Here is a 144,179-nt window from a genome sequence, read left to right as displayed (position 1 = left end):
GCCCACAGGACTGCCGCATACTGGATGTTTTTCCCTTTTCACACCATTCTTTGACCCTAGAAATGGTTGTGCGTGAAAATCCCAGTAACTGAGCAGATTGTGAAATACTCAGACCGGCCCGTCTGGCACCAACAACCATGCCACGCTCAAAATTGCTTAAATCACCTTTCTTTCCCATTCTGACATTCAGTTTGGAGTTCAGGAGATTGTCTTGACCAGGACCACACCCCTAAAGGCATTGAAGCAACTGCCATGTGATTGGTTGATTAGATAATTGCATTAATGAGAAATTGAACAGGTGTTCCTAATAATCCTTTAGGTGAGTGTATAATCTCTCTTAAGGCCCGGGTATACTTCGTCCGTCCGTGTTCGTGCACCGTCCGCATTACATAATTTTCGTCATTCAAGGGCTCGTGGCCGGCCCACGTCAGAGACGGTCCGCCAGCAACAGTGCATGCGCCAGCAGTACAGAAGAGCCCACTAGGTGGCAATATGCACAGTATTGAGCACAGTGTTCGGCCGTCGAAGAAGAGTGTGCAAAGACCGGTTTAAAAACAACACGCTTGAAAAAAAAAAAGAGAATTTTTCATTCTTCAGTGTTTCTTCCAAACTATGTTGCGATGGTGGATGCACTACAGCTATTCTCGGATCATGCCGAGCGACTGTTCCGTTGATGACAGGACTCAGTGCTGCCCTCCGATGTCTGGTAGAGCATAGGAAAAAAAATGTACCGCGCATGTGTCGAACACGATCATCCGCGCGCATCCGTGGCGTGGTATACTTTGAAAGACGCGCGGACAGGGCTGCGAGCGTGACGCGTCCAGGCGCGGAAAGTGAAGTATACCCCAGGCTTTATGGCGAAACAAAGGCCAAAAAAAATCTACCAGTTTAAACGCGTGGTGCTGATCCAAGTTTCTCTTTGTAGCTAATCTTAATGATCATGGCAAGCAAGCACTCAAACGCATGTAAGCTTTCTTTTGAGGATTTAATATAATTCAACGAATGGTTAGTGTTGTTGAACCGCGCCTTTCTGTACCAACCCACACTGAAAAAACAAAAAAAAAACGCATATTGTCCAATTTACTTAATCATATTATTTGGGATCTACTCAACAAAATTGTGTTTCACTTCTAAACGTGATTTCTTTGCTTTCGATTAATGTGTAATCTTCTAGATTCAATTATTTGGGTGAATGTGAACCAATTAAGCACTCGAAAATTACTTTTACTGAAACTGTAGTTCCTAGCATGCTTTGGTTGGGACTTGACGAGTATAGTAAAACTGTTGAAATTAAGTGTTATGTTATGCGTTTTGGGGCAAAATGAGAAAAGGGGGAGACTTTATATTGTTTAATAGTGTTTAATGTTTAATTATGTTGGAATTATTAGAACCATTTAAATTATACTGGGTTACCATAGTGGAGAAGACAGAGCAATTGATTACGTCAAATAAAGAGCATTTCATACTGAGCACTTGGCATGTTCATGATTTACTATTGCTGGCAAACAGAATGAAAGCTAGTTAGTACAATCTTATAAATCAGTCAAGTGTGACAACAAAAATAAAAAACTTTTGTGATTTGATTAAAGAGTCTCAAGCCCACCTGTGCACGACACTGTTGCTAGGGAGCCACATTAAAATCATTTTGAGACTACTCAGTTCGGTTACTTGAAAATGACTTCATTCCATAGTGTTGAAATGATGTGAAGTTATGTTTGCTTAACTTAATTGATTCATGTGGAACTGATGTACATGATTAAATCATGTAAATCCAACACCTTTTTTCAGTGAAGGTTTGTTGACACATTCAAGGTTCATTTTCCAATGTGGTGCAGAGAAAGCAAGATTAATAATGTAGGTGACCAATCACGAGTCACTAAAGTAGAGTTGTTCCGATTCCGATGCTAGTATCGGAAATATCACCGATACCACAACAAATTCTGGCATCGGCATCGGCGAGTACTTGAACCCATGTACCGATCTGATACCATTTTCTTAAACAAGACCTAGTTACTATGACCGCTAGCTTTGCCTAACCCCTGCGCCGTTCTTCTTCGCTGCTCAGCACAACTTCCTGTGTTTGCAATGCATTCTGTGTTGCCACCATAGACTGTAAAAAAATACGGATGTAGTGTCCGCGACGTCACCCATAGGATTCTGATGAGCAGTTTTGAAGCGCAAAGTATGGACGAGATGGCCGTGGCCATCTTGGCAGCGCATCACTCCCGGATAACAGAAAATGGGCAAAAAGGCGGGACGTGGGCGGAGCTTAAGTGACGCGATGACTAACAGACAGCAGATAAATGGCTATCCACCTGTCACTCGAAGTGGCCACGCCCTTTATTATGCAGGACTTTAATGCTTTATATAATGTAAACGAATGAGTTATAAAAAAAATTCACCCCCCTCACAGTTGTCATGAAGGGCAAAATGAGCCGTATAGATCAAAACCACAATTTGTACCAGACTGTAAACATGTTTTAATCTGCTGTAAAGTTGGGCATTTTAACATGGGGCTCAATGAGATTCTGCTCCCTTCTGGAGCCTGTCCCTAGCGGCCAGTCGATGAATTGCAGTTTAAGGTACTTCCGTATTGGCTTCAAGAGAAACTGCGGGAGGTTGCCGCTTGGTTGCCACAAGCAACCCCTGTTTAGAGCAGCGAAGAAAAAATGAAAACGCATAGCAGGTTGCAGTAGGCCATGTCCGCTGTTCAGCAGTATTTCTTCTCTGTGTGGATGGCGGGCGCCCGCGCACACACACGCGCATGACATTCGCTCGCTGTCTTCGTCCTGCCCCAGTTTCTCTACGTGCGTTTTTACAGTCAATTGTCACTATATGAGGACACGAATGCATAAACTGTCACTTCATGAGAATTTATTTTGTCACATAATGCACACAGACACTCAAAGGTGTTCACGGCTACCCGTCAAAATAAAAGTTCGGTTTAACGTGAAGAAATGGACAGAATATAATAGGCTACTGTTGTACAGTAGATTTAGCTACTCTCTATGTAATATGTCTCTACAAATAATAATGCCTAGAAGGCTGTAAAGAGATTATTTTCTGATTAATATATAATTTTTTTTATATTCCAACATGCAGTTTTTTATACAGTTATATTGTAAAACTAAAATACCTTTTTCAGTTTGCGGTGTTCGATTTGCGGCTGCATTTGAAGTTCTTTTTCGCTTAAGAAAAATAAATAATATTGCTGTCAAATGCATGTCAGATAATACAAATACAGTAGTTCACTGTATGTATTTGTTCATGTTGTTTTATTAAGGGATAAGTCTGAAGCACATATAATAATTCTAGCAATTCATACAGGGCTAGTAGTATATACAGCTGTATATACAGATGCACACCCAGGTATCGGATCAGTACTCGGTCGATACCCAGAGCCCAGGTATCGGAATCGGGAAGGGAAAACGGGCATCGGAACATCTCTACACTAAAGCCATTTCAACAAATACAGCACAGTTAGGAACCCACGTAGAGAAATTTATTCTTATCAATATACTACTTCTACTTTACATGATACAAAAAAAAATATTTCTGGACAGACACTTGATTCTGCACTCTAGGGAACTAATCAAATAAGCAACTTAGACATTGATCATGTAAACTCCATGATACCAAAGGGCTTTTCCTCGTTTCCAATAAATCACACAACATGCTCTCCATGCAACCATCGATCCAGACTCCTTTGAAATGCATAGTGAAGCAGATTAACTTCAAAGGAAAGTCAACGCATACTTTTCACACATGTATACAGCCATAGAAACATTTGCAAAAGTAGATCAAGTTTTATTATTTTTTTAAAGAAAAAAGGCCTTGCATTTTAGACACACCCCTTCAATACCACAAAAAAAGTACAACTCAACTTACAACTCAAACAACATTTACACAGTCTTGCATATTATATCAAGGTGAATTTAAATGCAACAAGTTGCAGCCACACGTCAAAGTAACAAAAAACATCTGAATACAAGAATACTAATCGTTTACCAATATAAACATCTAGGCCCAGTATCAAACTAAAGCCCACTTTTAAACGACAAACTTGTTTTTGGTTATGGAGTTGCTCTTGGTTGCAGTGTCTGCATGGGCTTGATATCCAATGACAAGTTTCTGCGGAAGTCCAAGATTTTCTTTATACGTTTGACTGAAAGGGAAGCAATATGAGAGAAGTGAATAACTTGTAGAGCACACAAGTCTTCTTTGGAACCAAATAAAGGTTTTTAATTGGCCACCATGAAAAACATTTAACACCCATGGAACCTTTCCAGTGCACAAAAGTTTCTTTACAATAAAAAAAAGGTTCTTTAGATTAAAATGTTCTTCACACTAATACAAGTTTTTTTCTTTTAATAAGAACCATTCACTGAAAGGTTCTTTGGGAGGAAAAAAATGGTTCTAATGGCATTGCTGCAAAAACTACAACTTTTGGTTCATGTATTTTTAAGAGTGTAAAGGGCTCTGGAATGTCACCAAAAAACCCAGAGTGCTACTGAATAACACCAAGTCACACCTCTTTTTGTCTCAGTCCACTGGCCCACATCAGGTTCATGTACTAATGCTTTGGTGGAGAACAGCCAACAGATCTGCACTCTTCTACCTACAGTGGCAAATGTTTACTCCCGATTTCTGTGGTGTGCACGCAAAGAGTGCTTTGCAGGGAAAGTATTAGGGCTGGGGTTAAAAATGTTGATTTCTTAATTTTAATCGACTTATTTTGATGAAACTATATTGATTCTTAAATATCAAAAATCAATCTTTTAATCTAAGCTGTAGAGCTGTGTGATTGATTGAAACACCCATGCCATTTTATTCCCAAATGCCAATGATTCACTAAACTATTGTCTATTAAACCTACAAAACCGTCTTTTCAACGTCACAGTATGGTTATTCAAGTTAATCACAGAAGCATTGGAATAAAAGTTTACAGATATAAACACGGATGTCTACGGAAGCTATCAAAATAGAGTAAATCTTTTTAAAAGTAACTTAATGCTTCAAATAAAGATTTAATCAATTCTATTGTTACACCAGTAGGTTGTGAAAAGTGACAAGTTGTACAATGGACTCATTCAAAAACGCAAATTCAGTGAAGTCTTCATCTGAGTCATTGAATCATTAATCGAAAATTAAAAAACAAACAAATTCTAATTAAACATTTTTAAATGGGCTACAGCAATAAACATTTTGTTAGAACATCTAGTAAATGACATTTTGTTTAATTGTCTATTCAGATTCATAGGAGAATTGTGATATCCATTTGAAACAAGAAAATCGTGATTCTCAATAAATCCAGAACCGTACTATGCTGTTTTCAGTTGATGAAAGAAACTTTGTAGTGCGCCTCCCTTTCAATAATCACAATAAGCTTTGTGCTTTGTTACTTCCAATATGAAACAGAATTTCGTAATACAAATGACAGAATTCGGAAGCTGAGACTGAGCGGCAACGCACGTAAACGGATCATCTCCTTTACTACTAGTTACAGCACAAAAATGTTGAAATATTCAGTACAACTTAAAGGGGTGATGAATTGAGAAATCAACTTTCCTTTGAGCCTTTGGTATATAAAAGTTTGTGATAAGAATATCCTGCAAGTTTCAGAGCTGAAAACGTCCTTGTTAGTCAAAGAAAAGCTTTTATAGACACCAGGCCCAGAAAACGAGAGATCTCGGAATATGTCGACCACTGACGTAGGAGGAGGCAGAAGCACCGCCTCAAGCCCGCCCACCACCTAAACGATGCGGAATCGATTGTAAACAAGATAGAGGTCACAGGCTGGAGAAGGTGTTATTGGTTCATTCGTGATCAGACTCAAACTTGTAACGCCAGCTTGCAAAGCCCAAAGTCCCGGGGCTATGTGCTTTTCAGACGGGCTCACGCGCACTGATGATTGAGCGAAATGATACAGAAATAACATTCCAATCAATAGCGGGTGGATGAGAGATGAATTATTGTGTTTGCTTGATAAAGACATTTTGCGAGCCCTGGCTGTGGGCTGTGTGATTCATTCCTGTTGCCGTTTGCCATACGCTGTCACTGACAGGGGAGCAGAAGCTCATCAAAAATGTTATCTTATCCAATCCTAGCAGTGGGCGTTTACTTCCAAGTCTTCAGTGCGGCACGCCAATCAAAACCGATCGTTTTTTCAGAGAGCCTCAAAATCAAGGCAGAAAGAAGCCAATTACTTATTCATTATGATGTTTTTGAATGTAAAAACCACACAAACGTCACAAGTTGACCTCAGACAACAGTATAATAAAAAAAAAAGCCAGTTCATGACACCTTTAACGCAAACACATATCATGTCTCATGTATACGAAGTTAATATTCAACAATATTATTGATGGGACTGCATTTACGCCATTGTATGAGAGCTGGACGATGACATCACCGTCAGCATCTGCTGCTGTATAGATAAATTAAATAAATTAATAACTAATGATTTTTACAAAGGAAATCAACTCTGAACTTTACTTAAGCTGGACAATGACACCATTCTCTGCCAAAACAAACGTTGTTGCATTAATCTCCCGTTATCACTGTAAAGCTGTTGAAACGATCCGTATTGTAAAAAGCGATATATAAATAAAAGTTGACTTGACATGTAATCGTTCCATCAGGGTTTCAACTGCAAAAAGATGTCAAAACAGCTTGTGAACAATGTCACGTAATCCATTCAATGTCCATAAACTCGTTAGTCAGCAAGAAAAGTTAACTATAGAAAGCAGCATTTTGCCAAATATTTGCACCCGATTGTATTTTTACTTAAACTGTTCTTCAATATTTACTGTATATTTTAACACATACATTAATACATTATGTTTGAATACATGTTATGACAGACACCATTTAAATGTTTATATATTTTTTAAATGTGTAGAAACAATTATGCCATTAAAAAGTTTAGATTACATCATTACATCTACACATGCCATTACATCTTCCTTTAAATGCAAGTAGCTTATATAAATCAGTTTATTTTAACCTTTAATATTATACTATATGTACTAACTGGGGTTTCATGTATAGTTTACAGCATTAGTTGACTTTCCTTGAGAAAATTTGCCCTGTACTGTATCTAATACATACCCAAATTAATCAATCAACAAATAATTGAAAATAGAATTTAATTGCAAGCTTGAGAATGAAAATCAACTCATGAAATGTGTCAATGCCCAGCCCTAGCAAGTATGTGCCTTAAACAATAATAAACCCTAATCCTCTCTGACTGACAAACCCTTTCAGGACAAAACGTTTATATTTAGTAAAAAATGCTTAAAAAAAACAACAAATGCTGCGTTTACTTTAGATCCAGACCATTGAGGATCTTACAGCTGTACAGTATATCCTAGCAGCAGAGGACTGCAGGCTGTTCCCCATCCATCTGATATGATGGATAATTAGCTTCATTAGGTTGCTAGGCACAAATTCCTTTCCAATGATCATTAAATGTTTACAACACCATGAGTGGTCAAATGCTTGCATCTGGCTCTGCCTGACATCATTCAAAAGATGTTCAAATCTATGATATCCAAAAAAACACCACTCCAATACTCACACATATACAGTATGCCAGATGCAAGCAGTCATGCATACGGACGCTTGTTTCTGCCATAGAATACAAAATAATAATAAAAGTAATTGCAACTCTTAATCCCACAATTGCGAGTTTATATCTCAATCAGAAAAATCTGAATTGAGAGCAATAAACTCCAAACTGAAAGAAGAAAATGCATTCAGAATTACATGTATAGCTCAATTCTGACTTTTTTCCCCCTCAATTGCTTAATATTGACAATTCTTGGGGGGAAACGTCTGAATTGTGAGATGCAAACTTGCAATTGTGAGGAAAAAAAGTTATAGTTTATAGTACCATATAACCTACCGTTATAGTTTTTTTTTTTTATTCCATGGCAGAAACAAGCTCCCATACATTCATTCATATCTGTTGGCCATGAAAAGAAGGATTATGCTTATACACAACTAAAAGCATGCTCACCCAATGTATGTAACGGTCTCACAGTTCTCAGCATTGGAGGTCCAGATGGCAATTTTGTCCCCTTTGGCACGGATATTGATTACACTTCCACAGATATCCCGACTGAAGGAGCCAAAGCCCTCTCCAATAAGACACAACATCTGCCACAAGAACAAACGTATATTCAGCATTCATTTTGCTGTAGTTTAAGCTTTAACAAAACCAACTTCCTGAACATGGTAATAAATATTTTGGAGTGTATTCATACACAAAGATAAGTTCTGATACTTTATAATTAGAAAGTTAACCTTTTCCAACAGACAATTAAATCCAAAGGTTAAATAAAGCAAGCAAATATATTGTCACTGACCGTTTCCAGCCAGAACCGGTCAAGTTCAGTGTGTCTATGATGCTTGGCTAGAGTAATCAACCAGCGGCCACCACATTTATTACTTCTGTCTTCCCACATGGGCTCGATGCCATCCTGTAAAGCAACAAATAAAGTGCTTTACAAAGAGTCACTATAAAAGTGTAACATTAATTATTCATAGTTTAATTACAGTATTTGAGAGTAAATCGAATCACATTAACATAACTAAATGTAGACAGCTGTTTTTAACTGGAAACAATACGCATGTTATGCACAATGCTAAAAAACTAAAGAAAAGAAGTTACACCCCGTTCACCTTGAACATGGAGTAGTCACAGCCAGAGGACAGTTTGCTTGGCAGCTGTATGTTGTTGTATAATCTGAAACAGTTAAAAGTCAATCAAAAAACATTTTGCAGATTACAAACATTTAGTACATTATATTTATTTAATATTTAGTGCAGAACTTAAATGTCAAGTGTAGAGGCTGAGGCCTTCCGGTGAAGTGCCGCCTAGGCTCTTAGGATTACAATCACAGCAATCATATCTACTAGGGCTGAACAAATTGGGAAAAATACACAATTATGATTTCTCTGATTATTTGAAATGTGACTTTTTCAAGAGCTCCAGATTTTCATTAATACGAGTTTCCCTAGCCTGTATATGGTCCCCAAGTGGCTAGAAATTGCGATAGGTGTAAACCGAGTTCTGGCTGTCTTTCTCTGCCTTTGAGAAAATGAGAGCTCAGATGAGCCGATCTGGAATATCCCCTGTATGTCGTCATACGGGGAACGGTTACCTCCCCTCCCTCTGCTTTGCCCGCCCAGAGAATTTGGAGAAAATGGATTCCGTTCATCAGTCGCAATAAACAGTGAGTAACAGTGTTCATTAATGCCTGATCTGTGATCAGTGATTTCTGATGTGTTGCTAATCATTCAAGTTCACACAGACTTTTTCTAAATCGTTTAATACTGTCAGTCTCGCCGCTGGCCGTCTTGATGCCCGAAGCGTAATGCATCAGTGAATCAAGCCAGTGACTAAAACGATCAACTTCACATCGTTTCTCTTAGTAGCATGAAACAAATCTGTTGTTTCAATTTTGATTAGATGCTAGATTAGCAATCAAAGCAGTGTTAATTTCGTTGACGAATAATTTGTCAGAATTTTTGTCAACGACCTTTTTTCACTGACGAAAACGAGACGATAATTAAATAAAAACTAGTGTTGGATGACTAAAACTATGACGAAAACTTACTGTCATTTTCGTCAACAAATAAAAACGAGACGAAAATGTTAGGGAGGGTCGATTAGGGAAGAGATCCAGTCAGAACTGATGTCCTGTGTAACAGATGCGCACATTTGATCTGAACTGATCTAACCGCTGGAAAACACACGGCCTACAGGCTCACGCATCCCCAATCCAGCGCTCCAGAGCGGCTCACAACAATCAATGAATATCGCACATTTATGCCACGCAATTGTTTATGAACTAATGCTGATGAATAATGACAATGTTTACTTTATGATGATTATATAGTAATATGTTTTAGACGGTTGTAACAATGCATATTTTATCTCCTGAACTTGAATGAGCAGCTGCAACTGCAACAGAGGCGCAGCAGACATTTCAAAATAAGAGTCCTGGTGTATTTCGAGCTTGTTTATAATTTAAAAGTCACGCATTATATATTCGTTTTTGGTTACACAATAAACTGTATTTCTATTTTCTAGTTAACTAAAACCATTTTAAAAAATCATTACTTGAAATTAAATAAATGTTAACTGAAATTAAAAATAAATAAATAAACAAACTTATTTGAAGCTTTAGCTTTACCTCATATGGCCTACTAACTAAAAGAAATACAAAGTTATAAAAACTATATAAATGTTTTTTAAAAAACAAACAAAAGTGAATTGAGCTCTCTTTCGTGTATTTTTAATGTCAAAAACAAAATTATGTCAAAATTAAATGGAGCTTAAATGCTTAATGTATTACAATTTAACTAAACTCATTAGATTTTAGGAGACTAAATCTACAGTAGATTTAGTCGACTAAAATCTTATGATATTATTCGACTAAAACTAGACTAAAACTAAAAACAATTCAGGTGACTAAAATATGACTAAAACTAAATGGCATTTTAGTCAAAAGACTATGACTAAAACTAAATCAAAATTTGCTGTCAAAATTAACACTGAATCAAAGAACTCTCTCTTTATAATGCTCGGATCTGTCAATCACACGTCGCAAGAGTTTCTGCACACCTGTATCTGTGGTATCCGTTATAATGAATGACGCTGTTATACTGCACAAAGCTCTTATATTCCTGTCGATGTCGTGTTAGTTGTAGTGAAAGCATTTTGTGAGAGAAATAACGTTGCAATGACGAGATCATGCGATCAACAGACTGTCTGTCTACTCAATGCTCTTCACTGCAGCCTTTCATGTGATAGGAAAAGATCTAAAAATAATGCTATAATCAACACTTTGACGATTCGTTCATCTCGACGGCTGTGATGGTAAAAAAACGTAGTTAAGTATTCGAGAGGGGTTCCACATGTTAAAAAGTTTGTAGAATAAGGAGGAAGACGACAGGGTTGGCGTGCCTGGGACTCATTTATTCAGAGCTCTCAGATACAAACAAAAACTCGTGCTCACAGCGCACTCAACAACTCAGTACAATAAAACTTTCTCAGCTATCTTAACGTCAGAGAGCGTTATGCGCGCTGCTTATGCGCCCCGGGCACCTCACGTTTTAACCGCCTGCTGCGCCTCGCGTTTTTGAAGGAGCACAGCGCACTGCTATTTTCTAAATTGAAAAACATCGACCAATAAAAGGCAATGCGGTGCGCCCTGGGTTTTCAGACCTGAAAAACGCGTTCTGTCTGATCGGGGCCTAAGTAGTGTAAAACTCTAAATAATGCAAGTTTGTCATGATTTTCATAGATGCATTAAAAACAGGGGTACAGGTTGAGTTGTAAGAATTATACATGAGGAAAAATAAAGTGCCAGGATGTTAAATAAACTGTTAACTATATTCATTAATGAGCCAATAATGAACTTAGCGTGTGGTGTCTGGCTGCAGATCTGAATAAGAGAAAATACTTCGTGGCAAACTTTTAGTCATAATGGTGTCGATTTGTATTGTTGCTGAGTGCAAGTATTCAAAGAGTTACTATCAGTGAAGGTTCCAGCATGTTGTAGGCAGCGGCTAAAAGCTGCAGAGATTACACTGCGACGGAAAGGCTGAAAAACCTCAATGTTTATAGTCAACAACTTCAAACTGGATAACCATGAACACAGCGATTCTGCATCAATGCAGTAATAGATCATAATCCATTATAGCCTACTGACATTTCTCAGACATCATTCGAAACATACTTGCTTTTCATGCTAGAGTAAAATGGCGGAGGGAGGCGAAACAAAAGCCAGTAATAAAAATGTAAAAAAAAATGCACCCACTATGTGTTTTGAGTGTTATTGTAACCTAAGTGCACTACTTGACAGTTTCATGTGGTTTGATTATTTACTAGTGTTTGTTAATTCTAAATGGTCCTTTTGTCTGCGGTGTTCAGACTCAAGTTTGCTACGTTCAGGAAGTGTTTTCTTCTTGGAGTAGATTAAATAAAAAGGGAGTTCATATATCGGACTGCTTGCATTCATTGAAAAATGTAGCCATGTGCAGTAATTAGGGCTGCACGATTTTGAGAAAAAACCTAATTGCGGTTTTTCTGACAAATATTGCGATTGCGGTGCGATTTTCGATTTTTGCGTTCGATACTTTTAAGTGCATAAAACCTAAAATTATGAATAAAATATGTTGTTACTTTTACGACACAGAGGGTTAAATAAACTACATACATAGTGATTGAGGTAATGAGATTGTTTGATGCTTCATGATTATTAAATACCTGAACCTAAATACCAAAGAATAAGACGACATAATGGAAATTAACTTAACCACTTGGTCATTTATTTTGTTTTTAAATTTAACAATCTTAAACACTGAAAAATAGAAAATGAATTCTTATTAGATTTAGATTTACAATTAGAAAAACAAAATAATTCTGTAGTCCACTGCCATTTACTGAACATGAAACTGTTATATTGCAGACATTTTAAAATAAATGACAATAACAATTAAAAACAACACCTTATCCAGCCTTCTGCAAGATAAGAGTGTAAAATCAGAAACTGTGTCAGAGTGCTACATTAAAGGGTTTTTACTATAAAACACCAACATATTTACCATTTCTGGCTTGAGACAGGCACGCTCACATGTGACAATGTTGTCACTGGCACTGAAAATATGCTCTATATGTATATATGTATAGATTGGTAGTGTTTCCTCTGGATCTGGCCACGGCACGTCGACATATTTTACATTTAGCACTCTTTTGCTCCACGTCGTTCTTCGCGAATCCAAAATAAGTCCAAACAGCTGAAGTACCACCCTTCTTGTTAACCAATTGCTCCGCTTCCTCTCCCATCACCGAAGAAGTGCCTTCGGCCATTTCTGCGCAGTTACAAGCTTTTTCTATTGGCACAATTCGAGGTACACGACACGTTGTGTGTTAGCTGCTTTGCTGCTGACAGAAAGCCGCCCGCCACGCCCGGTGCATTGCATCATACAACCTTGTTTCCATTGCCATTTCTAATTGGCCAGCAAGCCAGGAACGCGAGATTCGACCATTTTGATTGGCTAATAGGTTTGTCACTCAAATGTCAGAGGCGGGGGAAAAAACCTCAGACTCCTGAGGTTAGGTTATTGCGGGAATTAAAACCTCAATATCGATGCGATAAAGGTCAATCGTGCAGCCCTAGCAGTAATATTGAAAATTGAGGATACAACACAGTGACACATTGTGATATCAAATTGAAGACATAATCGTAATCTAATTGAACTGACCTATCGGTAAGCCCCACCCCCCTTAGTTACTGTTGCTAACTGTCTTACAATGACAGCTGTCAGTGTGAAAACCTTATCCAAAGATGTTTTTGGACATGTAGCGGACCCCCTCCGATTGATGGTCAAACTTTACTGATGGTTTATGAAGTTTATTACATTGTTTTTCACAAAAATCACTAAAAGAACGTTCGTGGCTCGACTTGTCGAGACTGTTTTCCAAGATGGCTCCTGTCTATATACGCGTAATGTACCGTCTCTATAAAGTATCTTCTTATTAAACGGTTTGTACACTTACAAAGTTCTCAATGCTTCGGTTCGCATGTAGGGACCCTCATTATGCCACCGTGTTAGTGTGAGGCTATTTTGAGCCTTGTTAGTGGTATTAACTAATGATTTAATTTTACTTATTCTGTGCCCCATATACTAGCGTTATAAGCTAATCTGTTTTTAGAGATAAAACTCTTTACATTCGATTTTCATGAAAACGCATCCCAGAGAACGATCTACTCGGTAACCATGTGTTAATTACCCCAGGTTCATTTTTCACCGGAGTTGTCCTTTAACTGCCCATTTAGTTGTCTTTTTCGTATTGACCTCATCTTTGTCGTCTTCTATCTTATCTAGCTCTGCCGGTGTTAATTCTTTGTGCCGCTTTTTGTCATTCAACGTCTTCTCCAAGTCTTCTATTTTGTCTTGTGTCTGGGCCGATCTCTACTTTATATAAAGCGGACGGAGTGCTAGAACTAACGAGCCATAACTTACAGGGTTAGTTCAACCAAAAATAAAAATTCTGTCATTAATTCCTCACCCTCATGTCGTTCGACACCCGTAAGACCTCCGTTCATCTTCGGAACAAGAAATGAAGATATTTTAGTTGAAATCTGATGTCTCTGAAAGGCCTCCAGTCTCACTACAGTGGTTCTACAATAATGTTATGAATCTGCCACTGTCACAGCCCTATGTGTCATTACATACGCCAACTCAAATAATTTTAGGTTGATTGTAGCCTGAACAACACAGAAAAACATTGTCTTGTTGACTTACATTCCTGACTGTTTACATTCAATTGCTGTTCTAAGCAACTGGGGCCTGTACCATGATGGTAGTTTAACAAACTCAGGGTTACAGGATTAGTTTAGAGTTGACAAAACCAAACCAATCTATTCAGACTCTGTTGGTCCCATGATGCTGATCATCCGCTTTCTCTGTCAACTCAGGCTTTGATCCTGAGTTTAGGAGTTTAGCTGTGACATCAGTAGTGAACAGCCAATCACACGCTGTGGATCAATGAAACTGATTCACTTCTCGCGAGAGAAGCAGTGAGATTGATTTCTCTCTTCTACAGAATATTTCATGATTGAAGAATATTAAGAATATAAACAAATTTACACAGCAAGAAGAAAAGAGCTGTCTATAAAAGAGTACAACTTAAAGAAAATATTCACTACGTCAATGCAAGTAAATGTTATGAAGTTGGTTTAGTTGATATATAGAGAATTGAGTAATGTAATTTTTATAGCTTTGTGTATTGATTTTAAAGCTTATTTGTATGACCTTTGTATAGGCTAATTATATTAATTTCAACTAAGTGCCTATTAATGATTGATTAACTAAAATGATACATGTGTAATTGATTACGGGTATAATAATTAGGGCTGTAATCTCCCAGTCGATTAGTCGATTCGTTCTGGCTCGACCAAAATTCTGATTGGTCGATTTTTTTGCCGCGTTCATTTAATCAGTTTTGCCGCGCCGCGTTCATTTCATAAGGTGGAAAGCACTAATTGCTACTAATGGGGGTGTTTTCAGAGCACCCCTGTTTCACAGGTAACAGTCTGCCTTCAGAACACCCCCATTGTTTTCACTTCTTTTGGATTAGCCCAACCCACTGGCAAAGAGAAGTCTCTCGCTGGTCCTTTGTGTTTCATTCCCCGCTGGCTCAAACGCATGCCCATAGCGGTAAACCTGAGGAACGCCCATCAACACACACATGAGGGGAAGCTTCACAACACCGCACTAAGTGGATCTGTACTGTCAGTTTTGCCGCGTTCATTTCATCAGTTTTGCCGCGCCGCGTTCATTTCATCAGGTGGAAAGCACTAATTTCTAATGGGGGTGTTTTCAGAGCACCCCTGTTTCACAGGTAACAGTCTGTCTTCAGAACACCCCCATTGTTTCCACTTCTTTTGGATTAGCCCAACCCACTGGAGAAGAGAGACAGATTGAAGAAGGCTAGTTTTCTTGTATATTATTTATTTAATTGTGAGCGTTTTTTCTGCTCTTGATCTGGCTTGTTTAATAAATATTCATTTTTTATTAAAGTGGACGTGCCTTTTGTGTTTAAGAGTAAAAGCTTTAAGTTAATAGTCTATTCGTGTCTCAGCCGTGAAGCTGAGCTCAGCTGATCCGGTGCACAGAACGGCTGAAATGATACTGTCTGTCAGTTATTATAATACATATGACAAAAACAATTGTCTAAATTATGTTGCATATTCCTCAAAAGTTCTTGTGATGATATCTAGTTGACAACATATAGTACTATATTTTCGGAAATCATAGGCTATGATATTGTGCACGTGATGCAGTGCTGTCAGAGCCGACAGACTCACGTGTCAGACTCATTTCAGTGCAAAATAATCAGGTCAAAAACTATTTAATATACTGCAAATAGCCTACTAGTTTATGTTTATTTATAATTCATTTATGCAGACAACAAGGCTACCAAGTACTTCGCACAGTGTGCAGCTAATTCATTTAACGTTTTTAGTCGATTTTTAGTCGAAAATTTCAGGACTTCAGTCGACCAAGATTTTCTTTGGTTGATTACAGCCCTAATAATAATTACATAAATGATATCTAAATCATTCAAAATTACTATTATTATAAATAAGCATTGTTAAAAGCCAGACACTTTAGTCTTTAATAGCCATTTGCTATGTAGTGACCTTTAATTTGGAGTAGAAACCGGGGGAGTGACTTTATTGCATCAGAGGTGTGTCACTTTGCTCACAGTTGATTGGTCCAATTTCAGTTTGAGATCTCTTATCCAGAACATAACCTGCCCTGGAGCAGGTTAGCCGTGGAGCGTAAGCTACTATGGAGATGAACACTGCTAAAAGCCAAACCACTTTAATGGTACCTAAAACCCAGGATTAGCACAAACTAAGCTTAAACATATCTGGCTAGCCAGCTAAACCGGCTTCATGGTATAGGCCCCTGGACAATTGTTTTTTTTTCTTTTTCTAATTGCTTACAATACAGCAACACATGACCGTGAACTTACGCCCAGAAGTCCTCAACTGTGTCGAACTTGGTGATAAGCCTCAGATTGTCTTGCCACATTTTGCTCTTATCGTTCTTGTAGAACCAAAGACCCCATCTACACACAAACAAAGAACAAGAGCATATGAATTATGGGATCGCTCAAGTCTCAACTGATTTTCAAACATGAACAGCCTGAACACACCTGTTTTGTAAAGGGTGCTTCATACAAGGCTCCTTCAAAATGTTTGATCCAAATTTCTTTTTCTCCACCTTCCTCCTCGTCACTTTGTCCATCTGGAAAAAATAAGATTGTTGGGGCCAAACCACATATAATTAACCCCTTCATACATGAATTATTGAATCACAAAGTAATATTTTTTTAATGTTTGTTTTTACTTTTAAACAAGTTAAAAATCATGCCAATTTTTTATCCAATACATTTTATTTTGAGAGAGCTACATATCTGCAGGGGACACCATGCATCAACAGTATATAAAAAGTGATTCAATAGAACTCATTGTTTGGTCTGAATATTTTTTTTTTTATTTTTTTTTTTACAAAGGGCAAATGTATTAACAACAAACATCAAATAAAAATAATAGAGAGGACATTTGAAAAACATATTGTAGGTCTCGAAACGTCGTAACGTTGAATGTGACTGACTTAATGGGGACTCGTTTTACTTATAAAAATTGCCAACTTTTATTTAAAACAATTAAAACCTGTATCATGCTTAGTGTCATTTGCTTTACCTTCTTCCACCAATTAAAACTACTAATACAACAATTATGAAATATATAAAACAGGTATACATGCCTACACTTTTATATGACCTAATAATTAAATATAGACTCTCTAAGCATTGAAATAAATTATAAAATATGAAGACTGTTTAATATTGCTGTTTAAGAAAAATAATTAAGTGTAAATTACATCATAATTTTAACTAAAACAAACAAAATAAGGTTGAATCTAAATATAGGCCCAATTATACCCTTTAGTGCACATGAGGTCCACTGGAGTGGACAGATATATTTATTTTATGTCACAGAACATTTTTTTTTTTACAAGAAAAATATTTTTACAATCTGGATAAAAGTATTTGTAACATCTTATTTAGCTGAAAAATATTTTAGTTCCTGTCTGGTTATCTGAGAATAAAAGGATTTAACACTTATTCCTGAGGTAACGTTACTTGGTGCATCTCCTCTTTCCTCCGCCATTTTGAATGTATGATGCAATATCTCAAAACGACAAAGAGATACGAAGACAAAAATCAATTGGAAGTGTAGACAACGCTTTGGGGGTTCGCCACTTCGTGTTTGGGACATGGTACTAAAACTTAAATGGTTCAAAATGGCTACCAGATATTTGGACGCCATGCATGAAAGGGTTAAAACGCCAGTCGTGCTTGACGCCGTTAAACTTGTGGCGTGAAATCAACAGTCTTGATGTGTTATTTCAGGCAAACCAACACAAATGTTATTAGATTAACAAATGTGTACACGGTTAAACGAGAACTTGCATTACATTTCGGAGACTTTATTCTTACCAGCTGTACAGCGCACGACGCCATGTCAATCCTGTATCGCGTGAGAATGATTGAGTTTCCCGCCCAGTGCGCGAATTTATGAGCTCGGAAATTTTGAAGTAATTATTTTGAAAGGACAACAATTTTGACATTGCAAATTATTGCAAACTCGACTACCAAACTTTCAAAACAACATAAAAAAATAACATTTTATGATTTTATAACACCACAGAAGCCTACATAAATTCTCTTATTAGGTTAAAAAGAAGAAAATAACTTATTTTAAACGTTTCTTGTTACGTGTTGCTTTTCTAACAACTAATGGCAGGTGAAGTTGTTGAAAATTGTCTCATATATTATTTCGAGGTGAAATGAGTTTGTGACATCCAGTGCAATGCGTTCATCTCACCACCAGAGGTCTCTGTCGCCCGCCTATTGAAATGGACTCTAAAATGCAACACACTTCAATATTCCCACAATTTAATATTTATTCAAAAGCAGATAATCACTTTTTTGTAAACGTTGCCGTTATGAGCACCAATATCTGTTTTAACCTTTTCAGCACATAATTGGTAATTTTGCCATTTTAAAAATCGCAATTTCAAGTAAGGCCTGATGTATAGGTCTATAGGCACAAAAAAAGGTTTCAGTATAATTTTAATATGCTATATTTGTAAAATGTAATAAGATAATATATTTAACATTTTTTAGATAATATGAAAAAAAAGTAAAATGTATTGTACAAACACATAAAATCACATTTAATTTCCAACAGCCTATACTTGTTCATGAAGATTTTTTTCAGTAGCACGTCAGGGTTTTTTGTTTAGTTTTTTTTTTTACTAATGAGAGTTAAACATTTAGCCAATAATATAATATAATATAATATAATATAATATAATATAATATAATTAATATAATATCATATCATATAATTAATATAATATAATAAAATACAATATAATTAATATAATATAATATGATTAATATAATAATATAATATAATATAATATAATATAATATAATATAATATAATATAATGTAATATATAATATAATATAATATAATATAATATAATATAATATAATATAATTAATATAATAAACAGGATGTCAGTTTTTCCTGTCTGCAGGTTACATTGTTATGTCAGATGTGTAAAGAGTACCTGAAAACCATACTTGAGTAAAAGTACAGATTCCTTACAGCGAAAATGACTCCATTACAAGTTACAACAAGTCACCAATTCCAATACAACTTGAGTAAAAGTCTTAGAGTATCTGATCTTAATAGTACTTAAATATTTTACTCGTACTGAATATAGGCTCAAAGATACACTAGTCCTCGACCGACACCTGAGAGACATGCCAGTGAAAATAAGAAACAATTGATTTGTAAGATGAGAAATCATGTTTATTTTCTAAAATCAAAATAAAACTGAACACCTCAATATTGCAATCAAGGTCGACACAACAGCCTCTTAAATGTCTACAAACTCTCAAGTCTTAAGCTCAAGTGCTCAAAAAGGCCGTAAGTAAAACAATATTCTTCAAAAAGATCTTGTTAATATAGCGGATAAATAAAATAATATGAAGTAAATTGAAATAGTCAAAGCCTTCTTGCACTGGATGTGCTGGTTTCAGCCTCATTCTGCGATTCGTCAATTACCTGCAAATGCACTCGCATTCATGTAAAGTAGCCTTTTTGACATGTTTGGGTGAGTAAAGGCAAAACACACAAGATATAGAGCCTACAATGCCCTTAGATGGCGATATCACTTCTTTACAGCAGAAACAAACTCCTGCAGAAAAAGTTAGGTGCCATGCAAAATGTAATGTGTAAATGCTCAACACAAATGTATTGGAGTAAAAAGTATTTATTTGGCAACAAAAATGAAGTCAAGTAGAGAGTAAAAGTTGCTAATATATTTGAGTACAACTACAAAGTATCCAAAAAGACTAGCCTAATTACATTTACTCAAATACTTTTTTTTATTTATTTTTTTATTGACAAAAAACAGCAAAATACAAAACTCTCGTAGGGGAAAGAGAATATACACATACATGTAATTACAAATGTTGTCAAAATACAAAAGTTAATAACTAAACAGAAAACAACCACAATACAAAAACAAAACAAAAGGGGCTAATTAAAAACACAAATCAATGGCAAAAGGCTAAATATAATAACGTTAACATTTGGAGCGGCACACACAAAGGGAGATTATTCAAAACAATAGTTTCCTAGATATTTCACTACACATTTTTATGGCAATTTTAGTTGATTTCATCTTTTTCAGTGAGGTAAAATATAATTTAAAATCATTTATAAACCAAACAAAAGAAGGCTTAGAACATCTCCACTTACTACAATGAATATGATATTTACCCATAAGAATAATCATATTGACTATATCTGATTCTGACGAATCTAAATTATCCATGTAAAAGAGGATGTGTGTCAAGGTGAGAGTAGGGATATTATCAATCTTAAGTGATATCCAATTGTGTAGTTCGGACCACTCAAATACTTTACACCACTGTCAGGTGGTAATTATGAGCGAGTCATTTATGAGTGAATCACTGACTCATTCATTCAACTGATTCATTCAGCAATTGATTCGTTCACTCATTCCACAGCTGCGTGTGCAATGTTTTGGCTTTGTGTAGTGCAGCAGGGGTGCCCAATCCTATCTACATGCAGAGTTCATATCCAACACACCTGTCTATAATTATCAAGAGCTGCTGAAGATCTTAATTAGCTGTTCAGTTGCGTTTGATCAGGGTTGGAGAGCTGAACTTTGCGGGAAGGTAGATCTCCAGGAACATGATTGGACACCTCTGGTCTGGTGTAGTATGGTAGGGGGTAAAAGGCTAGCGCAATCCACACACCTCTGGAAATCTTGTAATAAAAATTATTTTGTATAAATTATACAAGACAAATTTGCTATAGGCCTATTGAAACTATGAAGGGAACAAAAAAATCAATAGGCAATATTTACTTGTAAATGTGAGGTTTTGGAAGTGAAAGTGAGTTTGATCAACAGGCTGAAAAGACTGACCTAGACCCATTGATTTCATGTTGGACTCAGCTGGTGGTTTCTGGTTAGTGCAGGTCTGTTGAACAGGCTATTCATACTATGACCAACTGGTGAAGCTGTTTTTTATTGAAGCTGCACTGTAAAACCCAGTAAGTTAACAGAACTCAAATAAATAATGTTAAAGGTAACACTTTACAATAAGTATGATTTTCTACAGGCTTTATGCCAATCAGCCTATATACTCCATTTCTTTAACTTATATATATATTAGGGCTGTCAAAAGATTAATCGCGATTAATCGCATCCAAAATAAAAGTTTGTGTTTACATAATATATGTGTGTGTACTCTGTTAATTATTATTTATATATAAATACACACATTCATGTATATATTTAAGAAATATTTGCATGTATATACTGTATATACTTTTATATAATCTATAATATATATAAAATGTTTTATAAATAAAAATAATATTTTTTTCTTAAATATATACATGCTTGTGTGTGTATTTATATATAAATATAATTAACAGAGTACACACCAGTGATGCGCGGGTTGATCCAAAATGAGCGGGTGCCTGCGGTCACCCGCGGTTACCCGCGGTAACGAGTCATCCAAAATAATTTTTTATGATATTCGGGTCGCGGTCAGTCGGGTCATCCTTATTTTCCTTTTGAATGTTGAGCGTTATTAACTTTTTAATAAATACTGACGCGGGACAAAATGCCCGCTTTCCCAACACGTTGAACTGAGCAATGCCATTGTACCATTTTAATAGGCTACTTTTAAACGCATATAGCTCAGAAAAGTCAGTTTTATGTATTTTCTGAGAGGGGGCGGGATTTTTGTTGTCAGGGGAGAGACGCACACATCGATTAGACTGGATAAACACATGCAGCATCTTAATTGTTAAGAAAATGAAACAAAATAAATGAATAAATCAATCCATTAGGAGCGCAAACTGTTCTTTTTCTGAATGCTGTATGATATAGTCTATGTAATAAACATGTAATTTAGTTGAAGCTTCTATTCAAAAGCAACTACATCACTCAGCTGGCATAAGAAAGTGAAAACTAGCTCTTAAGGGCTTTCTCGCAGTTGACCTGCTGATGACCTTCAAGCCGGGTCGAAACATAAACATCGCGTTCATCAATAGTATGCATCTAGACAGCTGAAATGGAAAATGATGGGCCGCCTCAAGAACTGCCTGCTCTCGCCGCTGCACCTCTGAGCGCACCACGTCAGGGCCTGAAACATTTTCTCAATGGCCCAATGAGCTACGATGATCATTTATTACTTTAAAAAAATGCGGGTCAGGAAGCAGGTCGGGTACAATATCTTCTTCTTTTTTTTTTGCGGTCCGAGTTGCGGGCGGGTTAGTTGAAAACGTCGGTCGGGTGCGGGTTGTTTATACATTGACCCGCGCATCACTGGTACACACACATATATTATGTAAACACAATTTTATTTTGGATGCGATTAATCGCGATTAATCTTTTGACAGCCCTAATATATATATATATATTATTGTGTGCGTGTGTATATGTGTATATATTATATAAATATATGCATTTTCTCTTTTTTCATATCAAAATACACTTCGGTTCAAAAGTTGTATTATGGTATTTTATTTAATGTTTTCAAAAGAAATCTCTTAACTGTTTTCTATTTTTGAATATATTTTAAAATGCTATTTATTCCTATGTTGGCAAAGCTGAATTTTCCAGTCTTCAGTACCACCTGTTTTGTTTTTGGGGGCTCTTTAATGTGGCGTCACAGATCGCTGTAGCACCTCATTCTAAGCGAGACCGATCGTCTCTTCCACTTTACTAGATACCGCATGAAATAAACATGAATGAACATCAGACAGTATGTTGAAAGATCTATGAAATCAGTGTTTCAACCGTGCAGACGTCAATAAACGTCTATAAATAGCTTTTAAATAATGTCATGTCACATTTAGGCCTACCTCCAAAAATTAATTAGCCAGCTAGAAAAATAAAATTTAGAGAAGAACATTTTTCTCAGTATATTCACTATATTAGTTATTTTTACTTTATGCGTTTCTTCAGAATTGAATGTATATTTGAATAAATCCTTTTTTTATGACAGCCACCACTTCAAAATTGTATCTCTCTCTCTCTCTCTCTCTCTCCCTCTCTCTCTCTCTCTCTCTCTCTCTCTCTCTCTCTCTCTCTCTCTCTCTCTCTCTCTCTCTCTCTCTCTCTCTCTCTCTATCTCTCTCTCTCTCTCTCTCCTTTTTTTCCACCAGCTGATGATGAGACATTGTTTCGGGGGGTTAATGTTGGGCATCTTGACCGTGAGTGACATGATAGTGCCTTCCCAGATGTGGCTGTGATACTGGAAGGGGAGATTGTGGTTTTGGACCTCCAAGATGTTCTAAATGCCTTTGCCACACTGTTTGGACTCCTTTATGCTTTGAACAATGACTGTCCCAAAGAGCTATGAGGTTATCCAACTATTTTTTTTATAAAGGTTGGTGGAGAGCTGCACAGCTAAGTTTGGTGGACTGAAGAAAATGCAGGTACTGGTACATATGTGCTGTTTATGTCCATTGATAAATGTATTGAAGCTTGAGAGATTGTACATTGATGATTAAAATGAACTTAAATTAAGTTTAGATTAAAATGTGAAGAAGCCAATTCAGAGGTGTTTAACATTTAACATTTGAAAGGTTCTGAAGTAAGGACATTTCTGTAATGTATGTTGTGGAGTGAGCTTGTTACATTTTAATTTTTCAAATCAAATTGCTTTATTTGAAATGAGGCAAGCATAAGACATACATTAGCTATGTTTCCATCCACATATTTGTGTGTGCATTTTGGGATATTACATACAGTGGCTTCTGTTACTTTTCTTTTTAGTACCAGTTTATCAGAAAGTGATAATTTTCTTCTCTTTGACTGAATGGAAACACTGCTTTATTCACAATTTATGCAAAAGTGCAATTTTACACACAAGTTAAACTCACAACTTTGGATGCATAACAGCTATTGAGGCAGGCATTTCTTTGTGGTTGTTTTAGGTGTTTGTTTTTGCAATACATCTTATTGTGTATTATATGTGTTGCTGTGGTTTTAATTTAAATCTAAATCAAATGTAATTTACAAATGAATATAGTAATGCAAATAATAAAGATTAAAGCAGCTGTGCAACCAACTATAAAATATAAGTTCATCCAACTAAAGTGAAGTTTTCATGCCTATAAAATTTAAGTTCAGAAAACTAAAGTGAAGTTTCACAATCAGTTCAGATAACTTATCCAAATAAGTAAAAAAAAAAAGTATAATAAAAAGATAACAAAAGAGTCAACAAAATATTTTTTACAGTGTGGGTAACCAAACAGTTGATGGGCCCCACTGATTTCATAGTATGAAAAAAAAAAAAAAAACTACGGAAGTCAATAGTGTCACAATTATGTTCATCGTGGACTTTTAGTCTATCTTCATTCTCATCATGTGCTCCTTTGTTCAGTTTGGCTGCTCCTCATTATTAGTTCATTTGTGTCAGCTGTGTTCTATATACTGTATTATCCTTTTTTGATTGCTATATAAATTGGTCCCTCGCATTCATTCTCTGGGGTCCGTTCTTCGTACCTCGCTTAATACATCTGAGATGATTTGATCAGATCTTCTAATTGTGATAACTGATCTCTGTCTAATTTGGTTCTTCAAACGAATTTGTGGATTAGATTAAAATATCTGGATTAAGTTATCTAAGATTATTGCACAGTCCTCACTGTTCACTGAAGAGGGCAAATGTATCGACACTTAACCACGATCAGTAATGCAGCGATTGGCTGGCGGCAAGACAGCAACGTCATTTTTATTTCAATGTTGTAATTAGCAATTCATTTAATTTTTTATTCAATTTGAAGCAGATTTGTTATATGACAGTATTCATTAAAGTTTCTTAAGGGTCAAGATCAAGTTGATCTGCAAGATCTGCATCAAGCCACTCCCATAATATCAGTCATCACTCAAATCAAAGAGTCAAAGAGTTTTTTTTTTTGTTTTTTTTTATTTTTATTTTTATTTGTCACATACACAGTTATATACAAGTATACAGCTGGCAGTGAAATGTATTTGGTGTTGTGCGAGTCACACCGAGTCGCCATTCTGCGGCGCCATCTTAAGTTGGACAGAAAATACAGCATAACATGAGGATAGGTAGGTAGGGGTGAGGAGATGAAAAAAAAACAACCCCCAGACTATGCTCCTACGGGAGCACAGTTTGAGAACAGTAAAAAAACATCTCAGCAACATAAGCACACATTACGACATGAAACACGACTTGCAACAGGGGAGAGGAATTGTGGGGGTTGAGGTGTCCCAGCACAGCCAGGCGTCCCGGTCCTGCAGCCATCTTAGGCGCTGGTCACAGACCCGCTTGTCAGACTGGGGGTACAAAGCGGCGAAGGTGAGAGATGGGTGTGTGCATAAGTGTGTGTGTGTCTGTGAAGTTCATGTGCATGTTTGTGTAGGCCTGAAGAGTCACGCCTGGCACCATAATCTCGGTGCTCCCGTTGTTATGGAGACAACCTTGATCAGATCCCAGTCCGAGTCAGCAGGTGGTTGGGGGATGAATGCAAGAGCGTCTTCCTGCAGTGCTTGTCTGGAGGAGTTGTTGTCTCAGCAGCGGCCTTGGCCAAGGCCGTGCTGGTTGAGGGAGCCGAAAGCAGATAAGATTGGAATTTGTTTGGTCTGGGAGCGAGTAGCCACAATTTATGACTACTCTCTTAGTTCGTTCTGGTCTCTGAAACCATTTTGCAAAGCAGTGAGCTTTTCCGTGATGATATCCATCTTGCGTTGCAACTCCATGATGTTATCCATGTTGCGGTTAGTAGTCCCAGTTTGGGAGATGACCGCTCTGCCCACTGCTTCAATCATGACGGGCAGCCTTGTGGAGCTTTGAACAGCTGTCACCGCTTTCTGAATTTTTCGATATCCCAGGGCAATGCCTGATCCAATCAGCAGAAACCCTGTTACCATGAATCCGAATAGGTAGATGTCTTCAATGTCCTCTACGGAAAGTGCCGCTAGACACACAACATGCCACCTCTCCCACGCGTCCATCGTGTAGCCAGCAGCAAACGTTCCGGCAGGGCAGTCAGGTTCCCCCGAAGATGGTGTCAATTGCGTTGAGAGATCAGTTGATCAAATCCATAATTTTTAGTTCGAGAGCAGTGCGTGGAGAGTCTCCCAAAGTTTAAGACAGTAGACTAGACGAGACGAGAGAAGCAAGCAGGAGAGGAGGGAGTAAGGAGACGAGAGGAGAGAGGAGAGAATGCGACCGCCTTCGCTGAGAGCCAGAGGGGAAAGGGAGAGTAAAATAAACCCAGAGTTTATTTTTAAATGAATGCACGGCTCAGATTAACTGTACAACGTGTGTGTAAGACTCCAATCAAATTAAGTAATTATTCCATCACAAATAAACCTCTCAATCAAGTGGCTGTGTATTATAATATTATTTTAAAATACATTTTTATATTATTATTATTATTATTATTATTTAAAATGATTATTGCCCCTGGTTTAGTAATGAACTCTTGAAATAAAGTAGATTTTAATTATCACCTCAAGATGCGATCTAATCCTGTTTACATGAAATAAGATGCTCCTGAGCAGGTTTAAGCTTACGGACCTGTTGCTATGACAGCAAGTCCAGGGGCCGTTTCAGAAAGGAGGTTAAGTGAAAACTCTGAGTATGTTAACCCTGAAATAAGGGAAACTCTGGGTTTTCTGTTTCAGAATGGGAGGAATGTCAAACCCGAGAAAGCAGTGTAATCAAGCCCGTTTCTAAAAGAGAGGTAATTTATACACAGAGTCAGTTACCAGGGTAACTGACTCTGTGAACCTAACCTGGTCAGGAGCAGGGTTTCTTCTGTAAACCCAGAGTTTATTTCGGTCTCCTCACCCTTTTTAAAGCGCCAGCTGTGTTTAAATACTTAATTCATTCATTCAAACGCCACAAATGCTTTTCTTACTGAGTATTTTGGTCGTATTTCAAGTACAAATATCAAAAAATTATAAATTTAATCTAAATCTAAAGTAAGCAAAGTTTACTTAAAGGGTTAGTTCACCCAAAAATGAAAATTACTTACCCTCACGTCGTTCGACACCCGTAAGACCTCCGTTCATCTTCGGAACACAAATTAAGATATTTTAGTTGAAATCTGATGGCTCTGAAAGGCCTCCATTGGTTCACTCTCAAGACCCTTAAAAGGTACTAAAGACGTCGTTAAAAAGTCCATCTCACTACAGTGGTTCTAAAATAACTTTATGAATCGGCGAGAATAGTTTTTGTGCGCAAAAAAACCCTAAATAACGACTTATATAGTGATGACGATTTCAAAACACGGCCTCATGAAGCTTCGAAGCGTTATGAATCAGTGTGTCGAATCATGATTCGGATCGCGTGTCAAACCGCCAAACTGCTGAAATTTGGCGATCCAAACTGCTGACCTAACCAACACCCTAACACTAACCTAACCCTAACCCTAACCATAACTCTCCTAACCCTCTTAACCCTAACCTACACGCACACGCACGCACCTAACCCTAACCTACACACACACAAACAAACTGTTGTTTAGTTCAAATAATATAATCGTTTGTTTTGAGTTTTATAGGAATAGCCGGCCTGGGGAAGTTTGTCTTAAGTGCCACTCATACACACACACACACACCATGCATACAAAAAAACTGTTGTTTAGTTCAAAGAAATACAATCTGGGGAGAAAATGGGCAGAAATTCTGTTGAATGTTTTTCTTTTTTGAATTAAATTCTCACGTTATTTACATTTGTCGATTCTTTGTAACTATAGCATCTGTGCCAACCAACCCCATTGCATGTGCCAACCAACCCCCATACTGGGGCAGGTTGGCACAAGTGCACAACATGACTTTAATGATGAATAAAAAAAAAATAGGAATAATTTGAGAACATTAAATGTATCTGTTGATTAGCTGAGATCTTAACCTTTCAGTTTTTACTGGTTAGACTATTTTCACATATAGCATGACTGAGAAATATGACGGAGAGTGAAAAGTGTGCCAACCAACCCCGCTCTCCCCTATATTGTTATTATATTGCTCAGTTCAGTTTTTAATTGTAGCGTCTGTTCTCTAACTGAACGAAATTATTTTTATTACAATAAAACAATCAAAATTATATCGATACGACTGTTTATAATTTCATACAGCTATATATATAACGAAAAAACCTTGACAAAGTCTTGACATCATATCCGGGAGATAAGTCAGTAAATTCGAGTAAAATCACAGGCTTGCTTATCCTGTGCGAATGCTGTGGATGTGGGGGAGTCATTTCTAAATCACACAAGGTCCCCAGATAATACTTATCCCGTGCAAATAGGGCTTTAGTTGTTGTTGTTGTTGTTTTTTTACAGTGGGTCATAATATAGCATATCTTTGTCAGTGCGTTTTGTGGTGTTAGGAATTGTTTTTCTGCACATTTTCGCACTAACTCAAAACGTGCATACACCACCTCCTGAGCTGGCGTAGGATTTGAGCGTGCCGTACGCCAACGTCCATATTGATAAATCTCAAAGTCACCATGGTTTTGGGTGTACGCCGGAAATTTGGTGTATGCACTTTTGATAAATGAGGGCCAATGTGTGTTGCCCTGCCTGTCTGTTTATTGATTTTGTGTCCCTTTATTAAATATCATATTGGAACTTAACAGCAGAAGAAATAAATTCATACAGGTTTGCAACAACAATTTTCATTTTTGGGTGAACTACCCTTTTAAAAACAACGACCAATGCATTTACAGCATTTATTAATCTTTGTTAATGTTAGTTTATTATTTATAGTTAATAAACAACTTTTGATTTGAAAAATTAGTTATGTTGAAATTAATATGAACTATGATTAATACATTGTAATAAGAGTCCACTGAGACAAGCGTAGTGAGTGCAGTTTTTATTAACAAAACAAATACAAAAACAAACTAAGTCTTGACTTGGCTTGACTAAACTAAACTTAACCATGAACAGAAACCAAAACCAAACAGGTGAGTTTTATGTTTTATATTTGTTTTACATGACCGGGAAACATGACTATGTCTGTTTACTAAATAAAAGACATCCGAGCATGATCAAAACCTAACGTAACATATCCCCCCCTCTAAGGGCTGTTCCAGACGCACATATTTCACAAAATATAACCTAAAACACAAAGTCCAGGAGGGTGATGTGGAGGCAGTCTTAGGGGACGGATGGAGGGTCGGTCTGTGAAGGAGAACTGGATCTGGATTATGGCCTGGACAGTGGCCAGCCCGTTGGAGCTTGGTACATATAACTATGAAGTGAAGAGGCTCTTGGGTGTCAGCCATGACATAAAGAGGCTCTGACGTGGCTGCCATGGCGTGAAGGGGCTCTGGTGTGGCACCTTGACAGGAAGAGGCTCTGGCATGCCTGCCATGATGTGGCTTGGTGGTCATTGGTATAGGGTCCACGACATTAAGAATCGTTGGCTGAGCAGCCCTGACGTGACTTGAATAAGGCGTGGCGCCATGATGTGTAGAGGCTCTGGCGAGGTGGCCATGATGTGAAGAGGCTCTGGGGAGGTGGCCATGATGTGTAGAGGCTCTGGCGAGGTGGCCATGATGTGAAGAGGCTCTGGGGAGGTGGCCATGATGTGAAGAGGCTCTGGCATGGCAGACATGATGTCTAGAGGCTCTGGCGTGGCGGCCATGATGTGAAGAGGCTCTGGCATGGCAGACATGATGTCTAGAGGCTCTGGCGTGGCGGCCATGATGTGAAGAGGCTCTGGCATGGCAGACATGATGTCTAGAGGCTCTGGCGTGGCGGCCATGATGTGAAGAGGCTCTGGCATGGCAGACATGATGTCTAGAGGCTCTGCCGTGGCGGCCATGATGTGGAGAGGCTGTGGCATGGCAGACATGACGTGTAGAGGCTCTGGCGTGGTGGCTATGATGTGTAGAGGCTCTGGCGTGACAGCCATGACGTGGAGAGGCTCTGGCGTGGCGGCCATGATGTGTAGAGGCTCTGGCGTGACAGCCATGGCGTGAAGAGGCTCTGGCGTGGCGGACATGACGTGTAGAGGCTCTGGCGTGGCGGCCATGACGTGGAGATGCTCTGGCGTGGCGGCCATGACGTGGAGAGGCTCTGGTGTGGCGGCCATGACGTGGAGAGGCTCTGGCGTGGCGGCTATGACGTGGAGAGGCTCTGCTGTGGCGGCCATGACGTGTAGAGGCTCTGGCGTGGCGGCCATGATGTGGAGAGGCTCTGGTGTGGCGGCCATGATGTGTAGAGGCTCTGGCAAGGTGGCCATGACATGAAGAGACTCTGGCGAGGCGGCCATGATGTGAAGAGGCTCTGGCGTGGCGGCCATGACGTGTAGAGGCTCTGGCGAGGTGGCCATGATGTGAAGAGGCTCTGGCGAGGTGGCCATGATGTGAAGAGGCTCTGGCATGGCAGACATGATGTCTAGAGGCTCTGGCGTGGCGGCCATGATGTGAAGAGGCTCTGGCGTGGCGGCCATGATGTGGAGAGGTTCTGGCGTGGCGGCCATGATGTGGAGAGGTTCTGGCATGGCAGACATGACATGTAGAGGCTCTGGCGTGGTGGCCATGATGTGTAGAGCCTCTGGCGTAGCAGCCATAGCGTGAAGAGGCTCTGGCGTGGCGGCCATGAGGTGTAGAAGCTCTGGCGTGGCAGCCATGATGTGTAGAGGCTCTGATGTGGCGGCCATGGCGTGAAGAGGCTCGGGCGTGGCGGCCATGACGTGTAGAGGATCTGGCGTGATGGCTATGGCATGAAGAGTTTCTGGCGTGGCGGCCATGACGTGGAGAGGATCTGGCGTGATGCTGTGGCATGAAGAGTCTCTGGCGTGGTGGCCATGACGTGAAGAGGATCTGGCGTGATGGCTATGGCATGAAGAGGCTCTAGCATGGCGGCCATGATGTGGAGAGGCTCTGGCATGGCGGCCATGATGTGGAGAGGCTCTGGCATGGCAGACATGACGTGTAGAGGCTCTGGCGTGGTGGCCATGTTGTGTAGAGGCTCTGGCGTGGCAGCCATGGTGTGAAGAGGCTCTGGCGTGGCGGCCATGATGTGTAGAGGCTTTGCCGTGGCAGCCATGGCGTGAAGAGGGTCTGGCGTGGCGGCCATGACGTGTAGAAGCTCTGGCGTGGCAGTCATGATGTGTAGAGGCTCTGGCGTGGCAGCCATGACGTGTAGAGGATCTGGCATGATGGCTATGGCATGAAGAGTCTCTGGCGTGGCGGCCATGACGTGGAGAGGCTCTGGCGTGGCGGCCATGATGTGGAGAGGCTCTGGCGTGGCGGCCATGATGTGAAGAGGATCTGGCGTGATGGCTATGGCATGAAGAGTCTCTGGCGTGGCAGCCATGACATGAAGAGGATCTGGCGTGATGGCTATGGCATGAAGAGTCTCTGGCGTGGCGGCCATGACGTGGAGAGGCTCTGGCGTGGCGGCCATAGCGTGAAGAGGCTCTGGCGTGGCGGCCATGATGTGAAGAGGATCGGGCATGGCAGCCATGACGTGTAGACGCTCTGGCGTGGCGGCCATGATGTGGAGAGGCTCTGGCGTGGCGGGCATGATGTGGAGAGGCTCTGGCGTGGCGGCCATGGCGTGAAGAGGCTCTGGTGTGGCGGCCATGACGTGGCTTGGTGGTCATTGGTAATGGGGCCACAACATTAAGAAACGCTGGCTGAGCATCCCTGACGATCTGAATCAGGTGTGGCGCCATGATGTGATGAGGCTCTGGCATGGTAGATACTATGGAATTGCGGGGTTCCCCATCCCCAGTTCCCACAGTAAACAAGGAAGCACTCAACAGAAGTGCGAAGAGGCCAGAGTCCATTGTGAAAAATGCCCTTGAGACTATGTCTGTTTACAAAATAAAAGACATCCAAGCATGAATTTGAACAAAACCCAAAACCTGGTTACATAAATGCTTGGAACTGTTTTTCATTTATATGAAATGGACCTTATTGTAAAGTATTGCCAGATTAATTAATTAATAAAAAATAAATAAAAAGATGTAAATGAGATGAAAATCAAATGTTTTTAAAGTTATATTTGGATATATTTCATGCAACATGCTATAGTTAAAATCTACTAAAAAATAAGTTTTCAATCCCATGGCATTAATTTAACATAAATATTGAATAGTATTTTCTTGCCCTCTCATGGTCTTGAGGGCGGGGTTCTGTTCCCATCATGCATCACGCAAGTCTCCCAGGCTGCATACGAAATCTCATACCATCTTGACTCTCTTGTGTGTAGTATGAATGTAATCCCGACGTATACATTCATCATGCTGTCATTATTTTGTGACCTACCAGCTTCAGTTATGTTGCTTCACAGCAATTCACAAATCCTCTCCTGTGGCCTCATGGGATTGTAATGTGTCCATCATATGCACACTTCAGAATCTCGCCGGAAGTAGTAGGTCATCTGGGTACTTTTGGCTACTGTTTTATGAGTACTGTGAATTCAGACATACAACTGGATTATCTGCAGCCTAAAGATCACCAGATAACCGTTCAATCTACGGGTTGCCAGCTGCATCCCATACACTGTTGGCCCTATGATCATGTGATTATCATCACAAAGAAAATTAACAAAAAAATGTGTTTGTATAAATTTAGACGCTCATTAAACTCAAAAGAAATAGAAAGCCCCAAATACTCAAGTCTAATTTGTATGATTTAAGTTTGAACATTAGGGTTTGCAGTGAACAACAGAAAACAACAATTAACACAATAAATAACAGCAAATTTACAGTGATCGTCAGTCAAGGTAAGACTGATTTCAGATCAAGTCACTAAATACAGATACAGTATTTAGTATTTCAGGACGTAATTTCATGAATAGTGCACTAAGAACGTAAGTATTCAGATGACTAATTAGGAAGAAAAGTCTTAGGAGATCCATCATTAAAGATTATTAAAGACAAATTAATGATTAGTCTTGAAACTTTGCATTCTAGTTGGCATATTAGACCTTTGGTCTTTTTTCTGCTTTAGTTTTGCTACCTTCAGCAAATAACTACATCAGTCCACATGATCTCCTCACTGAAAGTCACTCCGACTTTCTACCAACAAAATACAAAATCTATTTACCTAAGCACATTTACTTTAAAGAAAAAACTACTTGCAGTCAAACATTATAAGTCAGCTTCAACACACCTGTGGTTATTGGGTTGTTAAGTTGTAAATTGTAATAATCATTATCCTGTACCTTTGCCTTGCTGAACTTGAGTAACAATATGATACATAGGAATATGACACATACATGATTCCTAATATGTTTTTGATGTGGTACCACAGAACCACCACTAGTGGCCATGCTTTAGTTCATTTTGTTGTTAATTTAAATAGCAGAAGTAGAATTTGTAGAATGAATTCTGCCTTATCTTAGAACGAAATGCTACCAAACACTGTAGTCTTATACTTAGACTGTATACAGCCTTACCATGCCTTGCTTTGTGAGACACAAAACTTGAGGCCTTGGCTTCTTTTGGACATACACTATTTTCATTGTTGGTGAAGAAATATGCAAACTGGCCAATTATTGTCTAAAATGTAAGCTGCTCAAAAGTAATTACTTGTTTATAGGCCTAATTTATAAAGGCTACGTATCAGGAAGTTAACATGCTATTGGGGGATATAGTCATGGACTTCAGCCACTGATAATAAGAGTCAGCAAGAAGTAACAGATTTTGCCCCTTATCTTTTAAAACTGCCATAGTATCAGATTTGGCAAAAGTTAACCTCAGTATTTCCAAGATTCATCAGCCAGTCATCTTTATTTCCTGAAACATTCCTGTTTTATTTATTTATTATACTATATACTTTTGTATAGACATTATGTTCGAGAACAATAAAATATTTCAAATGGCTAATCTACAGCATTCATTTCATCATGAAATTACTTCCTGTTAGGTCTTCAATATAAAATACTTTGTCTTTGTTATTTTCAAGCACTGTACATTTATTTTGTAATCGTGAATGAGATTGCTTTCTGTATGTAAGATGGACATTAAACACTTGGTCATGCCGTTTTCTCCTACACTGTAATAAGTAGAATCAACCTGGTTGTAAAACGTAATGCATTACAAGTAACACGAGTTACAGAATCAGATTACTTTTCTCAATTAACTAATAAAGTAACGCATTACTTTTAAATTTACAACAAAATATCTGTTACTTCAAAATACGTAACACAAGTTACCAGTGTTGGGGAAAGTTACTTTGAAAAGTAATGCATTACACTATTGCGTTTCTCCTTTAACCTCTTAAACTCTGCTGACCCTGTACAAGGTCCAGAATGACATCATCTAATATACACTCTAAAAAAGGTTCTATATGGCACCAAAAATAGTTCTTGGCTCGTAATCATAGGGGAACCTTTTTTAGTGCTATATAGCACCATTTTTGGTGCTTCAGTGGTTCTTCAGCGGTTCTTCAGAGGTTCTTCAGCGGTTCTTCAGAGGTTCTTCACCGGTTCTTCAGAGGTTCTTCACCGGTTCTTTGACTAAGGTGCTATATAGAACCACTGAAGCACCAAAATTGGTGCTATATAGCACTAAAAAAGGTTCCCTTATGATTACGAGACTTTTTTTTTAGAGTGTACTTTCAATTTTAAATATCTGTGGAGGAGCTCTGACCTCATATGTGGTACCATCTGAAAGCTTAGAATGTCTACTCTGGTACCATTTCCACCTGGATTTGGCCTACCCCAATACCCACATACAGTGGTCTCTAAATACACCATGATACAACATGATACAGATAAAATTATGGAATCTACTGAAAACAGCCAAAACTGTCTGCAGGGTGCTAGAGCACACAGGGCCTGAGTTATACACTTTCAAAAATGAATTTATAACCAACACTTTTTGTTTTGTATTACAGCTCAGACAACATATACTTACATGTTTATCACTTTTAGCAGTGTTTTATGAAACTTCAAAGGGTTTCCTGTAAAATGACACCAACATTTTGTATTTAAAGAACACTGTAAGTGGGTATGGGAAGCTTTTCAATTTGGGTAGGCCAAATCCAGGCGGAAATCCCCCAAAATGGTCCCAGAGCATAAGAGGTTAAAAAGTAACTGATTGCGTTACTTAGTTACTTTTTCAGAAAAGTAATGCGTTACGTTCCTTTTTTGCGCTACTTTTTCTCACCTGGCATGGGCTGTTTTTTTATAACAAAAAAAAATCTATTTGTGGGCAAATGTAAAGACCTTTTCACAAAAATGTAATAATAAGCCTCAGGTTGAAGGAAATGCAAATGATGTATATAGTACAGTAGATGGATTCTGGATAATGGAAGAATGACACAGTAGAAATAGGTTTAACACTTACTTCATCGATAAAAACAAAAAAAATCTAAAATGATTTTTGCTTATGCTTTAACGGAATCATTGAAGGTCAGCAGCAAGAACATTGGTCAATAAAGTGAGATTAAATGCATCTTTTTAAAAAATTTTATTGAACATTTAATTATTGGAGGTTTGCATAGTATTCTGAATTTGCGTTTGACTGAATTTGTATTAAATTTTGAATAAATCTGAATCTTTTTTGTGCATGTTTACACACGATTACATGCACTTATGATTTCATCTCAACATTGGGACAAACGAGTGGTCAGTCAATAAATCAGTAAATAAAGTAACTTGCGTTTGTCTGTTATGTAATAAAGTTATGTAATCAATTACTTTTGTATTATCTTTCCTTGAAATGGCTTTTAAAGTTGCCAAAAATAGAACTTGTTATTTAAAAAACAAACAAGCAAGCCAAGGTGAGAAAACATAATACAAAAGTAATTTATTACATAACGTTATTACATAACTAATAACTATTACATTACTTTATGTAATAATATTACATAAAAATAACATTGGACACGTGAGAGTTTACACCAAAACAAATTCCTTGTGTGTGTAAGCATAGTTGGCTTTCATAGTTCATAGTTCTGAACTTATTTATTTAGTACGTAATTTATTAAGTAAGGTATTACTTTCCGGAAAAAAAGTAAACAAATAACGCCATTAGTTACTTTTTAGGGAGTAAAGCAATATTGTATCTTTCCCCAACACTGTATAACATAAAAAAGTTGAAGTTGCATAAAATATTTTGATGAGTTAAAGTAAGTTACATCTTACTAATCATAGCTTTTTTTTACAGTGTGTGTAATATTTACAGTGTTCCTTATACTGTATATCTAAGAAAAGGTGTATTTTTCAAATTATACAACAATTTACCAGATGCATTTGCCAGTAAAATACTGTATTTTGTCTACTAAATTACTAGAGTGTGTGAATTAATAGGCAAAATACTGTTTAATTTTTGCATGTGCTGTCTTCTGGCTGTAGATACTATATATATATATTATTTTTTTTGAAAGGTAACCTTTTGGCATTACAATTTATTACTGAAAATACTCACCTTAGTTCTTTTGAGTATACACAAGTTTAACATTAAGCGACATCATAACTGTTGTGTTTTTTTCTTTTCTTTCAATATTAATGATTTTACAACTCTCATAAAATCAAAACCTTACACTCCACACTTCTAGAGTGCTTTTGTTACATACCTTGTGCCAGGCTCACAAATACAAAATTCTATTTTTCAAGTGTACAAGTCCTCTTCAGAAATCACACATTTCTTCTAAATGTAACAGAGTCTGTCAAAAATTACACGTGAAGGTTTTGGACACGTGAGAAAGTACAGGAGGAGCTCTGATATGGACTGTGCTCAAGAACTCTGCGGCCACAGCACTCACACCTTCACGCACCGCTCGGAATCGACACATGCAGGTACGTCCATTGCTCCTTTTAGGAAGATGCTGTGAATAACGGTGGAATGTTTGGTTATTCAGTTTTGTATGCTGTCATAGTTGAGGATAGTTTAAGGAGACGCTTTGTGGTTTTGTTCAAGTTTAGAGTAAATACAAACACATTTTATTTGTTTCAGAACTGGCATAATTAATATAAAATTCCTAAACTAAAATGTTTATTTTTATATATATATAAAAGAGCCTTTTAGATCGTAAGACATGTAGTTGGTTTCACAGAGTTTACAAGTTCCATTATATAGGAGCACATAATGTACATTAGTTTGTTTAACCGAACATCATAAAAGCAAGATAAGAGTATTTACGTGCTTTAAGGGATGGTTTGAGATAAGTAATATGACTTTTGAACAGTAAAAAATCAAAGGATTGTAATGTAAACCATGAAGGATCAGGTGAACGTTTTTTAGACATTGTGCCTCATGAATGGTCAACCAAATGCAGGTTCTAAGCGTTTTGTTCCATATATTTTAAATAGTCATTGTATCCTCATCTCCTCTCCCTATTGTCATTTTTTTTAATCATTCTTGTTTTTAATTTCTTTGTATGTATGAAAGGTGGTATGCAAATGAAATCATTCTTATCATCTCCTGATAACAGAAACACTGTAAGTCTTCCACCAATGAATGGAATAAGAAAAATGAACGGCTAAAAATTAACTAGCCCTTTCACTGTGCCCCAGTAGCAGGGAGCTTGGTGTGCTTTTTTTAATTGCCTTTTTCCCTTATCACATATTTTAGTAATCATCATAAATCAGTTGGAGATGGTGGTCTAGTGGGTTAAACCACTGAACTGATAGGCAGAAAGTCGCCACCACCAGTGTGTCCTTGAGCAAGGCACTTTACTCCATGTTGCTCTAGGGGGATTGTCCCTGTAATAAGTCGCTTTGGATAAAAGCGTCTGCCAAATAAATATCAATTAGTTATAAATTGAAAGCTTAAAGGAATAGATTACCCAAAAAATCTGTCATCACAAACTTACCCTCATGTTGTTCCAAGCCTATATGAATTTCTTTGTTTTGCTGAACACAAAAGAAGATATTTTGAGGAATGTTGCTAAACAAACAATTGATGGACCCCATTGACTTCCAGTTCCCCTACTAAGTCAATAGGGTCCATCAACTGTTTAGTTCCCCCTATTCGTCAAAATATCTTCTTTTGTGTTCACCAGAAGAAAGAAATTCATACAAGTTTGGAACAACTTAAGGGTGAGTAAATGATAAATGATGATTTTTGGGTGAAGTATATCCATTCAAACCCTCAAAATTCATCCAATTGGACGTGGAAACAGTACTTTAAAACCTTTTAGCGGGCTCAATTTTTGTAATATCAACTTCAAATTTGGAACGCTAAACATGAGGCTTTGATTTTCTAGCAATTTCAGTGTCCAAATTATTTAATAAAATACATATTTTGTATAAATATTTTTTTTTAGCTCAGTTTAAGTAAATGTAAACTTATATAAAAATAGGCATATAGAAGAAAACAAGAAAAAAACACCATGTTTTTAACATTTAAATTGGACTAGGAACAATTAACTGATGGAAATTCTAAATAATGATTAATAGAGAAAGATAAAATATTAATAAAACACTTACATTGTAATAAAATATGGAGGAAATGATTAGCATATTTTAAGTTCCTGCTGTATTATTTTTTTCCTATTTTACTCTCCATTTTTGTTGTCACTTTTATTGTTGGTTTTTATGTCTTTATGCTTTGTTTTTTTTTTAAAGTGGTTTATGGTCTGACCTATAAGTACTTTGAGCTGCATTTTATGTACAAAAGGTGGTATAAAAATTAAATGTATTATTATTATCTTCTGATAACAGAAGCACTGTGTAAGTGTAAGACTTAAGGCAAGGAATGTTTATTTGTATAACATATTTCATAAATGGTGGTATTAGAGCAAGGGCCATTAACATAAAAAATTGGTTTAAAAGAATGAATAGTTGCCTAAAAAAAGATAGAAGTGTTAAAGTGCAACACCAGGCTTAATTAGAGAATGCACATCTGTTTCTCTACACTATATTGCCAAAAGTATTGGGACACCCCCTCCAAATCATTGATTCAGGTGTTCTAATCATTTCCATGGCCACAGGTGAATAAATCAAGCACTAGGCATGCAGACGCTTCTACAAACATTTGTGAAAGAATGGGTCGCTCTCAGGAGCTCAGTGAACTCAAGCGTGGTAGCGTGATAGGTTGCCACCTGTGCAATAAGTCAATTTGTGAAATTTCCTCACTACTATATATTCCACAGTCAACTGTTAGTCATATTATAACAAAGTGGAAGCAATTGGGAACAACAGCAACTCAGCCCTGAAGTGGTTGGCCACGTAAAATCACAGAGTGGGGTCAGCGCATGCTGAGGTGCACAGTGCGCAGAGTCAATAGCTACAGACCTCCAAACTTCGTGTGGCCTTCAGATTAGCTCAAGAACAGTGTGTAGAGCTTCATGGAATGGGTTTCCATGGCCGAGCAGCTCATCCAAGACTTACATCACCAAGTGCAATGCAAAGATTCGGATGCAGTGGGGTAAATCACGCCGCCACTGGACTCGAATCACGCTTCTCTGTCTGGCAATCCGATGGACGAGTCTGGGTTTGGTGGTTGCCAGGAGAACGGTGCTTGCCTGACTGCATTGTGCAGTGTAAAGTTAGGTGGAGGGGGGATTATAGTGTTGGGTTGTTTTTCAGGGGCCCCTTTCAGGATACCAAGACATTTTGGACAATTTCATGCTCCCAACTTTGTGGGAACAGTTTGAGGACAGCCCTTTCCTGTTCCAACATGACTCCACACCAGTGCACAAAGCAGGTCCATAAAGACATGGATGAGCGAGTTTGGTGTGGAGGAACTTGACTGGCCTGCACAGAGTCCTGACCTCAACCCGATAGAACACCTTTGGGATGAATTAGAGCGGAGACTGCGAGCCAGGCCTTCTCGTCCAACATCAGTGCCTGACCTCACAAATGCGCTTCTAGAAGAATGGTCAGAAATTCCCATAAACACACTCCTAAACCTTGTGGAAAGCCAGAAGAGTTGAAGCTGTTCTAGCAGCAAAGGGTGGGCCAACTCCATATTAAACCCTACGGATTAAGAATGGGATGTCATTAAAGTTCATGTGCATGTAAAGGCAGGCGTCCAAAAACATTTGGCAATATAGTGCTATAAAACAATATATCTGTTATAAACATAATTCTAAAGAATGATAAGACGTGATATATTACATAATCACCTATTTTATTTGTCTCAGGATGTCCTGTAACGTGGTGCTGTCCTTTTTGAAGAGCCTATCGAGGCGAAAGCCACTGGAACCCGATGGCGAAGAGTCCAACTTTAAGCGTTGCTTAACCACACTCGACCTAGTGGCCCTTGGGGTGGGAAGTACACTTGGGGCTGGGGTCTATGTCCTTTCTGGAGAGGTCGCCAGAACAGTGTCTGGCCCCAGCATCATCGTGTCATTCTTCATTGCGGCAGTGGCGTCTGTGTTTGCGGGGTTGTGCTATGCAGAGTTTGGTGCCCGGGTGCCCAAGACAGGCTCTGCCTATCTGTACAGCTACGTCACCGTCGGAGAGGTGTGGGCCTTCATCACCGGCTGGAACTTACTGCTGTCATACATCATAGGCAAGAACAAACATTATATTGCCAACACTAATTGATCCCTCAAAATTCTGGGAATCACTGTTGTAATAAAAAAAAAAAATGTTATTGATGTGTCCTTCCGCTTTGATAAGACACATGTCCTGCACATGTTTCTGATGCCTCGAAACACGCAGCCAATACGCATGCTGTTACATAATGCAGCGTTAATATATTTTGAGTATAATCACAACATGTATAGACATAATATTGCAGAATCAACCAGGGCTGCATTTCCCAGAAGTATCGTAAACATAGTAGACTGTTTGCACTGAAGCTTAAAATGCTTTTGGGAAACGCAGCCCTGATCAAAAGCATTCCACAATCATTTTTATCAGGGATATTAATCTGACCAAATGTATGTATGCATTTCATGACTCAATAAAGAGTTATATGGCCTATAAACTTGCTTATCAAATGCCTGTATAAATGAATTGCTTGATCTGAATGACTTTTTGACAGGCACATCCAGTGTGGCCAGAGCATGGAGTGGCACTTTCGATGACTTGATTGGAAATAAGATTGCCAATTATTTGAGTGAAAAAACACCAATGAATTTACCTGGCCTCGCTTCCTATCCGGACTTCTTTGCTGCTGGCCTTATAATGGTTTTGGCAGGCAAGTAAGATTTACAGTCAATTTATTTTAGTGTCAATAAATGGGCTATGCCATTGCTAAGACACCGTAATACAATTCAAGATGTGAACACTGTACAAAATTATTGTTGGCTTAACTGGTTGCCTTAAAATTTTGAGTTTATTGAAATAAAAAATTAGAGTTAAAGGGTTAGTTCACCCAAGAATTAAAATTAGCCCATGATTTACTCACCCTCAAGTCATCCTAGGTGTATATATGGCATTCTTCTTTCAGACGAATACAATCAGAGTTGTATAAAAAAAATGTCCTGGCTAATCCAAGCTTTATAATGGCAGCCCAAAAAGTGCGTCCATCCATTATAAAAGTAATCCACATGGCTCCAGGGGTTAATAAAGGCCTTCTGAAGGGAATCGATCCATATCCATATTTAACACGTTATGAAGTAAAATATCTGGACACACTTTATATTAGGTGGCCTTAACTACTATGTACTAACATTTTAATTATTAATTTGATACATTGCAATTATTGTGTCCATGTATTTACATTGTACTTACATTTTTAAAAATACCTGCATGTAATTACATCTGTAATTAATTTCTGTAGTTACATTTGTAAATGCACAGTTGACACTTCCCTTACACCTAACCCTACCCTTAAACTTACCCACACCACCACACCTGTCCCTAACTTCACCCGTATCCCACCTCAATATCAGCAAAGGTGTTTTTCAATACAATATGAACACAGTAAGTACATTGTACAAATTTTTTGATGTAAGTACTAGGGCTGTAACGATTTGACCAAAAATAAAAACCTCGATTAATTGAACATTTTACCTCGATTACGATTAATGAACGAATATTTTGCTTTTTTTATTTTTTATTTTACTATTAAAGGTGGATTTTTTTTTTTTTAATGCAAAATTGCATTTCTTTGTGATTTTAAAACACTTGAAGGAAACGGTTCTCTTTCAGCAGTTATTGTCTATGGGGCAGATTTCTGTTTGTTGTACATCAGATACAGATAAATTAACACTGTAGGCCTACGTTAAATTTATTTGAATGCATTAATGAGAGAGTGATTGTGTGTGTGAATTACTCATACCGTCTCTATTCATTATGAAGCTGTGGTTTGTACTTACTTCAAAGGTATTAAAATATATGCCTATAACGGTTGAGTTTCTAAGCTACTTTAGTGACTTTACTTCAGTCACAGGACAGCGTTGACACTGCGTTTCTGCGCTGCTCTCTGTCTGAGTGTTCGTTTGTCACAATATATCAGGCATTAGTTCAACATAATACACATCTGATGGTCTAAACTCGCTTTAATGTTCAAACTGGCAGGGCTTAAAACACATACAAATGACAAAGCTTTGTGAGGATGCAGGTGAAAGAGGTCTGTCTTCAGGGCGCGCGCGCGCGGCGTCTCTGCTCTCTGTCACACAGAAAAACGCTGACCACTGAACGGATACGTATTGTTGTTTTTGAATAGTGCACAATCGCTTTAAATGTTGAAACTGGCAAGCTTTTAAACGCATTTACTTGACAAACTTTATGAGCACGAAAGTGAAAGCGATCTGGCTTCGGGGCTTGCGCGCGCCGTCTGTGTGTGTGTGTGTGTGTGTGTGTTTCGGTGGCAGCGCGTATAGGCTATAAGAACGGCGATTAACTGACCTGTATATAAACTGTGTAAAACATACAGTTACTTTAGTGAATCTGAGCATCTATAAACACAGATAACTGCTCCTGCATCTCTGTGTGCCTGAAAACTGCACTTGACGTGACTGACGGGGCGGAGTCACGTGAAAACCGAAATAACCGACATGGGAAAAATACGTCGGTTAGAGGTTCTGAATGTCGGTTTCGGTTATTTTTCGATTAATCGTACAGCCCTAGTAAGTACATAGTAGTTAAGGCCACCTAATATAAAGTGGGACCAAATATCTAGCTTCCGGTGGGCCGCCTTCCATATTCAATTTACGGAAAAAACGTATCTGATGCGACGATGACGTCGGACGTAGCGTAAGTGTTTTGAACCGCGAAAGGCATTACACTTTCTGCGTATGTTGAATACAGAAGACGGTCTGCCGGAAGCTACAGTCTAAAAATGCTGGGTTTAAAACAACCCAAGTTGGGTTGAAAATGGGCAAACCCGGCAATTGGGTTGTTTTAAGCAAACATTTAACCCAACCGGTGGGTTAAAACAACCCAATTGCTGGGTTTGTCCATTTTCAACCCAACTTGGGTTGTTTTAAACCCAGCATTTTTTAGAGCGTAGATATTTACTTAAATATGGATATTTTTCTTACAAAAACATCGATTCCCTTCAGAAGGCCTTTATTAACCCCTGGAGCCGTGTGGAGCACTTTTATAATGGATGGATGCACTTTTTTGGGCTTCAAATTTTGGGCTGCCATTCACTGCCATTATAAAGCTTGGATTAGCCAGGACATGTTTTAATATAACTCCGATTGTATTCGTCTGAAAGAAGAAAGTCATATACACCTAGGACGGTAAATCATGGGGTCATTTTTGGGTGAACTAACCCTTTAATGAAGGAGATTGGTTTGATAAATAGAAACTCAAAATATTATGTTATCTGAACTACATTAATAATCTAAGTTGATTTGACAAAAGATAAAAAGTTGTGATAACAAATCATGAAAATATATATATTTTTTTACAGTGAATTAACATGAATCAGATTTGTGTTAATTGTTGTAATTTCCCAGGTGTCCTTGCATTTGGGGTGAAGGAGTCTGCCATTGTCAATAAGATCTTCACAGCTGTAAATATAGTAGTTCTGGTTTTTGTCATCATAACTGGATTCATCAAGGGTGACATTGGAAACTGGCAGATAACAGAGGAGGACATTTTGAACTACACAATAACCGCGTATGTTGCTTTATGACATTTACAGAGCATTTGTGGTTATGGTTTACAACTGCATGTTTTAGGGGCCGTTTACACAACACCTTTTTCAACTAAACACTTAAAACTTTTATGCATTTTGGCCGATTAATTTACACGACAGCTGTGTTTTGCAAATGTACAAAAACGGGTTTCAAAGTGCAAGTTTTTAAAAATGACACCATTATTGTCTCTGTGTAAACTACAAAAACTTGATTTTGTGAAAACAGTGACGTCTTGTGCGTGCACATTTTGGGTGAATCCGAAATCGCCCCATAAACCCTCATTCACTATTCCCTACGTTAGTCCACAAATGTAGTTCACTTGAAGGAGTGAGTGGAAGCGAGTGTACATCGGCTGTTGTGGGATTGAATGAGTGCACTCAATAATGTCCACTATGGTTTCAGACACCACTACAAATGGCTGTCCCCTCAAATAATGCCCAATTTGAGGGTATAGGGGGCGATTTCGGATTCAGCCTTCGTGTTAAGTCTATAGGCGTGTAGTGTTTCTTCACAAAGTGACATCACCATCTACTGGCCAGACAGCAGAATACAGCGATTTTAATAGTTTTTGCGGATATGTGTGAACGGGGATTGTTTTGACAATGGTGGCGCCTGTACACAAAAGGATTTTGGTACATCTTTGTGGTGTAAACGTACCCTTAGATCCATGACTCTGCAAAAAAATGTAAATTGAAAAACTGAAAGCCTGTTTGATACATTTGAATCTTTTTCATAATTTGTTTGTTTTTAATTAGCACACTATCTGCTACGTTGAAACGGTTTTTAACATTTTAACATTTCTGTTTAGAAATCTCTCCGTTTCAAATGAAACTTTATCCAGTTTTGGAAGTGGAGGATTCTTTCCCTTTGGTTTTGAGGGAACGTTTGCTGGAGCTGCTACCTGTTTCTATGCCTTTGTGGGATTTGACTGCATTGCAACCACAGGTACTTCAACAATAGATCTGGTTCCGGAAGCAAAATCTCCATTCACTTTCTCCATAGGGACATTGATTTTTAACGAAACCTTTAAAGACAGCCCTATACTGTGAGTACTGAGGTTCACTTAAAAAAAAATTACGGTAAAAGACTGTAAAAATGCTACAGTAAAAAACTGTTAACAGTAAGTTTCCGTACTATATACGGTGAATAACTGTAATAGATCTAACCATACATTTAATGTAAGTTAACAGTAAAAAACTGTTCAATTTTCAGTTTTCAGAAGTAAAAAAGAATGTCAATGTATAATTTACAGTGAAAAAAACTCCCAGAATTCCCTGCGTGACACGTCACATTTGATGTATTTTCGTTGAAATAATGTTTCTTCTTAGTTTTCAAATCAGTTATGTACATTTTTGTTTTATGTTAAATCTAATGTTGATAAATTAATGTTTATTATTAATGTTTGTTACCATGATGGTGTTAGTATTTCTCTGAATGACGCACCTTCTATATATTAGTATTTACTTTCTCAGCTTGTGGAAAAGCTGCCTGTGATGAGCTTTGATTCATCATGTGACTTTCTCATCACCACCTGTTTTTGGTGGTTGTAAGTTTACAAAGGTACAAAACAGATATTAGTACTTCAATAGTTTGGTACATTAACATTCAATCAGTTAATGAAATGCATTTTTTTCACTGTAAATTTAAGTTAAATCTGTAAAACCTAAAACGTTGCTACCGTGTTTTTTTTTTATTACAGTAAGACATCATTTTATAAAGCAAGTTTTTCTCGAGTTTGAGAGCATATAAAGCAAGTTTGTCTCGCTTTATATTCTCTCAAAATACTTAAATATTTGTATATACAGTATGTGCATATTTTGCAATACACTCTAAAAAAAAAAGGCTCGTAATCATAGGGGAACCTTTTTTAGTGCTATATAGCACCAATTTTGGTGCTTCAGTGGTTCTTCAGAGGTGCTATACAGCACCTTAGTCAAAGAACCGGTGAAGAACCTCTGAAGAACCGCTGAAGAACCTCTGAAGAACCGCTGATGAACCACTGAAGCACCAAAATTGGTGCTATATAGCACTAAAAAAGGTTCCCCTATGATTACGAGCCAAGAACCATTTTTGGTGCAATATAGAACCTTTTTTTTTTTTAGAGTGTACAGTTAAAATATATTGTTCTACAGATATAATCAACAACTTTAAATGAATAGTTTTTTTTTCTCTCTGTGGTTTTTCATTTGATTATGTCGCAATGCTTAAAGGGATTGTAGTTTTTTCACTAAAGCCATAAAGTATAGAGTTTTTCTCCTTTTTGCCCAATTTTCAAAGACTTTTTGTTGTTTCAAATCAAAGCTTGTAATGTTGCGATTCCCCTCGTAGCTGGTTAGTTTGGTTCATGGCTTATAATGCTTTAACAAAGACTTTTTTTAAACCCCTATTTAAAAAAAAATAATTGAAAAAATACTTCAGGAACCAATGCCGCTGAAAATGCATATAGCAATATTAAAAATAAAGGAACTGAATATAAAAATTCTGCTGTAGGCTACTCACCCACATGTTCCAAAAGCAAATGCTGCTAATTTATTTTTCTGTGGAACACACACGTAATATTTTTGAATAATCTTTTCACGTTTTTCCACGTAATTCCACAGTGACTGTATTTACTACTATTTAATATTCAAAGTCTTCTGATTTCATACTAAATGAGAAACAGACCAAAATTTAAGCCATTATTTACTGATTAGCTTCCTCTCCAAAGAAGTTTTATTATGGAGAGGAAGGTTTGGCCGTTATAAGAAATGGTTCTTGGCTCGTAATCATAGGGGAACCTTTTTTAGTGGTATATAGCACCAATTTTGGTGCTTCAGTGGTTCTTCAGCGGTGCTTCAGAGGTGCTATATAGCACCTTAGTCAAAGAACCGGTGAAGAACCTCTGAAGAACCGGTGAAGAACCTCTGAAGCACCAAAATTGTTGCTATATTGCACTAAAAAATGTTCCCCTATGATTACGAGCCAAGAACCATTTTTGGTGCGATATAGAACTTTTTTTTTTTTTAGAGTGTAGTTTAACGACAGAAAAACACGGTTGGCGCGCCCGGCGCATGGTCTAAAAGGGCTATTTGCAAGCGGAAAGACAGCACGCTTCTCCAAAGAGGAATCCTTTTATTTTTAATATTTAAAAATGTGTGTGTGCTGCTGTGCGTCCCTGTGTGTGTAATTAGCAGGGTGTACACGCGTTGTTGCATATAGGTGCATATTACTAACGCGCCCTTTAAATAACACAAAATTATTGCGTTTTCAGTTCCTTAAAATAGCAATGTGCGAACAATGTGCCTGAACACGCCTGGTTTTCAGCCCAGATGCCCATGGGCGCACAGATGGTCAAGAGTTAATTTGCAATTTAAACAACGTGGCATTGAACGTGAAAATGACAACTGCGTCGAGCTGAAAGTAGCAAAAAACACTTGCGTCGTGCCTGGCGTCGCATTGCACCGGGTGTATGATAGGGGCCCTCAATTCCAAAAGTGAATCTGGCCTGAAGTGTGTGTCAAAACTAAAAAAAAAAAGGTTCACACTTTAGATTAGGGTTCTATTCTCACTATTAACTACAACTTTTACCTCAATAAACTCCTACTTACTGCTTGTTAATAGTTAGTAAGGTAGTTGTTAAATGTAGATATTGTGTAGGATTAAGGGGTGTTGAATATGGCCATGCAGAATAATAATTAATATGGGCTTAAGTAATAATAAACAGCCAATATCCTAGTAATATGCATGCTAATAAACAAGTGAATAGTGAGAATTGTACCCTAAACTAAAGTGTTACCAGAAAAATGTGAATGTATCGAATGGGGAATGACATTTTAGAGATTCTGCACTGAAAATGTTCCATCAATAATTTATATTTTGGTCTGTTCGTCACGCAAGATTTCAGAAGTCTTGGAATACAGCATATAAATCATATTGACTAATATATATATATATTAGTCAATATGGAGGTTGCCATATACTGTAAATATGGCATGAAACATGACAAGGTCTAATTCAGTCGAAATGATTTGTGTACTTGTATTTTAATTCTCTGTCTCCTGTATCTAGGCGAGGAAGTACGAAACCCTCAGAAGTCTATCCCTATCGGAATTGTGGCTTCTCTTCTCATCTGCTTCTTGGCTTATTTCGGCGTTTCGGCTGCTCTCACCCTCATGATGCCCTATTACCAGCTAAATGTTCAGAGTCCATTACCCGTAGCCTTCACCTATGTGGGCTGGGATCCAGCAAAGTATGCTGTGGCTGTAGGATCTTTGTGTGCTCTCTCAACAAGGTAAATAACACATATGGCCTATTAAGCACTTACTATACCAGACTCATACTATTAGGGCTATAAAACACAGCATTGCATGATTAGTAAGAAGATAAAACAGTAGATGCTCATGAACTGAAAAGGAAAGTGTGTCCATCGGTTCGGTAACATTAGCATCATAAAGTCAAATGTAGTATGGATAATGCAGGACTCTATGACTGTCAAACGCAGTTGTCAAGGATGGATGTTGATGCAGGATACATCAGAACAGAAGCTAATTATTTAACACCTGTGTTGGAAATCCAGGTTGATCATGTTGTCTATAGGGGATACATTTATAACAACTTAGTTTTTTAAATGTATAAATAAATGTAACGGAGGTTGCCACATATTGTCACATACTTATATATGAGTAAAGCGGCTACACAAACAAGAAAAAATATACTTCGTTTTGTACATTGGGAATTGATTGGTTGTGGTTTGCTATTGGTGGATCTCATGTGAGTTACAGGTTGCCCCGCCCTCACGGCATTAAACATGTCATCAGAGGAGAAAAGATGAGCTGCAAGATTGAGGGAAATTTATTTTGATTAAAGATATAGACACATGAATTAAAAAATATATATAATTTATAATAAATACTGCAATATTATATATTAAAAAAAAATAATTATCCATTTTTATTTGATAGACAGCAGACAAACGACTATACACCTGTCACTCAAAGTGGCCACGCCCTTAATTATGGAGAACTTTAAGGCTTTGCATAATGTAAATTGTAAACGAATGAGTTATAAAATAAATTTACCCCCTCACAGTTGTCATGAAGGGCAAAATTAGCCGTATAGACCAAAACCATAATTTGTACCAGACTGTAAACATGTGTTTTTCTGCTGTAAAGTTGGGCATTTTGACATGGAACTCAATGAGATTCTGCTCCCTTCTGGAGCCTGTCCCTAGTGGCCAGTCGATGAATTACAGTTTAAGTCACTTCTGTATTGGCTTCAAGAGAAACTGGGGGAGGTTGAACTAACCAACTCAACCTGGCCCTGCCCCTTTATTGTACGGGAATTTTTTTAATGAGGAATCTTGTGACTTTTCTTTACTATTCAACAGTCTGCTGGGATCCATGTTCCCTATGCCCCGTGTGCTATTTGCTATGGCCAGAGATGGGCTGCTATTCAAACCACTGAGTAACATGAGTTCCAGACAGAGCCCTGTCATCGCCACACTTGTTTCTGGAGTAGTAGCAGGTAATTCTGTTTGAGAACACATCCCAGTAATACACCATGATAATAGTAACTAATCTAAGTGACATACCTTAGCCAAATAGCATAAACATATTTAGGGCCTTGTTGCTAAAAAGGCATGAAGGGCTGTTCCAAAGGTCACTGAAATTGAATACATAGAACAACAAAAAATATTATTTAGTTTATGCTAGTACATGTGAATTTGGTTGTCTTGATGTTTTGCCTCTGAAATTCTAAGAGTGAACTATTTGTGATTTTAGCAATAATGGCCCTGGTGTTTGACCTGAAGGCTCTAGTAGACATGATGTCTATTGGAACGCTCTTTGCCTACACCCTCGTCGCCATCTGCATCTTAATTCTTCGGTAAGATACAGATAAAGATACATTATAATATAAAGAATAATCTATGAATGGTATTATAGATTTTACAATAGTTTTTTTTACCCACACAGATGTTACAAAGCACACAGAAAATACATTCACACTGAAATATGTTAACCCTGTAAAATTCTGACATATGAAATAATATTTTAAAAGTACCATTTGATACATCAGGCTTTTATGGCTCACTCATATATTGTGAATATGGAGCTTTATTCAGAGGCCCAAACTGAACAAAAAATACACAATTTGGTGCAGTTGCTGACATTTATATGGACAAAAGATACAATTCTGATAGCTTGTAATATAAATCACGGAGCATGTTTACATGCACAACAGTATACTGGTAACTCCCAAAAATCAGTGTATTGAAATAACCTGTTGTCCCGGTTTACATGCAATCCAATATCCAGGCATCGCAATTAAGGGCGTTTACATCACTTTATTAATAAATCAGGTTATTTCCCAGGAGTGACTTACAAAACTTAATCATTTGTGTGTCTGACTCATAGACTGTAAAAAAAAAAATGGATGTAGTCGCCCGTAGGTTTCTGAAGAGCATTTTTGAATCCCAAAAGTGTGCGGATCTTGCCATCTTGCCAGCGCAAGCGCGTCACTCCCGGATGACCGAAAATGCTTTTATGATTAAAAAAAATGTTTATAATCAAAGCTACAGTTTCAAAAGCTAGGCTAGCTACATATAATCCTTTTCAATACAATAATGATTGTGAGATAAACAAATAAACGTTCCTCAAAAGCCTGAAGCCTGATCATATTTGATATTCATGATTTTTCTAAACAATTCCATCCATCCATCCATCCATCCATGGATGGATGGATTTTTCTAAACAATTATGTATGGATAAGTAAAAAAGTTGCTTCAGTCCAGTAAGTGTTCATCTTGAAATATTGCTAACAATAGTTATTCTTAACAAAAGATATTCTAAATAAATAAATACGTCACATAATGGAATTGATGCTATCGACAATCCACATTGATTTTACACTCATATTCATGTTATATTGGATGTTATATTATATTATATACAGCAAATAGTCCTCCACAGTACTCAATAATTAGTATTTTCCTCAAAAACATTTTGGCATTGGTAGTACTGATGTGTGCTCAAAAATGTGCAGTGCTCAGTAAACCATTGCGTAATATCCAGAGCGAACACAAATATTCAGACAGCAGAGTGTGATGTAAATTAGCAATAGTAACAGTTGTTGCAATAAAAGTATTCTTGTCCATGCAGGTACCAACCAGAGCCAGCTGAGATGAATGAGAAAGTTCAGAAGTGGAATCTGTTTCGCCCTCCTAAATATGCTTCTGCTGCAAGCTCTAAAGCTGTGACTCTGCTGACCGTACTTACTGGTGAGTTTCAGCTTTTATCATGCTTGAATGTGCAGTGATGTGCATAAGAATAGCAGAGACCACACCACAACTATAGCGAAAACGGCACAGAGAAACGATATCTTTGGAATCACTTTCCGAATATTTTTTCCCAGCTTATGAACGATAAAAACTTCCGAAAAAAAAATCCATCCTGCTTTAAGAGCTCGAGTATTTAAAGCAACAGACAACTTTACTTCAGGCAGCGTGCGCTTAGAATAAACAGAATTATATCATCCACTAGTGTGGACACTAATATAGTTATTTTTTATAGTTATGACAGTCAATCAGAATCCATCCTGCTTTAAAAAACTTGAGTATTTAAAGCGGCAGACGACAAAACATCTCAGGTTACAACTGTAACCCTAGTTCCCAGAGAAGGGGAATGAGACATTATTGGTTCCCCATAGCGTAAATACCAAGACGCAGTGTCCAATACCCACAACGCCATGCTGAGGGAATGCCTGCCTCACTAGGCTGTGAATATGTACAAACATTGTGGGTGTAGCATAAATTGATTCTACCGATTACCCAGCCAGAGCCCAGCGCCAATACTCTTCTTCTATGCCCTAGAGCAAGGGAAGTCCCGGCTGTTACACCTTCCTCCCTCCCTTGCGGGACAGACCTCAGCCTTATACGGCCCCAAGAGCAGAGCACACTATAGAATGCTACAATGATAAGGAGGGACACCATCGGTGATCCACCCCTACTCATTTGTAACACTGATCATCCCTTTAGAAGCACCCCACCAAAGGGGAGCATATATCCCTTCCCCAAGACCAAACAACAGTTGGGGAGGCAGGTAAACAAAACAGAGAGACTGTTGTGAATTGCCCATCATAGTTCGGTTCACCCTGCTCTAACCCAAGGGGTACTTGAGCAGCTTACAAAAGGGAGCATGCAAGGTGCTAATGTAACCAGTTCGAGCTGGATTCAAACCGGGGTCTCCAGGGTGAGAGGCAGGTGCGCTAACAAGGACGCTAAAGACCGCAGCCGCTAGCATGCCTTTTGAGGCCAGGTGAATGAGGTTTATACGTACAGCTCTTAATGGCTTACGTCTGTTACACTCACCCCCCTAATACCTCACTCCCATCTGGGTCACGGCACCAAATGTAACTGGTGCTATTCGACCCGCTCCAAGTGGGATTCAAACCAGAGTCTCTGGCGTGGGAGGCGGCAGGTTAACAATGATGCTCCCGAGTCCAGGAGAGTGAGGTTTACATGCACAACCACGTCCGTCACACTAATAACCTCAGTAAATAACACCTCCCTTCAGTACTGCCACTCATCCAAGGGGGAGCTTACATCCTTACCCTTTACTCAGGAAAGGGAGGCAAACAAGAGCAGCACATAATGCAATTTGCACAATAACTCTCATCGCCCATGCTGTAAACCACAAGGAAGCTGCAGGGGAGCCTAGGCCTTCCTTAAAGACCTCAAAGTAACTGGGGGAGGGCAGCCCATACCCTTACTTGAGCCAAGGCACTCTACCTAAGACCCGCTATAGCTAGCGTTCCATCTTTTTCTTTTAGTACTAGACCATAGTATGAGACAGATAACAAGGTAGGATGCCCCGCAGGTGAACTTTCTCTACTTATTAACTTTGTCAAACCAGAGCTACAGTAGAGCACCCATCCAAAAGGGAGCATACATCCCTACTTTAAAACCCTACAGTAATTGGGGAGGGAGGTAAATTAAGCAGAGGGAATCTACACTGTCCTACCTGCCATCAAACTTCACGGACCCCCAAAGAGGGATATATCTCCAGAAAGCTGTTGACTGAGATATAGAAGGATAAAAAGCTTACACACTTATATGTAGGACTGCAGAGGAGGCGGATTACTAATAACATGCCTCGTTATTGATTATTATTAAGGCCTCAACTCGCTCTGCATCTAATCCCTCAAAATCAGACAGGTCACATTAATCAGTCAGGTCGGAAGCGGCCACAGAGCGGCGTGCTGAACCGACATGAAAACAACTGTCCATGAAACATCACGAGAAGCCCAAAAGGGAAAACTTCCGTCAGGCTGCTCCCTATGCTCTGCCTTCATTCCCAGCAATCAATCCCGTCCTGCTGCCTCTGCGGCCGTGGGACCCGAGCCCCGAGCCACGAGATGCAGACGCGCGACTCTCATCCCTCAAGAGACAGTCAAGAATGGGTGAAGCTTCCCACAGCGAACACATCACAATGAATGCAGTCAGCTCCCTTGCAAGCCGATTGCGCTCCGTGCAAGTGCTTGATTCTTATCTCTCTAAAGATAAGCAAGAACAGAGCTATTTACCATAAAAGCAATGTAATGTTCGAATCCATCCAGCACCCTCGAGAGTCAAACGTGCTCCAACAGACTCTTATCTTCCCCACGTATACAAACAAGCGGCTCCTGAAGACAAAAAAAGTGGATGACGTGTAACTGAGGCACCCTTTTATACTCACAGGAGCTCCACGTATTAAGTCATGGATTACCGTCTGCCAATGATTATATGCGTTGGTTTACACATGCCTCAGACACTGATCGTGCTGATTGCGTGGATGCTAATATGGTTATCGTTATAGTTATTGGTCTTGGTGTGAACAGGTCTTTAATAGTTGTGGTTACTCAATGGGTATTTCAATGTTCCAATATTTCTCCACTTCTTATTTACTCTTAATGTCCTTTCTAGTTGTGTTTGCGGTTATCCTGAGTGTGATCATCACAAAAGGTGTACAAGCTGGTCTGATTGAGGAGTGGTGGATGATTCTGATTATCACTTTGATTTTGCTGGGATTTATCATTGTTATCATTATTATTTGGCGACAGCCGCAGAATGGGTCCAAGGCTGCATTTATGGTAAGTTTTCACTGGGTGAAAAAGGCAACAATATTTTTACTTTTTAAGTAATGCATAAAAAAGATGTAGTAGCAGTGGTTCTCAACTCGTTTTGCTTCGGAATCCAGATTTTACTTTTGACAACTCAATACAGTACCAAAATTGTTGCGTGAAGTGGCCTCCTAATCATTTCTGACTTATAACAAAAAAGAGAACAATATCTAAAAGCTAATATGTGACAAAGTGTACAGCAAACAAGCTAAACAAAACCCAGAACCAAAAACAGAGAAGTCTTTATAAGCTGTTGACCAAAAAAACGAGCGTTTAAGGACACAAAAGTGGATACAGGCAATCGAGACGGAGCGCGACATGTTATACTTTTATATTTCCTGGCACTGATTACGTTCCCCTCTAGTGGGTGTAGTTCACAGTGTAGATAAAACTGACATTTGGATATTTGACTTAACAGGGACAAAATGTTTACTGCACACGTAGGCATACTGAGACATGCTGACTGTCAGGATCCCAAAATTTACCCATTGTTCCCGCTGATGCGTCATGTCTTATTGCCTGTATCCACTTTTGTCCCTTCAACGATCGTTTTTTTTGGGTCGACAGCTTATAAAAACTTATTTCTGTGGGGTTTTTTTTAGCTTGTTTGCTGTACACCCTGTCACATAGCAGCTTTTAGACATTGTTCTGTTTTTGTTATAAGTAAGGAATGACAAGGAGGCAGCCTCACGCAATACAAAGTCAATGAGAGCGTTGGATTGTTGGATTGTGAGAGGTGTGGGTATGGCCTAAATGCGCTCTGTCTCTATTATTGGGAGATATGAGGGTCCAAGCCTCTCCCACTGGAGAAAGCGTAACAGCTAACTTGGATCAGGTGTGCCTTGATAACCAATCACATTACAGTCTTGGCAACATTGCAGCAGTCAATCACTGTTTGCGGATACTATAAGAAGTGCCCTGAACTGAATTATACCTGTAGCGCAATTGTGCGTGACTTCTCTTATAAAACAGCATTTTTATTCTAAAAATAGATCCATCCAAAACTAATGTTTAAGAGCAAACAGGTTGAAGATTAGCCGATGGGCTGTCGATTAATTAAGTGATAAGCTATTTCCTCACAAAAGCGGTTTAGTCATCGTAGTGAAACTTCTCCTCTTTTGACATCCATAAAAAAAAAAAAAAAAAAAAAAACAACAACGCCTCTGGTCTCCTTTCTTTCGTACCGCAACGTTAGCAGCCGTTACGTTTTTTCGGATTGCCTTCAAGTGGCTTTGCAAAACAGGCAGGTGAGTTTTTATTAAAAAAATTATATGATCAATAACTTATGAAAACATGCTTTTTGTTTAAAGTCTGCAGGACAGAAGTTGCCCATCCCTGATCTAGATTGTGAAAATGAAGTGTCTTTGATTGTACTGAATGTGCACTTCAAATCTTACAAGTAAACGGCACTTGCAATGCAGATATAATATGAAATAAATGTTAGTTATTTTAGTCTATAAAGTTTTAAATATGGATATTTTTCTTACACAAACGTTCCACTTCACTTCAGAAGGCCTTTATTAACCCCCCGGAGGCATGTGGAGTAGTTATATGATGTATAGATGCACTTTTAAGGACTTTTAAACGAACTATCAAGTCAATGCCATTATAAAGCTTGGGTTAGCCAGGACTTTTTTAATATAACTCAGATTTTATTAGTCTAAATGCCAAATACACCGACTTGAGGGTGAGTAAATCATGCGCTAATTTAAATTTTTGGGTGAACTAACCCTTTAAGAAAGAGGGCCGGGAACACCAGCTCATTTACATTTAAAGGGACACACACAAAAAAGGAATGTTTTTGCTCACCCTCAAAAAGTTACTATTTTAACATGCTATAAAAAAATGTCTGTGGGGTGTTTTGAGCTAAAACTTCACATACACACTCTGGGGACATCAGAGACTTATGTTACATATTGTAAAAAAACATAATTTTATACAAATTTAAATTATAATAGATTTGCATGTAATTGCAATTAAAGCTGCACTATGTAACTTTTCCGTCCACTAGAGGTCGCCTATTCAAAATAAAGGCGTAGTTTGATGACGCCACGTTTGCGACGCCATTTCCGCTTTTCCGGTCATGAGTATGAGGTAACGCTAGCCTGGTCCTACCAGACTCTCATACATTTCATTTGTACAGAGAGTTCGGGAACGCGCTGCTCACGTGATTCGTAACATGATTGTATGCTGTAAATAAAGTTATATGCTTGGTATGATAAGAATAAATGCTGCCGTAAATAACGTCCCAATTCAAATGTTTACGTGCTTTTCTTCTTTTTATTTTTTGAGCGTGATGAAATATATTGCTCTTGAAAATACTTGCCAGCATTTAAAGTGTAAATACAAGTGTAGAAATGCATCCAAATTACAGCGAAGCCCAACCGTACGGTGCTCTGCATTGGTCAAAAAGGATATAAACAGTGAATTTTGAAGTGATATATTCTTGAAAACTCAGAGATGTGGATTTGGACAGCATTTAAATCACCACACGACCTTGGTGTTTTCTAAAACAGTAGGTCATTCAGCCGGGGATTTTTACGCAGGTGGTGGGAGACGGACGACAATAAAATCACTAACTAGCGCCTGTAAATTATGACAATACCTTCCGACCACACGAGAAACAGCCAACTCCTTCCCCACTAACGGAGCGAGCTGGAAAAGCTAACTTTTACTGAAGGAAAATGAAAATTGAGCGGAAGTACGTAAGAGGGGGCGGAGCCAGGCTAAGGTAACGCAGCTCTGTTTATCATATTAGACACATCTGAGTGTGTTAATGATGTTATGACGTTACTCTGTGCGTTCTCTCGGCGACTGCTATGACACTTGTTCACACTGCAGTGAGAGTAAAGCGTTTCTGCAGAATAAAACCGGAAACCGAGGGGAACGCAGATATGATGTCATCGACAGGCGACGCCCTCACACGTCCCGGTTCCTTGGGTAAAATAGCAATTTTCTCACGATTTACAAATAGTTAGAAACATTTATTGTAAGTATTGTAAGTACTCAACTGAACAAAATATATAACACTAGTCTAGTAGTTTTTGGATATTTTACTGAAAATTTTTTACATAGTGCACCTTTAACAGGCATTTGTTTCCACACGTTACATTCAGTTCGCACTTCAGTATTCAGTTTTAAGTGTATTATTTCTATAATAAGTCTTTTTAAAAGTATGCTAAAGTCTATAAACATTTTATAGAAATGTTTGGGTTGCGATCCACCTGTTGAGAACTACTGTTATTAAGAACAGTTGCCATGGAAATCGTATGTTTTGAATGACTTTAAAGCTGCTTTGGTCCTCAGAAACATTTTCAAATTTTTTCCGTAGGTTCCACTCCTACCAATACTTCCTATTTTCAGTACATTCATCAATGTATACTTAATGGTCCAACTGGGAGGTGAAACATGGATTCGCTACGCAGTGTGGATGGCAGTGGGTAAGACAACATGACTATTTATTAAAAGTCATACATACACTGTCAGTTAAAAGTTTGAACACACTTGGTTTATACATAAGACAATGCATAATATACCGTACAATATGCAGTATATAGTCCATATTTCTCCCTCTCTCTCTCTCTCTCTCTCTTATATATATATATATATATATATATATATATATATATATATATATATATATATATATATATATATATATATATATATATATATATATATATATATATATATATATATATATATATATATATATATATATATATATATATATATATATATATATGCTTCAAACTAAAAGACAAATACGTAGCATGATGTTTGTTTGTTATATGTGAATACACAAATACAGCATGTTTGATTGCCAAATGAATTTATTTTTCATGCTTTATGACAAATGCAACTGTTGCATTTAGTCCAACCACTTTCATTAGAAGCTTTCAGGATGTGTATCCTTGCTGAAGTATAATTGTCTTTCCTAATGAAACATAGGCTTGCTCATCTACTTCTGTTATGGAGTGCACTTCAGTGAACAGAAGAAACGAAATCTGTCTCCCAAACGTCCCAGCCATGTGAAGACAATTTCTGATAAACTGGAGGACGAGCAAAGATATGAATCCATTACACCGAATCTACAAACCAAGCTTTAAAGCCAACACTAATGTTTACTGCTCTGCACCAGAGACAGGGAAATTGTATTTTAGAATTTTTTTGTATTGAAATTTGAATTAGTATGAGGATGAATTTGTATCACATATTATAAAGCAAAATGTTGTACACAGAGGATGACCGAGACTGAATACACTCTCTTTGTGTCTCTGTAAAACCTATATTATATATTAGTACCTTTGAGGGTTCTGCCCAAGTGTGAGTAGTTATTATTAAATTATATATTTATTGTTATTGTTCGTAATTGTAAAACCTATATAGACAGAAAATCTGGTAGTACTATGCATCAACCCATGACATTTCTCTTTCTTTGTCACCGCTGTTACGTTCAATGTTTGGCTTTTGAAGATCAATGCAAAATGTACATTAGCTAACAAATAACATTGCACAACACCACATTATTTATAGTTATTGTTATTGTGCTTTGTGACAAGAGCAATATTTTCTCCTGTAAAAAAAAATTACTATGATTTTTTTCTGTGTTCTTCCAGTTGAACTATTGAGCTTGAAGAGGTTGTGTAAACACAATGAAATACTGAAAAAGACTAAGAGAAATGTCTTCATGCAGCTCTGCTGTGGGTGTGACCTGCCCTTTGTAGCATTAAAAACTTTTTCCAGGCCTCTGTTATGACTAGACGTTTTTCATCTGAGTGCACTACTCACATTCAAAAGCATTTTGAAAAATGTTAAAAATGAAAAATATTCACATATAAACATTGATCAGCGAACATAAACAGAAGCTCAATTAAACCTGATTGATGTGCAAGAACAAACCTCATTGGAAGTACGTAGGCACAGCTCGAACATGCCGAGTAACACGAGAATGAACCTCATTGGTTCTTGCTGAAGCTCAAACGTGCTGCGTAACACGAGAATGAACCTCATTGGTTCTTGCTGAAGCTCAAACGTGCTGCGTAACACGAGAATGAACCTCATTGGTTCTTGCTGAAGCTCAAACCAGCTGCGTAACACGAGAATGAACCTCATTGGTTCTTGCTGAAGCTCAAACGTGCTGCGTAACACGAGAATGAACCTCATTGGTTCTTGCTGAAGCTCAAACGTGCTGCGTAACACGAGAATGAACCTCATTGGTTCTTGCTGAAGCTGCGTAACACGAGAATGAACCTCATTGGTTCTCGCTGAAGCTCAAACGTGCTGCGTAACACGAGAATGAACCTCATTGGTTCTCGCTGAAGCTCAAATGTGCTGCATAACACGAGAATGAACCTCATTGGTTCTCGCTGAAGCTCAAACGTGCTGCGTAACACGAGAATGAACCTCATTGGTTCTCGCTGAAGCTCAAATGTGCTGCGTAACACAAGAATGAACCTCATTGGTTCTCGCTGAAGCTCAAATGTGCTGCGTAACACGAGAATGAACCTCATTGGTTCTTGCTGAAGCTCAAACGTGATGTGTAACACGAGAATGAACCTCATTGGTTCTTGCTGAAGCTCAAACGTGCTGCGTAACACGAGAATGAACCTCATTGGTTCTTGCTGAAGCTGCGTAACACGAGAATGAACCTCATTGGTTCTCGCTGAAGCTCAAACGTGCTGCGTAACACGAGAATGAATCTCATTGGTTCTCGCTGAAGCTCAAACGTGCTGCGTAACACGAGAATGAACCTCATTGGTTCTCGCTGAAGCTCAAACGTGCTGCGTAACACGAGAATGAACCTCATTGGTTCTCGCTGAAGCTCAAACGTGCTGCGTAACACGAGAATGAACCTCATTGGTTCTCGCTGAAGCTCAAACGTGCTGCGTAACACGAGAATGAACCTCATTGGTTCTCGCTGAAGCTCAAACGTGCTGCGTAACACGAGAATGAACCTCATTGGTTCTCGCATATCAAGCAAATATGTTTACCACAACTGATTTGTGCGTTGATGAATATGTGAATAAAAAGCCTAATCTGTTCATTATATAAAACTTACTTCTTAGAAAATTTGGACTAAACCGCTCAATTCATATGGATTAGTTTTACGATCTCTTTATGAACTTTTTGAAGCACCAAAGTGGTAGTTGCGTAGGGACAGAAAGCAGAAAAAATATCTTCTTCATCTGTGTTCCGAAGATGAACAAAAGCCTTATGGGTTTGGAACGACATGAGAGTGAGTAATAAATGACAGAATTAAAATTTGTGGGTGAATTATCCCTTTAATTTTAAAGTTAATTAAATGTTACATTTAATTAAGGTAAAAAAACACACAATAAACCGACTAACAACAGTATTATAGTTACATATAAATATATATTATAAATATTTGACCAAAATTATTGCTAGAGAAATCGCTGGATTTTGGTGGGAACATGTCCATGCATGATGCACCACTCAAACTCATGCTCTCTTTTCCCCCCTGCAGTTTATTTTAAAGAACCGAAACGAGGAAGTATCAGTACTGAAGCACCCCATGTATTGATAACGATGGGAGCCTTATTTCAAGAAGGAAATAGGACGCAGGTGTGACAGCAGTACTACTTGATGAAATTAAATGATATGTAAATAAAGCTTAACTTACTCTCCATCGTGTTTTGGTTACTGGTGCCCATAATAACCGAGCTTTCCTCTTGCCTCTGTGCTGCGTACGCGCTTCTTGCTTCAGAGCGATAGGTGGCGCTATTTACAGCATTCTCGTGAATTGCGACCAACACATTTCAGAAGAAGAAATCCCGGGGTCCTATCAGTATTTACAAATTGAACAAGGAGCGCTCCTTGACGGACATTTTGGTAATTATCAAAACTATTTGTTTTATTTGTCGTGTAAGAGCAATTCCAGAATGTCATGTTATAGTCGGTTTATTCGTTGTAGGTGTAACGTTGTGAAATAACTTAACAGTGTCAAAGTTAACCAAGCCATCGGGCGAAGTTGCCACCGGTAGTTATTTATCAGCTTGCGACACGTTTAATGCTCGTGTTTACATCTGAAAGAGTATAACGTTACGTGACAAATGTTATCATGTTGGGAAGATGCTCTTTTAGTGTCTGTGCAGATGCTTTTGGCAAACTTCATCTTATGCTGCTATGGGTTAGCTATGGGGCTAACTGTTGTCAGAAGGAGGGTGGTTACGGTCATATTTTGATTAGTAATGTAAACCATTGAAACATAAGATATGTCGAGTCAAAATAAACAGTATAATATTATCTGCATTGACTAATAACCGTGGTCTAGTAACGTTAGTTAACATAAGCGTTGTATCGTTTATTAACCCTCATCAGCCATGTGATTGTGAATCGTTTAATATGAATTATAACACTGTACATATGTGCTAAAATCCAACATTTGTATGTAGTATTTGCACAATTCACAAAATATTTTAAACCAAATTATCATCCAAGTTTAATTAGCCTGTATCTTTTATCGACAAGTATATAAGAAGTTCATTAAAAAGTCCTATCAGTTAACCACTGGTTTCACAGACAGAGCTTGGATTAAGCCAGGATTAGGCATTAGTGCCTTTAAACATTACTAATATGCATCCTGAGATAAAACAATGGCACTGACATATTTTAAGATATGTCAGTGCAAGTTGCTTTCAGCTAAAACATGCATTTTAGGCTTGTGAATCCAGAGGTTAGTGGGATGGGTCATCAAGCCTTTTCTGTTTCTTGCACAAGGTCTAAAAGGGTAGTTGACGCATAACATGGTGGGTTTTAATCAACATATATAATATATCAGTGGTGTGCAATCCTGCTCCTGGAGGGCCACTATCCTACAGAGTTTACAGGCAAAGCTTATATGCTCCGAGAACGGACACTATAGTGATACAAAACACACAGGTCTGTTACGTCCCAGTTTTGATATATTATAGTAGTAAAGATAGTTTTGTTCAGTTAGAGAACAGATTAAGGACAATTAAAAACTGAACGTGCCGCGTGAGCCGAACTAGAGTCAGTTTTTATTCATCACGAGAGTGAGGAGCTGAATGACAAGATGATCGCGGAAGATTTTGTTTCCAAGCGAAATGTAAAAGCGTCTAGTTAAAGGGATAGTTCACCCAAAAAAAATAATTATTTACTCATAAAAATGATTTACTCAAGTTGTTCCAAACCTGTATGAGTTTTTTGGTTCTGCTGAACACAAAAGATGATATTTTGAAGAATGTTTGTAACCAAGCAGAAAGAGCAACCATTGACTACCATAGTAGGGGAAAAAATACTATGGTAGTCAATGGTTGCTCTCTCTGCTTTGTTACAAACATTCTTCAAAATATCATCTTTTGTGTTCAGCAGAACAAAGAAACTCATACAGGTTTGGAACAACTTGAGGGTGAGTAAATCATGAAAATCATTTTCATTTTTGGGTGAACTATCCCTTTAAGGGAGTTTGTCATTGTACTGTTTTGTTGCTGTGTTTTTCATTAAGAATAATAGGCTAATGAACCCACAATTCCGCCTCTGAATTGGCGAACCGAAAGTAAACTGCACACGGCTGCATTCGTTCACAGCCGCTCGGTGCACAAGCACTGCGATTCCCTCACCGTCACATCCCTAACTGGTAAAAAGGCTAATACATTTTGATTCTATTATTCTATTTTCCACAATTGTCAAACCAACGCAGCTTAACCCAAAATGCAATCTCAGACATGCACTTCTTCCATATAAGCTTGTGCAGTTGTGCGCTCTAGACCGAGAATACTCGTTGCAAGGAACACTGAGAAGCTAATATATTTATTAAGTATAACGAGGTTGGGTTCCTATTCAACTGTCCATCCTATTAAAAACTGCTAGGCTATAAAATAGTTGTAAAAAAAGAGTATTTTAATTCGGCAGATTTTATAGTGTAAACATATTCAGGCACGAATGAGAACCGTTTCGTGGGGGATGTCGGTTGTGTGTAAAAAAAAAAAGAAGTTTATTCGAATCTCAAATTTGAAAATCGAATACCAACCCATCGAACGAATATCCGAATATTCTGGTCCAGCCCTAATGCCAGCTTGTAGGACCTTGAGCTGGTTCAGGTGTGTTTAATTGCGGTTGGAGCTAAACTCCATGGCTGCGTTCCACTCCACTTTTAGACACGCACTCGCCAACTTCCCTAAGCACTTCCCCTCGGGGGAATCCCCTCCGCCATTTTGAAGTGTGTTCCACTTCGTGAAGTGGGCAAGGGAAGCTTATATGGACAGACCCTCGTCCCCTCGATTTTGACCGAGGGAGAGAGTCTACTCAGAAGTACACTTCAAGCTACAGCAGATTGTGCTTAACTGAAGTGTGTGATATATTAATTATGTTGAGATTTAAAGCTACACTATGTAACTTTTCCGTCCACTAGAGGTCGCCTATTCAAAACAAAGGCGTAGTTTGATGATGCCACGATTGAGCGCAGAATCTTGGGACATGTGGTCTTCACCTCACAGCCAGTGGAAAACAGTCAGGATAGGACTCGGGCAGAAATCATGTTCATGGATGCGATTATTAACATTACTGTAGTATGAAGCAGAGCAGGACCGAGTGTTGTGGAGCTGAGCAAGGCCGCTGGAGCGATTGAAGAGCGGGACTGTTATTATGGCATAGTCGCCGGCGGGACTTTTATTATGACACGATCGCCGGCGCCACTTCCTCTTTTCCAGTCATGAGTATGAGGTAACGCAACTCTGTTTATCGTATTAGATATATCTGAGTGTGTTGAAAAGGAAGTTATGACGTTCGCTTGGCGGCTGCTATGCCACTTGTTCACACTGCAGTGAGAGTAAAGCGTTTCTGCTAAATAAAACCGGAAACCGCGGGTGACACAGATATGACGCAATCGACAGGCGACTCCCTCAAACGCATAGCTCACACGTCCCGGTTCTTTGGTTAAAATAGCAATTTCTCACGATTTACAAATAGTTTGAAACATTTGGGATATTCTAAGTACTCAACTGAACTAAATATATAACACTGGCCTAGTGGTTTTTGGATATTTTACTGCAAAAATCTTACATAGTTCACCTTTAATCGCATAATACTTGTAGCTACCTTATGCTGACCATTTATACTATTGGTTTTTTTTTGTGTAATTTTATTTTTCTCCATCATATAGGATTTTATATATTTTCTCCAACAACTTATATGCATATAGAATGGTGCATAAAACAAGTTCATAAGTAAAAAAGGGATGTAAATAATAAATCAGCTCCATGGTGAATTCCAAGTGCTTAGTGCGTTTCATTTATACCTTGTGCACGAGTTCTGCCAGTAGTGGGCGCTCGTGCAACGTTAGCAATGACTCGCATCCGAGTTCACGAGACGGAGGGAAATGCAAATTTGGAGTGGAACGCAGCCCAGGACAGTGGCTCTCCAGGGGCCGATTTGGACACCCCTGAAATATATTATATATTCATATGGTTCAATGTCATTAGGGCCCGAGCACCGATGGTGCGATGACCCTATTGGAATTCCTCTGTTTATTTTTTGTTTGCATCTATTAAAGTCTTGCCTGACAAACCAGACCCACATCAAGATGTTGGGTCTGGGAACACACCGTTGGCAGGGCTCAATCCGAGGGGCGGGATAAACGGTTGTCTTTCTGCACGCTATAGGATAGCGCTACGACCAACCAGAGCAACGAAGAAGGTGAAGCGAAGCTAGTTGATGAGGCAAAACTCCGAACACATCTTCCTTTCTTAAGAATGACTTCAGTGCTGTCTTTGCTCTTTCCTCAAAGAAAAGCTTAACTCCAAGTCTTCCTGATCGTGGACAAAGCCGATTCAAAAGACCTCTGTTCGCCAGCTTCTTTGTTTACAAGTAGCACTCGGAACTGCTGCAATTCTGCCGTCATAAGCCCGCCCACCGTCTCTATACACGATTACACTATACACTAGTTGCTAGACGACCCTGGCTGCAAATTACATTTGCTGCTGCTTGGGTGCGTCTATATTTCTAGGCTATTAAAGTCTCCCTGTAGTCAATCATTTTATCCCTTAAAACTCATCTTTGATCTCGATTTTCCTGTAAAAAAAAATGTTTTATTCATGCCTTAAAATAGCATGATTGTAATTCTACACCCTTGCTTTTAGTATATACATGGATCCATGAATATGCAAATTATCCCAACCTGCTTCCAAGCATAGTTAAAGGGATAGTTCACCCTGAAATGAAAATAAAGCCATCTTTTTCTCACCATGCTGTTGTTCTATGCCCTATGTCCTTCTATCTTTTTAGGACCTCAAAAGCAGAAATTTTAAAAATAGTCTTGCACACGCTCCTCCATATAATGGCAGTGTATAGTGACCAGGATAAAACATCCTTTTCATTACAAAAATGATACAAAAGTATCACGAATGATACAGTGAGACGCCTGCCATATATGGAAAGTGTTCAGGAGGCATACTATAAGGTTTTGTGAGAAAAAAACCCCCTGTATTATTCAGTCAGACGTGATTTTCACCACAGGGGGACTTTAAAGGAACACTTCACTTTTTTTGAAAATAGGCTCATTTTCCAACTCCCCTAGAGTTAAACAGTTGAGTTTTACCGTTTTCAAATTCATTCAGCCGATCTCCGGATCTGGCGGTAGCACTTTTAAGCATAGCTTAGCATAGATCATTGAATCTGATTAGACCGTTAGCATCTCGCTCAAAAATGACCAAAGAGTTTCGATATTTTTCCTATTTAAAACTTGACTCTTTTGTAGTTACATCATGTACTAAGCCAGATGGAAAATTAAAAGTTGTGAATTTCGGCCTAGAAAAGGCTAGGAACTATACTCTCATTCCTGCGGAATAATCAGGGAACTTTGCTGCCGTACCATGGGCGCAGCAGCGCAATGATATTACGCAGCGCCTGAAAATAGTGCCCAGCACACTCTCTGTGTGAGCAGGCTGTCACATTGTTTATCATATATGTTTAACTTACACTTCAAGTGCAGATTGAAAAAAAAAAATTATGTTTAGGCTGTAAAACGTATCAGCCTAATTGTACCAATAGAAAAGTAATATTGTCCAATACTGAATGACTGTTTTTAAAATAAAGACCATCTAATGGTGTAATAATGTAACTTTCACTGTCCATTTCACGATTACTAACGGACCCTTTCTCAATGCCATATTATTTATATAGAATAATATTTATTTAAAAACAGTATTTAAATTAACAACAATAGCCATTATAAAAAACAACAGGAAGTGAACACAAGCAAACAATTTAGTCAAACGTACAAAAGCAACGCTCTAGTGCAGGATTCAAGTTAAATATAAAGTTATGAAACTTATCTTTGCCTTTAGCCAACAAGTAATAGATTAATAAGAAGATTGCCTGTTTGATACACCCAAAATGAGTCTCATCTCAGTGGTTAAACATATCTACATTAGAGCCAGCAGCAAATTCCTGAAGGGCTGGCCGAGATGTTGTTCTCTGTGGGTACATGAGTGCTGAAGGGCTGTTGATGGTCTGCGAAAGTGTCTAAAAATGGTAAAATAGGTGCTATTTTTATATATGAGTCACATATTTGAGATCAATAACTACATTCTTGCCTAAAAACCTCTTAAAACTACATTTTGTGACACAACAACAGTAGAATTCGAGAACCAGAAAGAACTGTTGTATAAGTAATAATATTACCCATGTCATGTTTGTGTTTTTGAAGTATAATTATTTTTTTATAGCTATTATTCATAGTTTTCATGTGACGTCACAGCATTACAGGAACGCCCACCTGGAGGGCAAAACAAGGCTTTCCTCCACTGCATGGCAGTCATTTTTTTTACCAGGTTTATAGTAAGTTTTAATGTAGTAAGACAGTGATATTAAAAGACCAATTTCAATATACACCTTATTGATGTTGCATACTTCAAGCAAATGAACACAGAATATTAATACAACACAAGGTTTCTCGTTAAGTGTTTTTCCTATCGAAAACCATTATAAAGAAAACACGTTGCGTTCATATTCTTGGCTCATCTACTCGCCTGTATATAGTATGCATCATCAAAAAGGTGTAAACTGAATTTAATCTTTTAATATCACTGCACATTAAGGCACTTTAAGGGTGGGTTGCACTAATAAGGACTATTTAGCCTGGCATCGGTTCATCCCGATCAGTATTTCTGCATAGTTAATCTGTGTTTAAAATGAAGTGGTGCAACACAACTCAATTTAAGATAAAACCCATATCAGCAAATCCTTGATTAGCGTTAAACTTTGCTTAATTTAATCCTTATTGGGGCAACTCACCCTATAGTGTTTTTCACATTAAGCGTTTTTAAAACGTCCCGCTGTATTTAGTAGTGATGCACCGAAATGAAAATTCTGGGCCAAAAATGGCTTCTTTTAAAAACGTGCATTATGTCTTAATAAGCATTATGCATTATCTTTTAATAACGTGCATTTGATTATTCTATTGGTTCCTGATTTTTTTATTTTCAGATCCATTAAATTCAAGCAATATATATATATTGCTTGAATTTAATGGATCTGAAAATAAAAAAATCAGGAACCAATAGAATAATCAAACTTTTATTAAGTTGCATAACAAAACCTAAAATATCTTTAACAATAAATAATAATACCAAATAGGCCTAATATTATTCTTCAAGTTTTAGGTTTCATCAAATAAAATTGTTTTTTAACAGTTGTGCAAAAAAAGATACACAATTATCTGAATAACTGCACACAAAATCACAGAATGGTTCTCATTAAGAACATGAGATGCTGCACTGAATAGTCTCTCACTGTCTGTCACTGTTCTCCGGGAAAAATGGTATTTGGAGGGTAAAATTTGTTTTTTTGGCAGGGTTGCCTTCTAAAATTCGCATTACTGGGTCTAAATATCACATAATTGGGGTCGCTTCAACCCGCGGACATGGAAAAACATCCCGCGGGAAAACCGCGGACTTGGCAACACTGCTTGGGGCAGATAAATACCTGCGTGCAATCCGCGCAAGCAATGGAAAGCGGCCTTCGTTCGTGCGCCAAAAGTCAAGGGGATTGTCGCTTCTGGCAATGGGTAGTTCAGCTAACGTTAGATACGTCTCTATTTGTTCTAATACCGCTGACATGCTTAATCTTTGATAGGCTGACTTGTCGCGTGATAACGGCTCGACCGTGAGTGAAACCTAAGCACTTGCGCACTGATGGGAGAAGCGGGTGACATTCATTTTCGGTTTACGTTTTCGGCAGTTTTTTTTATTTCGGCCCGAAACCGATAATGCCATTTTCGGCGGCCGAAATTTCGGTGCACCCCTAGTATTTAGTGATTGAAATACTGCAGCAGGTGCTGTATCTGGATCACAACAAGTGCCCAAAACTTGCATCTTGTTCACATATTTTTAAAGAATTAACAGGCTTGTGCTGCAGTTCTATGGCTGTTTTGCCCTCCAGGGGCCTCATTTATAAAACTATGCGTAGGATTTGCGTCAGAAGTGGCGTACGGATGAAACATAGGACGTGCGTACGCACAGAAATATTCAGATTTATAAAACCGTGCGCACGCACGTCCTACGCAGATTTCCCTTAATAAATCACAATCAATTCTAAATGTAGCGTAGCTTTTGCAGCTTCATGTCACGCCCATAGTTGCCTATAAATAGTCCGCGAAACGCCCCCAAGTTAATATTCATCGATTGCGAAATCATGGCAAACACAGAGAGGAAATCATGGCAAACACATTTGCCACATTTGAAAACTAAAAAAACGTAACGTCACTCAATGTGAAGTAGAAGTTATCGTTGGCGAGGTGGAAAAGATGAGAAAAATGTTGTTTTGGAGGGCACAGTGTGGGCATTAGGCTACTAATGCCAAAAAGGCACTTGAGTGGCAAAAGGTTGCAGACGCCGTAAATGCTGTAGCCTCACAACCTCGGACCGTGGCCGAAATAAAAAAGAAATGGTCGGACATCAAAGTCGAGGCAAAAAAGCGTCTAGCGCACCATCGCCTGAGTGTGTCCTCGTTTGCCAGCAAGTCTTCTTGCTGTCTGAAGATGCGTTCACTCCGACTCCTTCCATTTGCGACATCTTCTAAGAGCGCAATATCAGCCATTGTGCGTCATTATGCATTGTGATGGGGCATTTTATTTCCATCCATTTAATTGCATCTGACAAGCTACAGATGTCGGTTATAATCTACGTGGAAATGGGAAATAGGCTTTAGTTCAGTGCAAATGGAAAGTCTTGCAGCTTTCTGAATGGTTGAGACACGTTATTTTATCAAAAATAAAACAAACTAAAGGCATATGCATGAATACCATGATTCCGTAGCTGATGAAGACATTTTTACTATGAAAACAACTTTCCCCAGTGGACAATGAATACATCAATCTATCTATTTATCTATATATCTCCCTAATTATCTATCTATCTGTCTTGAATCTATAGCCTATCTGCTCCGCCAGACGGACACATTGACGAGAATATCAGTTTTGCACATTATTTCGTTCTGTTTACCATATTATTTATGAGGATGAATTGCATAACATGCCAATATTATTGCAGAACATATTTCACTTTTCTTTTTGCAAATATGGGTTAATTTGCATCTGTTGTAATTTTCGTTTGATTTTGTTTGTTTTACACTGCAGATCGATCAAACGGGTGTTCGTGTAGGCTGTTAATTGTACAATTAACAGCCTACACGAACACCCGTTTGATCGATTACGTAAGACTTGCTTTGTGAAGTCTTCTTGTTATTTATGAGAGGCAGTATTGCCATTTCTTTTACACAACGGTCTACAGTTTCACACACTTTCACGTGTTTCTTCCATCTGCCGACGGTGTCGCCATTTCTCATTTCACCCGTTTTTGTGCGTACGCCTGGGTCAGAGCTTGCGTGAAGGACCGCACATTTTCCCGTCAAGTTTGCTTTTTATAAATACCAATTATTGCGTAGAGAGCGGCGTACGCCTTCTTTTGTGCGTACGCAACGTTTATAAATGAGGCTCCAGGGCTCCACGTGGCTGAAAACTATGAATAGCAGATAAAAAAAAGCTTGTCATTTCATCTGCTCAATTTGTGAAAACAGTTGTTTATTGCATGCATAATCTAACTTCATTGATTTCCCTTTTCATTTCTGACTGTGAAATCTCAGATGACTGCTTGACTCCCTTTACTGTCTGTAAAGGCTTGACGATGGATGAGTTAGAAGCTGGAGCCAGTGAAAACACAAGAGAAGCCGAGCCTGTAGGCTCGCAGAGCCTGTATGCGGCACTCGGCCTGTCATCAGAAGATGTGGATGCACTCGCTCAGATTCCAGAAAGTGAAATCAGCGTAGAGACCCTCCCTGATCTAATTATACAGCTCAAAGCGAAAAGAGCCAATAAAACGCCGTCTACCACAGAAACTGAACACAGAGGCAAGTCCCAGGACAAGCTGAGTACTCCCGAGCATTGCAGCAGTGACAAAGGCAAAAGCCCCTTGACTTCCAGCTCAGCGCGGCGCTCTGGGAGCCATGAGCATCACGGCAAAGGGGAGGGTCCTAGGAAGTTCGAGAGCAATACAGGGGGAAGAAAGGACTTGAAATACAGGAAGTCATCTAGAGAAATAAAAAGTGGGGATCATGTGGCTGTGGAGTTTGAAGACACCCCAACGGTTTTCCCACACCAATGCTCTCTTTGCAAGTGTATGCTGAATTCCATTAAGGTAAGTAGTAAAAATTGGAAAAAAAAGAGATAATATTAATGTGCTTATAAACATATGAGAGTGCCACGATGAAACAAAGTAAATAATTCCAACAAAAACACCCAGAATAGGTTAGAAAATCACACTATACAGTGCCCTCCATAAGGAAATTAGCCCATTTGTTTCTTACATTTACATTTTACTGCTCTCATCTTTCTTATCGATCCTTTCCCAGAGGCAAGATTCCTCCAAGGCCCTGTTTAACCCTGGTATTAAGATGTTTTTTGGTCGATTTGATCACAAGTGGACGACGCTAAATCAGGGTTGCCTACTCTCACACATTAGGTGTGAGACACACACTCAGTCTGCCCAAGTAAATCTCACGGCAAATTGGCCAACCCTAGCCTGACGTCGTCATACTCAATTCTAGTCAGAATATGAGTCTGATACTGCTCCGAACCAGGAAAGACCTCAGTTGGATAGACCTACAACCAATCAGAACAACGGAGCGACGCATAACGTTAGTTGTCATATGTCAACAGAACTCAACTGCACTGTGTTGCCAAGTCCACGGGTTGTTTTCCATGTCCGCGGATTGACGCGACCCCAGAAATGCGAATTTTAGCAAGCAGCCCTGCCAAAATAACACATATTTTACCAAAAACTTGGCAACCCTGTCTGCACGCACGCTGGAATAAGTAACGTTAGAAGAAAAAGATGAGTGTAAACGATCTTTGCCGGTGTTGTAAAAAAAGATTTTAAGGATACACAGAGTACTTATCAACACGATCATCATTTCTGAGAGAAATAGTAAAGGTGAATGCATATACGAACAAGTTCTCCGTTTAGGATTAGAACAAATTCAACCCAAGCGCCTTTGATGACGTGGATGATTACGTTACTGTTTATCATCTGTCCATCATCGTCTAAAGCCCGCCCTGATAATTTCGAACAGTTTCTGTTTGGGCATAATTACTCCTCTACGGATCAAGTCCAGACCGAACTGCCCGAGCTCAAATGTTGTGGGCGGGGCTAAGTTCGGCTGGCATCCAGGCTAGGCCAACCCTGTTTTTGATTTGAAACAGTCTCAGCTTTCAAATGTTGTTCGTTTAAATATGAAATTGAAACAATAAATATAGTTTTAGCGCACTTAATGTGGCATAACAGATGGCTATAGTGCCTCAGTTAAAGCCAGAGCCGTTGAAAAACACAGTTGCGACATGCTCTCATCTGGCGGTGTGCGCGCGGTCACGTGGTTCATGGAGCTCTCAATAGCTCTAAACAAACCAGCGCTGTCAATACATTTGAATGGCTTTAAGCGGATAGACAACAGCTTCACTATACAGGTATTTTCAGTAATTATTGGTAAACATTACAGCATAGTGTGCATTGATTATTACGTCAACGACATTTACAGTATCATTTTACTATGGAGAGTGTTTACTTTCAAATGTACTTTCAAAACCAGTGTCTAAAATACAAGAAAAATATTGAACAAAGAAGGGACGAGAGATGGATATGAAGATGTGAAATGAACAGACTGAGAACTTTATCTTATTAGATGGAAAATATATGTGGACAATTTACCTTTGGGGACATTTGCAAAAGTAAAATGTTATAAAGTAATACATTTAATTTGATAAATTAATTTTATTTAATAAAAAAAAAAAAAAATCAATATATTAAATCACAATACTCAGCATAACACAAAATGCTTAAAATTGCAATAATATTGTACCGTGGCTTAAGCATCGTAATAATATCGTATGGTGGGGCCTCAATAAAGATTTATTGTTTATGGCTATTTTAAGGCTTCCGATGTGAATGATCCAATCTGAAATTTAAGAGTTTTTTGACCCAGCTTTGAGTTTGCGTCCAACAAGTTCAAATGAGAAGAGAAAATAATCAAATGGGATCAACCTTATGATACTGAAGTATTACGGTATTTAGGGTTTACTGGAATATCCAAAATGCATACTCATACAACTATGTACAATTTTGATCATTCTGTCCACCTCTTGCAAAGTCAACCATAAAAATATATATGCTAGACTAGTATTTGATTTGATTTTTTAAATTTATTTTTGGCAACAATGTGTTTTACAACTGATTTGAAATGATCATAATCTGTCATATCATAATAATTGTATGCATTTAATCAAGTGCTCTTTTGACTTTCAGACATGGAACGATCATCTATCAGGTTTCCGCCACAAATCACACGAGTTCTCTCCACGAAGCTCTCGCTCATTTCTACTCTCGAAAAAAAGATCCTACAGCTCTGACCCTGTCGTATGTAAGGAACATCCCTTTCACACAAATAAATGACACAATTGCTCATGTTGCTTCCACAAAGAAAGAGAATATTTTTTGTGACTTAAGCTAAAACCTATTGGCTTACTTATAAAAGTCAAGCCCTTCAGTGTCTTGCCCCGCAACTTCGTGTTTCAATAGGAAATACATTATCACATGAAAGAAAACTGGCTCATCAAGCCATTTCATGGGGCCTTAAAATTGTAATGAAAGACATGTCATTAATTTTAATACTTACATAGGGTACTGTATAATATTTATAACAGCATATAGTGATGATAAATTGTTCTTCCTCTTTAAGGGGATCAGTTCATGACCTCCACATCAGACCGTCTATACCCTCCTAAGGTAAATTTATTGATGTAATACTGTTTTATGTTCATTTCTATTACTTATGCAGTCAAATCTAAATTTTTTTTGTTACTATATTATCCTCAGCCCAAAACAAGAGTGGTCGTTGCCAAGTTTCCTATGGGCGCTGTGACCGTGGAGGAGCTTTTAGTGCTTGGCAAACCATTCGGCACAATTGTGAAGCACCTAGTGTTCCCAGCAAAGGTAAAAACACCAGAAAGACATTCTAGGTTTATACGCAATGATGAACCGTTTTGTAATTTCATGACAACTTGCCAGCAACATTCTTTTGCTCACTATTGCTTTATTGTATTGTTGTTGAGCTGTAGACGTTTACATGTGTCCTGTAATAGTGACTGTTTCTGTGAACGGACCTTAACTCTTTCTATAATTTCTATTTACTCTTTAACACAATTTTATTACAGTGAATAATTTCTTATCGATAATTGCTATTTACACTGTGCAAATAGTGATAGATGTTATTTACACCTGTCAGGGACGGTTGGGAGAAAAGGAGCGAGGACTCAAGTGCAGGAAAGTTAAGGTGATTTATTAACAATAAAATAAAACAAACACAAATGAACACCCACGAGGGGGGGGGGGGGGGGGGGGACCAAACCAGAAATACCATAAACACCAGGAGCAGGACATGTAGCACGACGGGGAACGGACGACATAAGACAACGATCCAGCACAGGACTGTAGACACGAGGAGACTATAAAGGGTAACAAGTTAGGCAGGTGAAGAGGGAGAACAGGTGGGGCCAATTAATCAATAACCAGATAACAAGATGGGCGGGGTTGACAAGAGACCAGAGACATGGCATCATACCAAAACATGACAAACACACCACATGTGCTACACAGGACAAGACAGACATGTGACAACACCGTGTTAATAGCAACAAGATTCTATTGACACTAAGTGAAAATAACATTTTCTTAGCGATAGATGATATTTACACTAAGTGCAAATAGCTGTAGATGCTATTTACTAAGTGAAAATAGCACACTAAGTGTAGATAGTGATATATTCGGTGTAGGGAGGGCTTTTATTGTTTATAAAAAAATAAAGTATAAATTGCATGTAATTACTATTTACACATTGCAAAGAACTGCTACTTTTACTGTAAATAGTAATTACATGCAATTTATACTTTATTTTTTTGACAGATACATATATGTTGTACAGGATGCAATAATAACAGAGTGTAAATGATCATATTTATTAAAAGTATTAAATGGATGCCACCTTAATAGGACAATAAAAGCCCTCCCTACATCGACCCATAATCCTACCCAATAAATGCTTTTATTATTATTAAACGTTTCGTTAGGCACTTTATTTCCTTCATTTTTGTTGAAAGTAGTTAGTTAATGAATTTTAATTGAAGTAAATTGTTCATTCAATGAGAGCCTCAAGAAAGATAGATATCAGTATCTTACATACATTTGGTTTAACCCAAAATTCCCAAACCGGAATGATTTTCGTTCTGTGGAACATAAAAGGAAATAATATAAGTCATCAGTTTTTTTTGTTCATACAATAGAAGTCAAGTGGAACCAAAATGGTTTGGTTGCCAACATTCTTCAAAATATCTTTTGTGTTTCACAGAAGAGAGAGAGAGTCATACAGGTTTGGAACGACATGATGATAAATGATGACAGAATTTAAAAGCTGTACATTTACTCTACGGCATCCAAGCTCAAAATCAGTGCTTTTACTGTCGAGTGCATTTCTATGTGACAAAAGTACAATATTAAGTTTGTTAACTGAATTTGCAGTAAATTCAATAATATCTATCATTATTTGTCCCTGTCCTAGTCCTGTTTACTCATTTATTTTTACTGTAAGGCCCTAACCCTAGCAAAAAAAAAAAAAACACTGTTTCGCTCACTATTGCTTTATTGTATTGTGATTGAGCATATTAGGGATTTTCTAAAGTTGAATACATCTATGGGTCTCACTTGTAGACATTCTGCGCGAGGACGAGAGTTTAGCACAACATAATGCTCACATCGCCCCTATTTTGGATAAAAATTCCTTTCGAAATATATTTGAAGTAAACATCCATACGTTTTTATCCAAATGAGCACACTTTTGACTAAAAGCCGTAAGGGATGTAAAAATGACAAAACAGAAATGCGTCAGCAGTTGACAGCAGTTAATGTAACATTTCCCATTTCAGGACTAACCACATAGCAAAATAATTGCAACTTGCTCTCTGTATAGTGGCGAAATCCACAGGATGATTGATGTGAAGGTGGGTGAACACAACACGTTGGTGGTTTTGGCCCTTTTTGCGACAAGTCATTTTCAATAAAACCAAAAAAGCAGCTGCACGCGCTGCGTCTTCTACTTTATGACAGATGGCAGCGTTAAGGTGAAATACCACCACCTATTGTACTTTGGGACGTCAACCAGGTGCTGCCACTGGGTTATTTACATTACGGGGTCATATTATCATATGTGTACTATTCAATTAAAATATTACGGTTATCGTGATATATTGTCACACCCTTAATTAACACTATATCGATATTTTGTGCTTTCAATATCACGGTTATTGTCAATAAAGGTATATCGCGACACCCCTACTGTGAACAGACCTTAATCTTCTCTCTTTAACACAATTTTATTGCAGTGATTTTTTTTAAGGGTCATGAAACCCCCTGTTTCAGCACCAGTCATTTCTCGCCAGTTTTAAAAGATTCTACAAAAGTGGGCGTGGTTAGCTGTGGAGTGGAGGGGAGAGGAGAGCGACAGCACAACAATATGGCTTCTGATGCAGACAGATTTATTTCACACTCATTGAGTTTCTCACAAATGCACGCTTTCAATACACATTTCAGTAAGAGACATCATTTATGCAACATTTTTATTACAAATTCTATAGTTTATTATTATTTATTTATTTTATAAACCATATACCCACGGTAATGAGCATGGTTCAGGGTTCCCGCGGGGTCTTAAATAGTCTAAAATAATTTTTTTTTAATTTAAGGCCTTAAAATGTCTTAAAAATGGCCAGATTTTCATCCGAGGTCTTAAATTTCATTCAGTTAGGTCAAAAAAAAAAGAAGGTTTTATCCTTGTTCAAACGCTGCCCGCAGAAAGTTATTAACGTTACACAGTAGCAAAAAAGTGTTGAATCGTAGACTACAAAGCGAAGCTCTATAGTCTTTGCTATGCTGCCCTCAGAGCGTTCGTTCGGTGTGTTGTAGTTCTTTCTGGGGGATATTGGTGTTGGTACACGTATGCGGTGATAAAACTACAAATCCCGTGATAAAGGCAATTACCTGCCCGCAAAATATGTCTACGTTTAATAACGTTGTATTTTGTGGGACAGAATGAGGCAGACATGCATTGTTTTCTATTATTCTATACAGTGATGAAGTCTGCACTCAATCAGCACTGCATACCTTATTATTATGAAAATAGTGAAGGCTTGAAGAACTCAAGTACACCGTATCTTGATGCAGTCGTGTTTGTTGTCTTCGTTTCATCAGTCAAAGCGTTTCTATCTTCTGTTTATCCTACATCGCTAGCTTCACATTGGGGCTAACGATTACTTTTCTGAGACAAATGTGGAGTTTCTGCTCAAGGGTGCCCTCTGGCTTCCAGTATGAATGAAACGTTTGGGTAACAAATAAGAAAAATAATACTTCTCTCTAAATAAATTGATATGACAATCCATGTTTTTCTCCAATGTACAGTTTTTTCCCCACAGTGGATGCATAAGAGGCTCATAGAAATTAGACTTTAAGAAATTGATATCACAGATAAAAAGCACAGAATTTCATTTATATTTTCTTTTTTACAATAAATTTTTAGTCATAGGTAGGCTGTCTGCATATTAACAGGTAACCCAGCAGTTTTTTTGTAAAATAAGTTTTCTGTAAAATATAAATGCTGTTATTATTATTACATTTTAACCAGAATAATCGCAATTAGATATCTTCCCCGAATCGTGCATCCCTAGTTTGGAGTAGCCTGTTCAATCTCTATTAGGCTATTAATATACTGTTTTGTCTATATCTATTCTATTTGATGGCGAGTTTGTTTTAGCCTATTTTCATTTTGGGCCTAAGGTTTTGGGCATTTGGCACGTTGTTGGCTGTGGAGGGTTACTAATGTCATTGCTTTATCTGTAAATTAAATTAAGTCTTTTTCAATGACTGAATTCATTGAAATACATTTTTTTATTTTTTATTTCTTTGATTTAAATAATTTTGGTAATGCGTCGTATAGGTCTTAAATTTCAATCTTTATGGTCTTAATGTCTTAAAAAGGTCAATTTAAATTAGACTTACTGAAACCTGCAAGAACTCTGATGGTTTTACCTGTGTCTACCGTGATCTAACAGTTAAACTCTGGATTCTGTGGAACCATGGGAAATGGCTTTAAAGCCTGGATCCCATGAATTAAGGACAAAGCTTTTTGTCTTTAAATATATTTTATGAACTTTTTAATAGTTAAGGCATTTTATTTGAAGTAAATTGTTCATTCAGTGAAAGCCTCAAGAAAGATCGATATAAGTATCTTACATAAATTGGGTTTAAACTCTTTACAAATGTTATTGTTTTGATGGGGATAGTTTAACCCAAAATGTCATCGTTTACTCTCCCTAATGTCATTCCATTCCTGAATGACTTTCTTTCTGTGGAACATAAAAGAAAATAATTTTGAGTTGTCAGGTTTTTTTGTCCATACAATAGAAGTCAAGTGGAACCAAAATGGTTTGGTTACCAAAATATCTTTTGTGTTTCACAGAAGAGAGAGAGAGTCATACAGGTTTGGAACGACATGATGATAAATGATGACAGAATTTAAAAGCTGTACATTTACTCTACGGCATCCGAGCTCAAAATCAGTGCTTTACTGTCAAGTGCATTTCTATGTGACAAAAGTGCAATATTAAGTTTGTTAACTGAATTTGCAGTAAATTCAATAATATCTATCATTATTTATACCTGTCCTAGTCCTGTTTACTCATTTATTTTTAATTTAAGGCCCTAACCCTAGCAAAAAAAAAAAAAAAAAAAAACGTTCTGCTCACTATTGCTTTATTGTATTGTGATTGAGCTGTAGACGTTTACTAGCCTGACAAACCAGACCCACATCAAGATGTTGGGTCTGGGAACACACGGTTGACAGGGCTCAATCCGAGGGGCGGGATAAACGGTTGTCTTTCAAATTCCCTCTGCACGCAATAGGATAGCTCTACAACTAGGGCTGCCACTAACAACTATTTTTATATCGATTCATCTATCGACTAATTAATCGATTAATTTATCGACTAATTTATCACAATAATTTTCAACAATTTGACTTAAAAACATTTAATTTAACTTGCAACTTTGGCCTTCAGTAGTGTACTATAAAAAAGTATAAATGATAGCAAGCCCTTGACAAAATGTAAAACTAAAAGAGTAAAAATGTAAAAAGGTACAAATTTGTAAACCAACATAACAAAAAAAAAAGAGAATATCAGCAAATACTTTTTAAATAGAATGGTGTTGTCACGATACCAACATTATGGCTTTGATACGATACCAGACTAAAATACCTCAGTACCGATACTGAATCGATACCATGGCAAAAAAACTGTAAAAGTAATTGAATAATATGACAGAACTTATTAATCATTGTTTGTACTATTCATTCACTATGCTTACTTTTGCACGGACCAAATTCATTGTAACACCCGATTTCTCATTCAACTCTGTATACGTTCACTAAAGACATATCCGACTGTGTTTACCCGAATACTCGCCAGGACGTGCATTTTTACATATTTTTGACCATTAAAACCCAATAATCTGCGAAACTGGCGTTGTGATCTGTCTGAGTCTAAGGCGTGTGCGTGGCTGCGCGTGCTTCAGGTCAGAGTCCGGCAGCATGAGCACATCCCGGCCGCCCGCACTATATACATATATATTTGACTGTTCTGCTTCCATTATTTAGTGAACGGTGGTAGAAGAGCTCACACACATGTCCTCACTCCTGCTGTCACACATCAACGCAAATTAAGAAGTACTGCGCTTATTAGAGTGCTGTCATTTTTAAAGTACCGGTACTAATACAATTTCATATCGTACCCAACTTTACCCAGTCGACTAAAAATATTGATGTCGACTAATTAACAACGTCGACTCAGTCGATTGTTTCGACCAGTCGCGACAGGCCTAGCTACAACCAACCAGAGCAACGAAGAAGGTGAAGCGGAGCTAGATGATAGATTAAACTTTCGCCGTACTCTGAACACATCTTCCTTTCTTAAGAATGACTTCAGTGCCGTTTTTTTCTCAAAGAAAAGCTTAACTCCAAGTCTTCCAGAGTCGCAGCCAAAGCCGATTCGAAAGGCCGCTGTTCGCCAGCTTCTATGTTTTCAAGTAGCACGCGGAACCGCTGCAACTCTGTCGTCATTATGTTAAGCCCGCCCACCGACTCTATACACGATGTGATTGGCCTGACCAGAGTTTGTTTTTTCCAGCTTGCAAGCCAATGGAGAGTTGCTAGACGCCCTGGCTGCAATATTATATTTGCTGTCGTTAGGGAACATCTAGATTTCTAGGCTTGATGTATACATGTGTCCTGTAAAGCCGCGTTTCCACCGAAATTACCCGGAACTATTTGTACCAGGAACTTTTTTCCCAGGAACTTTTTCTCCCCCAGACCTGTTACTTTCTGCGTTTCCACCGCGGTCTAAAGTACCAGGAAGATTAGGCAAATTAGCCCGGTGACGTGGGAATGTGCGCGACTGCTCCTCCCAGTCACCGACAGACATGAATCACTTTTGCGCGATACTGTCTGCAACAATAACAAGTGGAGGAGATGCAAGCAGCGCTGCTTTTGCTGATTATGTACATTACCAACACTGCTTATTTAAACGCGCACTTTCACCTGGTTTGACCATTTTAATGCAAAATGGGATGATGGGCAATCCAAAATCTGAATGTGCTCAATTCCAAAACAAAAGATTTTCTATAAAAGGATAATGAGGTTAAAGTCATTCATGACAGATGTGTGAAAAGTTAATTGAATGAAAACAATAGACTGAATTAAGCGGTTGAAAGATTAGGTACTAGACTGCAAGTATTTATTTTTTATCACAATAACATCTCTTAGCATTCACTAAAAAAAAAAAATCACATGACTAGTATTACAATATGCTTCATTAAATGCATAATTTTAGAGACTTCTTCCTCAAATTTGAAATGAAGCAGGACCACACATATGGCTTCACTTAAGTTGTGGTTATAAGTTATTATACTACATTCACATAGTTATACATTTAAAAATATAATATTTGGGTTTTCTAGATATGTTTATGTGCATATTCAGAAAGACTTGCGAGCAGCAGCCCTTTTATTTGCTTCCAACACTATATGAATACAATTAGAAAGTGGTTATATAGTTAGAATGTGGAAATTAAAAAGACACAGTGACATTTTACACATTTGACTTTATTTTAGACAGATTAGTTCTTACAAAATTAAAATAAAAGTGTGCAAAGACAAATAAATTACTAGAACAATAAAATGAAATTATAAAATGTGAAAACAACAATATAAAAAAAGTGTATTTTTCAGTAACCTGTCCAAGAGCTGTGCCAACACGTACAATATATAAAGTACAAATGTGGTAGTGCAAATGCTTTATTCAAGCGGCTGGTCATTGTGGCTACTTCTTGAACGACTGGACAAACGGTCCAAGAACAGACAGAAACCGGTCTGAAAGTCCCTCTGCTCTCTTCCATTCTGACTGGTGGAATGCCAGCTCTTGCCTCCTCATCTCTCTCTCCTCGGCCTGGCTCTCCAGTAACAGCTGAATATATTGGTCACGCTGTTCTTGTCCATGCTGCAGGACGGCCCGGTTAGCATCCTCCATGTCCCTCAGTGCATCAAGAAAAGTCACAGACCCTTTCCTTTTCCCTAAGTAGAAAAATTGCACAGAAACACATGGAAATTAATACACAAGGCAACCATGAAACAATAGAAACCATCAATTAATTATTTAGTGTTTTCACTACAAATAATGAACAATTGCTTGCCCAGCTTGAACAATGCCCAGTGTGCAATTTCTATCATTGGCAATGTAAGTTTACAATTAAAAACAACAAAACTACTCAAAACCATTAAGGATTACACATCAGTTTTAAAATATATGCACATTTTGTCAGCTTTATACCTCTGGCGTGTGTGTGTTTCGGCAGGAGACACAGGACGAGGGCTAACGTACTGTTGACCGCGGGGGAAAACACGCTGGTCTCCGTTGCCTGCAATTCATCAGGGCCACTCATTACGTCTGGAAAAGCACGTTGAAAAAAGTTACTGCAACGTTACACTGCAACGAGTTTAATAGATGATACCAAGATGAGATATTTACCTTCAACCCACTCGGATTCCGGGATGGTTTCCAACAACGCACTAGCCGAGTCTTTCGTTACCGCTGCACCAGAAAAGGACGTCGTCTGTGTCCCAACAACGCGTCCAGGCGGTCATACCACTTGTTGATACGCCGGTCGGAACCGCTCCGGTTGTTATCCTTTAATTTCTTGTAATCTTGCCTTAATTTCTTTAACTTCTCTCTGCACTGTTTTCCAGTGTGACTGGAACCGAGTCGATATCTTCAGGTAACGTTATACCTTTTCATTGCGGGTCGCCGTTTCCAGTTCCCGCTGGATGTCCTCCTCCGCATATATGCTCAATAAAGCCTGAACCTCGTCGTAGGTCCATCGGTCGAATTTTTTGTTGAACTCCATTGTTGCAAAGAAAATATTTACTGAACGCAGAACCCACCTCGCAAAAGACTTGTAAAAATGGCGGTGGGAAAAAAATGCTGCGAGAGCTCAACCAATCAGCATGTTCAGTGCCCAAGTCCCACCCCCGAAAGTTCCAGAACTTTTGAAAAGTACCACTTCGCAAGCAGGGCCGTTTGGAGGGGGAAATTTTTACCCGGAACTTCATTTAGACCCTGGTTCCTGCGGTCGAAACACACCGAGTTCCCCCCCAAAGTTCCTAGTTCCGGGGGAAAGTTCCTGCGGTGGAAACGCGGCTTAATATTGCCCGTTTCTGTGAACGGACCTTAATCTTTACTCTTTAACACAATTTTATTGCAGTGATTTTTTTTAAGGGTCATGAAACCCCTTGTTTCAGCACCAGTCATTTCTCGACTGTTTAAAAAGATTCGACAAAAGTGGGCGTGGTTAGCTGTGGAGTGGAGGGGAGAGCGACAACACAACAATATGGCTTCTGATTCAGACAGATTTATTTCACACTCATTGACTTCCCACAAATGCACGCATTTACTATTACTCACAACACAATACACATACAGTACCGGTCACAAGTTTGAAAACATTACTATTTTTTATGTTTTTGTAAGAAGTCTCTTATGCTCATCAAGCCTGCATTTATTTGATCAAAAATACAGAAAAAACTGTAATATTGTGAAATATTATTACAATTGAAAATAAATGGTTTTCTATTTTAATATATTTATTAAAATAATATAAATATGCTATTTATATATAATTTATTTATTATTTTGTTTATACATTTATAATATAATTTATTTATTATTTTGTTTATACATTTATAATATAATTTATTTCTGTGATGCAAAGCTGAATTTTTATCAGCCATTACTCCAGGCTTCAGCATCACATGATCCTTCAGAAATCATTCTAATATGATGATTTATTATTTATTAAAAGATGGTGTTTTGGCAGAAATGTATTTATTAACATTTTTGCTATTATTACATTAAATATTGCAGAATATAAATAAGGCTGTTTTGTATTTTCTACATGTTTACAACATTATTACAAATTCTATAGTTTATTATTATTTATTTATTTTAGAAACCATATTCCCATTGTAATGAGCATGGTTTTACCTGTGTCTACCATGATCTTACAGTTAAACTCTGGATTCTGTGGAACCATGGGAAATTGCTTTAAAGCCTGGATCCCATGAATTAAGGACAAAGCTTTTTGTCTTTAAATATATTTGATGTATATTTGAAATATATTTGAAATATATTTTTTTATACATTAACTTTTTAATAGTTAATAGAATTTTGATTGAAGTAAATTGTTCATTCAGTGAGAGCCTCAAGAGAGATTGATATAAGTATCTTACATAAATTGGGTTTAAACTCTTTACAAATGATATGGTTTTTAAAGGGATAGTTCAACCCAAAATGTCATCGTTTACTCTCCCTAATGTCATTCCAATCCTGAATGACTTTCTTTCTGTGGAACATAAAAGAAAATAATTTGAGTCATTACGGTTTTTTTTGTCCATACAATAGAACCAAAATGATTTGATTGCCAACATTCTTCAAAATATCTTTTGTGTTTCACAGAAGAGAGAGAGAGTCATACAGGTTTGGAACGACATGATGATAAATGATGACAGAATTTAAAAGCTGTACATTTACTCTACGGCATCCGAGCTCAAAATCAGTGCTTTACTGTCAAGTGCATTTCTATGTGACAAAAGTGCAATATTAAGTTTGTTAACTGAATTTGCAGTAAATTCAATAATATCTATCATTATTTATACCTGTCCTAGTCCTGTTTACTCATTTATGTTTAATTTAAGGCCCTAACCCTTGCAAAAACATTCATGGTCATGGCTGCATGGCCTGGATTTGTCCAGGGGCCAATTATAGCCCCAGTCCAGCCTTGAGGAGACCCATTGTCTTCTATGATGTTTAACACGCATAACTCAGGGTTTCATGACACTGTAAAGGATTAGTTCATCAAAAATATTGTCATATTTTTCCAAATCTTCATGTTGTGTTCCAGAAATCAGTCACACTCATACTCACCTATGAAACATGTCTTAATGGGTGTTTTTATGGGTGTTAAAGGTGCATTAATATTGTTTGCTTGGTAACAGGGTTTTTTGGAGTTTAGCTCTCACAAGGAAGCTCAGAATATGGTCAGTCACTTCCAGTTGAAACCAGCCTTCGTCAAGGAGAGCCGAGTCATCCTCTACTTATCACCAACAGTGGAAGGCATTCATGTGAGTAGGAAGCCCACAAATCGCATATAAACGCTTCGTTTCACACTGTTTAAAATTCTATCATTTATCATGGATTTCCTAAACAGTAGCATATTTCTGAATGACAGGCACCACCCAAGTTTGATGAGCCTTCACAAAAAAGAACAAAACGTTCACCTTCTGTGGTTTGTTTTTCGCGTTTGCCTCTTGGCGAGGGCGTTGAGGATGAGGTACTGGAGCTTGCAGCCATGTTTGGTGAGGTGTGGCAGTCAAAGTTCACAGAGTGTAAGGTAAGATTAACATCCTAAAGAACTTGTGATGTCAGCTGATTTATATAACCTCAAGAGACTACTGTAATGAATGCTGTGCTCTCTTTGAAAGTACAAATATATGGCTGTGAGATATATATTGAACCTTCACAGATAGATTATACTGTCATATTGAAGAAATTAATTGTAAAGTGTTAAAGGAACACGCCACTATTTTTGAAAAGAGTTAAACAGTTCAGTTTTACCGTTTTCGAATCCATTCAGCCGATCTCCACTTTTAGCATAGCTTAGCATAGAACATTGAATCTGATTAGACCGTTAGCATCTCACTCAAGAAATGACCAAAGAGTTTATATATTTTCCTATTTAAAACTTGACTCTTCTGTAGTTACAATGGCCCTCATTTATCATTCTTGTGTAGAAACGGGCGTATATGTTGGCGTAAGATAATGCTTACACTCCTCTCACCGCCTGATTTATGAAGCTGTGCGCACCTCTGAAATTCAGGTGTACGCAAAACCTGCTCTTGATAAATGCCGCGGCTGAAAACGATCGTCATTAGAATAACATGCCCCTATATATTCAAGTCTCTGCCTCCCCCACGCCCTCATTTTACGCCATGGACACACGGAAGACGGCAAAGAACGAAACTTCTCTGACGTGGAGATCGAGACCATCACCGGGGAAGTGGAAAAAAAACCCAAAATTGTTTTATTTGGGAGTTTAAAGAGTGGGATTAAAGGCGCCCACAAAAAGGTGCACGGTGGAAATCCAGTTTAAATAGCTGTTTGGATGAGAACAATCAATCACAATTCATTATTTTACAGCACGTGTTTTGAAATAATTAGCATTTAATTTCGTATCACGTCACATGTATTGGGGTGTACAATAGCGATGATGATGTGATGTGGAGTACCATTCATTCACATTAATAATTGCATGACAATTTGTAAGATTCTTCTTCTTATTATTATGATTTGTATTATTAATGACGCTTATTGTTATTTAGAAGAAGAATGTCATTTTTATTATTTTGTCAGTCTGAATTATTTTCAGTCCCAGTCTGTGCGCAGCTGCCGGGCCTAACCAACGTCAGGTAAAGCGCACAGGCTCGCAACTGGAGGAATACATATGCCTACAAATCAAATGCTTTGGTAAAGTCACACAAATTAAACATTGAAGTCCATGTTGCACAAAAATAAACACTTAAGTTTATAATTAGGCTACTATATCCCTATTCGCACAGGATTAGTAGCCTATTATGTGGGGTCCTCTGGTGATTTGTAATAATTGCGGAGGTCGTCTGTGATCTTAATCCCGTGTGAATCGGCCATGTCTGTAATAGTAAAAATAAAAAAGTAAAAATTCCCCCGCAAATGACCTACCATATTTCGCCAAACACCGAGGTCATGTGATAACATTAGTCCCGTGCGAATCGGCATCTGTGATTTGGCCGGGATTAGGCGGATCGTATATAATTTTTGCAAGGTTTTTGTGTCCTGTGCGCATTTCTATCTTTATCTTTCACGAAGAATGGAGCTAGGCTGCATATAATGCACACCGTTATGAATTCCGTGCGGCCGCGCGGATTATACTTTCACTTTAGAATGAGCACCAATTTGGGAGTAAATTGCTTGAATGGTGTGTTTAATATTATTCTTAATGAAAAACACAAAAACAGAACAGGACAATGACAACTCGCTTAAATGGGCGCTTTTACATTTAGCTTTGAAACTTAATCTTCCGTCGTATATTGTTATTATATTGCTCAGTTACGTTTTTAATTGCGTCTGTTCTCTTACTGAACGAAATTATTTTTATTACTATAAAACAATCAAAATGATATCGATACGACTGTTTATAATTTCATACAGCTATATCTATAACGAAAAAACATTTTCAAGTCTTTACATCATATCCAGGAGATAAGTCAGTAAATTCGAGTAAAATCACAGTTTATCCTGTGCGAATGCGCCACGCAAAATTCAGATGTGGGGGAGTAATTTCTAAATCACACAAGGTCCCCAGATAATAGCGTACTTATCCCGTGCGAATAGGGCTTTAGTTGTTGTTGTTGTTGTTGTTTTTTCACAGTGGGTCACAATCTAGCATATCTTTGTTAGTGCGTTTTGTGGTGTTAGGAATTGTTTTTCTGCACATTTTCGCACCAGCTCAAAACGTGCATACACCACCTCCTGAGCTGGTGTAGGATTTGAGCGTGCCGTACGCCAACGTCTATACTGATAAATCTCAAAGTCACCGTGGTTTTGGGTGTACGCCAGGTGTACACTGGAAATTTGGTGTACGCACTTTTGATAAATGAGGGCCGATGTGTACCAAGACCGACGGAAAATGAAAAGTTGCAGAGAACTATACTCTCCATCTAGGAACTATTCTCTCATTCCTGCGTAATAATCAAGGAACTTTCCTGCCGTACCATGGGTGCAGCAGCTCGATGTTATTACGCAGCGCAACTACAGAAGCGTCAAGTTTTAAATAGGAAAAATATCGAAACTCTTTGGTCATTTTTGAGCGAGATGCTTGCGGTCTAATCAGATTCAATGATCTATGCTAAGCTATGCTAAAAGTGCTACCACCAGACCCGGAGATCGGCTGAATGGATTCGAAAACGATAAAACTCAACTGTTTAACTTTAGGGGAGTTGGAAAATGAGCCTATTTTCAAAAAAAGTGGAGTGTTCCTTTAAACACGTTTAATTAATTTTACGTGTTCATTTTGACAGCACTTATACAAACACATCACTGTTCTTTTGTTGTTGTTGTTGTGTGTCTGTGTGTTCAGGCTTTGATAGAGATGGTTGACTGGCGTGATGCCGACATCATGGTGAAATATTACTACAGTAACCCACTGAGGATTCAAGGCAAAAATGTCAAAGTGGCCATGTCCCACATCACCAGCCTGCAGTAAGTGACTTCTGATATCCCGAGCCCTATCGGCTATAGGTCTGTTTTGAATGTGTCTTTCCAAAACTGTGTATTTTCATTGCAATGTGTTTGTGTAAATAAGATAAAAATAAATAAATAATTGTGAGCATCCTGGTGGGCCCTGATGCTTAAAGGGTTACATCAGCGATTAGCCTTAAGCTTTGTATCAGTAGAAACCCGGTAGTATATTCGAATTATCGTACTTTCCCCCCTCATATCCCCCTGAGACGAGAGAATTATGCATTTATTTCTGGAAAAAATCCTCAGATGACGCAAATATCTTAATTTTGCATCATCGGAGGATTTTTTGGCCAGAGGCTAGAGACTACAGCCAGTAGTAGGAGCTGTTCCACATGTTTTCAACCCGCCCATAGGGGAGAGATCTCACTCACAGAATGTAAATGCGTACGGCCGCTCAGCTCGGGCATTCATAACGGAGCGATGCGGTGCAAAGTGTGTGTTTCAACTTTTCAATGAATTCCTATGGGAGTTAAGCTTCCTTAGGCATGATCTGAAAACGCGCCAGACTGGACACGCGTCGTGAATGACTGCCGCTCTTACCTCAGCTCTTCGCTCTCGTGATGAATGAAATCTGACTCCTGCTGCGTTTGTGCTGTGACCTGGCTCACTCACACTTTATTGAAAAGACACGTTCAGTTTTTAATTGTAGTGTCTATTCTCTAACTGAACAAAATAATTGTATTATTATGAAAATCAAAACGACGGTGGGGACGGACTCATGGTGGGCAAGTGATAACCAGTGGCCGTGGCTTTGGGAGTGGCCTCGTAGGGCTGCGAAGCAAGTGCATTCTGGTAGGGATGGGCGATATCTTATCGTTTGCGATATACCGGTAAAAATTCTCCCCACGATAAGAATTTGACTTCCCGCGATAATAACGATAAAGCCTAGTTGATAGCGCGACCCATCCGCACCGTGCCAACGCTGGCCGTCTCTTGATGCTTAAAGCGGTTACTTTATGGTGGCTGCGTTCGTCAATTTGTATAGCTGAACGGGGGTTGGAGAGAGAATTTTCTTGTGGTGCCCCCGCACCACTCGGTGCCCTAAGCGCCGCGCAATGGGAGCGGCGGCACTGAATCCGCATCTCACGTGCAGAGCGAAAACAACTATGGCGGAAGAGTTCATAACTAAACGAGGGGCTACCTGAGGGCAATCTGAACCTGTACATACAGATGTATTTTCACTCGCTGAGCACTTGGACTGAGCGCTTAAGAGATTCGCGCTGTCTCAATCGATCGGTAAAGCATACTATTTCAGTTCATCTCAATGAATGCGCAGTGCATTTGACGCACATTAAACACTAGTGTGAGGCGCGCGACTGAGAGCGCTCAGTGTTTCACACACACTCAAAGAGAGAGCGAGAGAGTCTTATACCACACAGAATTGACGTGCTACATGTAAACAATATCCTTTGTTGTATTTTCCTGTAAAATAATAGCGTTTATTTGGAATTATTCAGCCTTTCGTGAACAGGAAGAAACGAATGCACAAACGGGAATCTCATTGGCTGGCGTGTGCACCTATTACGGTGCCTGTTTTGATTTCAGCAAATCGGTTAGAATGAGAGCTGACAACGTGATTAATATTCATGAACTCAGAAGCTCAATATTCCTTAGTGCAGTTTATTTTTATTAGTAGAAGAATTCGTGGTATTATTATCTTATCAACTCAAATTACTGAAGTTCTATCATTAAATCATTATTTTCAACTTTTTTGTAATCTGAAGACATTTTTGGGATAATTACTTTTGCGGTTTCTGCTATTTTTACCACTTTTTGCACCATGTATGAATAAATACAGAATCGGTTTACATGTAAAACTTGTCATTGATTTTAATTATTATTGTTTGTATGGTCTGATGTTTTTCAGCACAGTTGCACTATTTAAACATTACCTGCACCTTTACAGAAGACAATTATATCTGCAACTTTTCCATTTCTGAAAAGGCTGGTGTGAAATTTGACATAAAAAAAAATTAATGAATTATTTATATATATATATATATATATATATATATATATATATATATATATATATATATATATATATATATATATATATATATATATATATATATATATATATATATATATATTTTTTTTTTTTTTTTTTTTTAATTTTTTTTTTATGTATTATAGGAGCCTATTTGATGACATGTACGTTTTACTTTAGATCATTGTTTGTTTTTCTGAAACTCGCAAGAATGCATGCAGCTTTCACTTGTATCCAAAAACATGGGGAATGATACTACATTTATCGTCATTGATATCGTTATCGCAATAAATACTAGAAAATATCGGGATAAATTTTTAAGTCCATATCGCCCATCCCTACATTCTGGGAGTTGTTGTCTTTCATCCACATGAGACAAATACATTTTCTGTCTTTTCTCAGTCTAGAAGGCTCCAAATTCAAAAATAATTTCACATTTCTACTACATAAATGACCCAGTTTAAATACACATTCATCTTCCCAGCGCTGAAGTACCCCTTTAAGCGAGCCGTACCGAGCCGTATCATGCAATGGAAAAGCGGCAAAGCAAGCCACACCGAGCTGTACCATGCAGTGGAAAAGTGCCATAAGTGACTTTGCCATACTTCTCCTATATATACCCGCTTAAATGCATGTCGCCCACTATTCGCTGTTTTTCTGAGGCCTCCGTGTGGTGGTTTCCCCGGGTGTGAGGGCCCTTTCATCGCTGCTTGCAGCTTTAATTTATAAATGTAATGATATTTATAGCATGCTAGTTATCGCTCACTAATTCTTAAAAGTTTTGCAAAGATGTTCAATGTTTTGCAGTGCAAACTTAAACCTTCAGAACAAAAGGTGTTTCAGAATATGAGTTTGTTTGTGCAAGACTCATTTATATTCATACCTAAACCTGTAAATGAGTTTCACATGAAACGAGATGTGGCAACTAAGTAGGTTCATTTCAGGTGCTGTATGTTTTGGGAAATTAAGGAAAATAAGTGAATCCTGCCTTCACAACTGTGACACATTACCTGAATATGGAGTTATGATTAATCACAGAGGCTGTCAGTAGAGCTTCTATTAAAAAAGTCCTTATTTGAAAACCCCGTTGTTGTTTTTTTTTTTTTCTTCAGAGAAAACACTACTGAGCCTCTGTCCAGAAAATCAGACTCCAGCAAATACAACAGACAAAGAGACGACTCCACGTCTAGCAGCAAGGACAAAAGCGACAGCTCCAACCAGGAAGCCACAGAGAAGGAAAACAAATTAATGGAAAGTGAAGACAAGGTGCTCGATGAGGAAGGAATTCAGCTGGAGGATGAACCTGGGCTGCTTGATGAGGGGACAGATGACACTGGGGTTAATACCGAGGAGGAAGATAAAAAGGGGGAGGAGGAAAGGTTGGAAGAGGACGAGGCTACTACTGCTGAGGAGGAGAACAAAGAGAGAGATTCAGACCAGAATCAAGACGAGCGGGTTAGTTTGACACTGTACCACATGACATTTTTATGTTAAAATATGCAGAAACAACTATAAGGAAGTATAGCACTGTTGCCTTATGATGATCTCCGTGTACGTTTGGGATGCGAGAAATGCTATTCATTAGCAGTTACCATTCCCATCTCAATGTTGTTTCAAGTTTTGAGCTTTTTGAAAGTGTTTTCTTGATGATTAATGTCCCCAGAACATCAGCTACAGGTCACTATGGTGTATATAGAGGCTCTAAACCCATATAATTTCTGCAAATTTTTTTTTTTTTGTTACACTTTATTTTAAGGTGACGTAGTTACATCATACTTACTCAGATAAGTACTGAGTAATTAGCCTGACGTCGTCATACTCAATTGTAGTCAGAATATGAGTCTGATACTGCTCCGTTGGGCTGTGATTATGGGGCGTGTTTCAACCTAACAAGGAAAGACCTCAATTGGATAGACCTACAACCAATCAGAGCAACGGAACAACGCATAACATTATAGGGGTGGTTAATCTGTCTGATTTCCCGATTCGTTTCGATTACGATTATTGAAGTCCCGATTCGATTACAGTCGATTTTCGATTATTAACGATTCTCGATTAGCGATTATTGATTTTCCATTTCACAACAGTAAACGAAAATACACTACAAAGTGATTGCAGTATAAAAAAAAAGTCAGCTACTGAATTACTTAACTCTTTTATTGAGTAACAACAACTCAAAGCACTTGTCGTGTAGTGTTGTGTAGTTACACAGAAATTAATACATCACATTGTGTTGTGACTCATCAAGTTGAACTAAACAATAACAAATAAATGAAAGGCTTATTTCCTTTAGGAAGTAGATCAGAACCAACATACTGTAGAAATTGGACAATTTTCTTCTAGAAAGACAACGTGTTCAGGTGGAGGAAGACTGCAGGTTGCAGTCGAAACATGTCAAGGTAAAGAAGAAGTTTTTTCTCCACCTAAACACCTTGTCTTTCTAGAAGAAAATTGTCCAATTTAATCATTAAGAAGACAAAATTAACATTTTTGAACAACTTACTGTAGCTTCAGCTTATATACTGTACTGTAGAACACAGTGACAAAATGTCAAGAGTGATGGATGCGGTGCGTGCGTGAGGGGGGCGGGAGCGCGTGGACCGCTCGAGCTCCTCTCGTTCGTTTCCTGACGTGAGAAAGACAAAAGGGGAAAAAACGACAGAAGAAAAACGGGTTCGTGTCGGAGGAGTGTCGAGGCCCGTTCGGTTCCGTGAGCGGGAGCCGCGGGTCAGTGCAGCGGAGCGGCGGTGTGTTTCCAGCATCAGTCCGGCTATGTGTGTGTGTGATCCGCTCATCGCGTCCTCAGGATCGCCTTTATTCCCGCGAATGTGCGCACCGATGTGTGTCGCGCTCGCTCATCTGAAGCGCTCATAAATCTGCGGATTGAAGGCGTTTATTCGGTGTTTGTGCGCGAATCTGAGCCGTGCTAACGCGCTAATGCTAATGTGCCTGAGCTCCAGAGGAGGCGAGGCGGGAGGATTTCTAGAGTGTTCCCTCAGAATCATCTCAGCATTAACGACAGATTTACATTCATCTAATGAACACACACACACACACGGTGGTAGTGTCAGGTTTAGATAAATAAAAAAATCGATTTTTGAAAATGTAATGATCGATTCATGCTCGTCCATAACATACTCGCGATTAATCGATAATCGATTTTTTTCACCACCCCTATAACATTAGTTGTCAAATGTCAACAGAACTCAACTGCACTGTGTTGCCAAGTCCGCGGGTTGAAGCGACCCCAATTATGGGATATACAGACCCAGGAATGCGAAATATGCCAAAATAACACATTTTACCCCCCAAATGCCATTTTTTTTCCCTGAGAAATACTCTCCTCCCATAAATACTGCATCTGAAAGGGAAACTCCTTAGCCTGACGTCGTCATACTCAGATTCTAGTCAGAATATGAGTCTGATCCTGCTCAATTGGGCTGTGATTATGGGGCGTGTTTCAACCGAACCAGGAAAGAAAATGCCTCTGCACTCAATTGGATAGACCTACAACCAATCAGAGCAACGGAGTAAGTGACGCATGTTGAGCGACGCATAGTTGTCAACAGAACTCAACTTCACGCACGCTGGAAGAAGTAGAAGAAGAAGATGAGTGTAAACGATCTTTGCCGGTGTTGTAAAAAGATTTTAAGGATACACGGAGTACTTACCAACACCATCATCATTCTTGAGAGAAATAGTAAAGGGGAATGCATATACGAAGTTCTCCGTTTAGGATTAGAACAAATTCATCTCAAGCGATCTTTGGTGACGTGTATGATTAAGTTACTGTTGACCACCTGTCCATCATCGCATAAAGCCCGCCCTGACAATTTGATTGGTCCGAACAGCTCTGCTTCGAGTATAGTTGCTCCACAACGGATCAAGTCCAGACTGAACTTACCGACCTCAAATGTTGTGGGCGGGGCTTAGTTCAGCTGGCATCCAGGCTAGAAACTCCTACAAATGCAAATGCAATAAGGTCAGCTGCAAAAATAACTGACCACGCCTTTTCAGGGCTTTTTTAACGGCAAAAGAGGTTTTGTGCTTATGGAAGCTATTAGTAAATCTGGCCCTTAAAGTTGCACAAACACAGGTTGCTATTAACAACTCAATTTAGATCCTTTAGTTGGCTGAACCAAAGTCTATAAACAAAAATGACCATAGCAAAAAGTTAAACAGACAGTTTTAGTGTGGAGCGGCAGCAGTTAAGAAACTACATACAGGCCAATATGTGTCAGTATAAAGACTAAAGCCACTGAAAAATAAAAAAATAATTGCACTTTTAAAAAATATGCTGCAACAACATGAACATTCATTTTGATGCAGTGTGACTAAAAGCAATGTGTGTGCTTTTAAATGTCTTATTTCTCCAGGACGATGCAGAATTTCCAGAGAACATAGAGGATTTTGTTACATTAGATGAGCTGGACAACACTGCAGGGACTGATTCAGCTTTAGGTAAGTACAATTCAAACAGCTCCTGATATCTATTTAAATCACTTAAAGTCCACACAACCTTTTAGACTGCAAATAATTTTTACAGTAAAGTCACAATGAAATGGAATTAGCAACAGATATTTTCTTCTGTATTTTGATGAACATCTGAGTGAAATAGATTATTGAGAAAAAAAAAACGTAGAGCGGGCCATTCGTTAATATATTGATTGTTAATTGGATGGAGGTAGATCTAAATGCACTCTTGCATTGGTTTTATGCAGACTAGATGATTGGAGAAGTCAGGCAATGTCAGCAGAAGAAGTCTGTCATTTCACTTGAAGATCAAGTTTTAACATTTGATTAACGTTTTAAAGACAGAGACAGCTGCCCGTGGCTTAAAATATGTATTCTTAAATGTTTAATAACCGCTAATCCAATCTGTATGCTTTAAAAAGTCACGTGAAGAGGACATTTCCTTATTTAAGTTTGTGAAAGTACAAAGTGAAAGTAATTGCGTGCATGCGTATTTACCTGCAAGAAAACAAACACAAAATAACAGATTTGCATGAGAGCACTCTCTGACAAAGCATGATACAAATCAAAAACAAGTATAAAACAGCGGTAAATGTAATAAATAAAAATAAATGTAAAATTGGGACTTGAAATGAGCTAGATTGAATAGGGATGCTCATATTGACCGTTTAATCGTTAACCGAAAGTAAGAATTTTGACCGATTAATACTATCAGTTAAACAGTTTAAAAGGTTTTTATTATTATTATTTATTTATTTATTTTGCCGCATGGTTAAAGAAAAATATGCTGTATTTGTTAACTCACAGGGCGCGTCGACACTTCCAACCACACGTGTCTACATAGACATATTTTGCAAAATGAAGCAATGGGCCTACTGTGTGGGACCACTTCGACAGAAAGGGCGACGAATTTACTTGCAAAATATGCTTCGCGGTATTAAAATACAGCAGCAGTACAAGCTCCTGACTGGTGGAAAGCAAATGAAAGGTGTTTCCAGAGGCTGGCCACTATTGGTGGGGCATCAGTGCCATCTGAATCCTTGTTTAAGGCTTTTCGTAGTGTGGTTTCGGTAAAGTTTACTAAAGTAAACATTGTCACGTATGTTCTTCTCGCCGCTGTTTCCTGATGGTTTATAGAACAATTACCCCGAGTCGCCCTCTGTCGTTTCAAAGAATAGCACAACGGCGAACATGGCCAAACGGACAAGGCGTGCGCGCAGTCATCGGCGCGCTGCGGAGCCAGATGAAAGTATAAACAAGGCTTGAGAGGGTGTTTTCTGCCGACTAACCCACATATGCTGTACTGGCGATTCAAGTGCCCCAAATGTTCTAGGTCTTTAAGGGTTAAATGTTACTAGGACATTTTTAAAAATGAAACATGCATTGTTCACAACAAAATCACTAATGTGCATGCATGTGTTAAAGGTGCAGTGTGGTCATTTTAGCGGCATCTAGCGGTAAGGTTGCAAATTGCTGCCCAACGCTCACCTCTCCCTTTCGAAGCACATAGAGAAGCTACGGTGGCCGACACAGGACAAAGATGTCGTCGTCTGAGACCGCAGAGAATAGCTAGCGCTCTGTAGAGCAGTTTGTCCGTTTAGGGCTACTGTAGAAACATGGCGGCGCAAAATGGTGACTTCACTGTAAGGGGACCTGTGGTGTATGTAGATAGAAACGGCTCATTCTAAGGTAATAAAACACAACAGTTCATTATGTCAGGTTATTATACACCACTGAAAACATAGTTATGTATATTATATTGCATTTCTGTCAATAGATCCTCATAAATATTACACACTGCACCTTTAACAAATTGTGACTTTTCATTTCATGTTTCACTGTCATAATTTATGACTAACACATTTCCCCATTTATTCCAGATTCCTCTGTGTCTCAGGTAAGGATCATATCTCTCATTTTCCTTGCTTGGTGGATGTTTTTGAACATAAACATACTGTATATATTTCCAGTTCAACAATATGAGCAATAGCAATGTGTATTTTTCTGCACACGCTCACAGGATGGTAAAGTAGTGGTGATTTGGCCCGTAAAGAAGACACTTGACTTGATGAAGGATCTTTTCAATCTGGCTGCACCCTTTGGCAGTATGGTGAAACATGCTTTGTCCATGTACAAACAAGAGGTCAGTGTTATGTGTTGGCATTTGGTTGGGTAAAAAAATAATTTTCCTTTAAATACAATCTTTATTTGAACAAGTTTTCCTGAAATTCCTAGCTTGTTTGTTTATTTTGAATCCACTGTTTTCAGTGAATTGGTGAAACAACATGTTACTAAACATTATTTGTATTTACTGTCATTTGTAATATTATCACAATATATTAAATAACCATAATATGTTGAATAATGTTTTTTTTTTTTTTTTTTTTAATAGTACAGTCTCTATTCTTAGTGTGTGAAATCATAACTAAACCTAACGTTTGTGTGTGATTTTTCTTACTTGTATAACACTTTAGGAAAGGTTCAATATTTTAACATTAATTAACATGAACTTAGAAAACAATACCTTTACTATGTTTGTTAACCGTGGTTAATTAAAAAAAAAACTTTCTATATGTACTGCATTTTTAAAAAGCACTTTTTAACATTACAAGTTAAAATCAAAGGATGTGTTTGCATTAGGGAATGCACTGAGCTAAAAAAAATCACAAAAAAAACACTTAACTACTAAAAATACTTCATTGCAAATATGCAAACATGAGCATAAAGTAAAATTTAAGCCTGAGGCCTTGTGACTAGCAAAACCGGTGTGGTTAGTACTCTCATTAGTTATTGTGTCTTTTAACCATGATACCACAATTTTTAAGTTTTGGCTTTTAGATGTTGTGTGTGTGTGTGTTCTTATAGGCTATGATTGAACTGGAAACCATTGAAAAAGCCAGAGAAATGGTGCGGTTCTACAGATCGCACAAGGCAAAGCTATGTGGCAGACTGGTGTCTATTTCCATGTGCCGTTCCATGAAAACAATAGAGGTATTGTGTTATGAAAACATACAATACTAGACTACACGCCATTAACATCCAATTTATTAGTGATCACAGTCTTTCAGTCAATATAGTAATAATGTCACTGCTTCTCTTTAAGACTTGGTTCACTACAATAAAAGAGAAAGAAAATTCTGTTGTTTATTCTCCCTCATGTGCTCTCAAATTAAATGATTTATTTTCTCCATAGAACACAGAAGGAAGTGTTTAGAAGAATGTTAAGATTGCAGTTCTACACGTTCACAAGAAAAACAAGAACATTTACAATCGAAACAATGGAGGATAACAAAATGATAAATCAGACTTGGAGTTTGGAACGTGGCGAAATGCGAAACTTCTTCACATGCGCTTGCGTTTCCAGGCTCCAGCATTTGTATGCATAGAAATGGGAAAAAAAAAGAATTAGTGTGACCGCCTCTTAAGGCTGCAATACAACTAAATATGAAAAAGGAAGTGGTCTGAATACTCTCTGAATCCTCTCTAGGTTGGCTGTAGGAAATTGTGGGCAGTGCTATATTCATTGTAGCCTAGGGCTGCCTCATGCAGCAGTGATCCGAAGTATGTGCAGAGTTTACAGTATAAAGTTTGCACACAGCTGTTGACAGGAAGTAAACTTCCTGAGGAGAGAATATATGAACAACTGCAGGCGTATTGAATTTACAATACCTTATTATTGAATTTGCATCTGACAAGAGAGACATAATTTAATGTGCATGCACGTGTATTTTTTGTGAACTTACATGTAGTGCTTGGAATGACATGAGGGCGAGTAAATAATGACAGAATTTTCTTTCATTCTGTGAACTGTTCCTTTGCTTATATTAATGACTGAAAAAATGCAGTCAGGGTACAAGATAGTGCTGTAGTGATGTCGTATTTTTGTAGGCCAACCCAGAAGTTAGCATCAACCTGGTTCTCTCAACATGTCAAAAGCTAAATAAAGGCTATAAACAAACTACACCACGGTCACATGACTTCAACATCACCACCATTAAGCTAAAACCCTTTCCCTGAAAGTTTTAGTTAGACTTTTTTTTTAAGAGGACGATAAAAACACAGTGTGACTGAGTAGATGAGTTTACCCATTCAATGTGACGTTTAATGTCCCCCTACAACCTCTGGAGTCCCATCAAGTTCTTTTAGGAAGATTATTTTTCGATAAGCATCATTGGTGCTTTCACTCTCCCCTGGTTTTGATCTTATCTCTCAGGGAGCTCTCAATTTTCCCAGCTTAAAAATGTCATCTGTTACCACCACTGGTGTTCCTCAAGGCTCTGTTTTGGGCCCTCTTTTATTGATCATATACTACCTCTTGGTTATATTTTTAGGAAATACTACATTAGTTTTCATTGTTATGTGGACAACACCCAGCTCTATTAGTACACCAAGCCAAATTCTAGTTTTCTTTCTTAGACTGTCTAGAAGATATTAAATCCTGGTTTTCGTGCAATTTTCTCAAGCTGAATACTGATAAAACAGAGGTTCTTCTTGTTGCCACTAAATCCAATTTTTCAAAATCCAACAGACAAAATTTTCACTCTCCATTGATAATCACTCCATCTCTTCAGGTTAAGAGTCTGTGTGTCGTCCTTGATAGTACTTTGTCTATTGAAACACATATGAACAATGTTACTCTGTCTGCATATTTCGACATGCGTAACATCAGCTGTCTTCGTCCATTTCTCATACCCAATTCACAGCCATTGTACATGCTTTAGTCACTTCACGCATTGATTATTGTAACGCTCCCCTATTTGGGTTACCTCACAAACTTAAATTCAGAACTCCGCTGCCCGTATAATTACTAGAACCTCCTTCATTGAGCATATCCCTTATCATTTACACTGGCTTCCTGTTAAATATCGAGTAGAGGACAAGATTCAGCTTCTCACTTTTAAAGCTCTTCACAATCTTGGACCCTCATATCTTGCTTCATATTTACACCCCCAAGCGTACTCTTACATTTTTCTTCATCTGTTTCCCTTGTTGTACACTGTTTGTTTAATCACTATGGGGTCCAGTGCGTTCAGCTGTGCTGCTCCTCGTCTCACAATTTATACAAGAAAGTGATTGTCTGACTACCTTTAAAATCACGTCTTAAAACGTATTGATTTAAATGAGCTTTCTCTGATCAGTCTTAAATTATCTAATGTTAAACAGCTGTTGTATTGCTGTCTTGTTTTTCATGATCATCACTCAACTGTACGGTGTCCTTGAGTGTTTTGAAAGGCACTATTAGAAACAGTGTTTTGAAAGGTTATTAGTCACTTAGCCAGTGACAGCTTTAAAAATCACTAGGGGTTATTACTGGTGTATTTTATGTCGTAGAATAAAATGTGAAAGTGTCACATTGACCCATTGACTTTGAAAGGATGGAACCAGAAGTGCTGAAATGCTAACTCGTTTCCAAGTTTTGGCCTACAAATATGTCATCCCTGCAGCACTCTATTGAACGATTGACTTTTTTTGATTGAAAAGTGATTGTTGTGGTTTCTCAATCCCTCGTATCCTTTTTAGAGCCCTAGTGGGAGATCCATTTTCATCAGCGGTCTTCCCAATCAGAGGTTTCAGCATAAATACACAAAGGAATCCCTTTTAAAACTGGTTAAGCCCTTTGGAAAACTGACTGCCTACTCTCTATCCAAGCATCAAGCAACGGTACGTATACACACATTTTTCCCTCATCACTATCTATGATGAGCAGCACAGAGGAGTTTTTTTAAGGCATTGCTATTTATTTTCCCTGAGCTGTCACCTTCTTGTTCCTCCTCAGTGTTACATGCAATTGGACAGTGCAAAGGCAGCTGAACTAATGGTTGCGCAGTACAGTCGGCGGCCCTGCAAATTTTGGGGGTCGGTGCTGAAGATAGCCATGAGCAGGAAAGGGGACTCTCTGATTCGCTGGTACGTGAATGTGTCTCAGTCATTTCAGTGCAACTCTGAAATCTTGTTCACATTAAAACCGTCGCTGAATAAAGTGGCTGCACAAATGACACAATACATTTCCATCCTTGTCTTTGGAGTAGAATGGACTAGGACAGGCATTAGCAGGAATGTACAGTTGGCCTCAACAATATTTGAGCACACTTTAAAATGTTGTTGTTGCAGTAGATATCAAAATATCAGAGCAAGTGGAATCTGCAAACAAAGCATGCTTTTTTCAGAAATAACACTTTTCTGTAGTTCAGCTGACTTTTTTGGTACATTTAGGGTGTGTTCACACTTATAGTTCAGTTTGCTTGGTTCATTTGGTCCGGACCAAAAAACAACAACAATTAGTCCTGGTCTGCTTAGTGTTCACATTTAGCCTGAAATGCCAGACCCACATCAAGATGTTGGGTCTGGGAACACACCATTGGCAGGGCTCAATCCAAGGGGCGGGATAAACGGTTGTCTTTCAAATTCCCTCTGCACGCAATAGGATATCGCTACAACCAACCAGAGCAATGAAGAAGGTGAAGCGGCGCTAGATGATAGATTCAACTTTCGCTGTATACGGTCTGCAAAACACATCTTCCTTTCTTAAGAATGACTTCAGTGCCTTTCTTTGTTCTTTCCTCAAAAAAAAGCTCAACTCCAAGAGTCGCGGCCAAAGCCGATTCGAAAGACCACTGTTCGCCAGCTTGTTTGTTTTCAAGGAGCACGCTGAACCGTCACAACTCTGCCCAATGTTAAAGGGTTAGTTCACCCAAAAATGAAAATTCTGTCATTAATTACTCACCCTTATGTCGTTCGAGACCCGTAAGACCTCCGTTCATATTCGGAACACAAATGAAGATATTTTAGTGTAAAGCTGATGGCTGAGAAAGGCTTCAGATAGGCCTCCATTGGCATTCAGTACACTTATACTCCCAAGACCGATAAAAGGCACTTAAAATGTCATTACAAAGTCCATCTCACCACAGTGACTCTACAATAATCTTACGATGCGACGACAATAGTTTTTGTGCGCAAAAAAAAATCAAAATAACACCTTTATCCAGCTTGTTATTGCCTTCCGCGTGTGCCTCCACGACGCATGCGCGAGAATATGACGTAGCGCCGGGGCTCGGGATTCCATGAAATGCCACTCTAACCCCATTTTGAGCACTACGCCGAGACCTAAAACACGATCAATGTAGAATCCAACAGCTGAGATACGCGCGTCTTCCTCTGATTGTAAACAAATCACTTCTGGGTCATCTGTCCGAACGCCGGATCTGCGTCATATTCTCGCGCATGCGTCGTGGAGGCACACGGAAGGCAGTAACAAGTTGGAAAAAGGTGTTATTTTGATTTTTTTTGCGCACAAAAACTATTGTCGTCGCATCGTAAGATTATTGTAGAGTCACTGTGGTGAGATGGACTTTGTAACGATGTTTTGAGTGCCTTTTATCCGTCTTGGGAGTATAAGTGTACTGAATGCCAATGGAGGCCTTTCTCAGCCATCAGCTTTCAACAAAAATATCTTCATTTGTGTTCCGAATATGAACGGAGGTCTTACGGGTCTCGAACGACGTGAGGGTGAGTAATTAATGACAGAATTTTCATTTTTGGGTGAACTAACCCTTTAAGCCCGCCTACCAACTCTATACACGATGTGATTGGCCCGACCAGAGTTTGGTTTTTCCAGCTCGCAAGCCAACGGAGAGTTGCTAGACGACCCTGGCTACAAGTTACATTTGCTGCCATCAGGGTATGTCTAGATTTCTAGGCTAGTTCACATTGGCATTTTAACTGCGAACCTAAAGATACTGAAGGCATAGGGATGTGTTCACAACCTGATTGATCGCTTTTATTTTGTATATTGCGCGAACATCCAAAACAATGCTGTGTGCGGCTAAATGCGAATGTATGTGCATAGCTACATTTGATGGTATTTTGATGAGCTGAGAACTCGTGAAGAGCTTATAAAATGTGTAAAGGAGTCAAAACAGCGGCAGGAATCCCTCCGTCACACAGACAAACCATGATCTGCTGCGAGGAGACGACGGTTCTGACGCTTGTACCGAACTGTGATGGGCAACATTGCGACTATGATGAGAAAAAAATGGTATGCTTGAGCATTCGGTCCTCATTAGGGTCGCATCTTGTTACATCATGTTCTATTTTTGGTTCGTTTACATGTATTTGGTTCGCGTTGCGTTCATATTTCAGTCGAACTGCGCCAGAAAAGATCCGCTTCCAAGCAAACTCTGGTGCATTTCGACTGAAATATGAACGCAATGCGAACCAAATGCATGTAAACGAACCGAAAACAGGAAGACGTGACCCTAAAAAGGACAGAATGCTCAAGCATACCTGTTTTTCTCGTCATAGTTGCAATGTTGCCCATCACAGTTAGAACGTCAGAACCGCAATCTTCGTTTGTGTGTGTGACGGAGGGACTCCCGCCGCTGTTTTGACTCCTTTACACATTTGAACACTTACACATCAACTCTTCACGAGTTCTCAGCTGGTCAAAAAAAATACGGCTACGCACATACAACAAGCACATTTAGCCGCACAGCATTGTTTTGGATGTTCGTTAAGTTCCGCCGTTTCCAATCAGGTTGTGAACACTGTGATAAAAATGCCAATCTGAACGTTAAGCGGACCAGGACCAAAATCCGCACCAAATGCACCAAGCGAAACGAACAACATGTGAACACACCCTTAGTTTGAAATGTTTGCTTGTGCTGTTTTTTTAATAAATGGCACTGACATTTAAGTGACTTGCAAAGTGGCATCTGTAGTTAGATAACAGCAACGGTTTTCAACTTGGTATATTTTTTCCCAATTATCTGACTATTTAAAAATGTCAACAATGATTGTAGGTTTGTATAAACATAATGTTTAACTGACTACCTTGATTTTTTTTGTAAATGACTTCAGTGAAACGTACACAGAATTTGATTAAAAAAAAAATTGGAAACTAAACAAGGTGTGCAGAGAAACCATATCTGAATGAAATATGCTTCTTTTGCATGAATGTTTCATCCAACTTGTGACAACCATTGTGAAAGTTAACAGAAATTATTTTCTGTAGTGACATCTTCATATTTTGCTCTATTATTACAGGAGATTTTTAGAGCAAGACACTGAGGAGAGAGAGTTGAAAAAGGAGGAAAAACAAATTAAACCAAGCTCTGAAAGAACAGAAAATTCCAAGGAAATCAAGAGTGGTGCAAAGGAGGTGAACATCTCACATGTTGGACACATTTGACTAGATCTATTCTCATGATCTTAGAAACGATTGATTGATTGATTGATTGATTGATTGATTGATTGATTGATTGATTGATTGATTGATTGATTGATTGATTGATTGATTGATTGATTGATTGATTGATTGATTTTTGTATTATCCACCGATTTAAATGTTGGAATTTGGCTTCTCATAGAATTTTTGATCTGAAGAGTCGTGCTTGCATGCAGAACTAATATTTTGATTTGCATTTAATTTTTAAACGAGTTGAAAGGAAAAGTAGCCAAGTGTCAGGCATATATGGTATCTCTTTCAATACTGTTTTAAAAAGAGAAAATGCGTGTTTGCAGAACCAGCAAAGTTCTTTATCGGATTGTGAAGGTGTTGGTGGGGATTCAGTTTGTGAAGGAAAAGGTTTGGAAGAGGCTAATCAACAGGACAAAGCCCCTTTGAGCCCTGATCAGCCTGACAGCATTGTGGGTAAGTTCATCACACACTTGCTTGTAATAGACTCGAATCAATGCATTATTATAACCACTGGATCTTCATTTAAAGAAGGCAAAAATAAAAGTACTACTAAAAGTAATGCATCTAGTGTGTTTACTATTTAGTCTTTCTAATGATTTAAAATGTTTAAACGGATTGTGATTTTAGTGTGTAAGCAATTGAGGGAAAACTGTAAATCCAATCTCAGAAAACACTTCTCCACCTTATTTCAGGTCTGAACTACATCATCCCAGTAACTGGTTTCTTCTGCAAGCTGTGTAACATGTTCTACACAGATGAGAACAAAGCAAAATCCGAGCACTGCCGCAGCCTGGATCATCAGAACAACTTCAAGGTGACTGCAGTAGAGTTAGAATAGAGATTATAAAACAGCTGTGAAAAGTCTTTTCTTCTCCACCTTCTTTTGTAACTCTGCTGCCCTAATTTTTTATCCAATAGTCACACCATAGTTTTGCAGTTTCTATAGTATTGCATCCTTCTCATGGGCATTTAATCATTTTTGTTTTTTAAATCTCTCTAATTATGCGCACATACAATTTTCACTTCCAGCCCTCGTTAACAATTAAATATCACTTATAAATGATTATATACAAGATGAATAGTAGTTATTAAGATTGATATTTTTTGGAATTGGTAAAATGTATTTGTAGAAATATGATCAGAATATCACCTTGACTAAAAAATGATGCATGCACTGTGCGTGTATAGTCAAAAGTTTGGAAACGTTAAGATTTTTTAATTGAAGTTTCTTCTGCTCACCAAGGCTGTATTTAGTTGAAAATACAGTAAAAAAAAAAACATTAATATTTTGGAAATATTAAACAGAAAACAGATATTTTAAATTGTAATAATGTTTTAAAATATAATATATTTCTATGTTGATAAAGCTGAATTTTCAGCATTATTACTCCAGTCTTCAGTCACATGATCCTTCAGAAATCATTCTAATATGATGGTTTGATAATAAAAAAATATTCATTATTATTACCAGTGTTGAAAATAGTTGTGCTGCTTGCTTTTAGTTGTTGTTGTTGTTGTGGAAACCATGATACACTATCTCTTTTGATCAATTTAATCCATGCTGAATATATATATATATATATATATATATATATATATATATATATATATATATATATATATATATATATATATATATATAATGTGTGTATATATATATATATATATAATGTGTATGTGTATATGTATATATATGTATATATATATATATATGTATATATATGTATATATATATATATATATATATATATATATATATATATATATATATATATATATATATATATATATATATATATATATATATATTTATATATATATATATATATATATATATATATATATATATATATATATATATATATATATATATATATATATATATATATATATATATACATACACACATACATACACACACACACACACACACAGTATATATTTTTTTTCAGCATGCATTAAATTGATCAAAAGAGATAGTTAAGACAATTATATTTATAAGAAATATTTCTATTTCAAATAAATACTGTACTTTTTAGCTTTCTACTCATCAAAGAATCCAGACAAAGATGCTAGGGTCACGGTTTCCACAAAAATATTAAGCATGCAAAAATGGTTTTCAACATTGATCAAAATCAGAACCATTATAAATAGTTTTGCACCAATCATTATTAATAATAGAGCACAAAATTAGTTGTGATCTTTCAGAAATAATTCTAATAGGCTGAAGACTGGAGTAATGATGCTGAAAATTCAGCTTTGATATTACAGAAATAAATTAAAATTTTAATTATTTTAAAACAGAAAGCGGCTATTTTAAATTGGAATGTTATTTTTTTTTGTCAAATAAATACAGCCTTGGTGAGCTCAAGAGACCAAACTTTTGACCGTTGTGTGTGTATGTTTATATATATATATATATATATATATATATATATATATATATATATGAGAGATACAAAATAATTGATCAATAAAGAATGAAAATGCTTGAATCATACTATTTTCTGATTTAAAATATTTCTTGTGCACATGTGCAGTGTCGAACATATATATATATATATATATATATTTGCTCCACCTCATAAATTAATTTTCAAAAAAAATATATATATATATATTGAATAGCCACTTTTCCTCTTTCACTCTGGACTTTCTTTGGATCAATGCACAGGACAAAACATTACTAGAAGAAACAAGTGTCATGTAGTTGTGAAACTCTGCACGGCACAAGCTTGTATCTAATCTGCCAGCCAATGAGCTCACATGCTTCATATTCCTCTTGTGCTGGTTGTGTGGATGAACTTACATTTTTGCTTCGATTTTCAGCTCAAACATGCCGAAGTAGTGGAACCAGCAGACGGGCAGACGGACACCCAGATGGTTGAGTGAAGTAAAGGGCGAACATGAAAAGACAGACATTGTACTTTAGATTCATTGTTTTTTATTTGTTTTCATTCCAGTTAGTTTCCATATTCTTTCCGTTCAAATGTTTTGTTTTTGAAAGCGCTTCAAGAGTGACTGTGTGAGAGGGAGAAATGCGTGAGGACACACTTGTGAAGTCATTGTAATGATTTGGATGCGTTTCAGTAAACAGAATGAAATGTATATCAGTCGAAGGAGTGTTACACTAACCTCTTGAAATAAACTCAAGTTTGTTTACTGTCGGGTGTGTTTTCTGTCACCTGTATCATAGTATGCAAACTTGTCCATTTCCACTTTGATAAGAGCAGGCTACCTTCAGTTATACAAGACTCTCCAGTGGTCATGTGTGTGTGCGCACACCATAACACTGATCAACATCTAAAATGGTTAAACCTCACAGTAAGTGCAAAGAAATTAGCCTTGACATTATTAATGAATGCGTGAAAAATTTTCCATCAGTGATGGATATTTGTGCACGCATTTAAAAGTTTAGACTAATTTCATCCCATGTCTAGTCCTCTCTTTCAATACAATCAAACAGTCAAAATAGCTACGTTTACATGCAAGCCAATAACTCGTTAGTAATCAAATTGACGCCTCAGTCGGATTGAATATTCATATAAATGCCACAATTGATCCCACTGAGCTCGATCGGAATTTAAATTTTGGTCGGATTGAAAGGGGTAATGCAGACCTGAAATAATTTGATCAATGGGAGGGGGGGATTAAGCATGTAAATGCTTGAATCTTACAATTTTCTCAATCTGATTAAAACATTTCTTGTGCACATGCGCAGTGTCGAATGTGTGTGTATTTATGATGATGTTTTTACACCTGTAAATCAGAAAGTTTATTGTTCATATAAACAGCTTCTAGAAACTGAAATCGGATTGGATTCATTCGGTTAATGAAAATTCTTGCATGTAAACATACCTCATGAAAAATGACTACATTTAAAACAATCAACTAAAACTAATACATTTACTAATTAAATAATGAAAAACAATCAGAGGTGTGATACAAGTATAAATTAAATGTAAGACTATTCCATTTTTTTTTTTAACAAATAAATGAAGCTGATTTAAAAATCAAACCACAAAAGTAAAAACAAGAAACGTTGAACTAAATGGCCAAACATCTTGAAGTATTTCAATCATGACAATTGGAAAGTGATTTTGATTGTCAAAGGTACTGTATATAGATAAAACGTGAAGCTTCACAGGAAATAATGGTGTAATCTGCAATACAATCTTAGCATCAGAAGCACATTTACTTACATGCATGTTAGTCAATGCGGAAAAACAAAACAGATTTGACACACTTCATTAATACCACAATTTTTGTATCAATTTGACAAGATACTGAGTCTTCAGAACACGTTCTTTTCTCACATCACTGGAATGTATAGCATTAATTCTTTACAGTGACATCAGAAAATTATGCACAACAATGAGATTTCAGGCGCGTTTTGCTAGCAGGACAACACCTTTTATAGTTAGATGGTATACATCGATAATAGTGTACATTTGATAGCAATAGCACAGTATCACCTCAACCAAATACATTTATATCTTGACACACTGATTGGTTAACTATGGCTTTAAGTTGAAAATCGATTTTTCTTTTGACAGCATGCACAACTCGTCTACTGTTGCCCAACTGGAAAAGCATGGCGCTCGCTACGCCCGTGTCATGGTTTTGATTCCCAGGACACTATACTTTGAGTGCACTTTAAGTTGCTTTGGGTAAAAGCATCAGCCGAATATGCGATTGTAAATGGACTTTAGACGTTCAAGAGGAACCAGATTGTCAGCTTACCATTTGTAAAGGGCAAATAGTTGAGCCTTGCGATACTAATATTCAATTTATTTTTGCACATTTGACCTTAATCTGGAGCTTGCCTGAGACACAATAATAGACGGCACTTGTGCATTGTGGGTGAAGGGACAACACTCTAATGTGTGTAATTCTAGGACTGGTGTAAGCAGCCTCAGTTCACTGTATATCTATATATACACATGTACACATTCCTCCTACATCTGGAGCACTAGTTTTGGCCGTTCGGCTCCAGTAGAGATTGTAAATACCAAACGGTGTAGTGTTTAGGGATTGCTCTGGTCTCCATTGTGTCGAGGAGAGTCGTACCGCATGATTTGCCGCGGGGTGCCGTACCCTGACATGCCAGATTGAGACGCTCCACGATTGCTTCCCATCTGCATGCCGATGAGACTCCGACCTTGACGCAGCTGCTCCTCTGAAAACTCCCGCTTGTGGCCCTTGGTTTTCCTAAAACGCAATTCAAAAGGGAACGCTTAATCATCTCAGTATAACACCAAGTCCATTAAACTTCGGGGATATCAGTCTGTCCAATTTGGAGATTGTGAATCAGTTTCACTCGCTTTGGTGCAAATGAAAGTGACAACAGGTGCATTGGAGAGGCAACAGCTAGATAAACCCCAAAAAGGGAATGATTTTTCAGGTGCTGGCCATAGACGATTGTTTTCTCCGTATTCATCCTGACTGATTTGTCTTTAGTTTCGTGTTTTGTTAGGGTCCTTGTCACTGTCTGTTTAATGAGGCAGTACCTGCTACCCATTCAGATTGCACAGGCAGTCCAGCTCCGCGAGGATCCAACGCAAGGTTTGGTGTGTCTCCCAATACAGTTTCAAGAGCATTGAGGAGATACTGGGAGACAGACCATTACACGAGGAGAGCTGGACAGGGAGTTAAAAGGCCAACAACCCATCAGCAGGACCGGGATCTGCTCCTTTGTGCGAGGAGGAACAGGAGGAGCACTGCAAGAGCCCTACAAAATGACCTCCAGCAGGCTACTGGTGTGCGTGTTTCTGACCAAACTGTTAGAAACAGACTTCATGAGAGTGGCATGAAGGCCCCATGAGGGCCCGATGTCCTCTAGTGGAACCTGTGCTCACAGCTCAGCACCGCACAGCTCGCTTGGTATTGGCTGGACTTTCCATTAAGCAAAAGTAGGCAACTGCCTTGGCCCCCTAAAAGCCAAGGGCCCCCTAAAAAGGCTGTTTATAAACGAGATGCGTGCTCAGCATGGACGCGAAAGCGGTTGCTGTGGTGTTCGTTACCATGACAGTCACTATCCGCATTGAACAAGCTTCTTGTGTATCCTGCTTGTAGCAAATTAATCCTGCTTGTATCATGCATCTGAAGCTATAACTAAATACTGAGCAACAGTGCATATTATATTTTTATTGTTTTTAAATGGATCCAAGTAGGCCTAGAGGACGCATGCACAGTTCCATTCCAGGCAGGCACTCACATTGAACTTAGGTAAATAATCAAAGTGTGTACGTTTATAATTTCCTTTTTATTATTTTGTTTTTCATTGAAATTTGTTGTTAAAATAATTACAATTGTATTTTAAAGTCAAATTACAGCCTTGCCGTGTAAGCAGTTGTACAGTGAAAATCAAATCAACCCCAAAGCACCACCTAGTGTTCAACCTACTCTAATGCGGCTATAACCTGTTGTTGTGTAATTAAACACGAGTACTGTAACTGCACTGAGGTGAAAATTATGATATGGCAAGTCTAAGCCACACCACACAGCTCGGACAATTCCATGTGTCATTTCACCATATAGCCTACTGTTGCTATTTCAGGGTCTAAAACAAGAATAAAAGCCATTATAACACGTAGGCTACATGAAAAGTGATGTTTTATTAACACATTTCAGGAGGGGCATGTTCAGATAATTAAACCTAATTAAACACGAGTGGAGCACATTAAGCTAATCAATTTAATAAACGATAAGAGGTGTATATATACAGCAGATTTACCTCCTTTCATTCACAGTTTTTTAGCATCCCTCCAGCACCCCACTCTAGCCTGGATGCCAGCTGAACTTAGCCCCGCCCACAACATTCGAGGTCGGAAAGTTCGGTCTGGACTTAATCCGTTGTGGAGCAATTATGCTCGAGCCAGAGCTGTTCGGACCAATCAAATTGTCAGGGCGGGCTTTATACGATGATGGACAGTAACGTAACCAAAGAGCGCATGGGTTGAATTGGTTTGAATCGGAGTATGGCCCTGTCCCAAATGGCACCCTAAACCCTCACGGTCTTCCTCTGAGTTCGCACTTTCAAGACGGAATGCCGCTTTGACTGCTGGGAAGAAGTCTGCTGAGGAACCCGCACCAGTGCAGGCTCGGCAGAAGTGCGCATCGAGGGCGCATATCGACCTCTAAGGGGGCGCTCGCGAGCACACTTCTGAGACCTAAAATGACAAATGGGACACCCTGCGGTCTCGTGGATTTAACGGACACACGCACACAGGGGCCATTGTAAGTCCACAAGACCGAAAGTGCACATGAAGTGTGTCATTTGGGACAGGGCCTATGACAACGTCAGGCTAAAGTACTCCTTGTATCCTTAAATTATTTTTACACCAGCAAAGATCGTTTACACTCATCTTCCTCTTCTACTTCTGCCAGCGTGTGTGCAGTTGAGTTCTGTTGACAACTATGTGTTTTTTTATTTTATTTGTATGAAACATTTCAAAACATCACAGTATTAAAGCAGTACAGATAGACATGTCAACGACAACTATGCGTTAGTGATGTGACGATTCGTTCTTTTTGAACTAATCTTTAATATGACTCGGGAACAAGTTGTTTCAGAGAGCGATTAGTTCATTTTGTGTTGACCGTGCATGCATTACATGCCTTTGGTTCTGTTCAGGATCTTCTGCATTCATAGCCTAGAAATCTAGATGTTCCCTAACGACAGCAAATATAATTTGCAGCCAGGGTGTCTAGCAACTCTCCGTTGGCTTGCGAGCTGGAAAAACCAAACTCTGGTCAGGCCAATCACATTGTGTATAGAGTCGGTGGGCGGGCTTAACATAATGACAGCAGAGTTGCAGCGGTTCCGCGTTTGTTGAAAACAAAGATGCGAACAGTGGCCTTTCGAATTGGCTTTGGCCGCAACTCTGGAAAAATTGGAGTTAAGCTTTTCTTTGAGAAAACAACGGCACTGAATTAATTTTTGCCGACTGGATACAGCGAAAGTTGAATCTATCAACTAGCTTCACCTTCTTCTTTGCTCTGGTTGTTTGTAGCGATATCCTATTGCGTGCAGAGGGAATTTGAAAGACAACCGTTTATCCCGCCCCTCGGATTGAGCCCTGCCAATGGTGTGTTCCCAGACCCAACATCTTGATGTGGGTCTTTGCTCCAAATGTGATCAACGTTTGCATAAATACTAGATGTGTTGGGGAATTTAACATGTGACATTTTAATTATATCCTGCTGAAATTAACGAAATTACTTTGAATGAAATTGCTGAACGAGATTCAAAGATCCGAGTCCGTAAAATGATCCAAACTTCCAACTACTACTATGCGTCGCTCAACATACGTTACTTACTCTGTTGCCCTGATTGGTTGTAGGTCTATCCAATTGAGTGCAGAAGCATTTCGGTTGAGACACGCCCCATAATCACAGCCCAATGGAGCAGTATCAGACTCGTATTCTGAATCTGAGTATGACAACGTCAGGCTAGGGATACTCTGGGTTCGGGCCAAAATTCCGAGCCCTCTCCCGTACAGCACGCCAAACGCATAATCTTTACTCTATTTAATTTGATATAAGTGTGAACTCTTGAAATACAGGGAAAATTGGACACAACTGTGGGACACAGAGAAAGGAACCTCAAGGATGATCCAGGTAAATGTGTGCAATTGTATAGGGCCCCATTCCTATATTTTGCTTTGGGCCCCCAAATCACTAAATCCACCCGTTTGCCAAAGAACACCAGAATTCCAGTCCGCCATTGGCGCCTCGTTATCTTCACGTGAGAACAGGTTCACACTGAGCACATGTGACAGACGGGAAAGAGTCTGGAGATGCCATGGGGAATGCCATGCTGCATGCAACATCATCCAGCATGACCGGTTTGGCGGTGGGGCAGTCATGGTCTGGGGAGGTATATCATTGCAGGGCCGCACAGACCTCTATGTGCTAGCCAAGCTGTTAGGTACTCAGGGCCGTTGTCAGACCTCATGCTGGTCTAGTGGGACCTGGGTTCCTCCTGGGGCATGATCATGCCCGTCCTCATGTGGCTAGATTGTGTAGGCAGTTTTTAGGTGACGAAGGCATTGGTGCCATTGACTGGCCCTCCCGTCCCCCAGGTCTAAAATCCAATTGAGAATGTCTGGGACATCAGAGGATCCGAAGCCACCAAGTAGCACCACAGACTGTCCAGGAGCTCACTGATGCCCTGCCCAAGGTCTGGGATGAATTGCTGTAATAAACTTCATGCGAGTTCGATGAGCCCTCAGGGTGTTGAAGATTTTGGTTTCCATTGACTGTTGTCACATAATTTTGTTCTTAACAAACTATAGAATGTACATAAATAACAATTTTCAAATTGAATATTTCATTCATTGAGATCCAATGTGTGACTTAACTGTTCTCTGCACACAAGTAAATCATACATTGGCACTAACCAATGATTATTTGAATTGAAAATAAGCCCTCCTTTCATTTGTAATATATCAGCAGTTCTTACAGAACGTCTCTTGCACTGTTCACACTCTAATTAGGTACATCTCTTTATGTGCGATCGATTTAAAGCCAGCTAGACACCAGCCAGGTACAAATAAAACCGTCTGACTGACTGATTCATCTGAATTTCGATTCGATTCCTTTGCACACTGTTGGCAGTTCTGCAAGCTCTAAGTGATGGATAAATTCTGATTAGATCAACTTTCAGTTTGTACTCTGACAAAGCCTCAAAAGACAGAATCAGGAGCTGAAAGTGATTGGAAATACACAGGCAAATTTCATTTCTTTTTAGACCTTTAACACCAGCAGAGAAGGCTTTGTTGGGTAAACATGATTTCACCAAGTTTAACATGTTCCTGGATCGACATCTTTGTTAATCCTGGAACTACGTTCCAATCAACCAATCAGATTTGAAGGACAAGTTTACAGTTTCTGTCAAGCTTAGTCTTACAACCAGGGTTATGTGCTTCTACATCAGAGTTATTCACCTATAATTTCTCTCTGATTTTAGGGATAACTTATGGGTATGGTTAGGTTTAAGGGACAGGATAACATTTTTGGACAGGAATGTTGTTCCAGGATCAGCAAAATATGTTGACCCAGAAACCAATCACGGCACAGCACTGAATGTTTGCCCACTGGGGGTCTCAGTTCATTCCTGGGCAAAGTGCAAATGAGTAACACCCTTTCTCAGTCCAACTTACCTGTGAAACCAGTCTTTGTCTCCACGGTAATGTCCATCATCCTTTGTGAGAGCTTCACTTCCCAGAGCCACCAGTGTCCTCTGGACTGCAGCCATGTCCTTTCCTTTAAAACAGACCGAAAAGCTTGTGAACATGATTCCTGTGACACAACGCCTGGCAAAGGCATCTTGTACTTTCCATTATACACCATGGTAATGACAGCAGAACCTGATTTCACAGAGTACAACATGTTCTTGGATCGACATCTTTGTTGATCTTGGAACAACATTCCAATCAACCAATCAGATTTGAGGGACAAGTTTACAGTTTCTGTCAAGTTTAGGATTACAACCAGGGTTATGTGCTTCTACATCAGTGTTATTCACCTATAATTTCCCTCTGAGTTTAGGGATAAGTCATGGGTAGGGTTAGGGGTAGGGATATACAAACGTTCATGTAAGTTATGTTTAATGTACAGTCAACTGATCATCACAAAATAAGCCCTGACAGGAAAAGCTGAATTTTCAGCATCATTACTCCAGTCTTCAGTGTCACGTGATCCTTCAGAAATCATTCTAATATGCTGATTTGCAGCTCAAGACGCATTTCTTATTATTATCAAATTGAAAATGGTTGTGCTGCTTCTTATTTTTGTGTAAACCAGGATATTTTTTTCACTGGATTCTTTGATGAATAGAAAATTCAAAACAGCATTCATTTGCAATCGACATTTTTGGTAACAATGTAAAAGTCCTCACTGTCACTTTTGATCATTTTAATGCATGCTTGCTGAATAAAACGATTTATAAAAAAAAAAAAGACTGAACCCTAACCTTTGAATGGTGGTGTATAAACAATGTTTGAGATGTACAACAATTCCAGTATATAAAGTGATGTTATAAATAGAGTTGTCTCTGAAAATACAAGTACAAGCTAGTCATTTAATCTCCTAAAAATTGGTAGGGCAAGCCATTTGTTTTACAAACACTTTTTGTTATACTGGTTGAAAGTCTCTTCACATCCTGAAGAAGTGGTCTAAATATAAAAAAATGTACATATATCTTCTGTGGAAATCTCAAGACCAAAAAATGTTCGACCAATCATTGCATTCGTCCTACCTGCCTATCAACATATGTATTTCCATACCGCTGCGCACCCGCTCGCGCAGACATCGCATGTCATCAGTGCTGTCATAGACAGTCAGTGAGCGCCACAAACAAACAGTAGCCGTCTTTTACAGTTCCTCCTGAACAAAAACAACGAGTTTATTCTGCATTCACGTCATGACATAACCGTAATTACAAGATGGCAACCTGTGACGTTCTACCCAGAGCGGTTCACGTCCTCACACTCGGATTTCTTTCTATATGTCAACACTATCAACGCTGAAATGAATCTGCAGCAGTCAGGTGGTACAAGTAAGAGTAATGTGATGTGCTCTGAGACATTGCTAGCCGCTCCAAAACTGCCTTTAACACTGTAATCTCAAATGCACTGAACATTTAAACATACACACAGGTGTGTGTGTGTGTGTGTGTGTGTGTGTTTTACCTTCCCAAAGATCAACAGTTTGGAATATGTCTCCCCTGTTAACACCATATTCTTCAGCAGCCTGCAGGAACTGAGAAATCTTTTCCATTTGTTTGAAGACCATTTTAGTTTCTGCAATTTTCTTAACTGGTTCCTCACCGCTGGGGTATAGACTGTTGATGAGCCGGCAGAGAATCTGGGATGGATGGGGTTAAGAAAAAAGGAAATATACATTATTTAAGTTCTGACAGATTCTTAGTCCTAGTGATGACTAAAACAATAACGAACCACATAAGAGACAGAAAGGGAGCCTATTACATTTAAAAAATATAGATCTCTACTCCTCTAGTGTAAAATCTTTGCATGCCATACTGTGTCCTAAATAGTAGGAGCAAGATTACAATTAGTGCTTCACTAAACAAGATGCGGTGTATCTCAAACACGCATGGATGGCGTACTATTTCCGGTGCATCCATGTAGTGTGTATCCCAAAAGCCCTTGCACAAATAAAGAGACAAAATATTGTTGGTTGATTCAATTTTCACTTTCTCCAAAAATATAAAAGTGGAGAGGAATGTGAGGCCAGTGACCACAGTTTTTTTTTTTTTACCAAAGTGAAGTAAAAATGAAATAGTACAATAAAAAAATGTAAGTCTGGAATACACTACATGGCTAGTGTAAAGATGTTTGTCTGATTTGCAGTCTGGACGAGTCAACACTAGTTGACGAAAGTCAGCCAGTCTGCAGACTAGGGGGAGTCGGAGATGACACATTTCACAGAAAATGACAGATTTTTTAGCTTCAGACTTTGATTCCATCCAGTCGGAGAATATCAGACATGTTTGATATTTTTAGCCGATTTTAGAACACATATTGTTTACATTAGTCATGCGTCTCCTTTGTGATGCCCAGTTTTTCTCTGTAACCACGTGCAGTCAACAAGATACCTTTAGATGTTAATGCTTTCATGCGAATGCAACAATCGGATGTTGTGTGGTATCGAGATACAATTTTAGTATGTATGTTCTAATACTTGTGCGCTGTCTTATTACTTATTAAAAAACAAAGTAAATGCTTTTAGTGCATAGTGTGCGACTAGGGAGCAACCCATTAATTGAAAGTAATGCCCTGTTTAGACCTCGAATTAAAGTAGTAGTTCACTTTAAAATGAAAATGACCCCATGATTTACTCATCGTGTATATGAAATTCTTCTTTCAGACAAATACAATCGGAGTTATATAAATAAATGTCCTGGCTAATCCAAGCTTTATAACGGCAGTGATTGGGAGTCCAAAATCTTTACGTTGCGTGCTCCACACGGCTCTGGGGGGTTAATAAAGGCCTTCTGAAGCAAAGGGGTGCGTTTGTGTAAGAAAAATATCCATATTTAACAGTTTATTAAATATCAAAAATGTTTACTTTAAGTAAAATATCAATGCAGAAAGTGGAACGCCTCTCGCAGTTCAAAATGTTTGCGCCATGTCTGACGTCATACAGGTATGCTTTTTAAGTTGAATACGGAAGGCAGTCTGGCGAAAGATAGATATTTGACTTTATAACGTGTTAAATATGGATATTTCTCTTACAAAACCCCATCAATTCACTTCAAAAGGCCTTTATTAACCCCCTGGAGCCGTGTGGAGAACATTTATAATGGGTGGATGGACTTTTTTGAGCATCAAACTCAATGGACCCCCTCAATGCCATTGTAAAGCGTCAGGGTATTTTTTAACATAACTCTGCTTGAGGGTGAGTAAATCATGAGGTAATTTTCATTTTAAAGTGAACTACTCCTTTAAGATGTGTTTTGGTCGATCGGATCACAAGGAGACGAGGGAGACACACTCCCGTTTGCACCTGGTGTTTTAATCCGTCTCTTTTGTCCACTTTTGACCACTTCTGTCCTGATTTCTTCAAGGGGAGGGTCTATGGGTGGGTAAATGTATGGTTTTTTTCATATCTTTCGATCTAATGGATAAAATAAGCTCACGCAATTTACTTATGAACGCACCCGGAGACGACAGAAAAACATACAGAGCCTCAACTTTAGTTTCTGCTCTGATAGCTGCAAGCCCCGCCGAACGCTGTGAGTGTGTTCGAAATCAGGAATGGTGAGAGAACATTGTGCTTGGTATGTTTTTCCTCTACAAACTAAACTTGGGTCTCCTGCCAAAGTGTAAATCCCATCTGGCTAGCGCACTTCCCATAATGTTTACACGTTAGCTCAGTAGGCGGAGAGAAGTCGGTCTTTAGGCTGATTTATACTTCTGCGTCGGACCTACGCCGTATCCTCTACGCCGTAAGTTACGCGTTGGTTTTCATTTATACTTCTGGGTTCTTGTCCGCGTCAATGTGCCATTACACATGCAGACCGCTAGTAGGCAGTGTCCACCAGCATGTTGATGGTGTAACCCACAGTTTCAAAGCAAAAGCCGAAGAAGAAGAAGCAGCTTGTTGTGTACATTGTAGCAGCAGCAGTGATGGCGACAAATAGATAGCGACTTTTCTTGCAGCTTGAGTTGTTGTATCTTATACAAATTAAGCATCTCAAGTTGATTAGTAGAGGTCAATAAGAGGCGATCTGGCACTGAAATCATGCAGAGTGATCGTGGCTGCTGTTTTCAGTATCGGTGGCTCATGCATAGACATGGAGACTTTATTTGTTCCGTTGAAATCACAAAACGAAATGCACCCAAATGTGTCCCTGTTCTTGATATACAATCACTGATTAACATCTTTGGTTTTAATGAGAAAATAAATAAACTATACAATGGTGGATTAGAACCCAGAACCTCTGGTACACTTCACAAAAATTCTACCACTAGACCATCAAGAGCTCACACTCACATGCACAGCGCATCTATGTAATTATTCACTAACATAAAGAATCTCTGGACTACAAAATATTGTGTTATATAGCAGATGTAAGGATGAAACTATTATCCCATTTCTGGACACACACTCCTATCGCAGATTTTTTAAAATGTATTTATTGACCTGAGGGAGGGGTTCTGGCAGACCAATCACAGTGTTTGAGGTCCGCGTAGAATTGACGCGTTGTTACATTTTTGGAGAGGTGCACGTCAGGGTATGTTGTGCAACACACAACTTGCGACGTAGCTACAGCGTACAGAAGTATAAATTGGGCTTTATATGTCTTTTCGAACACATTTGACCACATGATCATTTACACTACGAGGGCAATATGGACTAATGTGCTTTTTTCGACTACCTCGAAGTGGTCGAAAGTGGGCAAACTCAAAACGTTTTAGATCCCGTTTACACCTGTATTTAGCATCTTTCGACCGACCGCATTCCATGGAAAAGTGTTGAATGTTGAAAGTGAAACTCAAGATGCGTACGTGACGTCATGACGAGCCCACCTGGTGGCGTTAGTCTTTTGATCGGCAGGGGAACTTTCAACAATTTTTCCATAAATTGAACAGGGAAGGCGGTCGGTCGAAAGTTTACTTGATAAAGTTTTAAATATGGATATTTTTCTTACACAAACGCATCGATTCGCTTCAGAAGGCCTTTATTAACACCCAGAGCCGCGTGGAGCACGTTATTTGATGGGCAGATGCACTTTTTATGGACTTCAAAAACAGAGCAACTATGAATCCAATTCTAATGCTTGGATTAGCCTGGACTTTTGTAATATAACTCCGATTTTATTAGTCTGAAAGAAGAATGTCATATACACCTAGGCAGAGTAAATCATGGGCTGATTTTCATTTTTGGGTGAACTATCCCTTTAATACCAGGTGTAAACAGGGCCAGATGCAAAAATATCTTGAATACATCACACACGACAACTCTGTAAAAAAAGCATTTTTCGACGTTGTAAAAAACATTATTGGAGTATGTTTCTAAGAATATACCATTTCAGTATTTAAATTTCATGTTTAATTCAATGTGTTACTTGCCATTTCTTCATTTTCTGTGAAATACTAGCAATTTCTGAGTGAAAACTGTTTCTAAACCAAATTTTTCACACATCCACAAAGGCTTCATGGAAGTATAATATTAATGTGCAAGGTGATTATTATTCCAGTTGAGATTCACTCTTAAAAAGAATAAAGATTCAGCAAAAGCATTAGAAGAACCACTTTGAGGTCTACAAAGAGCCTTTCAGTGAACAGTTCTTAAAATAACCATTTTACGTTTTAATAATCTATTCTAAAGAATATTTTCCCACTATAGAACCTTTTGTGCATCAAAGAAGTACTATAGATGTCATTGAAGCACAGATGTCAATGAACCTTTATACTTAAGTGTGTATCTAATGACAAATGTTATGTTGTCTCAGGCTCCCCTTGTTAAAAATGAGTTGCTGACATTATAAGGATATCGCATTTCCTTCCCCATATTCCTATTTTCAGCACGTACTGTTCCAGTCATGAGCCATTTCTGGAAGTTCTGTTTGCCAGGTTCAGGTCGCTCCAAGTCGTCCCCACACTGGACCAGGATCCATTCCACAAGCCGAGTCTCCAACTCCGCATTATACTTCTGGTCAATCTTCTCTTGGACCTCACGGCTGAGCCCATAGCTGGGCCCTCGGTTTGCCATGGCAGCACTCATTAATACTGACCGTCAGTGGTGATAATCTGAAACACACACACAGCGTATGTCTGAAAAGACTGGATTTTATTTTCAAGCACAGACCATGTAAAATAGATTAGAGCATTGGCTCACTCTGAGGCTAACCATATTGACAATGATTTGTGTCTGTGTTTAAAGAGCTAAATTGCCTGTCGGGAATTGATAATTTGATAAAGCCATACAATAAAACGATGGGCTTTTTATCCTCCATTGATTTCCATGCAACACACGTCGAGTCACTCCGACACATGAACGAGCGAAATCATCATATTATTTGCGCTGATTTAAACCGATTTGATCGACAACAAACTGACTAAAACGCCAACTTGAGCCTGACGCACTCCAGTAAATGGCAGTAGGCAACTGCGCATCGCTAACTGATTGTTTAATATAGGCAAATTAGTCTAATTTATCAGCAATGCGGTGAGACACAATGCATCTACTCACTAGTGATGGAGGCTGTTTGTTGTTTTCCTCGCCCGTGTAATGTCCGTCTGTTGGCACCATGGATGAGCATTCGTATGGGGCAAGGGGGTGGGACTGGGACGCGGCTCAGCATCCGTCACTTGATGGAAGCAGCCAAACCAGAGCATCACGCGTCCTCGCTGATGGAAAGAGGGTTGGCTAGGAACTGTACAGTAGGCTAAGTGTTACGTAAAGCTGAAGGTTGCGCGCATCATTGGCTTGACATGTTGCAGAAGCCATATATAAAACGCGTCCAGCAGAGAGCAAAAAAAAGAAAGAAAAAAAGGCTTGTGTGCATATGAAGGCATCAGTGCGTACATGAAAAATAGGCCATGAAGAACACGATCTTTATATGCTAGGCTGTATATGCACTTGGGCATGATGTAAGGTCGTGCGTGAAATGATGCCATCTTTAGTTTTACTGTAATTAAGTCTATCCTCAAATGCAATTTTTTTACTCTATTGAAAGGCTGATTATAGGCCCTATTAGTGATATTTCTAAAGAAATTTTCAGTGAATCCAAAAAAAAAATTCTTTACATTCAACTGAATATATAAATAAGAAGTTGGTAAATAATACGAATCAAAGAAATCAGCAACCAATTGAAATAAATAAATGTTTAAATTGGAGAAAAAAAATTACATTAAATGTTTCTTTTTGGGGAAAGAAATATAAAAATGAATTGAAATATTTTGCATTAAAACAACCTTTTAAAAAAAGGGGGGAAAATAAATGCATTTGCCAATCACTTTTAATTATCTAATACATATTTAATACTTTTCTTAATAAACCAATAATGGATTTTCAGTGAAAAAAAAAACTATTTTCAGTGAATCCAACAAAATGTAATATGCACAATTCTTCATTGTTAAGTAGCTTAATTGCAAAAGCACTCTGAATATATAAAAATAGGAAGTCGGCAAATAATACATAATATGATCAACCTTTTCAGCATTAAAACATGGTAGGCTAGCCTATGTGGAAAGTACTGGTATAGAATATCTTAGTTGCTGAGATGGTCTCCATTTTTAATTACATTTAGATTTTTTTGCAGTTAACTATCAGTCCTCCAATAGTCCAAAGAAGTAGGCTACATATACAGTTTGGTCAGAATTATTGGCACCCCTGGTAAATATGAATAAAGATGGCTGTAAAAATAAATCTGCAATGTTTATCCTTTTGATCTATTATTTAAATGCGCAAAAGTAGAAGATTTGAAAGTATGGGGTAAATCACCTTATGAAATAAATGCTTTTCTCCAAAACACGTTGCCCATAATTATTGGCACCCCTAAAAAACGTTATGAGTAAAATATCTCTCAAGTATATTCCCATTAATATTAAAAAACATTTAACACGCCAGGGTGACTATGATCATGAAATTGTCTAGCTATGACTTCCTGTTCTACAGGAGTATAAATATGAGGAAACACAAAGGCTAAATTCCCTTAATCATTCATCACAATGAGTAAAACCACAGAATATAGTTCTGATGTGCAGCAAAAGATTGTTGAGCTTCACAAAATAGAAAGTGGCTGAAATAAAATAGCTAAAGCATTAAAAATCCCAATTTCCACCATCAGGGCCCATCAACTAAAGATGTTATGAATCCGCCTGGAATATGACGCGTGTCTATATCGTCCTAATGCACGGCGAGGAGGAGAGTTTGGGTGGACAAAGACTCTCCAAGGATCATAGATGGAGAATTGCAGAGATGAGTTGAGTCTTGGGGTCCGAAAGCCTTTTTAAAATCCTAACAACCCTACATCCCCACATGTTGTTTGGGAGGGATTCAAAAAAATCCTCCTCGCTTATAGAGACAAACTCCAGCATATTCAGTTGTCAGACATGACTGGAACTTCAAAAGAGATCTGCTTCTATGGTCAGATGAAGCTAAAAAACCCACAAAGATGTGTTTGGGGCAAATAGGGATAAAAAGTACCCCACACCACGGTTAAATCAACTGCTGGTTATGGGCCTATTATTTTTGCTGGAGGTCCTGGACATCTTGTTCAGAGACATGGCATCATGGATTCTAGCAAATACTAACAGATAAAAAATCAAAACCTGATGGCCTAGAAATCTTATAATGGGCCTTAGTTGGAACTTCCATCAGGACAATGATCCAGAACAAACATCAAAATCATCACACAGATGTGTGACTGAGCACAAAATGTCCCAGTTCCCTGACCTGAACCCTATAGAAATGAGTGATGAACTGAAGAGAAGAGCTGGGAATATGAAAGATCTGGAGAGATTCTGTATGAAGGAATGATTTCTGATGTTCTCCAAACACATCAGGCATTATAGAAGACGACTCAGAGCTGTTATCTTGGGAAAAGGACGTTGCAAAAAGTATTTAATAAAAGGGTGCAAATAATTATGGCCAACATGTTTTGGAGAAAAGCATTTATTCATAATGTGATTTACCCCCCACTTTCAATTCTTTTACTTCAATGAAAGTTTACCGACGCTTTGTGCACTGGTGTGCAGTCATGTTGGAACAGGAAGGGGCCGTCCTCAAACTTTTCCCATAAAGTTGGGAGCATGAAATTGTCCAAAATGTCTTGGTGTGCTGAAGCATTAAGAGTTCCTTCAACTGGAACTAAGGGGCCAAGCCCAACCCCTGAAAACAACCCCAACACCATAATCCTCCCTCCACCTAACTTTACACTTGGCACAATGCAGTCAGGACAAGCACCTTTCTCCAAACTCAAGACTCGTCCATTGGATTGCCAGACAGAGAAGCGTGATTGGTCAATTCGATTTTTGCTCATTTTTAAATAAAAGATCAAAAGGAAAAACATTGCAGATTTATTTTTACAGCCTTCTTTGATCATATTTACCAGGGGTGCCAATCATTTTGACCACAACTGTATTTTGTGTAGTCTGAAGAACTGCATAATAACTATAGCCTGCCGTGTTTAAAACAGTTTTAAACGGAGTACAGCATGTCGCACCACAAAATATGTCAGCTATATGGAAGGCTAAAAGTGCCACAACTCACTTAAAAAAATAAAGAAATCAACTAACAATTGAAGATTTTTTTTTTAAAGTAAATAAAAAAATGTTCAAATAAAAAAAAGCATTTATTTAAATTTGTGTTTTGGGTAAAAATATATATTTTTTTATAAAATAATGAATTTCTAAATTATTTTAATTAATCTTTTTGCATTACAAATAACTTTTAAAAAGGCATTTGCCAATCACTTTTGTTTATCTGATTCATATTTAATAACTTCTTAATTAACCCATAATGGATTTCTTTATTTTATTTTAAAGTGGCTCTCCTTGTCCTCCACACTTCATACTGTATAAAAAGCATTCCTGCAAACTAATTAATTGCAATCTCTAAGAGAACTCTATTGCTATAGCAAAAAATATTGGCTGCTGTCCTGCTCGCATCCCTTAGATCAGCAAAGCAGCCTCAGCACTCTCCATTTAATCAGTCAATGGTTTGTCCATATCAATCACTGTTGGCCTGTGTGTGCATCCAGCTGAGCTCTTACATTCCTCAGCATATCCATGTAGAGCCTATTGTTCTCACTATGGAGAGAAAAAAAGACGTTCGTTTCTTTGTTGTTTTATTGCATTGTACTTTTGTGTTCGCAATCTTATCATTTAGACAACTTAGGGATACTCACTCAGCCAGAGAACGGTCGAATACCAGGTTTCCCATGTCCATGTAGAATTGAGCATTTGCTCTCAAATCAGTCCAGTATTCATTTACCTGCATTCCACATAGACATATTCTTTTATCAATTGCACTATACTTTAATGTGTTTTAATCACTTTCCTTATGTCATTGTATAAATGCAGGCTACTAAACATCTAAACATCCTAATGTCTTAATGGTCCAGTTAGCGATTTTCAAGAAATGCTTTAGAAAATGGATCGGACCAAGCAGCACCACACACTTGTAGCCAATCAGTGTCCACTCATGATGGGGGAGGAGAGAAAGTGAGCCAATCAGCAGTAGGGGGCGTGTCCACGCATTATGGGGGAGGAGAGAGTGGGCAAGACTGATGAAGAGATATCCTGCATTACATGTTCATGCTGTTTGGGGGCGGAGCAGTGAAGGGAGGGATGTGTTTGTTTTGAGTGTTTCTCGGAAATCACTTACTGCACCTTATTTAAATAATGGCTGTATAAATGGCTTTACGATTCAAATATATCCAGGATAAATATAAAACAAAAAGGTTTAGAACCTCAAAATAGAACAAATAGAACCTTTTTGCAGGCTAAAAAGGGGACTTGATTGTTCAAAAAAAGGCATTCCTTTTCACACTATATTCAATATTGCCAACAGTTTTGGGACGCCTGCCTTTACATGCAAATGAACTTTAATGACATCCCATTCTTAATCCGTAGGGTTTAATATGGAGTTGGGCCACCCTTTCCAGCTATAACAGCTTTAACTCTTCTGGGAAGGCTTTCCACAAGGTTTAGGAGTGTGTTTATGGGAATTTCTGACCATTCTTCTAGAAGTGCATTTGTGAGGTCAGGCACTGATGTTGGACGAGAAGGCCTGGCTCGCAGTCTCCGCTCTAATTCATCCCAAAGGTGTTTTAGCGGGTTGAGCTCAGGACTCTGTGCAGGCCAGTCAAGTTCCTCCACACCAAACTCGCTCATCCATGTCTTTATGGACCGACGCTTTGTGCACTGGTGTGGAGTCATGTTGGAACAGGAAGGGGCCGTCCTCAAACTGTTCCCATAAAGTTGGGAGCATGAAATTGTCCAAAATGTCTTGGTATGCTGAAGCATTAAGAGTTCCTTCCACTGGAACTAAGGGGCCAAGCCCAACCCCTGAAAACAACCCCAACACCATAATCCCCCCTCCACCTAACTTTACACTTCACCGTTCTCCTGGCAACCGCCAAACTCAGACTCGTCCATTGGATTGCCAGACAGAGAAGCGTGATTGGTCACTCCAGAGAACATGTCTCCACTGCTCTAGAGTCACTGCATCTGACTCTTTGCATTGCACTTGGTGATGTAAGGCTTGGATGAGCTGCTCGGCAATGGAAACCCATTCCATGAAGCTCTACACACTGTTCTTGAGCTAATCTGAAGGCCACACGAAGTTTGGAGGTCTGTAGCTATTGACTCTGCAGAAAGTTGGTGACTTCTGCGCACTGTGACCCTCAGCATGCGCTGACCCCACTCTGTGATTTTACGTGGCCTACCACTTCAGGGCTGAGTTGCTGTTGTTCCCAATTGCTTCCACTTTGTTATAATACCACTAATAGTTGACTGTGGAATATTTAGTAATGAGGAAATTTCATGAATGGACTTTTTGCACAGGTGGCAACCTATCACTGTACCACGCTTAAGTTCACTGAGCTCCTGAGAGCGACCCATTCTTTCACAAATGTTTGTAGAACTGTCTGCATGCCTAGGTGCTTGATTTTATACACCTGTGGCCATGGAAGTGATTGGAACACCTGAATTCAATGATTTGGAGGGGTGTCCTAAAACTTTTGGCAATATAGTGCATTTTACATTATGACAGCTCCTCTCTTCCCAATCTGGCTTAAATGCGCAGATTTTTGATGAAGTCCCTCCTTCTGAATTACTAAATTTGTTGTGATTGGCATCGCTTATCGTGTGTTCGGGAAAGTGCAAGCGCAAGTTCTTCTCCAGTAAACATTGAGGATGGTGTCAATTTCAAACCAATTCGAGCCCGAATCAGACTCTGACAATGTTAACGAACAAGAGAATCGTGCAGAACGGATTTCATGCACAGATTTCACAGGATGTTTCAGAGAGGGATGTTGTTGTAATTTTCTTATATATTATAAATACAATGTTATCCACCATTTAATCGTGATATTTGTTGGAAAACTAAAGTAAAAAAAAAAGAAAAGAAAACAAGCTGTTCTCCATAAAATGTGCAGCACACAGATAAATATTGAGGTTATAGTGTTCAGGAACATTGTTTTAAACCACTCTAAGTTCGTCAGCCATAGGAAGGTCAAACATATTTTAGTTTTGGAAACGTGGAAACTCTTTGACATAGCGACAACACTGTCTTCTCTAATGCCGCTCAATCAGGCCTTGCCTCCCTTTTTTTTGTATATTCCGGGGACGGGGATTATTTAAATGAGGAACATTATGACTTCCTAAGATCTGGAAAAATTGCGTTGTAGTCCAAACGAGCCATTCATTGTAGTTCTTGAAAACGGGATTATGTTAAATGAAATATCTCCTCTTGGAGTGGACGTTGAGCTTTGTAACCATGCAGATCTTTTTTATGCTCAAACAGCGACATTACACACTAACCAATGTTGAAAAAGTGGAAAAGCATAATAGGAGCCCTTTAATTGATGTAAATAGTGCTATAGCTTAGTTATAGCAAGTGATAGATGTATTTTGGTTCAATTTCACTTATACTGTACATACAAACATTATAATCAGCTAAACAATGGAAGCAGCTTTCACAAAACATATCAAATCTGAGACTGTGGATGGGTCGCTAGTGTAAACCTGCTCTTGTATGGTGTAACCCCATTGGTTCTGAGAATAACTGGGATCCCAGTAGCCAGATTGTCTCTTTACACGTAAAAACTTTGTGGCCTGCTCCCCCTTCAGAAATGGAGCGGTGAACACACCTAAAACTCGATTATTAATTTGTCAACTGTATGTGTCAAATACAATTCCCATTTACATGCACACAATTCATGAGGCAAAATTAAAGTGCATTGATTAACTCACCGCTTATGAGAGTCATCAGAATCACTATAAGCTTCATGCTTTTCATCTGTGCACAAACAGGGAAAATGTCTCTGTGCTCTCTAAATACAAAAATATTGTGATAATCTACTCCGAATGAAAAAAAGCACTTTACAATAATGTTCCATTAGTTAATGCATTAACAATGAGTATTATATTTGTTATAGTATTTAATATTTGTTACCATATGTTAATAAATACGACTGTTCATTGTAAGTCCATGTTAGCTCAGTACCATTAAATAATATTAACAGATGCAACTTTTGATTTTAATAATGTATTAGTAAATGTTGAAATTAACTAAGATTAACTAAGATTTTTCATTTTCATGTTACCTAATGTACAGTAGAGGCCAAAGGTGATGTCATGGTCTATGATCTTCAGCCAAATATTCAAATATTATTAAAATTATAAAGCATATTTATATTTGTGCTGGTAGTCAATTGTTTTATTTGTGATAATAATGCAATGAAACATGCCAAATAGTGTCATAGCTGTCATACAAAGATGAATTGATGAACACATGCAAAAACAAGAAAGAACCAACTAAATATTAATAACTGTATAAAGGCAACTCAAAGTGAGCTATGCTATCTTTTTTTACACAAGGTTTGCTGAAACGCTAGTTTTTCCTGTGAGCTTTTTGTTTTTATATGCATTTTTTGTATATTAAAATTAAACCTTTAGCCGCAGTTGCCTTTTTTTTGCCAAATAATTTTGTCAGATAAATACAACCCCGAATCAGAAAAAGTTGGGACAGTATGGAAAACACAAATAATAAAAAAGAAGTGATTTCTAAATTTACTTTGACTTGTATTTCATTGCAGACAATATGAACACAAAATATTTCATGTTTTGTCTGGTCAACTTCATGTCATTTGTAAATATGCATCCTTTCCTGCAACACATTTCAAAAAAAGTTGGGACAGCATTTACCACTTTGTAATGCTATTTCATGCATTCTGACTTATTTACACTGTTAAAGAGTTGATTCTCATGCTAAGCATGGCCAAAATCTAAAAAAATTAGTTGGATGTATCATGTATTACAGAGTATTTCTGTGCCAAATACACTCCTTCAGGATCCTGCAAGTTTCGGAAAGTTTTTTCAAGTATGGCCCTGTATGATGTCATAAAGGGTGGAATTCCTTGTATGAGCACTTTTCCCGGATAAACGCACACACACATCAACCAGAGCGAGAGCAAGAGCACATCCACGAGCTTGCCGTCGGCAGCGCTGTCATTTTGTTTTTAGACCACGAAATCAACAAAGTCACTAAAGAAGTGTGTTTCTGGTTGTGAGGGAAAGATCTCCATGTTCAGCTTCCCAAATAACCCAGCGTTAAGGAAACAGTGGATGCAGTTTGTGTTCCTGGAGCAGCAACAGAGTTCTGCAAGTGTGTTTGTTTGTTCCCGGTCACGAGTCGAAACCGCAGGCGGTGAGTGAAACTGCATCAAATGTGTGTGTTTTGTTGGCAATCGGCGCATAAGTGCATATAATGTCAACAACACAAACGTATAGGGAATCGAAAGTTATCCAGGGATAATGCCCTTGTCTCTTGACTCCGCCCACTGCACGCCTCCATGAGTTCGGCTGTTTTTGCAAAGAATTGGTACAGAGTTAGACTGGGTAAACCCAGTTTGATCTGCTGGCGATTTGATTTCGCCCTGCAACTCAGTTTGGAAACCTGTACATAAATTTCTACTGCTTCTGTTACACTTTTGCGGGAACCAATCACAGACTGGCTTATCCACCTGGTGCGCTATTGGCGGGTTTAACACGATGACGGATAGAGAAGCGATGGGTCGTTCCCCGTTGATCATGCCCCTTGTGGTCTGATTGGTTGAAGTCATTTAATTTATGCTTGTTTATCACGCCTCTTGTGCAGTAGAAAATACAGAGCAGGCTCCCCAGACCAATGTTCAATCTTAAACTGAGCTTGGTCTGGTGATAGCCAGACAAGTACAGCGTATCTGTCTTATATAAATATGATAAAACTAAAGACTCTTCAGATATATGAAGGATGCAATACTACTACTCAAGATTAACTTGAGACTGGCAGAAAATGTGTGTTATGTACCCTTTAACCAAGTGTTTTTTTCTTCCTTCATATTTAAAATATTTAAAAAATATAAAAGATTTTCCTCATGGTTTAATCAAACTTGTACTGTCATTGAAAACAAACATCTCCTCCGGACATCACTTTTGGCCACTAAGGTTAACTAATGTTAAAAAATGAAACCTTATTGTAAAGTGTTACCCCTAATTTTTTCTAAAATATTAAATTAGCTCAACAATACTCTGAGTTTTATACTAATAAACTGCTTTCAAACAAAGTAATAATCAAATGCAAAGCAAACATCAAACAAAAACTAACATAAGAAACTTTGGCCTTAACTATTACTATAAATCGCACCTTCATGCAAAAAAAAAAAAAAAAAAAACCTGCTAACTTTCAGCTGCTAAATAAATGAAAATGTCAAAAACTGACCAGGGCTGTGTTTCTCAAAAGCATCTTAAGTCTTAAGTAATCATATAACCATTGGCACCAAGTTCACGATGCTTTTGAGAAACGCAGTCCAGATTTTGTTATGTGCCTCACAAACTGCATAAAGGCAACTCAAAGTGACCTATGCTATCATTTTTTACACAAGGTTTGCTGAAACGCTAGTTTTCGAGCATTGCTGTGAGTTTTACCTGTGCAGAAGTCTGCAGAGCGCGGATCACGAGAGGCAGCTGCTAGAATTTGGAGCTGTGGTGTGAGAGGGAATAGGAGAGTCTTTCAGAACAGATCTGAATACACAACTCTGTGGGAACCATGACCAATGAACCAATAACATTCACACAAGTACAGTAAATATATCACTTTAACATAAGTTTAAGATTTTTAAAATGTTTTTGAAATGTTTCTTGTGCTCACCAATGCTGCATTTATTTGATCAAAAATACAGTAATATTGGGAAACATTTCAAATGACCGTTTTCTATTTGAATGCGTTTTAAAATGTAATTTATTCCTGTGATGGAAAAGCTGAATTTTCAGCATCATTACTTCAGTCTTCAGTGTCACATGATCCTTCAGAAATCATTCTAATACAATGATTTGATGCTCAGATATTACCAGTTATAATTAGTGCTCAAATATTAATTATGGCTTATTTTTTATCAACATTTATCATTATTTGCTGGTTAATATTTCTGTGGAAACAATGATACATTTTTGTCAGAATTCTTTAATGAACAGAATGTTAAAAAGACTGAAATAGAAATCTTTTGTACCGTTATAAATGTCTTCTTTTTCAAACAATTGAATGCATCCTTGCTTAATTAAAGTAGAAATGTATTTAATTTATTCAAGGTTTCCTCACAAATATGAAGCAGCAAAATCTGTTTTCAACATTGGTAATAATAATAATAATAATAAAGCAGGATCATGTGACATTATAGACTGGAGTAATGATACTAAAAATTTAGCTTTGCATCACGGGAATAAATTGCATTTGACAATATATTTGGTTACACTTTATTTTAAGGTGTCCATGTTACAGTGTATTTACTGAGCAATAATAATTAACTACATGTACTTTCTATAGGGTTAGGTTTGTTTTAGGGTTGTTTGAATGTAATTATGCATAATTTATAGTTATTACTACAGTAACTACATGTAACGTGTAACAAGTACACTTTTAAATAAAGTGTGACCATATATTCTTTTAAATTTTAATAATATTTCACAATATTATTATTCATTAATTATATGAATAATATATGAATAAATTATAATATTTTCATTAATAAATGCATTTTGTGAGCCTTGGTGAGCAGAAGAGTCTTCTTTCAAAAACATTCATTAAAACATCTTAATTATTCCAAACTTTGGACCGATAGTAGTCCCAAAAGTATCTAGAAATGTAAGCCACACTCTAAAATACATGAATGTCATTGGATTATGTACAAACTATCAAGTCAAGTAGCATTTATTGAGAAGTAGCACACTACAAACACTCTGTCACATACGCTCCATCTGTCATCTTCACCAGTTCAGTCATTTAGTCAGGGACTACATTTCCCAGCATCCCTCGTGTCCCTCCCCTGCACTCACTCAGCCATCACCCGCACCTGTTCCCCATCAGCATTCCAATCAGAACCATTCTCAACCTACAACGAAAAGAAACAAGTTCATTCACAGACTGTTTATGTGCCATTCACTCGCCTGAACTGAGCCCTTCTCCCATCTGTTTAATAAACAATTGTTTGGATTGGTTATATCTGTCTTTGAGTCTGGTTTATTCTAACGGAAGGCCAGACCAACAACTTAATGGCGATGAACCCAGCAGCGTAATCACCTGTCCACCCCGCTGACCTGCTCCTCTCCTCTCTCACAAGATGGCCGCCCTCTAGAAGACTATGGGGAGGAGTTCCTCAAGCTTTCCCACATGGTGTCTTGTAACGACAGCATCTTAGGGTGTACTCACACTAGCCAGTTTGAACCGTGCCCGAGTGCGTTTGACCACCAAAGCGCGGTTCGTTTGACTAGTGTGAGTGATCCGAACCGTGCCCGGGCGCGGCTCGATTAGCCGGCCCTGGCCCGCTTGGAAGAGGTGGGCCAGAGCACGGTTCAGTTGGACTCGGGCGCGGTTCGCATGCAGTGTGAGTGCTAACCGTGCTGGAGCACGGAACAGCTGCGCGCTACTATCAACATTACGACAGCAAACACCAAACTATTACTACTTGGATACACTTTCCAATTAAATCAAGTATATTCACGTTTATAACGGTCCTGGTTCTCACCTCATTGATGAACATGAATTGTAGTTTGCGAGTAAAGCTGCAAATTCCTCTGTCAAAGTCAGCTGCCTCCGTAATAATATTCTGATATGTGCAGTGCAATCAAGTGAAAATCGCTGCATGGCATAAATGATAAATGTTTTAGGCAGTCTATTAGCGAAAACACTTTTATTCCCGTTTTCTTCAAAACAAAAATTTGCATCATGAATGACGTAAGCGTGCTCCGGTCCGGTATGTTAAGTGCAATGTGAGTGCAGGCCAGCGGGGGAGTGGGGAGGGGGGACAATCGCGCTCGGGCACGGTACAAGGCAACCAGGCCTAGTGTGAGTACACCCTTAAAGACTGTCTTCTGGAGTGATTTGAATGATCATCTCTTCCAACTGTTAACAGCAGGAACTATCACCTGTAACCTGGAAATATATCTAGAATATGTACTGTGGCTGAGTAACTCCTCCTTCACAGTAGGAGAAGTGGATGAAGACACCATCCTCCTAGTGCCGTCTGTCTTCATCTCAGAGGCGCCGCCCACCTTGAAGACCAGACTGCCCCTTACCCAACCCACCGCAGTGACAGAGACAGAGGCCACCGCAGACCCAGCGCCTGCCAAGGACCTGCAGGCAAACTCATCCCGGAGCGCCAGCCAGTCGTCATGTCTGACCAGGTGCGAGAGCCAGCACCCATGGCTGTCCCAGTGGGGATTTTAAGTGGAATTTGATGATATGGAGTTTGGTTCCAACAATGTCCCCTTCCCTGGAGTACAGTTGCTGCCTATGAGCACGATTAATATAATGGACTCTCTGATGCCCTCCTATAACCAAGCCAAGTCTCCTTTCCCGCCCAGCTCCAAATCCCCTTCTTCCCGTCCAGCTCCAAGTCTCTTTTGTAGCTGCTGGTCCCACCCAGCTCCAAGTCTCTTTTATCGCCACTAGTCCCACCCAGTTCAAAGTTTCTTTTGTCACCACTGATCCCACCCAGCTCCAAGTCTCTTTTGTTGCCACTGGTCTTGCCCAGCTCCAAGTTTCCTTCGTCGCCACTGATCCTGCCCAGCTCCAAGTCACCTTCGTCACCACTGGTCTCGTCCAGCTCCAAGTCACCTTCGTCACCACTGGTCCCGTCCAGCTCCAAGTCACCTTCGTTACCACTGGTCCTGCCCAGCTCCAAGTCTTCTTTGTCGCCACTGGTCCCGCCCAGCTCCAAGTCTCTTTTGTCTCCGCTGGTCCCCACCAGATCCAAATCTCTTTGGTAGCCACGGGTCCCGCCCAGCTCCAAGTCACCTTCGTCACCACTGGTCCCGTCCAGCTCCAAGTCACCTTCGTTACCACTGGTCCTGCCCAGCTCCAAGTCTCCTCTGTCACCACTGGTCCCACCCAGCTCCATGTCTCCTCTGTCACCACTGGTCCCACCCAGCTCCAAGTCTCTTTTGTTGCCATTGGTCTTGCCCAGCTCCAAGTCTTCTTTGTCGCCACTGGTCCCGCCCAGCTCCAAGTCTCTTTTGTCTCCGCTGGTCTGACCCAGATCCATATCCTGTTCGTGAGCACTGGTCCTACCCAGCTCCAAGTCTTCTTTGTCGCCACTGGTCCCGCCCAGCTCCAAGTCTCTTTTGTCTCCGCTGGTCCCCACCAGCTCCAAGTCTCTTTGGTAGCCACTGGTCCCGCCCAGCTCCAAGTCACCTTCGTCACCACTGGTCCCGTCCAGCTCCAAGTCACCTTCGTCACCACTGGTCCTGCCCAGCTCCAAGTCTCTTAGGTAGCCACGGGTCCCGCCCAGCTTCAAGTCACCTTCATCACCACTAGTCTTGCCCAGCTCCAAGTCTCTTTTGTCGCCACTGGTCCGACCCAGATCCATATCCTGTTCATGGCCACTGGTCCTGCCCAGCTCCAAGTCTTCTTTGTCGCCACTGGTCCTGCCCAGCTCCAAGTCTCTTTTGTCTCCGCTGGTCCCCACCAGCTCCAAGTCTCTTTGGTAGCCACGGGTTCCGCCCAGCTCCAAGTCACCTTCGTCACCACTGGTCCCGTCCAGCTCCAAGTCACCTTCGTCACCACTGGTCCCGTCCAGCTCCAAGTCACCTTCGTCACCACTGGTCCTGCCCAGCTCCAAGTCTCTTTGGTAGCCACGGGTCCCGCCAAGCTTCAAGTCACCTTCGTCACCACTGGTCCTGCCCAGCTCCAAGTCTCTTTGGTAGCCACGGGTCCCGCCCAGCTTCAAGTCACCTTCGTCACCACTGGTCCTGCCCAGCTCCAAGTCTCTTTGGTAGCCACGGGTCCCGCCCAGCTCCAAGTCACCTTCGTCACCACTGGTCCTGCCCAGCTCCAAGTCTCTTTTTTCGCCACTGGTCCCACCCAGCTCCATGTCTCCTCCGTCACCACTGGTCCTGCCCAGCTCCAAGTATTCTTTGTTGCTTCTGGTCCTGCCCAGCTCCAAGTTTCTTTGGTCGCCGCTGGTCCAACTCAGATCCATATCCCGTTCGTGGCCACTGGTCCCGCCCAGCTCCAAGTCTCCGCCATCGCTGTTGGTCCTGCCCAGATCCAAGTCTCCTTTGTTGCCGCTGGTCCTGCCCAGCTCCAAATCTCTTTCATCGCTGCTGGTCCTACCCAGTTGCAAGTCTTCTGCGTCCCTCTTCCGCCTCCTCTACCTAAGCCAGCCAGTCCTTCTGCCTCCGCTGGCTCCCTTCAGTCCCTCGGCTCCTTCTCTATTGTCAGTCACACTTTGTTTGGCCTCGAATGTGGATAAAGACTAATACCTCCGTTGATTAATTTGTGTCTCCATCATCTCTCCAGCAATAATTTTTGTGCCTGAAACCTGTGGAATAAGATTATCTATATTCTCACCGTTCTCGTAAAGAGGTGTGTGCTTCATCCAGGTCCTCCGTCATCATCACCATTCTCAATTTACAACGAAAAGAAATGCAAATTTACTCACCTGAATTCTGCCACTCTCCCATTTGTTCAATAAACAACTGTTTGGATTGGTTATATCTGTCTTTGAGTCTAGTTTATTCCACAGAAAAGGTTTTAAATTAAAAAATGATGTACCATTTGTCTGCAAATGTCCCTTGCTTTAATAATGTAGTAATTCAATGACATATTTTCAGTATGGCCAACAACTTTTTGGGGCCACTATATTATTGCTAATAAATTACTTAAATCATTAGTTCATCCAAAATACTCTCATTTTGACAAACACACACACACATTATGTTTTCATGTGTATGGTAATATTCCATAGACATTTATATTCTATTCCCTAAACCTACCCGTCACAGAAAACTTTCTGCATATTTACACTTTCAAAAAACATCACTTACTATAACTTGTTTTCCTCATGGGGACCAAAAAATGTCCCCACAAGGATTTTGAATATTGCCATCTTAGTGGGGACATAAAGGGGAAAATAACGTAGGGTTTACCTGACACACACACACACACACACACACACACACACACACTAATAATATTTGCTAGAGCCCATTTAACCCTACCTTAAACATAAGCCTCACAAAAACCTGTTAACGGTAAACATAATTTGGTCAAGTCCCTAAAATAGTGAGTACAACGCACAGGTACATAATTCACTAAATTAGAGTCAACGTTTTGACTAGGATATATCACAAATTTACAGCAACAAAGACAAGAAACAGAAAAACAAATGCCACAGAAAGGCTGCGGTTTCACACTGTCCAGTTTAATAATGAAAAGACCTATTTTTATACATGACATAGATTTATACATATTTGAAAACATGACATATGTTGCATTTTTAATTTTATAACATGAGCTAACAGAAATTTGGCTTAAATGCCTACATGTACATAATATGAGATAAATAATAAAACATATAATTCTGACATCCATATTAGAAGGGTGAGACATGTGAGAAGGGAAGGGTGACAATACTTGTGGTTATCAACCTGTGGGGATATAAGTGCACCAAAAAATGAAAAGGTAAAAGGAAGACAACAAATCTTTTGTCACTGGAAGAATCACCAACACATTATCAATGGACACTCAAACAAATATAAAACCACAGTTGGCAGTAAAAAAAAACAAACGAACACTCAAATAGAGATAAAAATATATCGTATTTTTGAGTATATATATAAAAACGAGAACGGAAGAGAAACGAGGCTCTTTAAAGATGTGGCTGCATCACCACACTAGTGCATAAAGAAAAACCAGGTGTTGAAACGAACAGGTCAAAGTGAAGAAAAGCGTTTACACTCCCATTCCAAATAAATGGCTTTATATAACACCGTGTTGTTCACCAATCTAGTCTGATCTTATAGTCTGAAGCACAACAAAGTGTTCTACTAGTACATTTTTCATTGTCTGTGCACAAAATACAGAACTCAAAGTGATTCAAAATGCTGTCCCATTAGCTGAATACCTTGTTATATTAAAAGCAAGTACTAACCATTCCGTTCCGTTTTTGCATGCGGTTTTGCATTTAAAAATGACAAAATGTTATTCAGCAGTGTGTCCTACTGAAAATGATAAAAAGGCATGAAAGGAAAAGACTTCTAAAATGCAAGGCACAGACACTGTCAGCTACTGTCCAACCAAACCCTCACAAAATGAAATGAAAGATGGAGTTACGTTACTTGCAAAAAGTTGAAAACAAAATAAGGCCCTACAGGTTATAGGATTACAAGAGTGATCACATTAAAATAGGAAATACGAAATAAAAAAAATCAAGGCAAGACGCATGTGGAGTTCTTGGTTCTTTGTCTACAAAGGTTTAGCATTTTGTGTCGTGATGAAATTGAAGTGAAGGTAACACTTTACAATAAGGTTTCATTCACATCATGAACTAACAATGAATATTTATGAGCATTTATTAATGTTAGTTCATATCAATCTCAACATTTACTAACAGATCAAAAGTTGTATCTGTTTGCATTAGTTATTGCACAGTGAACTATCAAGTTAATAAAAGCAGTAAAAATATAGTGATCGTTGTTAGTTCATGTTATTTAACTAATGTTAACAAATGAGACCTTTTTGGAAAGCGTTACTGAAGAGATCAATCGCTGAAATTCTTACCCCGTCAAAGCTCTTAAATCGCATTAGTGCTTGTGCATATTCAAACTTGGCAAGTTGCATTGGGTTATGAAGAATGTACTACTTGGGAGATACTAGAAAGGGCTTACACAAACACAAAATGTATTGTATGGCTTCAGGTGACTTGAAGGAATAGCACGCATGAGTCAAATAGACTTTTCGAGCACCTGGTCACTGTATGGTGTCCCATGGAGCAAAGAAAGTCCTATGGAAAAGACATGAGAATTTTCACTTTTGGTTGTCATCCCTTCCAATTAATTTGTCTTCGGTCACTATAAAATCTACCAGAAACCTGACACCTGTGTACACTGCTTTTTCCCCATCCCAACTGGTCCATCTTTCATATTGTTCTCTTCACCCTAACGTGGTCAATTTGTCAATGAGGTCATCAATCGTGTACACCACGAGCTTAATATCATCTTTATCTGACATGCGATGAAGCCCATGTTTGCGAAAGATGACATCCACGTCATTGCTGAGTACCCGCTCTGCGACCTGCATGGAGACGTGCCAGGGTACGTCAGTGTCCTTGAGGCCGTGAATCAGGCGAACGGGACAGGAAACAGGCATGGGGCTCTGGAGTATGCAGTGGTTCTCTGCCTCCTTCAGAAAGTCCCTGCTTAGAGTGTAGAAACCCTCTTGATTGTGCTTGGTAGGGAATTTCCAAAAGCCCTGTTCCTCGATCTCCTTCTTTGTCTAATGAAAGGGGGAAGAAGATATGGATCAGGAGCATTTCCTATGAGGAGACAAGGGAGGCATTGCCTCCTCAGATAATGTAGAGAATAATCATATTAATAATATATATTTTTTTATTTTCTTGTTTCTTCATATTTCATTTCAAATTGAAAAATGTTGTATACATGTATAAAGATGAAAAACAATATTTGCAATTTAAAAAATGACAATGAATATTTAAACCCCTGTTACAAGCGTTACATCCTTAAAGGCCTGTACACACCGGGACGAATATCGCGCGCGCTTATCGCCAGCGTTTTTCGTGACGTTTTTCGGCGCGTCTTGAGTGCTCACACCCAAGCGATTTTCACTGGCGATGCGCCGAGTGAACGTGCACATTCAGTAGATAGCGCTCCCGGTACACAAGGTGGTGCCGCGGCACTTTGACACTCGCTTGTCACAAAGAAGAAGAAGAGAGACCGTATTTACGTGCTTGCCAAAACCACAGATATATTATGTCTATGGCCAAAACCATTCACACACTTTTTGCTAACTGGCAAGCAGCATTAGCAGCTCATCTTCTTCTTTGTCTACTTACTACCTCTTCGTCGTATCGATGTGTGCTCCGCAAGACCGTTTTGTGCTTGAGCGCCACCAAGTCGTGTTTTACTGTAACTTCATCAGCTCCAGGCATGTGAACAAAAGCGCTGATCTCATTGGGTCGGCCAGTTTTTAACGCGCCACGTCAAAATAAAAAAAACGAACCCGAGGCGTTTTTTTAAATGCCGTTTTTACGCCTGGCGTTTTGCGCATCGGTGTGCACACTCACTTTGGCGCCCTTTGTTTAGTCACGAGGTGTTAAACGTAAATGATAAACGCTCACGAAAATCGTCCCGGTGTGAACAGGCCTTAATTATAAAAAAGGAGATATTAACAAAAAACACTTGCATTTACATGTTGCATGCCGAAACTAAGTATGACCAATAGAGGGATGATATATTTTTGTAGGCCATAACCTGAAAACAAGTTCACATTTTAGCACTTCCGGCATTTGAAATCAATGGGTTTCTTTAAAGGGGTCCTGAACTGAGAAATTTTCCTTGAGCTTTTGACATATACGAGGTCATTGTACTATAAGAATATCCTGCAAGTTTCAGAACTGAAAGCTTCCTTGTTAGTCCAAAAACAGCTTTTATTGCAAGCTTTAATTTCCACCCCCAAATCATTCTTGTCGGCTATTGGCTGGAGCACTGTTTGTTGTGCTTCGTGGTCCAGACTGCACCAGTTTGTGGATCTTAGGCGGACTACAGAGACCGCGTTTATTTACAGTGTGTTCAGGGGACAGGCAGCTAGCGGATAGCGAGGAGATGTTTGCTGTACGTGACAAAAAATGTTTTGGCCTAAAAAAACGTGTGACATCACTTAGAGCACCTTTAATAGGTTTTTGGCTAAATACCTGAAATACGATCTGTAGCGAGCAGAATATTCACTACTTTATTCTACAACATAAAATACACCAACATAGCAACTTTGACACTAGATTACCGACTTTTCACACTCTTTTCTTTAAAAAAAAAAAAGGGACTAGCAACAAATGTAGTGAATTTTTGGACTTATGGTTAACGTAACCAGTCACTATGTCATACTCATTCTGTTGTCTGGCAGATTATATGTAAATGAGAACAGCTTTATTGGACATTCAGTTATTTATTTGATTAAAATATGGTATGTGAGCATGGATTAGGAGAGAAAACAGATGTAAAGTGCAGACAGTTGGCGCATTACATCATTTAGTGACATTTAGAGACTTTTTGAGCAGGCTTTAGCTACTTTCCATTGACCCTCTTGCGATTTCTAAAAGCTTTTACTTGCCATGAAAAAGGCAGTTGCTAACAAATGTCTAAATGCCACTACAGAGGTTGTCAAGAACATTAAACGTCATCAACCGAACAGATTAACTCATCTACTCACTAGTCGCTTTCACATTTAAAAACATTTTCCACAGTGAATTGACCAAGCCAATGACCAATCTTTTAACTTCTGCCGATTGAATTTAGGCTTCAAAATACATAAAAGTTGTGTTAATTTGTGAAGATTATCATGGGGAACAAAATGTGTAAGAAGCATATATTTTTGTTGGGTACAGAGTTTATTTTCTGCAATAATCCAAAAGCCAATGGAAAAATCATAATCCCTCGGTTTCACAGACAAGGCTTAAGCCTAGTGTCATATCTCAAAATATATTTTATTTCTAAGGCACGTTTATAAAAGCAACTTAAATCTCCTAATTCCGGCTTAATCTAAACCAGGCCATTGGGTTTTTTGTTGAGGGAACACAAGGTGATGCTAACTTCCAGGTAGGCCTACAAAATATTTTCAAGTTTCAAAGATGACTGAAGTCTTTCTCACCTCTATTGGTAGGGCATTGTAGGCTGTGACAAAGTGATCTGCAGCAGTTGAGATGCCCACTAAAGCAACCGTCTTCTCTGGCCGTGCGAGAGCGGCTAGCAACATCAGCCACCCACCCATACTGGAGCCCACCAGGATCTTGAGTAAGTGACACAAACGAGAAATTGCCAATTTGTGTGCGAGTTTGAAAAGAAGAAAAAACATGTCATCTTCCAAACCTTTTAATAGGAAAAAAAACTATATGAAGGATACTGAAGTCTATACTAGGGCTGATTTCACTTTGGTTATCCAAATAATTTGATTTATTTGTATTCAATGATCTGAAGGATATTAGTCAATAAATGATTCCTGGTACAATTCAATTCATCAAGACTCTCCAATGTGGTAAAGCTGTTAATCCACTCACCTGTGGCCCTTCTACTAGTTCATCCAGCACATAGAGTACATCCTTCTTCCAGGCACCCATGTTGTAGTTACCCATTTCCCCTTCAGATGACCCACAGCCAGAATAGTCAAACCTAAAGGAAGAAAATGTATCGCAGTAGAATCAAAATTAAAATGTCAAGGTGGATAGAGAAAACATTGCACACTGATACTCAGAGCTTGACATTAACTTTTGCTCACCAGCCACTGTGGCTAGTGGTTTAGCCACTTCGCATTTTCACTGGCCACAATTTTGACATTGATACAAATTTCCATATAGATATTTTTAACATCATCTCATAATTTGGCAGCAGGTATATTAGGCTGCTGTCACTTTAAGACCTGACGCACGGATCCATTTTACAGTTACACGTGCTTTTTCTTTCTCACCTGTTTACATTCACTTAAAACAGAACTGACTGTGTTTACATGAATACTCACCAAGACCGGCCTTTTGACATTATTTTGTGTGTATTTGACTGTTTTAGCTCTATAAGCAGCGAAAAAGATCCAAATTTAGTCCTGAGAGGCATTGGGTGCGAGCACAAAATCTGCGGGAATGAGTAAAATGATGTGCAATATGCGCAATCCCACGCCAAAATTCAAGCTCTTTAACACCAACAATATTCATTCGGAGCAAATTAAATGAGTGAGTGAGGGGAGGGTCTATGGGCGGGTAAATGTATGGGATTTTTCCGATCTTTCAATCTAATGGACAAAAATAATGTTAAAGCCGCAATATCACGCCAAATGCGGTGAGTTTATAGCCTGACGTTGTCATACTCAATACTAGTCAGAATATGAGTCTGATACTGCTCCGTTGGGCTGTGATTATGGGGCGTGTTTCAACAGAACCAGGAAAGACCTCAATTGGATGGACCAATCAGAGCAACAGAGTGACGCATAACGTTAGTTGTCAAATGTCAACAGAACTCAACTGCACACAGTTTTGCCAAGTCCGCGGTTTTCCCACGGGCTGTTTTTCCATGTCCGCGGGTTGAAGCGACCCCAATTATGTGATATTTAGACCCAGGAATGTGAATTTTAGCAGGCAACCCTGCCAAAAAACCCCACACATTTTAGTCCCCAAACGCCATTTTTTCCTGAGAAATTTGTGCTTGGTACGTTTTTCGTCTTAAAACCAAACTTGGGTCGCCAGTCGACAAAGATAGATCCTAGTGCGCTACTGCACATCAGTGATGCGCGGGTTGATCCAAAAGGAGCGGGTGCCTGCAGTCACCCGCGGTTACGAGTCCTCCAAAAATATTTTTAATGATATTCGGGTCACGGTCGGTCGGGTCGCTTGAAATAAAGACGTTTCTTCTCGCCTCTATGACACGACCTGCGGAGCTGAATGTGCGCTCACTGGCTGCACTTGACGCTGGAACGCAGAGGATCCTCCTTGTCGGTTGATTCAATATTATTTCTACACAGCGCGAGGAAAGCTAAAAATAAAGTAGGCTAATCTTCTTTTTTAGGCCACCAATGGCACCTTATAGCCCTTTTAAGCCCAAGTTAGGGTTAATGTATCTGATTTAGGTTCCTGTGCTAGTTTTATGGATATATTCGTGTAGGCTAAACAATGCAGCCTATTTTATTCAAATGCATATTTTGTGTTTATCTTGTATTAGGCTACTTTTTTTTTTACCAACAAGTGGCACCCTTTAGCCTTCTTTTTAAGCCCAGGTTAAGTTTACTGTGTGTTTCAGTTTTACCTTCATGGGTATTTGTGAACATTTATTTATGGATAATGTAGCCTCAGTCTTAGGTTTAGCCTACCTGTTTTTGTTCGTCTAAAATGCGTTAATAAAGACTTTCTTAACATATTCTATGTCTGCATTTTGTGCTTGTGAGAGCTTCAATTGGGCATCTACTTTTAAAAAATGCGGGTCAGGTACAATATTTTCTTTAGTTTTTTTTGTGGCCCGAGTTGCGGGCGGGTTAGTTGAAAACGTTGGTCGGGTACGGGTTGTTTATACATTGTCCCGCGCATCACTGGAGCGCATTCCACAATGTTTACTCATTACGCCAGTAGGCGAAGAGTAGACAGTCTACTAGGGGTGCTCCGATTGATCGGCAACCGATCTCGATCGGTCGATAATCGCTTTGGGATGATTGATCGGCGGTCTCCAAAAAGGCCGATCTCATGAACCGATTGCATGCTGACGACCCATAAAACCCGCACCTGCCGTGAGAGCTAGGGCATGATATGCAGCGACACCGTCTCATTCTCTTTCCAGCGCGGGTAAAATAATTATAATGCTGAAGGTGAGGTACAACTCATATTTCTATATTAAATAACTTACGCAGTCATTTGAAAACTTTCTGTGGGATGTAAGTTCACAAACAGCGCGCGTGAATCACCGCGTGCGCGCGCTCTCTCTCCCTTTCAAAATGCTCAAATGGCTTCATATCATCGCATCTGCACTAAAATCAAGCTGCACAGTTGACACAGGATTTGACACTTTGCACAATTGAGGCAGTGTCGCATCGTCACTAAAGTTTATAATTAGCATTTATTTTTAAGTCTTGCCAGTGTTCAAACCGCTCAGCACTCGCGCGCACGGTCTGGAGAGACACACACACACAGGCCATCTCTCAAAAGGTTGCGAGTACAAATTGCGCTGAAATGGTCAGATACACACAAATGTATGTACTAAATTACCGTCTTGACGAGTATGCACGTAAACCCCGTCCTGACTCGCGAGTGAACGTTTGTGCAACTGTAACCGTATCCGTGTTCGCTCTTAAAGTGACAGCTGTCGAATAAACTGCTGCTGTCTCGGAGTTTCTCTTTGTCTTGTGTTGTTTGATGAACCTTTATGACACTCACTGCTCTTGAATGACTAACTTTGGCAACCGTAAGTGTAAGGATTAATCTAATTTAATTTATTCAGGGAAGACCAATATTAATTTACATTTGATTTCTTATTAAATGTCTTTAGTATTTCTTACCTCAATACTAATGTTAGAAAAAACAAAAATGCACTGCATGATCAAATATTTAGGAGAGATAATTATATACATTTATTACATACATTTATTTGGGAAAGATGGCCTACAGTAGCCTTAAGTTCTCATTTTCTAAAATAAACACTTGGTGGTTCTTCAAGATCTTGACTCAGTTCATTTAGAGTTAGTTTCATTTCTACAAATGGTGCAAACTCTGCAAGATTATAGATAAAAGATTCCCATTCCCCTGGCATTCTGTGATCGGCAGTGATCGGCAATCGGCAGATCATGATCTTGGTGATCGGTAGGGTTGGGAACCGAGAACCGGTTCTTATTCAGAACCGAAACTGATTTTTGAAAAATACCAGAACCGCGCGAAATTCCTAAGTTTCGGTTCCGAAAACGGTTCTGGTGCAATGTGTGTGCGAAGCGCTGGAAGCGTATCCTTTCATAGCGAGTGACAGCCAGTGTTGCCAAGTCCGTGGTTTTCCCGCTTTCCCGTTTTCCACTGTTGCCGCGGGCTGTGTTTCATGTCCGCGGGTTGAAGCGATTGTGCAATTGTGCGGGTTTTGTTGTGAAAACCTGGCAACTCTGGCTCACCTCATCATGAATATTAATTACGTTGCCTGCCGCTTCCAGGAGTGCAACGCAGTTCAGCACTGAAAGCCCTCGCGCTACACATTTACGGTTTTGCGTCAGATATTTTCTCGTTGACCACCAGCATGGCGAAGAGAAAGTCACAAGTATGGATTCATTTCCAAAGAATGAATGATAATGAAGCAAAATGTGAAAAGTTAATAACATGCAAAGGAGGCTGCACTAGCAATTTGACAAAACATTTGCTACAGCACAGAGTGCCTCAGGGCTTATACC

The 144,179-nt window shown here is 38.7% G+C and overlaps 5 protein-coding genes across 8 annotated transcripts in view; 2 read left to right on the top strand and 3 right to left on the bottom strand.

Moving 5' to 3' along the window:
• Positions 1-4,050: 4,050 nt before the first annotated feature.
• eif4e1b (eukaryotic translation initiation factor 4E family member 1B) lies at positions 4,051-18,118 on the bottom strand (the record flags this gene model as incomplete). Its single annotated transcript, XM_079815018.1, has 7 exons — positions 4,051-4,165; positions 8,021-8,160; positions 8,370-8,483; positions 8,686-8,749; positions 16,562-16,657; positions 16,745-16,836; positions 18,095-18,118. The coding sequence occupies 7 exons, from the start codon at positions 18,116-18,118 to the stop codon at positions 4,051-4,053; spliced, it is 645 nt and encodes a 214-aa protein (XP_079671144.1).
• Positions 18,119-40,264: 22,146 nt separating this feature from the next.
• On the top strand, positions 40,265-58,406 carry LOC307125877 (cationic amino acid transporter 2; the record flags this gene model as incomplete). Its single annotated transcript, XM_079816075.1, has 11 exons — positions 40,265-40,634; positions 41,112-41,267; positions 43,981-44,143; positions 44,972-45,108; positions 48,211-48,433; positions 49,529-49,665; positions 49,923-50,025; positions 51,300-51,418; positions 54,101-54,267; positions 57,629-57,737; positions 58,249-58,406. The coding sequence occupies 11 exons, from the start codon at positions 40,265-40,267 to the stop codon at positions 58,404-58,406; spliced, it is 1,842 nt and encodes a 613-aa protein (XP_079672201.1).
• Positions 58,407-61,066: 2,660 nt separating this feature from the next.
• Positions 61,067-106,697, top strand: LOC307124675 (uncharacterized protein). 3 transcript variants are annotated; one of them, XM_079814056.1, is made up of 20 exons: positions 61,088-61,152; positions 70,423-70,973; positions 73,134-73,248; positions 73,567-73,613; positions 73,704-73,820; positions 74,113-74,160; positions 84,531-84,656; positions 84,764-84,925; positions 87,707-87,828; positions 90,973-91,315; positions 94,237-94,321; positions 96,214-96,230; positions 96,354-96,476; positions 97,199-97,324; positions 99,854-99,994; positions 100,110-100,240; positions 103,376-103,490; positions 103,853-103,982; positions 104,222-104,343; positions 106,359-106,697. In XM_079814056.1, the coding sequence occupies exons 2-20, from the start codon at positions 70,464-70,466 to the stop codon at positions 106,419-106,421; spliced, it is 2,643 nt and encodes an 880-aa protein (XP_079670182.1). In that variant the 5' UTR covers positions 61,088-61,152; positions 70,423-70,463; the 3' UTR covers positions 106,422-106,697. The 3 variants fall into 3 exon arrangements, with proteins under 3 accessions (XP_079670183.1, XP_079670182.1, XP_079670184.1); XM_079814057.1 differs by lacking the exon at positions 74,113-74,160 and having other exon boundaries at positions 61,067-61,152; XM_079814058.1 differs by lacking the exon at positions 74,113-74,160 and having other exon boundaries at positions 70,456-70,973.
• Positions 106,485-120,401, bottom strand: tagln3a (transgelin 3a). Its single transcript, XM_079814059.1, has 5 exons — positions 120,255-120,401; positions 119,595-119,812; positions 115,226-115,400; positions 113,696-113,798; positions 106,485-108,740 (listed from the first exon to the last, which is right to left on the bottom strand). The coding sequence occupies exons 2-5, from the start codon at positions 119,784-119,786 to the stop codon at positions 108,557-108,559; spliced, it is 654 nt and encodes a 217-aa protein (XP_079670185.1). The 5' UTR covers positions 119,787-119,812; positions 120,255-120,401; the 3' UTR covers positions 106,485-108,556.
• A 15,036-nt stretch (positions 120,402-135,437) lies between these two features.
• abhd10a (abhydrolase domain containing 10, depalmitoylase a) overlaps positions 135,438-144,179 on the bottom strand; it is a 10,456-nt gene continuing 1,714 nt past the window's right edge. Inside the window, exons 3-5 of one of the 2 annotated variants that reach the window (XM_079815510.1) lie at positions 140,338-140,449; positions 139,932-140,069; positions 135,438-137,543 (exon numbers count right to left, since the gene is read on the bottom strand). In XM_079815510.1, coding sequence (XP_079671636.1) covers positions 137,202-137,543; positions 139,932-140,069; positions 140,338-140,449 — 592 coding nt within the window. In that variant the 3' untranslated portion in view covers positions 135,438-137,201. The remainder of the gene's footprint in view (positions 137,544-139,931; positions 140,070-140,337; positions 140,450-144,179) is intronic. The other variant, XM_079815509.1, reaches the window with a different exon arrangement.

This window comes from Gobio gobio, assembly GCF_949357685.1.
Source record: "Gobio gobio genome assembly, chromosome: 4".
Taxonomy (NCBI): Eukaryota; Metazoa; Chordata; class Actinopteri; order Cypriniformes; family Gobionidae; genus Gobio; species Gobio gobio.
Note: the sequence above shows the minus strand (reverse complement) of the source record. Positions and strands in the feature narration are given on the sequence as shown.

What these genes read in the sequence shown, in the direction of transcription:
- LOC307124675 (XM_079814056.1), top strand. Translation starts at nt 70,464, where the DNA reads ATGGATGAGTTAGAAGCTGGAGCCAGTGAAAACACAAGAGAAGCCGAG. An exon ending in ACCTAGTGTTCCCAGCAAAG is followed by an intron (nt 73,821 to 74,112) that starts GTAAAAACACCA and finishes TACACCTGTCAG; the next exon opens with GGACGGTTGGGAGAAAAGGA. An exon ending in ACCAGAATCAAGACGAGCGG is followed by an intron (nt 91,316 to 94,236) that starts GTTAGTTTGACA and finishes TTATTTCTCCAG; the next exon opens with GACGATGCAGAATTTCCAGA.
- tagln3a (XM_079814059.1), bottom strand. Translation starts at nt 119,786, where the DNA reads ATGAGTGCTGCCATGGCAAACCGAGGGCCCAGCTATGGGCTCAGCCGT. An exon ending in AACTGTTGATCTTTGGGAAG is followed by an intron (nt 113,799 to 115,225) that starts GTAAAACACACA and finishes TCTGTTTTAAAG; the next exon opens with GAAAGGACATGGCTGCAGTC. An exon ending in GACAAAGACTGGTTTCACAG is followed by an intron (nt 108,741 to 113,695) that starts GTAAGTTGGACT and finishes ATTGCGTTTTAG; the next exon opens with GAAAACCAAGGGCCACAAGC.